Source organism: Panicum virgatum, chromosome 6N (assembly GCF_016808335.1).
Source record: "Panicum virgatum strain AP13 chromosome 6N, P.virgatum_v5, whole genome shotgun sequence".
Taxonomy (NCBI): domain Eukaryota; kingdom Viridiplantae; phylum Streptophyta; class Magnoliopsida; order Poales; family Poaceae; genus Panicum; species Panicum virgatum.
In genome coordinates this window covers 42,224,501-42,366,432 of record NC_053150.1, presented here as the reverse complement: position 1 = coordinate 42,366,432, position 141,932 = coordinate 42,224,501, and the positions used below count along the sequence as shown (strand labels likewise).

The following is a 141,932-nucleotide window of genomic DNA, read 5'->3' as shown; positions in this document are numbered from 1 at the left end:
CTCTGAGCTCAGGTGAGGATGAATCAGGTTCGGAACCAGTGGTTTCTAAACAGATTCAGAGGAAGTCAGATTCGGAACCAGTGGATGCTAAAGAGGTTCAGATCAACTCAGGATCAGTTTCTGCTTCTATGGAGCCACTTCGCAGGCAAGCAGCAAGAGAGCGAGCTATCAGGCTGGCCCCTAAGTTTGCATTCTTCAAAGCAGATAAAGATGAACCTAGTGAAGATGAAGAGGAAGAAGAGTTAGAGCCTGCTTCTGACCCTCAGGACTGGCCAGGCCCGTTTGCAACTGCTGCCAGGATATATGAGGAGAGAGAAGCTAAGTTGAGAGCTCGAGAATCGAATTCTTCGAAGGTCAACAAGGCTGCTAATAAGGCCGTCGTTTGGTCTCCTTCAAAGGAGAAGAAAAATCCAGTACGGGCCACCCCATCACTTACAAGCTTATGCATAAATACTCTTGCAGAACATTCTGAAGGCATTGAATCACTTGGAGATATCCCAGAGGAGCTAAAGCATAAGCTGTTAAAGATTCTGTGTCATTCTAGGAAGATGAATGCCCATCTTCTCAATGAACTACTGTGTGATAGTCCTGCAGAACTGCATCTCAGTGAGTGTTCATGGCTGAGTGATGATGACTTTGAGAAAACTTTTGGGAAATGCAAGACAGATAACCTGCGGGTACTTTTGTTTTTACACTTTATGCAGATTCTTTATGATATACACATTGTTTATACCTTTTGATAAAACCTTATTTCTTTTGTTTAAGTCAAGACTAACTCAGCATTTGTCTTAATGTAGGATCTACAGCTTGATATATCTGGAAGGTGCATGCCTGATTACATATTGCCAACTACCTTAGCTAAGGCTCCTAACTGCATGTCATTGTTGACAAAAATATCTCTGAAGGGAAATTATCGTCTTTCTGACAAGGGTTTAGAAACAATCATCTCTGCCGCACCTTCTCTGAGCTCACTAAATTTGTCCGAGTGTTCTCTTCTCACTTCATCTGGAATTGTTGGTCTTGCTGACAAGTTACATTCGGTACTTAGAGAACTGTATATAGATGAGTGCTTAAACGTGGATGCTATGATGATTCTTCCCGCACTACAGAAGATTAATCATCTAGAAGCTTTGTCAATGTCTGGAATACAATCTGTGTGTGACAAGTTCGTGAATGAGCTCCTTCCTGTACATGGTTCGAATTTGAAGGAGCTAGCATTTGCTGGTTGCTCGTAAGTCTTGACAGTTTCCTGTTTTAGTCATTAGTTTCCTTTTCGAAGGAGCTTACTTTTATGCAAGTGTAGGGAAACAATACGGAACTGCATTTCTGACTAGCCATTATTGTGTTATCTAAATGTAGGAAACTTACCTCATCTTCCATCAAGACTATCGGGCAGAATTGTCCACAATTAACTTCCTTAGATCTCCGCAACTTGAATAGGTTGCGTGACTCAGCAATGAGGCATCTTCGCTATGGTTGTAGGCTAATAAGGAAACTGAAGCTTCAAAGAAACACATTCAGGTATCATCCCTCCCCCCATTTCTTTGCTGTTCCAAGTTTGAAATGCCTTATTTCTAAGCAGAACAAAGTGCTGTGTAAACATTCATGTTCATTGCACTTTTTTTTTTCTCATCACTGCATCTTAAAGGTTTCCAAACTCAGATGGGCGGATGATGATTATTATGTAATTAATTAGCTTCTATCTGGCATTCTTAACTATCTTGTTCACGTGCTTAGGCACGTTCGCAAAAAAAAAACTATCTTGTTCAGTATGCTAACTCTTATTCTTCTTTCTAATACGATTTGTGCATTGTAGAAGTGCTGTATTTTTTTTTCTGCCTGATCGCGCTAAGAGTTTGATAGTAACATGACATTTGATGTCTTTTGTCACTTGTAGAACTAGTGCCATCAGTATCATTAAATTACTACTGTTTATAAAGATTCATGAAAGACTTAGACTGAGGGTACAAGGAAAAATGGAATGGAGTACACCACTGTAATTGGTAGGAACTACTGGTTTCCATTCTCCTAAGGGTTTCTCGAAGTTGAAACCAGCAAGGTTTAACACTTTGAATATTATGGAACTTATATAATCCATTTTAGTAAGATGATCACATGTTAATTCATTTAGTGGCACTCTTCTTTTGTATTGATTATAACATGCTTTGTTGTAATGAGATGGCAGCAATATCTTCCTGACATGATGCTTGACCCTTATTACAGTGATGAAGCACTTTCTCGATATTTGGAAGAATCTGGAGGATGCCTAACTGAGTTAATGCTTAACAATGTTGAGAAGGTATTTTCTCCATTGTCTTCTTGAATGTTATACTCCATGACTGGTACAGATCTTATTCTTGGGAACCACAATTCTATTTTTGCTTGAGATTCAGATCCTTTAGCCTTTTCCTTCTTTTTTTGAGCAAGAGACCATATGAAATGGTTCAATACCACATACAGTAAAAAAGCTGTTTATGGATTGATTTGGGGGGGGGGGGGGGGGGGGTACAGGGAATTGCACTATACTTTAATGGGGCGATACACTTCATTTATGCACACAGATAATCTATTTATTCAAGCTGGAACTAAAGAGTACATGTTGGAACTTGAACATTCTATTTATTTGGTGTAGTCATAACTAAACGTTATAGAGACATGATTGTTTGTGCGCAATATAAAGGGTAAACCTTCTGAATATATTGCCATATCTTTGTTGGTTGGAGTGTATAAGGGCACCACCAATGTGTGCAAAAAGCGAACCGAGAGGAAGTTAAATCAAATCGTCAACACAGTGGCAGTCGAATAGTTGCTGTCAGAGTAAAAAGCGACGCAGGCAGACGAGTCGGCTTGTGAGCTACTGCAGCTGCATTTTTTAATTCAAATGGCCGCTGGTTGCTGGCGCGAGGGGGGGGGGGGGGGGGGGGGCTTCCAGGTGATTTGAGTGATTTTTTTATACCATATGTGGGCCCTATGAAAACGATGTCGACACAGGCAGCATCGAACACTAGTATTATTCGACTTGTGTGATCAGAATAAGGAACAAGTCCGTTTTACCCCCCTAAATTTGTCAAGGAGTCTAAATTATCCCCCTAAACAACAATACCGGGAATAGAGCCCCCTCTACTCTCAAAACCAGACAAATCACCCCCTGGACTGTGTGGAGGCAGTTTCCCACCGTGGGCCCCACCTATCAGTCTCTCCTCTCTCTCTCTCCCCGCAGGGCCGGCGCCTCCCCTGCTTCCTTTGCTGGGCGCCGCCGGGAGCTCGCCCTCTCCACCGCGGAGGACACGGCGGGCGGCCGGCGCGGTGGCCACGGCGGCGAGGGCCCCTCCTGCTCCCGGCGCACGCGGCGCGAGCAGGAGGCACGGAGCTGCGGCGGCTCGCTCGTCCCTGCGCTGTCCGCCGGCCATGGTGCCGTTGCTCCCTCCGTCGGCCGTTCCTCCCCAAACCTGGCCGGCGCGCTGGATCCCGCCAGCAGGCCGCGGAGGTGTGGCGAGGCGGAGGCGCGCGCGCGGCGAGGGCGAGGCGGATCCCGGCGGCACCAGCAGCACGCGCGGCGAGGGCGAGCCTCCCCTGCTCCCTGCACGCCCCCCTCCCCTGCTCCGGCTGGCCCGGGGCGAGCGGATCCGGGCGCCGGGGGGGGGGGACCGGCGGCGAGCAGGGCCGCACGCCCCTCCTCCACCAGCTCGGCGCCGCCGACCCGCCCGCCCCTCTCCGCGCCCACGCTCCACCGGCCGCCGGTCCACGCCTTCTCGAGCTCCGCCGCCGGCCGCATCGCCCCACCGCTGGAGCCGGTACACGCCTTCTCGAGCTCTGCCGCCGGCCGCATCGCCCCGCCTCGTCCCGCATCTCGAGCTCCGCCGTCAGCAGCCTCGCCCTGCAGCTCAAGCTCCACCTGCTTGCCGCGTCGCCCCGAAGCAGACGCAGCCCAAGCTCGGGCAGCGGGGCGAGCGCGGCGAGGAGGAGAGCTCGGGCGGCGGGGAGGAACCGGCGGTGGCAGGAGAGGCAGGCGCGGAGGACTCTAGCGGCGGCGGGCGACGTGATGCCGGCGTTGACTCCGCTGGTGAGCTCGGGGGAGAGAGAAGAGAGAGATAAGAGACTGACAGGTGGGGCCCACCGTGGGAAACCTCCTCCACACAGTCAGGGGGGTTCTATTCCCGGTATTGTAGTTTAGGGGGTAATTCAGACTCCTTGACAAGTTCAGGGGGTAAAATGGACTTGTTCCTCAGAATAATCCGAACCAGCACTGGAGCTGGCCGAACGCCTTATCCTGCTATTTACTGTTTTCTGCTAGTTTTTGTCTCATCTGGGAAATTAAGGTTGTTAAGATGTGATGTTTTCTTTTGTTTTTGCCTTTCAGCTGTTTCAAGTATGAACAATTTGATCTGGTGTTTTTCATTTAGGTTGGAGACCTTACTGCTCTTGCAATTTCTCGCAAGTGCTCTGTTCGGTTGGAGGCTCTGGATCTTTCCTTCTGCCGTGAACTGACCAATGAAGCTTTGGGTTTGATTGTGGACAGCTGCCCATCGTTGAGGATTCTGAAACTATTTGGTTGTACCCAGGTATGATGACCTTCCTAGTAAACAAAGTCTCCATCATTGTACATTTTCTGTTACACGTTCTTTCCGTAAGCAATTCCAATCATGTGCCAAGGATTAAGTAACACTGTTAATTGGTTGGTAGTGGCATGAGTCATAACATGACAGCCTCAATTGTTAGGTGAAACTGTACTTACTGCTAACTTTTGCATTGCAGATCACGGATTTGTTCCTTAAGGGTCACTCAAATACATTCGTTAAAATCATCGGGATAGAAGGGAGCATACTGGAGCAAATGGATAACCATTAGTTTGTGCCGAAAATGACGCTTCATTCCCCTGACCATTCTGTTATCTAGCTTAGGAATTGAGACATCATGGGCCTGGAGGTGGCTGCAGTTTTCAGTGGGGAATATTTTGCCAACCGACCCTGCTGAAACCAGTTAGATGTCCTTAGAAAACTATCTGGAAATGCTTGGTTTTTCTTCATTTAGCTTTAAACAGTGGAAAAACTGCTGCTGCATTCTGCATACCATTGAAAGAAAATTTTCGTGTTAGATGGTTATGGATGGATATTCAGATCCTTTTCATTTTATAAGTGAATGGTTATGAACGGATCAATATAGGGCTGAGCGCCTGAGCTGCAGGAGCGCCTGCGTTTGTTGATGATGTGGCCGCGGAGCAAATGGGGTTTAGTCGGCTGGAATTCCTTCAGATTCCTCGATACCCCGGCGGCAGAACAAACAGGGCTGTTGGCATGAGACTCTGGTTTGTCGCCGCCGGATCCGTTTCCGATAGAAGAATATGGTAACAGAAATGGGAAAGAGTTTTTCCCGCCTGTTTCTGTCTGTTTATTTTCATCTCTAGACATATGGACCCTCATGTCACATCCTTCTGCAAGGCCTATGTGAAGGTCTTGTCATGAAAGAGACTGTTGCCCATGTCAAGGACCCACGAGGGCCAAGACCTACCCCCCTCCCCGCTCTATAGGGCATCTAGAGTGACCCTTGGGAAGGTTTTGGGAGACCAGGCAGAGTCACACGTGCATTAAATGCAATGGTGAGGAATTAATGCGCCTGTCATGGTGTTAATGGTATCTTTGCCATGTAGAATATTATGATGCAAAAGGACCCTTCAGCACGCCAGACCGTGTGGTACGGGCAGAAACATATCACTGTCACATCCATGGGCGGCTGCCACATCCCTTGGAATTGACACCCACCTACTCCCCGATCACTCTGACATGTGGGGACAACATGTAAGATTGGACAAAGGGTGGCACTGCACGTAGAAATATGGGTAGCAAAAACAAAAATTTTCTACCGCATAAACCAGGATTATTGCAGTTATAGATCACGGGATTACTACTAGACGCGCGGTTGCGGAACTTCTGTAGTGCGTCGGTGTAGTGCAGATGGAAGCCGGCAGTGTAGTTGCGAGAACCTCCTCTCATGCGGCTCGTCCTTGTGTAGCAGATGCGGCACCTCCAAGGTGTCCACACGTACGGGAAGAAGCGTCGCGATCCGGACCTACTAGGTCCGCGAAGGCGACCTAGGGCTTGGGTGCGAAGGAGGGGTGGCACTGTAGCGCGACGCGATAACGGTTCACGGCGGCATTACTGTTCACGTGAACAGTACCGTGGATAGTAAAAGGTCTAGGGTTTTTAGGCGTCCCCCTCCCTCTGTTTATATAGCCCCTTAGGTGGGATGCCTTGGGCGCCCCCTTTTGGTCCGAAAAGGCCCATTAGTGCACCTAAGCTCAGTCTAATTCGGATCTCATCCTTATCAGGCTTCTTTCCCTTAAGTGTGTGACCCTATGGGCTCATATGCGAATAGACATGGCCCGAGTACTTTTACTCGGCCCAATAGTAGACAGTGGCCTCTAGCAAGACATGTCAACTCCTATACGCACACAAAGATCATATCAGACGAGCCGCCACAATATCATATACATGCTGTTCCCTTTGCCTCACGATATTCGGTCTATTTTAAAGCCGACCACTCTTTCTCGATCCTGTGATTCGGAATACTTGGTTAACTCTTAACCCCAGCATGGCCATGCATTTCCTGATCCGAATCACTCGAGGGGCCCAGAGATATCTCTCTCTTGTAGAGAGGGGCAAATTCCATCTTGACCGACTATGTCTCACAGCATGCTTCTTGACAGACCCGAAAGCCACCTTTATGACTACCCTGTTACGGTGCAGCGTTTGATGGCTCCTAAATAAGTCGGTTCACATCTTGAGTACATACGACGATCTCAGGTCTTAGGACACAGCGTACATATTGTGTAATGAGAAGTCATCATCTCGTGTTGGGTCAATTCAGTCTCATGTCTCACATGAGCCCACATTATTAATTTGACATCCCCATGTCCATGACTTGTGAAACGTAGTCAATCAACTAATACATGTGCTAGTCTAATATTCATGTGTGTCCTCACATGAACTCCGACTAGGAACATCTTAGAATATTCATACAAGTATATAGTTTCACAAATACTTCACATAAACATTAATCAATACAAGTTGTCATCCATGAATATTCAAGATACACTTTATTAACCATGAATACAAGGAAACATGATTGCCTATAGGGCATATTTCCAACACTGCACACTCCCCTAACTGCTTTGGTGTATGGGACTTAGGCATATGTCATGAGCAAGGACGGAACTTTTTTTGGATGGTTGTTGATATGCCTTGACAGACGAAGGCTGGTGTGAAGGGGTACAATCCCATTGTCATTTGAGCATTGCCCACAGGAACTCCCAGCTAATTAACCACCTTAGGACTTTGTTTGGGCACTTGCCCCCCCCCCCTCTCACCTAGTAGTATAAAAGGGAGGACCAGGGCCTTGCCAAGGGTTGGAACTCAAAGAGATAGAGATATAGAGAGCACTAGGGAATGTCTTTGAGCGTCCAACATAGAATACTTCACCTCTACTCGGCCCCTCTTTAGCCATGTCTTCACCCTCTTGATTCCTTCTCCCCAGTTGAACTAAAGAAAGGGGGTTCCATGTGAGCTCTTATAACCAGGGTTCATACACCGATAATATTGTTACCTTATCTTGAGAACTTTGGTATTTTCCATTAAATGATATTTTTATTATAGTGTTCATCATTCTTATATTTTTTATTCCTTAAATTAATTAATTAATAATAATGTAGGCTTGGTAAATATAAAACTTGACTAGCATTGCTGCCGAATATGTCAATTAAGGAGCTAGCATCACACCTTTACTCATTGGTTACTACATCCTTGACATTACAATGGTCACACACGACCGGTTACAGTTTGTATGGTTGTGCTTATAACACTAAGCAAGGTTGAATGAACATTCTTATGAAACTTTTGGTCACACACTAGTTAAAACTACTATAATTGTGCTTGCAACACTATAAGCAAGGTTGAATGAACATCATGGGGCTTCCCGTGAATTGAGACTTGACAAAGTGGTAGTTGGCAGATGTTGTGATCAAACCAAAGACAAATATATTATTGGAATTCTAGTGTATACTTCCTTTTCTGATATGCAAACTTGAGTGATAACCTAGTGGATGAACTCTACACCGATGCAATATAAAAATATGTTTGAATTAGCAATAAGAGAACAAAATGTCATTGAGATACAGAGATTTATGCAATAGACATGTACTCATTCGAGACACGCAAGCGCGCGCGCGCGCGCACACACACACACGCACACACACACACACAATAGAGAGAGAGGGAGAGAGAGAGATCCACAATAGAATTAGAGTCTTAGTTGTGGATGACGATGCAAAATTTCTCAAATAATCTTCCATAATACTTTCTATCCTAAACTACAAAGTATGTTCGGACCTTCAGTTTACTTGCATATGTTCTGCATATATTAAGCTTGCCGTATTGTTTTACCTATATATCTAGTATTTCAGGTTACAGTGGTCCATTAGAACAATATTTTTAAATATTTTAGTGAACAAGTAAATCTAATATGATAAAGATATTCTTTTCTCACTTTTCACCATCTCAATTCAATTCTCAATTGCTATGTACAAGAAATGAATTAATACCTATTTTTATGGTAGTAATAAATAAGTTCAAATATGAAAAATGGGGAGTGTGAAGCTCTTTGGCCAAATCTTAGGGTGGGTTGGGATCCACCTGGCCCACCCTCTAGACCCACCCATGAGAGATGACACATATTGGTAGCCAAACCAGAGACAGATGCACTGAAATTAATTCAAGCAGACATTTGATTTTGCCACATACAAACTCATGCAGGCCAATGGATGAACATTTTACTGATAGAATATAAAATATTTTTTAAGATGAGTAATAAGGTACATATGCTTTTGGATATTTGTCTGCCATGCTTTTATGAATGAGAATTTTTCTATCTACTGCACGTAAATTATGGTTATGTTTACAACATTACTCGAGTTTCCACTTCAAGATAAAATAGCCTTCGTTAATGTATTGTTACATTGTCTTTCTGTACTTTAGAGTTTTGTGTTCTCCTAAATTATATTTTTATTATAGTTCTCATCATGCTTATATTTTAGATTCCTTAAATTAATTAATTAATGTTATCATAATAATGTAGGCTTGGTAAATATAAAACTTGACTAGCATTGCTGCCGAATATATCAAATAAGGAGCTAGCATCACACATTTAGTAATTGGTTACTACATCCTTGACATTACAATGGTCACACACGACCGGTTACAGTTTGTATGGTTGTGCTTATAACACTAAGCAAGGTTGAATGAACATTCTTATGAAACTTTTGGTCACACACTAGTTAAAACTACTATAATTGTGCTTGCAACACTATAAGCAAGGTTGAATGAACATCATGGGGCTTCCCGTGAATTGAGACTTGACAAAGTGGTAGTTGGCAGATGTTGTGATCAAACCAAAGACAAATATATTATTGGAATTCTAGTGTATACTTCCTTTTCTGATATGCAAACTTGAGTGATAACCTAGTGGATGAACTCTACACCGATGCAATATAAAAATATGTTTGAATTAGCAATAAGAGAACAAAATGTCATTGAGATACAGAGATTTATGCAATAGACATGTACTCATTCGAGACACGCAAGCGCGCGCGCGCGCGCACACACACACACGCACACACACACACACAATAGAGAGAGAGGGAGAGAGAGAGATCCACAATAGAATTAGAGTCTTAGTTGTGGATGACGATGCAAAATTTCTCAAATAATCTTCCATAATACTTTCTATCCTAAACTACAAAGTATGTTCGGACCTTCAGTTTACTTGCATATGTTCTGCATATATTAAGCTTGCCGTATTGTTTTACCTATATATCTAGTATTTCAGGTTACAGTGGTCCATTAGAACAATATTTTTAAATATTTTAGTGAACAAGTAAATCTAATATGATAAAGATATTCTTTTCTCACTTTTCACCATCTCAATTCAATTCTCAATTGCTATGTACAAGCTATTTTTATGGTAGTAATAAATAAGTTCAAGTATGAAAAATGGAGAGTGTGAAGCTCTTTGGACAAATCTTAGGGTGGGCTGGGATCCACCTGGCCCACCCTCTAGACACACCCATGAGAGATGGCACAAATTGGTAGCCAAACCAGAGACAGATGCACTGAAATTAATTCAAGTAGACACTTGATTTTGCCACATACAAACTCATGCAGGCCAATGGACGAACATTTCACTTATAGAATATAAATATATTTTTTAAGATGAGTAATAAGGTACATATGATTTTTGATATTTGTCTGCCATGATTTTATGAATGAGAATTTTTCTATCTACTGCATGTAAATTATGGTTATGTTTACAACATTACTCGAGTTTCCACCTCAAGATAAAATAGCCTTCGTTAATGTATTGTTACATTGTCTTTCTGTACTTAGTGTTTTGTGTTCTCCTAAATCATATTTTTATTATAGTGTTCATCATGCTTATATTTTAGATTCCTTAAATTAATTAATTAATGTTATCATAATAATGTAGGCTTGGTAAATATAAAACTTGACTAGCATTGCTGCCGAATATGTCAAATAAGGAGCTAGCATCACACATTTAGTCATTGGTTACTACATCCTTGACATTACAATGGTCACACACGATCGGTTACAGTTTGTATGGTTGTGCTTATAACACTAATCAAGGTTGAATGAACATTCATATGAAACTTTTGGTCACACACTAGTTAAGACTGCTATAGTTGTGCTTGCAACACTATAAGCAAGGTTGAATGAACATTGTATGGGGCTTTCCGTGAATTGAGACTTGACAAAGTGATAGTTGGCAGATGTTGTGATCAAACCAAAGACAAATATATTATTGGAATTCTAGTGGATACTTCTTTTTGTGATATGCAAACTTGAGTGATAACCTAGTGGATGAACTCTACACCGATGCAATATAAAAATATGTTCGAATTAGCAATAAGAGAACAAAATGTCATTGAGATACAGATATTTATGCAATAGACATGTACTCATTCGAGACACGCAAGCACACATGCGCGCTCGCGCACACACACACTAGAGAGAGAGAGATCCACAATAGAATTAGAGTCTTGGTTGTGGACGACGATGCAAAATTTCTCAAATCATCTTCCATAATACTTTCTGTCCTAAACTACAAAGTATGTTCGGATCTTCAGTTTACTTGCATATGTTCTGCATATATTGAGCTTGCCGTATATATTTTACCTATATATATCTAGCATTTCAGGTTAGGGTGGTCCATTAGAACAATATGTTTAAATATTTTAGTGAACAAATAAATCTAATATGATAAAGATGTTATTTTCTCACTTTTCACCTTCTCAATTCAATTCTCAATTGCTATGTACAAGAAATTAATTAATAGCTATTTTATGGTAGTAATAAATAAGTTCAAATATGAAAAATGGAGAGTGTGAAGCTCTTTGGCCAAATCTTAGGGTGGGCTGGGATCCACCTGGCCCACCCTCTAGACCCACCATGAGAGATGGCACATATTGGTAGCCAAACAAGAGACAGATGCACTAAAATTAATTCAAGCAGACACATATTTTGCCACATACAAACTCATGCAGGCCAATGGATGAACATTTCACTGATAGAATATAAAAATATCTTTAAGATGAGTAATAAGGTACATATGATTTTGGATATTTGTCTGCCGTGCTTTTATGAATGAGAATTTTTCTATCTACTACACATAAATTATGGTTATGTTTACAACATTACTCGAGTTTTCACTTCAAGATAAAATAGCCTTCGTTAATGTATTGTTACATTGTCTTTCTGTACTTTAGTGTTTCGTGTTCTCCTAAATTATATTTTTATTATAGTGTTCATCATCCTTATATGTTAGATTCCCTTGTTCATCGATCACTATAAAATTGATACTGTTACGATGTCGTTCTTTTGGTCACACACCAGTTGCACCTTCTATGGTTGTGCTTGCAATGAACAAATATTATGGAGATTTCCATGAAACTTTTGGTCATGCACCAGTTACGACTTCTATGTTTGTGCTTGCAACACTACAAACATGGTTGAATAATGAATATTGTGGGGTTAACATGAAAATTTTGGTCATACACCGGTTATGACTTCTATTGTTGTGCTTGCAACACTACAAACAAGGTTGAATGAACATAGTATGAGGCTGCCCATGAATTGAGTCTTGTGAAAGTGACAATTGTGAGATATTGACCAAAAAACAAATATATTATTGGAGTTCTAGTGGATACTTCCATTTGGGACATGCAAACTCGCTTAATAACACCTTGTGGGCAAACTCTAGCAGGATGAAATAATAAAACTTGTTAGAATTAGAATAGGACAACACAATGTCAAAATAGATATTTGATTTATACAACTAACATGTACTAATGAGAGAAATATGTTGACCTATAATAAATACATAGCCTATTTTAGTGTCATGCCTCAATGGACCGGGAAATGTTAAACATATTCCCTAACAAGGTTAGGGCCTTAGTTGTGGATGACCATGCAATATTTCTTGCATCCTCGCTCCTCCAAGATGCTATCTCTCCTAAACTTCAAGTCTACTTGAGATATAGATAGGAAGGGTAATAAGTAACTATTGGAGAGGTGCATGTGGTTTTTGGTATTTGTTTGCAAAGTTTTTTATGGCTGAGATCTTTAGAGTGCATGTTGAGGCTATCTTTTTAGGCCTACTCGAATTTCCACTTAGAGATAAACCAGCCTGCAACTAAGAACTTCAGTGTTTTGTGTTCTCCAAAATGATATTTTTAGTATTGGTGTACATGATAGTTATATGTCAAATTCGCTTGATTAATTGGTCAATCTTATACCAATAATGAAAGCTTGGTGAACACAAAACTTATCCAGCATTGTTGCCAAATATGCCAATCAAGGAGGTAGTATCGCGCCCTCAATCATTGATTACTACATCATTGACACTGTAACAGTGCCATTTCTTTGTAACAGTGTTGTTTCTTTGGTCACACAATGGTATGGTTACAACTTCATGATTGTGCTTACAACACTACAAGAAAGTTTGAATGAAAACTGTAGGGATTTCCATGAAACTTTTGGTCACACGCCAGTTATGACTTGTATGGTCTTTGTGCTTGCAACATAACAAACAATGTTGATGAAGGAATATTGTATGGTTCTTCCCATCAATCAACACTATACCAAAACCTGATGTTTTATTGGAACTCTAGTGAACACTTCCTTTCGTGGTATGTAAAATAAACTCACTTTAATAACATAGTGGAAGATCTCAATGAAATTTAAAAACATGAAGAATTAACAATAAGACATTGCAATATCACTAGAGATAGAGTGATTTTTGTGCAATAAACATATATCAGCACGACAGCACCAATGGTATGGCTCCACAAGGATCACCTTTGGCAAAGGAGACGATGAGACGGTGGGTTAGATAGGTTCGAGCATCCCTGAGGCGTAACATCATATGTCATGCGTAGAGTTGATCTACTGATGCCTTGGTACAATTAGGATTAGAAGATGTCCCTTATTCGGTTAAATCTCTGTACCGACTATCTATGGTTATCTTAGGGTCCAACCCTTGGCACGATCCTAGACCTCCCTTTATATATTCTCTAGGGTTCCCATAAATGGCCAGCCCAAAGGATAATGAGGTTAAGTATTGAGGTCATGTAGCTACAAGTTGGGGGCATGCACCTTGTTTGCTCATGATGTCCTTCTTCAACCGTTAGTGGATGTCTGCCAATGACTATCCTTATGCCCCGCGTCTCCGGTGACGAAACCATGGTGTGGTTGGCTCTCGGCGAAGCATCTTGGGCTGTCCACGATGTGTGGGGGGTCTAGTATTCTGCGCATACCACAGGCTTATACTCAGTGGCGGAGCCAGGAATCACGGCAGGAGGGGCTGCTTCCCCTTCTTCCTCCTCTAGCCCCTCCCCTCCTTCTTCTTCCTTCTCAAATTTGTAGGAGGGGCTTAGGGGGGGCTTCATGGAGATTACAACGGTAGGGGGGCTTGAGCCCCTCCCGCCCCACCGCTGCCTCCGCCGCTGCTTATACTCTCATGTGATCCCCAGCTATTAGGGACTAGGTGTAGGCGAGCGGTAGTGAATGAAGTTGGGGAAGGTAACCCTTGACTTGACTATTGCACATCCACCCATGCCACCCAGCCTGATGGCCGATGTGCTAGGTGTGCATGCCACGTCAGTTGTTGTGCAGGTTCATCCCCGTCATGACATCCTAGGCCATAGGAAAAGCATCAAAAAGTGGGCAATCTCTACATGCCGCATTTAATGCCACTGCACCATGTCGACCCCGAGACCCCGCCAGCTCGTAGTGAGCGAACTTTGCCGGCTCAAGGTGACAGGGTGTAAAGCCGTAGCTTGGGTGGTTCCTCTATACCGATCTCATGTCTGGGTGAGGTACCCTGAATAGGTTCACCCCAGACAACCTCCTAAAGTCCATCTCTGTGCACCCCGTAAAGCTAGTTGAGGTGGCATCGTGTCTCAAGGGCACACATGTTGGAAGGAAATTTTGTTCCTGTGCCGTCGATAACATGTACTCATGAAAGGGATGAAGGGAGAGAAAAATAATTACTTATTGGAGAGATATAGGGAAAGTAAGAATAAGTACTGGAGAGAGAGAGAACTGGCCAACATATGGGGCAAAATAGGTAGTTGGCAAATACTGCTAGTCAAACAGGAGATGGATGCATTGAGATAGAAATAGATACTGCTAGTCACACATATTCGCATGAGAGAGAGAGAGAGAGATGGCATATATTGGTAGCCTATATATACGGGAGTCACTAGAGATAAGGTAATTTGTGCAACATTATTAATTTGCTACACCTGATGCTCTTTTCACACTGTAAGTATACTGATTAGGGTCTTTATTGGCTTATTGCTAGTCATGAAAATTATTTGTTCTCATTCTCAGAATCAAAAGCAAGTGAAAAGGTTTCATAAAAGATGAAACTACCAAAACAGGTTGTGGACAAATATTGCTAGCTAGTCTTGATGGACCCTACGTTGTCAACCCCCCCCCCCCCCCCACCCCACCCCACCCCAACCCCCCACCCCCCCAACTCAAATCCCCCACCCCCTATCTATAAATACATACTCCAATCTCATTTTCCCCTTAGTGCAAAGCCACTGACAAACATCAATCAGTGCCACTGTGGTGCCTTGAGAGAGAGAGAGAGAGAGATGAATTCCACCTTCTTCCGCAATAGAATTAGAGTCTTGGTTGTGGACGACGATGCAAAATTTCTCAAATCGTCTTCCATAGTACTTTCTGTCCTAAACTGCAAAGGTATGTTCAGATCTGCATATACAAAACTTGCCGTATATGTTTTACCTATATATAAAACATCTTTTCTCTATCATGGGTCCAGGCAAGATTTGAATCAAATCGTGCGCGCCACCGTCTTCGCGCCAATTTTTAAATATCCCAATACTGTTTTTAAAAGAAAAATACTTTTACCCCTATTGTAATTTTATTGAATCAGTCATGAACTGTGGGGCTAGCAAGATCCCTTCTCTTGAAAAACAAAGTGTCATTATTTTCTCCAATTTTTTTGATCCAATTCAACACAACCCCCCTAACTTCACTGGTTTCTCACAACACTTACCACTCCTCTCTTTGCAGTGACCACCTGCGGAAGCCCTACTTCTGCACTTCAAGTTCTCACCAAAAGCAAGCTCGATGCCGTCCTCACCAACGTTTTCAGCGCTGTGGCCTACGGCTTCGATTTCCGCGCGATTGTGGAGTCAAATCTTGGCATACCGGTTCTCTACTGTAAGCACACTACTATCAAGTTTTGCATCACATGATCACATCAAGCATTGCAAGGGGAATCGATTAGTGATTTTGATGTGGATCCATTCATATACAGTACTGCCGCTGCCTCGCGAGGCCACCGGCGAGGAGGCGGACCAGCTGCTCCGGAAGCTACCGCCGGCGACCTACTTGATCAGGGAATCTCCCTACGAAAATGACATGCGCCTCCTGCGGGGGGTCATCGCGTGGCGCAAGTGCTGCCTGGATGAGGCCAAGCTGAAACAGGCCGCCCGTAACCGCATCCCCACCGCCATCTTTGTCGACGGTCTTACGGCCGGATCTACCATTGACGAGGAGAGGGAGGACGAAGAAGAAGAACGCGTCCAGAAGAAGGCCCGCGGCGCCGGCAGAGGCCGGAAGAGGAAGACCAGCAGCAACCCCGGCGGCTCCTCCGGCGCCAGCCTCGCAGGTTCATCTCCTGGTCGATCGTGTACCCAGAAACACCGGTTAATTTTGGTCCAAGAACATGTTCGTCGTTTTAACTGCGGGAACATATCTAGTGCAAATCAAGGACCTCGTGCAAACCCGTGCAAACCTACTAAACAAAGTTTCAAAAAATTCTGAAAAAAATCATAAATGTGCTTCTCAGATTACATCATCTATATATAAAATTTCATGGTCAAATTCGTCTTACTCTAGAAGTTACAAAAAAGAAAAATTTGAGATGCATTTGAACCATTATTGTTGTCAGAAAATTTGTTTTTTGTAACTTCTAAAGTAAGACGAATTTGACCATGAAATTTTATATATAGATGAGGTAAGCTGAGAAGCACATTCATAATTTTTTTCAGAATTTTTTGAAACTTTTTTTAGTAGGTTTGCACGGGTTTGCACGAGGTCCTTGGTTTGCACTAGATACGTTGCCTTTAACTGCACGGGGACAAATTAAAGAACTAACTGAAATGGTCTAATAATTCTTTTGTGTCGGGTATAACCATCTCTAACATCCAGGTGCAGTGTGTCGTAGCAACACAGAACAAAGTTTGTTCAATTTTTAGATTGTATTTACAGTGGTTGAACTGATCCGTAAAGGTTTTTTTTGTTTTAGATTGTTAACTTATCATGCATGCATGTATGGTTTGCTTCAACTCTCTCCATTTGTCAAGCAGGAAACCACCCAGGCCAGAGACAGAAGCAGATGAACGTGACAGAAGGGCAGGAGAGGGATAACATGGCTAGTAACCAGCAACAGGTGCCAAAGTTTCTTCCAAATTCCTTTGCCAATTTGTAATAGCGCAGTACTTCTTAATTCCTATTACACAGTACAATTCTGGAACGGGTTTGACTTGTGAAAGTTACTGCTGAAATTTGGAAATTTATTTGTATTGCTGTAGCTTCTTCATTTTGAATTGGCCTCATCCTGTATGCGTTACTCTATCTCTAGGGTAGCAAACGTACATGCCCCATTATGAAGTGATGCAAGACTATACCCCAAGGATATAGATGCGTTAGCGGTTTCAGTTGACCCCTGGGTCATCTATAGCAAACTTTCGTCAAACTACTTAAAATATATATATATATATATATATATATATATATATATATATATATATATATATATATATATAGTTTTTGGTACCTTTGCAGCCAAGTACTCAACTACTACATCTCTATTGTGTCGTTATGAAGTGATGATGCAAGACTGTCTCAAAGATATAGATACGTTAGCGTTTTCAGTTGACCCCTCGCTCTGTCATCTAGCAAACTTTTGTCAAACTACTTAAAAAATAGTTTTTATTTGCTACCCTTGCAGCCAAAGTACTATACTAATATATCTCTATTTGTTTGGGTATTTATTAATAAGTTTCTTCTCCAACGAAAGAAGTATGCATATAATTTTTTTTCAAGAAAATGCTATGCATGCCGTAACATTTTTTAACGGTTGTGAATAAGTTTCCCACACATGGATTGGTCACGGTTGTGTTTTAGATATGTTGCTTGCATAGGTCCAAAACCACATCTCGTTGGGAGTATATGAGGACACAACAAAATGGGCTTCTTCACATTTTAGAAAGAAACTATCTAATTAATTCTTGTTTGATACTTTGGTCTTAATTTTGTCCAATTAATTCATATGCATATTTGATCTTAAGCTTCATGCATAACTATGTAAGTACCATTTAGCGTCCATATATAGTTACCGGTAAAAAATTCATGCTTCATCAAGTTTCCGAAAATTTATGGATAACCTGTAACAGCCCAACCCGTGTGGCTGTTAGGCCAAAATTAGCCCAACACACGTGCTAGTGCTGGGTGCACTAGCAGCAGCCAGCAGTCAAGGGAAATAGTCTCACGTTGCTTAGGCAAGAGGAGTTGGACTAGCTTAAATAGGTGGCTTAAGTAAGCTATTAACTCCGATTGCAACCTTTTGTGTGAAGTGAGGATGAAAAATAAGAGAATTAATTAGCAGGTGTGGTCTATTATTTTCTAGACCAGATTGTTACATTGGACGTAGATAGGAAAGTCGATCTTGAACTTGTGTTCCTTAGGTTGGGTGTGTTTTAACAGCCCAATCATTGTGGTTGTTGGGCCAAAATTGACCCGACATGCATTGCAACCTTTTGCGTAACGCGAAGACGAAAACACAAAAGAGTAAATCAATAGGTGTGGTCTATTTAACGTATAGAGTGAATCTTAACTGTTTTTTCTAGATCAGATTGTTACATAACCTATCTTCAAATTACATTATCTATGCATTTCTTTTTCTTCTAGCTTGCACCACCGCCGCAGGAACGCCGAGGCACGCGAGCCAAGAAGAACAAAGGTAAAGCGTCCCAGTTCCAGGAACCCCAAGCCATGGATGGTCAGCAGCCTGGGCAGCAGCAGCAGCAGATGTCTCTGTTGTTGCAGTCCCTTCTTCATTCTCTCGACGTGCCACCGTACAACCCCAGCATGTTTGCGGATGCCGCCGGGCCCAGCAACAACGTCGCCGCCTGCCCCGGCGCCAGCAACGCCGCTGCCCCGCCACCAGCACTGCTCCCGCCGCCGGTGTACCCAGAACCAGCTCCGGCACCGCGTCCTGTGTACTCATCACCAGTGCCAGTGCCACCACGGCCTCCGGTGAACCCAAGCCCAGTCCCAGCACCAGCACCAGCACCAGCACCAGTGCCTCCGGTGTACCCAATCCCAGCTCCAGCACTGCCCTTAGCGCTCCAGTGCCTGCAGCCTCCTATGGTGCAGCAGGGCTTGTTCGAGCCGTGGAGGTATGGCAACGGAAATGGAAGCATCATGCTTTCCTTTCAGGGGTCACCGGCCGGTGATCTTTTCACAGGCATCGGTAGCGGTGGGGCGACCTTTGGAGCTTCAGCTGCAGTCACTCCGCACGCCGGAGCAAACGGCAACGCGGCCGGTGCGCTTCTTCAGTCCCTGAACCTGCTTGGTGGAGATGACCACGGCGAGCTTTCAGCCATGGCGACCATGTACGCCGGGTCCAATTCACCACTGGCTCCCCAGCATGTTGGTGCTGCTGCTGCATCTGATGAGGCTGCGATAGCAGCACTGTACAGCAACAACTACTGCGCTAGATCACTCATGGCGCCTCAGCACATTGGGCACGGTGTAGCAGCAGAAAACGAGGAGCAAGAAGACATAGAAGCACTCATCAGTGACAGCTACATCAACTACAACACTGCATCATTCGTGGCGCCCCAGCAGATCGTTGATCACGGTGTGGCACCAGGCAAGGCGGCAGGCATGGAAGAAGCCCTCAACAGCATCACCATCAGCTTCAGCTCAGGATCATCCCTGGTGGCTGATCAGATCCTTGGCATGGCTTCTAATGTGAATGAGCAAACAGTTGAAGGAGGAGCGTTCAGCGACAACGCTGCATCGTTCGTGGAACCTCAGGATGATCTCGTCGTCGCGGCGCCAAATGGTAACAATCAGCTTGCACCAGGAGCACTGGACGACGACCTCAATGGAGATGGATCGCTCATGGGGTCCCTGGGTCTGGGCCATGGCGCGGCGGCGGACGGGGACGCTGGCTTCGCGGCCATGTTTCCTGCTGATCAGTATGAGGAGAACACCATGTTCTCGCTGGAAGATCTCCTGGGCCCCAAAGACTCTCCCATGTACGAGGCCGGTCAAGAGCAAGACGGCCAGCCCGGTGGCGCAGCTGGTGACTCCTCCGCCGGCACCGGTGCTGCAGGGACCTGGATGATCGACGGGGAAGGTGGCAAGGGGACCTGGGACATCGAGGCTGCCGGCAGCAGCGATATCCTGGATGATTTCTTGCTGGATGATGATCTGTGGGATAATTACAGGACCCCTATTGACGTCAACAATGGCCGCAAGTGATTCATTCCTGGAGTGCAGGGATGCAGTGATGTTAACCTGGAATAAGTGTGGGAGAGAAGAGGGCTCATGAGCTTCCTCTTGGCATAAACCAGCTTTGAATAATGTAATATAGTTAATCCGCTAAACTAAGCCAGATGTTGTGCTGAATGAAGATGAGTCTGCTTGCTTTGTTATATTTATTATGTTTGAATCGCTCTCTGAAACTATTCCATCTGATTTTATCCCTATCTGATCGAGTTTTTTACATCAAGACTCTGCTTAAATACTTTGGTTAGCCAATAGTCCGATTCTCCATGAGGTAGTGAAATCTAGTTCACCGAAGTTCAGTATCAATACACATCAACAAAGCTTGCTCATCATTATCATGCATGATTACACTATTGAATGTTTGATTTATGCATGACGAAGAAGGACAAAACGCATAAGATCTTGTTAATTTACAGCCGAAGATGGTTACATGAGTAGAAGCCAGTTTGTGCCATCCATATTAGTACATTATATGCTAATTTACAACAGAGTAACACATATACCTCCTCGCCAAACTTGACGTGCTCGCTTATTTATCCAGAAACCTTCATGCCAACCTTATATATATTAGAGAAGATGGTACTGGTACTGGAAACCAAAAAAAAAAAAGATAACAGAAAAAGTGAAAAATCTCTAAAATTTTCATCTAATCTTCACTCAGTATCTTTGAGACGAACTGAGGAACTTGATCTATGCAGACGATGCAAATCCATCATTGACAGTGACCTCATAGGCGTAGATGATTCATTAGATGCGCGAGATTCTGATCGTGGTGTGGATATAAAATTATCAGGTGAGAGCGGAGAATGGAGCTGCTCAGGCAGCTCATTCTCTTCAATGCTGATACTGCTGCTGCTTCCCGAATTGCTACTAGCCAAGGTCGCCAAAGAGTTTCTGCTCAAACTAGCAAGCCTCTTAGGAGGCGTGGTTTCATAAGCCTGAGCAGCTGATGTTTCGTGTGAGTTTCCATACATGATGCTGAAGGCAAGGAAATTCTTCCGTTTTCTGGAGTATGCATTATCTGCCTTAGTGATGTCTTTTGCAAAACCAGAAGATGTTATAGCTTCTTTGAGGCACGCAAAGGATTTGGATTTCCCATTGTAGAACTTGGATATGCTGCGCCTGCTCAAGGAAAAGATTTTCTAAGTAAAAAATGCAATATATCGAAGCCATCATGGATGCAACGAGCATCCATACATATATGCAGCAAATGTTAACTACATGATTGAATTAAGGTAAAAAAAACTACATGATTGAATTGAGAAGGGTCAACACAATGTTCCACACAAAAGTAATAACATCACAATGCTACTTGCTTATCAGGAAACATATCCCACTACATTAAGAACAAGGGATGCTAATTCACATTTAAAATAAACTGTAGTCATATAGATAACAGGGAATCTCAGTTTTGAGGAGAGCAACGGTTGTGGTATGCCAATTCTAGACCTGGTAAGACAATGGATATTCTATGGGAGACAAACACTAAGCAGCCCATCTTTGCGTTCATGTTACTATTAAGAAGAGTTTGTACTTGTACTAAAGTGTATGGATGATACTGTGGAGTACTTCATAAGCCAATAATTGATGTTCTGTGGTTCAGAGGCACTCGAACCACTGCAGTCCTTCTCAATTGAAAGTTGTTGCTTAAGATTGGTTGGTACCATGTGAGGCAGGTCTTTTTCAGTTACTTAATAATTCAACCAAAATGTGCCACGATTACCAAACGCATTTCCCATGCTAGATATTCGAGTATATTAATTTCCACATTCTACATTTAGCTTTCAAAATGTTTGATTGTTGGTTAAACTTGTGAGATGGTAACGTGCAAATACTTCTCTTCTCGCAAATGTAAAATGTAAGTCTTCTTCCATCATCGGTCACAGAAGAGAGTGGACCATTCCTCGCCACATAAATTCGACACGCCAGAATTATCCAGAATAACAAGAACAACCTGCTACCTCGCTAGACAACAGCAAAATGTAGTCTATTATCCAAAGCACCCGAAGACAATTAGTAATTCTACCACCACACACCCAAGATCACTTTGATCTCAAATCCCCCCACGCCCACTCCGAATTAGCAATGCTAATATCTCCAAAATACTAATTGAATTCCGCAGCGCATATCATCGGCAAAAGGAAATTGCAGTCACAATCCACACAGTAATAACACCTACAAACTACAATAAGCTAATCCCCCAATCATTTTTTTATTCAATTAACCCACAGCAACAAACAGCTAATCCACCAAAGGAAACAAATTAGCATCAAGTTTTCCCCCCGCATCTCAGATCAGAAAATAAAAAACTCCCTCAGAACTCAGAAGCAATACACGGATGAAATAAACTGGCAAGAAACTCACCGAATGGGGAGCGCCTCCTCCAATGCCTCCAACCCGGCGAGGCCGCCCCCTCCTCCTGCTCCTCCCGTGAACGCGCTCTGCACCTCGCCCTCGTCCTCCCCCTCCTCCTTCCCCGGCGGCGGGCACTGGTCGCTGTCCCTCCCTATCGACGACGAGCTGCACGCTGAGGCCGGCGGGGGCGGGGCCATCGCCGCCTCGACGTCCACCGGCATCCGTCCGACCCGGGACCGATGGCCCCGATCGCGAGGCGAGGCGCGGGGCGGGCCGCCGAGTCGCCACGCGCACGCAGGCAGCGTCGGGGGCGCGAGGGGACGGGACGACCGGACGAGGCCCTCGCGTCGCGGCGAGCGGATTTGTTTCCGTGGCTTTTTCTAATTTAAGTTTTGGGAAGCAACAACTATTTCGTGATGGAGATGCCTAACTGACGAGGCTTATCGCTTCTTATCGCCTTTTCTTGCGTGCCACCCAGCAAATCTTAGGTTAGGTTTACTTCGTGCCACTCGTGTTGGAAATTCTGTAGAAATCATATGATCTTAGAGAGAGAGAAAAAAAATGCTAGAATTAAGGTGCGTTTGGCAGACTTTTCAGAGCTAATTCTCTCATCAATTCAGCAGGAGCTCTGCCAAACAGTGTTCTAGAGAAAAGTGATTCTGTGAAGGGATGCTACGAAATAAACTAAGAGGCTAGGAGCTAGGAAAAATAGCTTCTCGTGATTTAGTGAAGTGATTCTCTATTCTGATTTTAAGAGTTTATGCTAGAGAATCATAGGGAATTAATTTTAGCCACAGAATCACCTCTCGAAGACTCAGCTCTCATAGAAAATCTTAAACTACTTCAACAATTAAATTTAACATTTATCAAAAATATACAACTACCAAGAGCTATATTTTTTTGAAAAATAGCAAGAGCGCTGCTTTCGCTGTGTTCGTTTGGCTTGTTAGACAACCAACCAACACTCTCATAACAAATCAGCACCAGCCATCAGCCACAGCCAAGCGAACACAACGAAAATCATTTAAGATTAAAATGCAATCAAGCTCAGCTATACTTAACTGCACGAAATGAGCCTCCATTAACGATTATCCTCATATTCTTCTAGTACGAACTTTCCATATCCATCATGATCATCGTCCTCACAATTTGCTTGTATGAATGGCTACAAGCTCAGAAATCCTTGCTGAAAACATCCTCTATCCCTTTGCCACCGATTACCACCCTGCCCATGAACAATATAGCAACTTTTCGCTCTGTCACGAGCCTTCGAACGCCACCCACGCTAACCGCTCCAACGAGTCTCTCCCGCGATTAGTCCACCACTATCGCAAGCCAGTAACCACACCAACCTTTCCTCTAATTTCAGCAGCCACCAAATCTCCCCACTGAAACCTAATGGCACTAGAGTGCCACCACTATAGGTTTGTCATTAGGTTTGTCACATTCTTACCTTTTTCAACCTCAATTCTTATATCCTTCATCCTCTTCTTCTTTTCTTTTTACACCAACATAGTTTAACGTGCACCTAGCCTGGCTTTTCAAAACCAAGTGGGTTGCCATCTCAGGAACAAATATAATGAGAGCCCTATTGTTTTAGCATTTTTGTTTATTTAATAGAAGTCTAAAGCATTAGAATGTAGAGATAGTTCTTTATGTTCGCTTGGCTAGTGGCTGGTGCTGATTTGTTATGAGAGAACAGTACTGCTGACTGGCCGGTAGTTGGTGGCTAATGCTGATTTAGTATGAGAGAACAGTACTGCTGGCTGGTTGGCTGACAAGCCAAATGAAGCGGTAAGATCTAGGCATCCCACAAAAGTGGTGGTTAAGTTTGACACAAATAGCCTGTTTCCATATTGTTTCTCTTTTATTTTTGATGAATCCACTCTTTCTTTTAATGAAATGCTGCATGAACCTCCTCCAATTTCAGGTAAAAAATAGGTTTCTTCGTTGAAGTTCCAAAATATCGATACCACACATATTAGAAATGGAAACAATGCATAGAGGCAAGGTTTTCTTTCTTGATCCTCCACTTGCTATAAGATTGATAGATAACCTAAACTCGACTCTTTTTTATTAATGAGATGCTATGGGAATCTCCTCCAATTCCAGGTTAAAAAAAATAAGTTTGGCCATTCATGTTGCGAAATATTGAGATGGCAAATAGTAGAAGTGGGAGAATATGGAGACAATGGGTTCTTTCTTGCCTTCTTGTGATATAAGACTTATGGACAACCTACATCGCACGTTGAACATATGAGATTCTCTGCACACTCTTATCTATGTTACTCTTGGTTAAGGCTAATGATCTGTTTGACCAAAAAAACACTAGAATAGAAAGATAATATTGTGTGGGAGCACATAATTTACTGAAAAAAGTTGCTTGGATCAAGGTTTCAAGAAAACAAAAGGAGAAAACATATGAAAAGTACTAGAGTTAGTGAGAAGTTTATGACAAAGTCCACTTTTTTCAAAACAATCACTTCCTCCTTTTTTTTTACTATAAGAAGAGATCTTGACCTAGAAGCCTGCGGCGGGTGTTCACTTTCTTCTTCTTATGAGGAATTAAGCTAGGAGGTTTGGTCGAGGTTACCTCCGGCTTTCTTCTTGTATGGGCTTTCCATCTCAACCTCTCGCGCACTCGCACCAGTGGTTAGGGGTAAAGGGTCTTAATTTTTAGCTTAGATAATTTAAGAATATAGTTCTAATTTTATTCAATTGAGCTAAAAATATTAAGAATCAAGTTAGATTGTGAATAGAGCATTAGAGTCATGTTCCACTACCACCCTTACCAGTGGTGGAGGATAAAACAAAAACTTTGTGATTAAGACTGTTTTTGTAGAGACAAAATGGGAAGAGCTGAAACTTACGGAGTAGGCCTCTCACTTATGAGCCGTCCAAGATGCAAAGCCGACTTTTTTTAATTTTTATATTATTTTATTACCGATTTGTAAAAAATATATGCCGATTTTTTTTTTGTAAAAATGTCATCCTGCCGCCAGTTCAACCAGCGGAATGAAGGTACCGCCGGATGAACCGGCGGTAGGTGCACTGCAGAAAGCATACCGCCGGCTCATCCGGCGAGAAGGGTACTGTAGCGACTTACCGACAATTCAAACGGCGGTACTGTAGTGATTTACTGTAGCATATTTTCAAAAAATTATAACAAATTCATATGGATTCGGATGGTGATAAAATTTATACGAAAATTATAGACCTCGACGAGATCTACAACTTTGTAATTCAAACTTTTTTCATTTGGAATCATTCTGGTATTTAAATAATCTGGTACTGTAGAGATCTGATTTTTTAGATCTAAATCGTGGATCGCTACAGTACCCTTCTCGCCGGATGAACCGGTGGTATGCTTTCTGCAGTGCACCTACCGCCGGTTCATCCGGCGGTACCTTCACTCCGCCGGTTGAACTGGCGGCAGGATGATATTTTTTTAAAAAAAAATTCGGCATATATTTTTGACAAATCGGTAATAAAATAATATAAAAATTAAAAAAAGTCTGCAAAGCCTCATGCACGATTTCCTGATTCGGCTTCATGGGCTGAAGTCCATACACGTAGCCTAGCCCAGCCCAAATACAGATAACCAAAAGATAAGATTGGGCCATCTTCTGTTCCGTCACTGCCCCGTTTGCACGGGCCTTGATCGTTCAAAAGCGACCCACGGTCAACCCGGGCCAGAACACCTAGCCCACAATCGCATCCCCAGGCCCCGCGTTTTTTTTTTTATTTTTGTATTTTTCAAAAAAAAAATTTACAGAAATATATTTTTGGTTTCAGGTTTTACAGTTCTATACCCCTACCGCCCGGCAGGGGGGCGGCAGGGGGCCTACCGCCCGGCAGGTAGACGGTAGGGACTTATATGTAAATAAAAATAAATTTATTTTGCGCAGAGGTCATTGGAGAGAGCCTGCCGCCCCCCTGCCGGGCGGCAGGCCCCCTACCGCCCACCAGTTGGCGGTAGGGGGCCTGCCGCCCGGCAGGGGGGCGGCAGGCTCCCTCCTCAAATATAAAACCCCGTCCCTTCCCTCTGCGCCCTCATTTTCTGCCCACGAGATCCAGAGAGGGGAGAGGGAGAGAGGAGGGGTGAGGGAGGTAAAAAAACCGGCGAAGCCCTGCAGGATTTTGGATCCGAATCGCAGGTAACCAATATTTCTCAACTTTGTCATTTCAGATTTTTTTGTATGTTTAATTTTATGATTAGTATTTTTTATTATTGTAAGCACTTAGGGTTCGGATTAGTGGTTATAATTGAAGGCATAGTATATTTGTAGATATTAGATTAATTAAAATGAAGTCTTTGTATGGCCAGATATGTCGAGCAAAGTGGCATTTCAAGTTCATTACGGTGACTTCTATAGAATTACTCATGATTCCTATGGAGTAAATCTATCAGCATTGGAAAGAAGACAGTGCAGCCTAGATAAACCCCTAGAGAGGAGTTTTGAGTCAATACGGAAATGTCTTCACAAGATGTTCAATGTGAATCCAAAGACCCATTGGCTTACGGTTCATACCTTGACTTCCTGGGAAGCTAATGGGGATTTCTGGGAGTTGACGCATATAAGTAGTACGGAAGAATGGCAACATTACATGCACGCAGCTCTTGAAAGTGGGTGGCCTCTCGCAATGGTAATTCAGATTCACCAGAAGACCGCTGATTTAGGTGAAGGGTCAACACACACAACATCTGACTGCAATGAAGTGATGGAAGAGGATAAAGAAGAAGAGAACATGCAAGCTCCAGAACCAGAACCAGAACCACAAGGTTTAGCAGATGAAGGCGAGCGGATACCTGGAATTGTGGAGGACATGGAGAAAGAAGATCAGGATGCACAAATAATAGAGCAATGTGGGGACTCATCGGACGATGAGGACGATGAGCGCTTCCCAGTGTTAGGTGAATGGCGTAAAGAGGGTTTTGGTAATCCAGTGGTACAAGATATTAGATGTCTGGAGTTTGAATACAGAGTGAATGAGATCATACAAGGGGCAAAGTATCGTACCATTGAGGATGTGAAGGATGCTATGAAGCTCTGGGCTGTATCTCTGAGGAAGGAATTCAGAGTACTGAAGTCTAGCAGCAAAGAATACGAGGTGAGGTGTGCAGATAGAGACTGTACATGGCGAGTGCATGCATACAAGGGAAAGTTTAAGATACACTGGGAATGTTCAATTGTTACACCACATACTTGTAGATTGATAGGTGTTGTGGGACATCATCGTAATATCACATTAACTTTCGTGGCTAAGAAGATGTATGTGGTGATTCTTGACAAAATGGATTATGAGTCTGCATTGATAATTAGGGACATTGAACAGAATTTTCAGTATGTGATCAGCTATGCAAAGGCTTGGCGGGCTAAACAAAAAGTATTTGAGATGATGTTTGGCACTTATGAAGCATCATATGACAACCTATCTCGTATGCTTGAAGCTATTGTGCACAGAAATCCTGGAAGTGCTTTTGATACATACAGTGTACCGAGCTTGTTAGGGGGGCCAAGCATTCTGCTACGAGCTTTCTTCTGCATTGGAGCATGTGTGAGGGCATTCATTTACTGCCTTCCTGTTCTGTGTATTGACGGCACTTTCCTGACTGGGAAATATAAGGGAACAATATTGACGGTAATCGGAATTGATTGCAACAAGCAGATAGTTCCCATCGCCTTTGCCTTTGTTGAGAATGAGAACACAGAAAGCTGGTACTGGTTTCTTGAACATCTAAAGATTCACGTTGTTACTGGAAGGCCTAATGTTTGCCTTATCAGTGATAGGCATGCAGGTCTACTTGCAGCTATAAGGCAGCTCCAAGAAGGTAGTCAATCTTCACCTCCTATATGGACAGATGTTGTCAATAGGTGGTGTGTGAGGCATATGGCTGCTAACTTTTATGAGCGGTTCCAGAATAAGGATCTGATGAATTTGTTCAAGCGATTGTGCACTCAGAATCAGCAGAGGAAGTTTGATTCTTTGTGGGGTATAATTGATGACATGAGCGCTGAATTGCTTAAGAGTCAGGGCTCATCATCCAGCAGGAGACGTTCTACAGATTCATTAGTTGGACATGCTAAGCCATTTTCACAGTGGATTGATGGTGCGCCTAAAGAGAAGTGGTCACTTCTGTATGACACAGATGGGAGACATTATGGGATCGAGACGACCAACCATGCTGAATGTTACAATATGGTAATGCGTCGTGTTCGTGGATTTCCTCTTGTTGGCATTGTTGAGTTCATCATGTATGGATGTATAAGGTATTTTCGGGAGCGATACGCATCAGCCGCTCCCTTACTTAATGATCAGGAGTGCATTTTTGCAGAAGGGTCAATAAGTACATAGAGAAAAAAATTGAAAAGGCTCGATTTCACTCAGTCATATCGATGGGCACAAAGGAGCAAAGATTTGAGGTATCATGCAGGGACAGGACCGGACAGGGTGTCCGCAGACAAAGTGTAATTCAAGAAGTTTTGATAACCATTGACGGGAGGGTATTCTGCCGATGTCAGAAGCCAAAGGTGCATCACTTACCATGCTCCCATGTCATCGCGGCTTGTTCTGTATCTGGGTTAGATGCTGCGTCCTATGTTTCTCAATATTTCACAAAAGAAGCCGCAGCACAGACTTGGTGTCATGAGATATACGGCATCGGTATTCTAGGCCCATTCACTCAAAAAAAATCCCAATCCAATGCTCATCCCTGATGCAGCTACGAAGCGGGGCATAGGCCGACGGCAGACACGTCGGATCCGGAACGGAATGGACGAGTCCGAGGCTGGAAAGAAGAAAAAACGTTGCAACTTGTGTGGAGCGGACGGTCACACTTACAAGAAGTGCCCACAGCTTTCAGTACCCACTGCTGCTGCCGAGGCTGGACCTTCCGGGAATCCGATGGATGGATCGGCTCCACCTACAAGAATTTGCCGCATCTAGTTGTGCACGTAACAGCTTGCAATGTATTTGTGTGTACGAAACTAAGTATATTATGTATTTGTCTCGAATTTGGTTGTAACGAATGAAACCTTCAATGTAATATGTTATGTGGTTTAATGAAGGACAAGTTAGGTGCGGTAGGAGTTAGCGGCATGTGTGATGTGTGTTTCATTATCGTTGTATTATGATGTTTGTATCTGATGTTTGTATCTCTGATGTTTATTTGTAATGAGATAGCTGTGGACCGCTTATTTATACACTTCAACGTTCGTCTCTTATCACTCTCGTATTTTCCATTACATACAATAGATGGTATGTTTATACTTTGATGCTCCATTACGACTAAGTACGATTCAAACTCGACATTATGTACATGTCCAGTGAATGCAAAGTTAGGTACGAGACATACATACAAGCATAATACAACATTAACAATACTAAATGCGAATACATCTTAAACCGATGAACATCATATGTTATAGATCATGACATGAAATCATCTAGGCCGTCATCCCAGTTGACAGATGGTGGTGCTGCAGGTGGTGTAGTATGGCTCGACGAACCTCTTGCCTTTCCCTTTCTCTCTTTTCTGGATTTACGTTCATGTACAGGGGGAGGAACATCATGTGTTGAAGGCCATGGTTTGGGGGGCATGAAGTCATCCATGTCGTCATCCCAGTTAACACAAGTTTGTGCTGCAGGTGGTGCAACATGACTTGATGAACTCTTGTCTTTCCCTTTGTCTCTTTTCTGATTCTAGGTTCATGTAAAGGGGGAGGAACATCATGTGTTGGAGGCCATGGTTTCGGGGGCATGAAGTCATCCATGTCGTCATCGCAGTTAACACAAGTTGGTGGTTGAGGTGCTGCATCATGACTCGACGAACCTCCGGGCATCTGTTCTTGCGCAGGCCAAGTACTATCACCCGAAGATCTTATCCACCTCCTTCGTCTAGTTTGCGGCATAAGTCCACCAAAGATACATACCAATTTACGGAAATTTGGTATCGATTTATTAATCAACTCCGTGTCCTCGGGGTAATCCTAGCATATAATTACACAATAATTTTACTATTTCGTAAATATGGATTACAAATAACGGACGTGATTAGAACTAAATAAGAGTTACCTTAATGTGCATTTCATACACTTCTGGCCGCATCCATATCTTACAATTAGTTTGTAAGAATCCAATAACATAAGGATGATTCGCTAGTTCACATACCCTCATGTATATCTTCCGACGTTCTAGCAGGTGTTCATTTAAATCTTGCATTGTAATACCTCGAAACAATGCCAAATCTTTAAACTCAACTAATTTGGACAACACCATCTCTATCGTACCATCCGCTAATGGATCCAACTTCTTACTGATTACAAGATGTGTCATGATGTCAAGAAATATACTAGATTTTTCTTCGGTCCATAAAAATCCAACAGAATTGGAGGCAGTCATTGCCTTATGCTGCAATAATAATAAGGTACTGTCATTTTAAGTTTACTATTCTATATTTCACTATCCAAAAACTAAATCTATTCTAATTCATAATTATTTTAGAAACAAGTCTATAATAGTTGAGAAATATTGGTTACCTGCGGTTCGGATCCAAAATCCTGCAGGGCTTCGCCGGTTTTTTTACCTCCCTCACCCCTCCTCTCTCCCTATCCCCTCTCTGGATCTCGTGGGCAGAAAATGAGGGCGCAGAGGGAAGGAGCGGAGTTTTATATTTGAGGAGGGAGCCTGCCGCCCCCCTGCCGGGCGGCAGGCCCCCTGCCACCAACTGGTGGGGCGGTAGGGGGCCTGCCGCCCGGCAGGGGGGCGGCAGGCTCCCTCTAAGAACCTCTGCGCAAAATAAATTTATTTTTATTTACATATAGATCCCTACCACCTACCTGCCGGGCGGTAGGGGTATAGAACTGTAAAACCTGAAACTAAAAATATATTTCTGTAAAATTTTTTTTGAAAAATACAAAAATAAAAAAAACGCCCCAGGCCCCAGTTATTGGAACAGGCCCGTTGTTCGGGTTTCCTATGGGCCGCCGGCCTCGCACGCTACTGGGCAGCAGAGCAAAGCGGGCAGCCGGCCCGGAAAAGCACCACCTCGTGTCCTCGTCGCCTGCTGCTCCCATCCTTCCCCGTGCGGTGCGCGGCCGCGTTCTCTCCCTCCTCCTTGTCGAACCCTATGCCCTGAGGGCGCCTGGCCTGACACCTGAGGGTGCTGTTCCCGTGCGCCGTGCGATGCCATGCGCCTCCAGGCGCTGGCCGCTGGTTGAACCGGGCAACCGGCTGCTGCCACGGCGGAGACGATGCCCTAGCCTCCGGCGGAGCGCCCCGGCCAGCGAAGGGTTACTTGTTCTTGTTAGGCGGAGGATGCCATGGAACCTGGCACCAACCTGGAACATCTTGATTCCTCGGCAGGTAGCGCGGCTGGAATCTGGGCATCTGGCACGGCTGGGCCCTGCCAGGATGGCTCGTGCTCGTGGCTCAAAGGATCGATTCTTCAGCAGAAAAATGTTCAGAGTTGTCCTTGGCTTGTGACGTGTTGCCTCTTCGTGATCCAGGTTGGTTCCTGTGATTCTGTCCACACCATAGCCTGGAGGGCTGTCATCCCAAGAAACAACGAACAATCCTAGGTTCATCCACCTGATGCTGAGTGCGCACAAATTTGTCCAACAGAAACAGCCACACCCAGAATATCCTGCCGGAAGACGACGACTCCACAGGGAGCACGCATGGACAACATGGATGCGAACATGCCAGCCAAATCGATGCATCTGCCACCCTTTGCCGGGAAAGTTCAGAAATCAGAAACAGCACCATTCCAGCAGAAAGAAAAATGTATAGTGACATTGTGACGAACGGGCACCACAAGCTCCCGAGTATTCTCCTGATCCTGGAGGAATCTGAGGCACATTTGGATATTTCACCCATCAACCTGTAAAGAGTTACACACAGCAGCGTCCCGGACCAATACCCCGAACCATTTGCTAATTTTCAGTTGGGGGTTTTGTCCGTCTGGGCTTTCTCTGCTGCAAGAAATTAGTTTGTATTTACAGGGGTATTGTACAACATCATGTTAACATGGTGGGCATGACGGTGTCATCTTCTCGGCGTGGTGGCGAGGGCGAACCCGCCACGCTCGTACATCCGCTGGATCTCCTCCCGGTACTCGGTTAGTGACTTGTGTGGGAGTGCAGGCGTCAGCTCCACCACATCACCCATGCTGAGCTTCCTGTTCGGATCACTTATGGGCTTGTGGTTAACCCTCGGTCGCAGCTCCTCTTTTAGTGGGAAGCTGTAAGGGCTCCATCTTGGACTGTTGGCCCCGACTCGCTCCATTAGATCAACTACAGTCGAGTTTGCCGGGAGCTCTTGGACAGACATCTGAGTTGCAGATATAGTTGTCAGACATCAGAAATGAGATCACTTCTGCTGTTGCAGGAATATTCTACCATTTGTATAATTTTCAAATGAGGTAACAAGACCTACCTTATCATGTTCAAGCATGATCACAAATATGGGACCTTCATGATTACACTGCCGGCTGTAAGAATAAGGGCAATCCTCTGAATGCAGGGGGAAAGGACATGGTGGCCTAACCCCAACAGAGCTGGCTAAAGCTGAGGGCCACTCTTTGCTCATTGCCTCGCATTGCCACGTGAGCACCCACCTTGCCCATTCAACCATTTGGAGCACAAAGGAGTGCCTGCAACCACCTTCTTTGTACCTCCAGTGTGCAGCAAATCCATATTCTGCCTGCAGATGCATTTCCTTTGTTCGGATCTGGATCTCAAATGGATGGACACCCTCACACATGATGACAGTGTGCAATGATCGATACCTGCAAGCAGTAAATTAGCAAATATCCCAGTAGAGGTTTTCAAAAATTGATCAAACTTTTGTTCTGCGTACCCATTCAGCTTTGGATGTGATATATAATCTTTGAATCTTCCAGTGACTCGAGGCCACAGTTTGTGGACAATGTCAAGTGCTCTATAACAATCTTGATCTGTCTCAACCACAAGCCGCAGGCCATGGATGTCATGGACATCATCCATTGTTAAGTTCTTCCTGCAGAAATCATAAGCATGGTTAATGGTAGGTATTGTGAATGCCAGCTGTATTAACTACTGAACTGCAGATAGTGTAACAAAAAGAACAGCGACATACTTTATCATCTTGGAGTATATACTGTACAGACTCTTGTGCCTCCCAGAAAGACTGTGATATGAAATACCTTCATCTCTGAGACCTTTATCCAGTTTATCAAGAGTAGACGTAAGGAGCGCTTCATCAAAAGACATCGCAAGTTTAGAGGAAAGCTCCTTGTGCTCCTCTGGATTCAAGTGTTTGAAGCAAATATTTTCCAACTGGTCTTTCCAGCTAGCAATTCCTAATCTGTTGGCCAACGGCACAAATATTTCCATAGTCTCTTTAGCAAACCTTTGCTGTTTAACCATAGGCAAAGCTTCTATCGTCTTCATATTGTGAAGACGATCTGCTAGCTTTATCAGAACAGCTCGTGCATCAGCCATAGCAAGAAACATGGTATGCAGGCGATCTGCTTCAACAGTCCTACTTGCAGTATTGTTATCCCGAGCAAGTTTGCTCAAATGGCTTAACTTCGAGACCTGAATAAATAAATATTAATTCATGAGCAGCAATAGCAACACAGTTTTTTTATTAACTGAATGTAATCAAAATTGGAAAAAAGATGGTACAATGTATTTGTGTAAAGAAAAAGAAACAATAGATTTATGTGTAGACATTTACAAAATTGTGTGACAAGGAATATGTGATTAACATATATTAGTATATAACATAACCAAATTTCTGCCAAATAGGAATCAGCAAACAAGCAACTCCTCACTTGTGGCTTCTTGTAGATATTGGTGGTCGGAGCTTTTGATTTGTGGTTGAATGATCAACGATGCTGACGGACTTTGGGGGCCATGCCACCGAAAACATTGAATACATGAAACAGGCCAGTTTCTTGCCTCAATTCTTGATAGGGAATTGAGAAAGTATGTCTAATTTGTAATATTATCAAAATAGAGACAGAGGTTTAAGAATGGAATAGTTGGGACTATTTCACTAAGAAATTTCATCACAAGTTGATTGCTATGGCCTATAGCTTATATACAAAAGTAGCTCAGTCAGGATAGAAGCTTCCAAGGTCAAGAAATTAGACTTGGCATCATTTGAGGACATTGTTTACTTAGTAGTAAAGCTATCCATATAAGCAAAAGGAGTCCATGACTCATTGACGTCTAAAGTTAAACAGGCTAATCTAGATAACTTGAATAACTAGAAGCAGATCTAGCCAAAACGTTCAGTAAAATACACTAATACAGGGGAAGTTATCCTCCCACCTAAAATAATGATAAAGTAAACAAAAAGTCCATACCCCTTCAACAAGATCGGCTACACCAGCACCGAACATCCGGAAGATATCATCATAGTCCATGAACGAGTCATCAATTGTGTCATGGAGAAGGCCAGCAGACACTACGGTTGCGTTTGCGCCAATTTTGGCCAGATGCACTGCAGTTTCCACACAATGCTGCAAGTATGGATCACCACTAGCCCGCTTCTGATCACATAAGCAAAGCAAAAGCCACAAGGTTTAACAGCAGCACAAAAATGCCAATCCAGCTTACTGCATCTTCTTGAGGATCCAAAATTTACCTGACCACGGTGTGCCCTCTCGGCCTCGAAGAAGGCCTTGACGACAAGCTCATCGCAGAAGATGCGGTGGCGAGCTTGGGCGCCGACGAGGAGTTCATGAGCATACGGTTCGCAGGGCGGCTCCGCCTCGGGGAGGTTCTCGTCAAGCTCGAAGGCCAGCTCGGCGGCGTCGACACCAGTGGCCGCGGGGACGCCCAGCGGCAGGCTGGTGACGGGCGCGTAGTCGATGCAGGAGCCCAGCGCGTTGCGCACGAAGCTGGAGAAGAGCCGGTCGCGCTCGCGGCCTGCGAGCCACGAGACGGACGGGCTCCTGGACGCCGGCGAGGAGGCCGGGCTGTGGAACAGCGACGCCGGGCTGCGGTGGAGGTTGTCCCGCAGCTTGAACGGCGACGCCGCCGGCGACGACTGGGGGTACGAGTAGCCCCCGCCGCCGAAGCCGGCGCCCGGGGCGAGCGCCGGCTCGTCGGATCTGTCGTGCCAGAGCGCGCCGAGCTCCTCGTGCGCCGTGGCGCGCGGCGCGGCGGACGGGGAGGAGAAGAGGCAGGACAGGCCCCCCGCGTGGCGGTGCGAGCCCGCCGCCGACGGGGGCGCCGCGGCCGCGCACGGCGCGGGGCCGCGCGAGCCCGCGTCGTGCTCCGGCGGCGCGTGGACTACGGCGCCCGGCGGGCTGGCGTACGCGGCTATCGCCGGCACGGACATGGTCGCCGGAAGCCGAGCAGGCCCTCAACCACCCACAACCCAGCCCCCCCGCCTCCAACCAGCAACCCCGAGCAGGCAAGCACTCAATCCCCGGCTCCAACTCCGACCCCGGGGGCCTCGATTCAATCCCACCAGCTCGCAGCTAAGCGGGGGCACGAACCGAATCAAGCAACTCGAGCTCCGGAGCGCGGGGGGCAATCGGACCTCCGGAGCACGAATCCGGCGTCGGAGCGCGGCGCTGGCGGGATTGCCCTGGCGAAACCGCGGGATTAAGAGGACGAGGGGGACGAACGCGACGCGGACACGGGAAGCGGGGGGGGGGGGGGGGGGGGGGCGGGGCGGTGCTCCTCCTCCTCCCTCCTGCCGCGCGTGTTTTTTGTGGGTCGCCTCCGCTGCGTGGTTTGTGAGGTGTGGATTTGGGGTGCGCGAGGAGAACAAGAATATGGGGCGGGGGGCCTCCACGCCAACAATAGCCGCGCGCGGGTGGGATGGCGAAAATGCCCCCCGTGACAGGCAGGCAGCCAGCCGGAATTCAGCTTATTTTACCTCATCCGCTTAGGCTATTTCCGGATAAGATCTGCTCCCTCGTTCCGGCGCGACACGGCAATCTAATCCACAGCTTACTCGTAGTCCACGCGGGCTGACAAGACTCAACTCGCCGAGACCGAGTGACACTAGGGGGGCAATGGCACTATGTAATCGTATAAGAAATCCACTAAGATTGTGAAAAGACTACCGCTAGATTCATTGTGTTCGGCTGGTGCTCCAGCCCTACAGTATTTCTTTCTCACATCATTCCAGCTCCAGCCTCCAGCTCCAGTCAGATAACAGTGTTTTTCTCTCACACCATTCCAGCTCCAGCCTCCAGCTCCGGCCTGCCGAACGCAGTGATTATAGGTTGTTGGAGACTACCAAGTTGTAAGTATCTCGGATTTGGATAGACGGTTAGATTACAATAATAATGTGACGGAATAGTGTACAATATGTAACAATCCACGAGCGCATCAATAGAACTTATATTGTTCAATCTATGTTGCATAACATTGTTTGTTTGGACACATTAGAGCTTAAGAATGTTGCCTTTTCATAGTTTCTAGTGGATCTTAACATAACCTAATACTAGGCAATTTTTTACTAGCTTCAGCTAGGACCTCCGATCCTGCAAGAAATTAGAAGCTCCAACCTTTCCACATCTTAAAGCAAAAGTTAAAAAAAAAGCCAGTACCGTTATAACACATTATTTAGTAATAACTATGCAATAAGCTACTATTAGAGTCCACTAGTTGAGGTGGCTTCTGATGTTGAGAATAGTAATGGTGACTAGTAATGCGGTTGGATGTCGGCAAGGCTAGGAGATAGGAAAAAATTCAGATGACTAAAAAACTTCTTAAAAGGTATAGGCATGTGATTATAATCTCATCGATTACAAAATACGGACCTATCTTTGTTCTTATACATTAATCCTATAATATTGATATGATATAAAAAATAACGAATTCTCTAATAACGGATCTAGAGGGATAGCCCTCAAAGGCAACTTCCTTAGAGGCGTAGGCATTGTTACCATCGTGTGGCAGAAAACGAGTGGTGAACCATATCAATGGTGAGAAGGATTTAGTTTAATGAATGAAACAACTTCTTATTTCACGATTATATATTAGTTAAAAAGTAATAAAATTGTAGCATGACGTTGATATCAAATAAGCCATATGAATTGTGTAACCACTAACAATAATAACTAATTAATTACTAGCACAATAGTCGTGGTCATGCAGAAATGGACGTGATGATTAAATGAATGACTCACTAGGATTCATTCAAATTTTGAAGTCTCGGTAACTGTGTACATCAAATTTCATCGTAACGAAATATAATGTATCTTTCCTCATAAATGTCATGCTATATTACCGAATTTATCTATATGACATGATTTATTGAGAATGGAAACTTGCATTAAGAACTACAACCATGACAGATTGCGAGTTAAGTTATACTTTATTCAAGATCAAGGATTAATCATCCGTACGTATTCCTAGTGCACTGTTCAATAAATAAATCTACATTGACCTAAGCCCTCCTGCAAAACTGCCGCATTCTTAAACAGTAGTCATGGCGGCACACTATAGTAATTTCTTGTTTAGTAGTAGTAGTTTCTTGTTTAGTAGGAGTAAGAAGGTAAAAGCGTGCCGCCATGAAGTTTCTTTTTTTTTTGAGAACAGAGCTTTCATTAATTTCCAGCAAGAGTACAATCGAAGCTGCTAGCATGACTAGCCAGTTCGGGATACAATCAATCCAAAAGAAAGCTCGTTCGGCGGCCGAGACTAAAGACGCACAAGCGTGCGCCACCGAATTCGCATCTCTACGAATCCATCTGTTACTGAAACTAGCAAAACTCTTGCCTAGCTCTAATATGTCGAAGCACAGACCCCCAATAGAGGATGTAAACGGCTACGGCCCCTGCAGAAAATTTGACAGAGCTTGACAATCAACTTCTAGAAGGATCTTGTTCAGGCCAAGCTCTGCCACAAGCTCAAGCCCCCTCCTTCGCCGCCAAGGCTTCTGCCGCCAAGGCATCAGGCATGAAGTTTCTTCGGAAAGCAAGAGCAAGGGCAGTGCAGGAACTGCAGGCGCGAGAAGATGATGGGCCGGTGCCTGATGGAGTGTTGCCTGCCAGAACGGTCGGGTTATTACCGGCGACCACCGTTGGCCAGGAAACGTGCACGGCCAGGCCGGCCTCCACGCCACGCCGCGCTCGTCACGCGCGCCTTCCGGCGAGCCGGCGCCACGTAGCCCCCGCGGACGTGTACGCGCCGGGGCGTGCAGGCCACACGTGCGAGGACGTACGTGTAACACAGCGACGAACGTACTCTCGTATGTACACGTGTAATAAATAGTACAAAAAATGCATATACTAATATATAAACATTAAATACGAAAAATGAATATATGGTTCAATATACAAAGGGTCACCCAAAATACGGCCTGGAACAGTAGTCAAAATAAACATACTTTTTAATAAAGTTCCACGCGTTGAGATTCATTCTAGTTTCTAGAAGGAAAAATTCTTCAACCAAAGCCATGGACATAGCTAGATCCGTCCAAGCCACCGGAGCCATCTGGCGACGAAATTTAAAACCCTGTTTTGCTGGGAATGCTGAAGCACAGATATATGATCATTGACAAGGATCTAGCTGTACCCCACGGCCCCACATAGGTACCTAACATCACTCGACACGTCAGCTGCAACTCGGCAAGCTAGCTGATTTCCCGGCCCTTCTAGAAACAGCCTAGTAGAGCTCTCACAACTACTCGCAAATTGCGGCGTGTACCTGTTAAAATCGTTCCAGCCGTTGTTTAGTTGCGAAATTCAAAATTTCAAATCTATCACATCAAAAAAAAACTTACATATATAATCTATTAAATTTAGACGAAACAAAAAATAAATTGCATAGTTTGTTTGTAAATAGCAATACAAATCTAATGAGTCTAATTATATTATGATTAGACACTAAATTGCTACAGTAATTGCTATAATACACATGCTCTATTGATGAATTAATTAGGCTCATTAGATTCGTCTCGTAGTTTACATACCAGTTTTATGATTAGTCTATATTTAGTACTTTAAATGTGCAAAAATTCTATTTTTACAACTTTACACAAGCAACTAAACGAGTTGCGCCTGCCCATATGATGCGTTGGTCCTACCTATATTATTCTGGCCATGTCTGTCTCTGCAATAACCTACCAATATTTTCCTCTCACGCCAAATCAGCCAGCCAGCCAGCAGTGTTTTTCTCTCACGCCAAATCAGCCAGCCGAACAACACTGACAGCGCCCGCTCCGACCCCGGAAACCACGTGAAAATCGCTCGCCCGCCGCTCGCGCTCCGCGCATGATTGGGTCCGGCCGTCGCCGTCGTCGAGCCTTCTCGTCGCCGCGGCTTCTCAAACTCAAACCCTTTCGCTTGCGTCGTCAGGGGGCTCGCGGTCGCGGCAGAGGTTTCGGCACGCAAAGCGGCATCGTCGCCGAGCCCTGAACATGTGGACGAGCTGAATAGTTTATCCGACAATTGCCGTCGCCTGAATAATGGCGTAGCTGATAAGCCCCCTAGGGGCAACGCACATGGACGCACGCATGGTCGGTGCGTCGATTTTGGAGCACGGCACGACTGCACGAATTAGTGATCAGCAAAGCTATCTAGGTTCTTTGTTTACCGTACGTAAAGCAACCAACAAAGAGTTCACTCATTCACGTATAAAGCAACAACAAAGAGTTCCGCTCATTCACTGTACTTTGCGCGTGAAAATGTTCCCCCGGAGATGCTTCAACAAAGCTCCTGGCCAGGAGCAAGAGCAACAGATTTTGTATCGAAGCATCGAGTACAGCAACAAGCCTACAACGATATTCAGAACGTATCGGATGTCACCATTTGTACTAATAGTGACCAAAACAAGCATGAACGGCCCCATATTAAAAAAACAGAGCATGAACGACCAATTTCAACGTACAGATCAGCAACCACATGGATCGGCAGTGCATGATTATCTCTAATTTGTATTTGAGGAATGTTGAGTACTCTATCCTGCTTGTGATGAGTGAATTGTCAACCGTGCGGTGTGATCGTACGCTTGGTCTTTGGGTTGCAGGTACACGGGCGTCGAGTGTCGACGGAGAGTTGCCGTCGAGGAGCTCGTGCCGGGTGGCAGCTGTGGCGTCCACTCCTGGATCGAGGGCGCAAGCGGCGACGGAAGGCGGGTTTTTTGTTTTGCGCCACAAAACCAAGGAGGCGGACGGCGGTTGAAGACGCCAAGTCGTGGAGGCACAGGCATCCGTCTCGGGACTGACGGAGGCGACGGGCGTTGACGGCGTCTAGGGCCTCGCTGCGGGCGAGGAGGTGACGGGCGTCGGGCGGCGTCTAGGGCCATCAGAAGGCCGAGGCGGGAACGACATCTAGGGCCACGGCGTGGAGGCGGGAATCTTCCCGCGCGTGGAGTTTTGGCGGTTTTCTCAAAACCGGCCACCTACCCGGGTTTCGCGGACCCTCCAAAACCGCGAACCGGATCTTCATCCACACGGTGGTATCGCGGAGAAGACTTCGACTCGAAGAAAGAATCTCGACCGTCGGATGAGTCCTTGTATCTTTTTCCGGTTTTGCCCCTACGGGCTTTCTAGTGTCTATTTGAGTCTAGGGGTAGTTTAGTCTTTTGGGTTGAGAGTTGTTGGGGTTAAAAACCCCCTCACCCCCTCTCCCTCTCTGGCTCTCCTTTTTCCCTGGCCCCTTGCGCAAGAACAGAGCGCTCCTCTCTCTGGCGCCCTTCTCTTCCTCTCAGTTCTCTCCCTCTTCCCTCTAGGAAATAGAGGTATGGATTGTTGAGAATTTTTGTACTGAGATTTATTGGGAAAGGAGGCCCTTCCCTCCTTGTGCCCACCGGGGTTTTGACTTTGATTCAATTTCGTTCATCTTGTGTCTCTTTTGGTTGAAATTTGATTTTCCTATGTCAATTCATGAGCACGAGATGATGGGCTACTTCTTGATGACTTCGTGACTCCTTGGGAGTGATCCTAATCCTTCTAGCATAGTGCTACAAACCACGGAATCACGAGTCCTCACGAATCTAAGTTTCTGCGTTCTTGAGTAAACCCCATTTTTGCTCAGATTTCTTTCGATTCCTCTCAATCCGTGAGGACTTTCGTTGAGATCTTTTGGGATGTGTTCTTGAAGTCATCATCTTTATCACCCCAAAATTTGAGCTCCTTTGGACTTGATTTGATCATCAAATCATCAAGTTTTTCAAGGATCGCGGGCTGGAAAAACTCTGTTCTGCTCGGGCAGGATTTTTCGTTATCGCCGGTTGAACCGACGCATATATTCCCTTGCGTCGGATCAACCGGTGAGTGTAGTTTTTCACGTGTTAGGGTTTTTGGGGTTTTCTGTGGTTGCACCGGTGCATCAAACTCTACATGCATCGGATCAACCGGTACTACTACTGGATTTGCTGTTTCGCTCGTTCAACCGGCGTATAGATTTTTCTAGACGTCGGTTAAACCGGTGCTCAGAATTTTTTCGATTTGCTACTCCTCTGGACAACTACACCGGTGCTTTGGTTTTGCTAGTGTCGGTTTAACCGGTGCTCGTTAAGCACGTTTTGAGGCGTCTCTGGACAACTGCACTGACGATTAGAGTTGATTTTGTCGGATCATCCGGTGAATCACCGCCGGTTGAACCGACGCCTGGTGAATCTCTACGTCGGATCATCCGGTGATCGCTTTTCTCTGTTGCCGGCTCTGATCGTTGGTTGAACCAACGCTGTTCAAATTTGTGCGTCGGATCAACCGGTGAATTATACCGTGCTGTTTCTTGTGTTGTTTCTTCGCGTACGCTTCCGCGTTACTTCTCGCTTGTTTCTAGTGCTGTGTTGTGTTTGTGTAGCTCCTCTATAGCTATTCAACACTTCACCTAGGACTTGAGGTTTGGGTGCAAACTTGAGACCTCACGCCGAGTTTTCGTTTGCAAGAATTTTCAATAGGCTCCCATTCACCCCGCTCTGATCGCCTTTTCGGTCCCTCGGTATCAGAGTTCCCGAGAGGACTGGATGATCGTCCACCTTAAATAGTTGTACTAACTAGACTAAGTAACGACTGCCAGTCCAATTTCCGAACAACAATAGTCATACACTGACGCGAATACAACAGTTACTTACACAGTTACACTAGAAAAGGAGCCTCTATATAGTTACAACAAATCAAGCTCTTGGTAAAAGCTGATCTACTGCCGCTTGGAGTTTCCTATCAGCAGCATAAGAACTCTTCAGTAAAACCTAACAAAGTACTAGCAATTACAGTATATATTGACTTTAATCATTCGATCAGCTACTGGCTATAGCTGCGCTGCAAGGATCTCATTCCACGTATCTGGTACACCGGGAAGGCACCAGTGCAAGCAATCTTGAACGCCCGGCGTGGCCATGATACTGTAACGTGATATATGCCCCTCGTCCCTAAGACGTGACAGGGCAGTGACATCCAGCAGCCTGATCCTGGTTCCCCTCACCGCACCCTCAGCATCTGTGTCTTCAGAATGGTTCAAGCGAATGCCGCTTCCTTTGGCCAGAGGATTTGTGTTATCACATCGGCCACCAGTGTTCCAATCCCCATTAAAGAAGTGCCGAGGTGATATTGACCTGTAGAACACCTTCAGCTGGGGGTGGTGAGGGAGCTGAGCGTCCAACCACTTGATGACACTATGGATGGTGAAATTTTTGGCCTTCCAGATGACAGCAATGTTCCAGTTATTGTTTGGTGCTCCACCAAGATACATCTCCCACTTGTTCGCCCTTAGCTTCCCTCGATTCCAGTGGTGTCCAGTGTTAAGAATCAGAACATGAAACCTGTGCAGGTTGTTCTTCAGAAAAGCAGGAGGTCGGTCAAGGTGCATGGCATAACTGGTGGCATGATCTGATGGATTCAGAGGCTCCAAATCACAAAGTGTTGATGACCAATGGTATAAAATTGTTGTATTGGTGCTCGGAAACCGATAGGCCCAACCGTCTGGTCTTTTTGCACCAAGTGCTAACACAAAGCCATATTCCGCTCCAACATCTTCCACATCAGGCCTCTGCTTTCCCCCAGTAACCATACACATCATTGATTGAAACATCTGCCTCCCTAAAGAATCACCCACATAAGCAATGGTTTTATCCTGCATCCTGAAATATGTCCAAGTTAGTATTTTCCTATATTCACAGCCAAAGAGTGCAGTATATGCCATCTCCAAATTCATCTTAGACTGGCAATGATCATGTACCTCCTCAAGAACTGAGAGGCCTCAAACTCTGGCATCTCACAGGCTTCTGGCTGCCACCTAAATTTTTCATATGCAAAATCTGTGCGCTGGGTTAATCTGCAGGACCAACTCTCAGAAAGCCACTGTTTACAGCCAAACCCCGAGTATAGTGGTTTACGATTGTCAGAAACCCACTTTCCATTCCTGTAGTTACATTCTGTAGGATAGATGAAGCAAACATCAGATTCCTGTAGTTACATGCCAACTAATATACATTCCTGTAGTTACATGCCAACTAATATACATGTAGAGTGAACAGTAGATAAGATGAGGAATATCCTAGATGAAATAAATTCATTGTTTATCTAGCAGTACCACAGGTTAAGTAAATACCTTTCTTCTCAGGAGGCGGCAATTCCTTTTCATCTGCAACGTCAACAGAATAGCCTACCATAGTCAATGGTCGTGGTGCACCAGTAACTTGCTTTTCTACTTTAACTACTGATTGAGGCAATGGGTCCGCATTTGGAAAGTCTTCTTCTGAAGATGTATGCTGATCTACAAACTTTGAGTTAGCTGCAGAAATTTAAAAGAAAATGAGAATAGAAATTGATTTGATACAGAGAAATTTAAGAGAAAATGTTACTGTGTGCTTAAGATGACCTGGATTAGTCAAAACCAATGGATCTGGTTGAAGGATTCCAGAATCATAGTATGTGCCTTTCTCCCATTTCCAAAGAAGAAACAAAATAAAAAATGCAAGAATGACAAGCTTGAGCTGCTTGAACCGCAAACCATTAATACTTCCAAGCCTCATCCCTTTATTGATGTTCTGTAACATAAATAGTCTTCTCTTCAAGGTTGATGTGTGTAACCATCCATAAAAAGTAAGAAAAATGTTGGAAGTAAACCTGTTTCAGAAAAGGTAATGTTATAGGCATATTCCACAACATATTAACATGTAACATTTTGCAAAAGAAGTGTAAAGCTGCCAGTTATGCAAGAAAAAAAATCAATGACGGGAATTTCCGTTTGGCAATTTACTGAATTTTTGGCTGCCAACAATAATCAGGATAAAGCCTGCCTTGCACCTGCCAAATGACGGGTAAAAATCATGTTGCACCACAAACTTTATGGGGAAAAGGCCATTTTGTGAGACCTTTATCAATTAGTGACCCTTCCCACCATATGCTCGCTCCCAAAGCGCTTTGGAAGCCATCTAGTTCACTTTCAATTTGGGATGCAAAAGCTTTGATGCTTCTCCAATATCCTAAAAAGTTGAACCGAAAGCACTGGTACCATTCCCGAACAAAGAGATTAACAGTTTGGTCCAATGAATCAAGATAACCCACAGACTGAGGTTGCGAGTGCAGATCAAATCATGCAATTAAACACGCTACTAATGCTACAAGATCTCTAGAAGCACAAAATCTAGGCAAGTTATAACTGCAGCATCAATGCAGAAAATCATCAACTAAGTAAGCAGCCCTTTCCATCTTAACCTCGGGCAGTGCAAATCCTAATTCAGATCCCAGTAGCTGCCGTTTGAATCCTTGCATCCGGTGAAGAAACCCCGTTCGTCGAAAATCTCAAACGAGCTCATACAATCTGCCGCTGCAGGGGATCGCGCCCAAACCGAATCCAACGGGAAAGGGAAGTAACAGAGCGAGAATTTCGCTTCCATATCCGGCCGCCAGATCCCAACCTCACGGGTATTGGAACCACACGCATCCCTGGAAAACGAGGGCGAGAATAACCGCGCAGGAAACTACCTGAGCGCAAGGAGCGGGGGGCGCGGGAGAGGGGGGAACTCACCGGCCGCCGAATCGGGGCCTCTGTCGCGGCCGCTCGTCGCCAAACCGAGCCTCCACCGCCGCGGATTCGTCGCGAGGAGACGGAGCGCCCGCCGCCGCCCGCCGCCTGGCTGTTCGATGAGATCAAGAGAAATGAAAAAAAAAAAGCATCAGGCTGCCAATAAAGAAAGAGTTGAGGAGGGTCAGGGGGTAGGGGAGACGCTCCGTACTCACCGTACCTCAGACCGGGGTCTCTCGCCTCCCCACGCTGGATCGAGCGTACCTCAGGCCGGGGTCTCCCTCCTCTCCCCGCTAGACTACTCCATGGAGCGGCTCTGTTCCCGGGCCCGGCGGCCGCTCGCTCGGCTCGGGGGGAGGGAGGGCGACGGTTGTCCGACGAGGGTAACGGCGAACAATTAATTACCGGAGGTGGGGCGGGTCCGCGGGTGTGTGGCGTGCCGCTGTTCTCAGCCAGGCCAGCAGAGCGCAGCAACTGCAACGCTGTTTTACTGTGGAGGGTTAACCGAGTTCATTTATGACGGAGGAGCACGGCGGGCGTGGTGGCAAGAATCTTGCGAATGACGCTGTGGCTCAGTGGTAGCGCTCGCGGTTGCGAGGCTGCCCGCCTGCGTTCGATCTCCGTGATCCCAACGCTGGTGTCGCACCGGGTGTTTGAGATCTGTGTGTGAGTGTGCCTGTGTATGGAGGTGTACGTGTGTTAGTAAGTATGGCATGTTTCGAGACTACTCGGGCAGCATCATTTGTATTGAGTCTGGTCAGCATGGGCGTTCAAAATCTTACATGACTCCTCATTGTTTCTGGGTGTTTTCAAAAAAAAAAATCTTGCACAGGAAGCATACATTCCGCCATTCGGGTGGATGAATGATGGATCCATCCACCCATCCACGCGCCGAAGTCGTGTTGATGAGTTGTTGAGCAGCGACACGGCCCGTTACACTTCGAGGCCCTAGGAGCAGGGCCGGCCCCGTTAAATTGTTTTTGACCCAATTTTCATGGCACAATTATGATGAAATTATTATAATAGGCTAATCATTACATCCTTGATCTACAATAAAAATTTTATTCTCATTGGTTCAGGCATGGCACACCTGAGTTATAGATTTATCTAGGTTTTGTCTAGGTTGGTAAACCAAGATAAATATATTGATAAATCTAGATAAGTCTATAACTCAAGCATGCATGATCCAATGAGTATGAAATTTTTATTACAGCTCAAGAATATAATAATTAGCCCACCATAAAATTTTCACCATAATTGAACCACATAAACTTTAGCTATGAATTAATTACAAATAAGTATATATCTAAAGTTACAGAAAAAAATTTGTGCTAAAGTATACCATATTATATATTCATTGCATAGGTCTAGTCATATGGAGTCCAAGAAAAATTGATTTTCCATTTTATCAGATTTATACAATTTACTATGATTTTTCAGATTCAACCAAAATAAATATAAAAGAAAAGGAGGAAAACCACTTATGGGGATATGTCCGGTGGAGTCCAAATGGATGATTTTGTGTTCTAGGAGGAAACGCAGACTCATCTCATAATTCAGGAAGGTAAAAAAAAGACTTTTTCTTATTTTTGGGCGTGGACGTGGCCCACTAAAAACGGACCAGCCCATCCATTTTTAAGGAATACAAACTTGGGTCCGAATATGTTCATCGACTTCGCGCTGAGCCGTTATCAATAAACGGTTTGCAGTTGCACTACAATATATGAATGCGATTCACTTCAACAAAAAATGTGTCATTTCCAATGTTGGGATGAGTACTTCAACGAGTCAATTCCCTCCATATCATTGAATTGAAAAATACAGTCCATCTTCTATGTGTAATTGGAAATTACCATATTCTTTCTATACCATCATTTATAAGTTTCCACCCCCTACATGTCATTGCCGTCAAAATACACTAATAAATCTGTTAAAGGGTATGGGTGAGGGCTGTTTGGGAGGAGGGTATTATTATCTTTTCCCTATACCCTTAGTATATTTTGATGGTAATGGTATGCAGGGAATGGAAAATTACATATGATGGCATAGAAGGGACATGATAATTTCCAAAATAGCAGAGGGAATTGACGCTACTCGAACCCCGTTCTAGTAAGACGACTTATGTGAATCTGACTTTTCTTACAGTGCCGCTCAAAACTACTACCACTACTTGCAAGCCCATTATGTTCGCCTTGCGGACGGAGTTTTGAACCTGCAATGCACTCCATTTTCTTATGGGAAATGACAAATTGTTAATTGGGCGTAGACGTGGCCCACTGAGAAACGGAGCAGACCTTTGGACGGCAGGCCCACCTATCGCTCGTTTTTAAAAGTGTATGTACGTAGGCCAAACTTTGGGCCCAAATTGGCTTGGGCGCATGTGAGAAAATTGGGATTCTGCCCTTATGAGGAGTGGGCTTCGTCAAAATGCCATCTTGCAATTGAGCTTCGCTCGTTTGCCCTCCTATATTGTGCCAACACACTGAGGATGCCATTATAAATTTTTCTTCCACTGTTGCCCCTCCTTATCTCTTTTGACTGCAGAAGGATATAACGGAGTTCTTCTCCTCCGTTTTTTTCCATTCTCCCGAACGGATCGGGATCGGGAGGGAGGGACGCTGCACAGCGTCACCCCCGAGGGACGCCCCACCCAAGGGAAGGTCCACGCCGCCGGTGAGCACCCGCCCCAGCCCAGCTCGACGCCCCTGCCTGCTCGGTGCTGCGCACCGCCGGCCCAGTGCTCGGCGCTCGCCCCCCGCCCGACTCGCCCCCATTCTGCTCCCCGCCCTCAACCACGCGCTCTCGCGCTGCACTGCACTGCGCTCCCGCTCCGGCCGCCCCGACGCTACACTGCACTGCGCGCCTGCTCCGCCCATCGGCAGCGTGGAGCTGAGCTGGGGGCGGCGTTGTGCAGCGCCCCTTCCTCCTCCCGATCCGTTCGGAGTAACGGAGAAGAACGGAGAAGAAGGCCTCCGTTCAGACCTTAAGCAGTCAAAATGGATAAAAGAGGGGCAATAGTGGTAGAAAAAATTTTAATAGCATCCTCAGCGTGTTGGCACGATGTAGGAGGGCAAATGGGCGAAGCTCAATTGCGGGATGACATTCTGGCGAAGCCCACTCCTCATAAGGGCAGAATCCCAATTTTCTCTGCCCATGTATGTGCATCAACTTTGCAAGCATGGCGGCATGGCTCCATAAACAGTTGCATACTTGCATTCTAAATATGGCAATGAACAGCCGAGCTCTGTTCAAGATAGACAATTGACAAATAGAGAATGTGGCTTTTCTTTTTTTTTTTGAAAAACTGGCAGGAGCACTGCCAAATCATATAAGGAGGAGAAGCAAAGGTTCATACAAATAGAGAATGTGGCTTTTCTCAGCTGCCGCTCAAAACTAATACACCAAAAAAATGTTTCCCCCCTTCCTCTATGCAGTGAACTACTAAAAGGGTTAAGTTCTAGTTTCCAAGTGACTGTATGCTTTTTTATAATTACATAAATAAAGAATAAACAGCTTCTCCTCTTGGACTGTAACAATCCACAGGTCAGGTCATATTGTTATGTTATACTTCAATAATCAGCACCTAACCAACTCGTAGATTGTTGCAATCTGCCGGCTGCTTTTTACATGAACTGCGGCTTTCAGACAGTTTACATCCATCAACGACCCTATATACTCCCTGTTCCCCAATCTGCCAATCCTCAGATTGCATCGTTGGCATGTCTTCGTTTCCCGATACAACCATCTAAGTGAGCTCTCCAGTCTCCCCCCTGTACAACACACTGCTGTCCGGGAACATCACCCGTTGCCACTTGCCAGTTTGCCATGGATCTTCCGGCAAACTTCCATGGATCCGGCAGCGGTGCGTACGTGCAGATCGTTGCAGGCAGCTGCCATGGATCTTCCGTCCAACCGCTCGCTGCAACGATGCCGCTGCCAGGTTATGGGCACGTGCGGTAGTTGCTGCGATGCTGCTACTCGCCACCTTGTCCCCGTGCGCATGGGATCCGGGTTCAGACAGAGACAGCGGATGATCCTGTGATCCTGTCTGCCAGAGTGTGAGTGCCGATCGGATGCTGCTGCTCCGTTCTTGCTTTAACGAGTGTGCAGAATGCAGATGCGGGTCCTCTCCTACCGGGCTCTGCTGGAAAGGGGAGCAAATCTTTTGGAATTCAGGCAAATGTGAAGACATGAGGTTTGCCTGACTCTCGCATTTCCTTTTGGGTTCAGTTAACAAAACTGTGCCTTTCTGAGTTGTTATCTGAACATAACAAAATGTAGGCATGCAGTAGACGTTGTTTGCTTAGCTAGCTGACTTCTTCTGCCTCCAGCTTCACACCGGAACACAGATAAACAAGCAACACACTCTGCAGAATGCGCATGGGATTGGATCAGTGTTCAGAGTTCAGACAGTGACAGCGGATGATCCTGTCTGCCAGACTGTGAGCGCGGATGCTGCCCTGTTCATTCCCTCATAGGCATAGCAAGGCTAATGGCACACACCCATGACCGCTGCAAGGAGATATTCTAGTGGTGGACCCACACTTATTTAATGTAGAGCAGAGACCATCAGCCAATAGCATGTGCGGCACAGCTTCCCCGCCCGCTTGAGCGGGCGTTTCACTAGTCGCCTGCTCTCTTCTCTCTCATACTTTCCTTTTTTTCACATAGGATCTCGGCCAGCTCTCAATCCTTTACAATACTTGCTCTCATGAGTGCAGACTGCAGAAGATGCTCTCCTACTGCACTCTGTATGAAGAGGAGCCGATTGCAAATTGTTCGGTTAGTAGCTAGTAGCAATGTACCGAACCTTATATGCTTTCTATAAAAGGCGGGTGAAGTATGAACCCTTTATCAAAAAAAAAAAAGCTAGTAGCAACAAATCAGGCGAATATGAAGACATGAGGTTTGCCTGACGCTTACATTTTCTTGTTTTTTTTTGAAAGAGATACAATTTCTTTTGTGTTCCGTTAACAAGCAAGAGACGTTGTTTGCTTAGCTAGCTGACTTACCTCCAGCTTCAAACCGGATCACAGATAAACAAGCAACAGGTTGATTGATGTTTTCAACCTCTATCCGCATGTTTTCAACAGCGTGCGTCGTCCCTTCACTCCACACGGGAAAACCACGGCCGCGTATTCTCTAAACTCTAAAGAAACCGCGGCCGGCCTCTGCAAAAGCAAGCAGCGTAAGGGCGATTAAACTAAGAACAGAAGGATTCCCTTTGGGCGATCTGGTCTTACTGTTCTTGCAAGCTGGTAGTTTAAAACTTGTAATTTGATACGTCGACTTTTGCTTCGTGCTGCTGCTTGGTCTAGGCGCCCAATTTTTTAGGGCGTGGATATAGTTGGTGACCAAATCACTATTGAAGTGCAGTTCAGATCACAAAAACATTGGAACCCAGATAAACAAGCAACAGGTTGATGTTTTCGACCTCTCTCGGCAGGTTTTCAACAGCTCCAAGGAAACCGCGGCCGGCCCCTGCAAAAGCAAGCAGCGCAAGGGCGATTAAACTAAGAATGCAACGATTCTCTTTGGCTGATTTGGTCTTACTTTTGCTTCGTGCTGCTGCTTGGTCTAGGCGCCCGATTTATTAGGGCCTGAATGTAGTTGGTGACCAAATCACTATAATGTTCAGATCACAAAAACATAGGCTTTGTTTTTAGAACTGTTTCCCTTTCTCTTTTGGATCTGGTGGTGTTTACTTTTGTAATAAGAGCTAGATTCTCTTGCGATATAGAGGCCGGGATATGACTATTCATTCCATTATTATCTAAAAAAAATAACAAAAGCATTGGAACGGACAAAGCTTTCCTTCAGGGCTCCAAATGTCTCATTCTAGTTTTATTTACTGTTCACATGACGAAACCGATGAGATCACCCACGCCACGCATACCTGCATTTGGATGGGGAAATGTCTAGTCTCCTTTTGTGTTGGAAAAAAATGCTGATTTTTTTTTGCATTGTCACTGTGTTATATTTGTTGATTTTCAGATTTGTGTCTTGAGCAATGCAAGGACGGCGTTTGTATCTCATCCCTCGCGAAAGCATGGTGTTGGTACACATGGCAATTGCATCAGGGTCTCATAATTTTCAAAAGGAGCAGAGTTTTTGACTTTATAAGTTCACGAGCGATTATGTCACCGTATTAATCATCCGTACTCCCATGTGATTGTAACAAAATTCTAACGAAATCTTCTTCTTGTCAACTCGCGACGTCATTGACGAGTAAGTTTGCCAAGTAACCTTGCCGGAGACTTGAGAGACAAGGAAGAGTTGGCCAACATGTCAGCGATGACATAGTTAAGAAACCTAGGGAGGAAATACAGAACAATTTGGAGATTTTGGACTTTGATCGCCTCAGCTCTCGACTCTTGTTCCTTTGCTTGATAAGGCAAGACTTATGAAAGCAGTGGTGCGTATTCCTTCCAAAAGAAAAATAAAAAGCATCATGCGTGTGATTCCCTGCCTCTCAACTTCTAATTTATTTAAGCACAGTGTATAGGAGTATAATCTGGAGGCAACACGCAACATATCTCTACGTGATTATTCAAATCATCAAATATATAGAGTAAAATGCACTGTCGGTACATGAATTTGTAGTGCTGTGTCAAATAGGTCCATAAACTTAGAAACCGGACATCTAGCCCCTCGAACTTGCGAACCCGTTCACCCCAGGTCCAGTCCGGTTTTGCATGGCTTGCATGGCACTGTGCGCCCGCGATTTGCTACAGTAAACCCGGATTTGCTACAGTTACCGCGGTTTTGTTTTTTCTTTTCTAATTTATTTCGGTTGAATCTTTGAAAAATCATAACTCTTCGATACAACATCGGATGAAGATGATTTTTATATCAAAATTGTAGCCCTCGACGAGATCTACAACTTTCTAGTTTTGAGTTTTTTCATTTAATAAATTTAAGTTGCTCAAAAAAATTATACAAAAGTACAGCACCATAATAATCACGTACTTCTGCTTGTCGCACTAGAAAATTAATATATTTTTCTATTTGTTGTCAAATGAAGACACTTTGTTTACCAAAATTTTAACACTTTTAACGATCTAGATTCTTGTAGTTTTGAGTTTTTACATTTAAAGTTGTTAAGATGTTGATAAAATAGTATAAAGCCTCAACGTCTTTTGCGTACTTAATATGCTGCTTTATACTGTTTTATCGACATTTTAACAACTTCAAATATAAAAACTTAAAACTCTAAGAATCTAGATCTTTTAGAGTACTAAAATTTTAGTATACAAGTGTCTTCATTTGACAACAAACAGAAAAATATATTAATTTTCTAGTGCGACAAGCAGAAGTACGTGATTATTATGGTGCTGTACTTTTGTATAATTTTTTTGGGCAACTTAACTTCATCAAATGAAAAAACTCAAAACTAGAAAGTTGTAGATCTCGTCGAGGGCTACAATTTTCATATAAAAATCATCTTCATCCGTTGTTGTATCGAAGAGTTATGATTTTTCAAAGATTCAGCCGAAATAAATTAGAAAAGGAAAAACAAAACCTCGGTAACTGTAGCAAATCCGGGTTTACTGTAGCAACTCGCGGGTGCACAGTGACATGCAAGCCATGCAAAACCGGACTGGACCTGGGGTGAACGGGTTCGCAAGTTCGAGGGGCTAGATGTCCGGTTTCTAAGTTTATGGAGCTATTTGACACAGCACTACAAGTTCATGTAGCCACAGTGCATTTTACTCAAATATATACACTGAAAATAAATGTAGCTATCAGTATGTGTGCTATACTAACCGAGGATTTATACATCCTCTGCAAAAATGGGGAACATCTGTCGTCGTACTATACTGTTGCTGACGTATCCTGGTTTGTCTCCAGCTTCACCATCAAATGTTTTCCTAATTTCCTCTTGGAAAGTACAATTTTGTTAAATATTTGCAGGGTTTTGCCCTCTTATAAGAGCCATATGTCTCATGTCTGTGGCCTGAGCTGGCCAAGCTTGTAGACAACTCCTAGCGTATTATCTTGGGTTCTCCCAACAACCGTAGCTGTTTCAGTTTCAGTCCTTAGTCGTATTACCACTCCCTTTCAGGACGATGAATTTGCTTAGCAGCCACGGAATTTGGAACCATCTTCTAACCATTAATTTGAAGCCCTTTTATTTTCATGGACCGGTATTTTTCTTCTTAAGTAACTTTCTGACTTTCATGATCGAGATCGCAAAGTATTTTTGCAACCTGATGTGATGTGCGCCGATAATGACGCTGGCTGTCAGATAATGGAAGGAATTGTGACTAGCATCGCTTCTCGGCTTCCTGCCATAACGAAATTATTGTACTACGTACTCTCGCTCCTGTTCAGATAGCTATTGATAAGGAAATATGAGTTTCTTGTACTTCATCAGGAGAGTACTAGCAGCTAAACCATGATAAGTACTACCTACTAGCGTTTGTTATGTGGGACAAAATTGCTAGTGTTTCTGTGTATGAGTCACTTTTACCATGCATGTACCGAGAGATTGACCCCTGCTGTTACGTGTGCCTCTGGAAATGATCCAAGCATGGGTTCTGAACTTCTGATCTGCTTCTGCAGGTTGCAGTCTCAACAAACTTCAAACTCCAAAGTTCAGAAAAGCAAAGGTGTGGGAATATGACATTACGGGAAGAAGTCTAAAGCTTGCCTCAACTAACGTGTGATTTATCTAACTTTGTTTTCTGAACATCTCATGACACACATCATGGGATTAGTTAGCCCGAGGTCTCTCAATACACGGTATTACTTTAAACCTCGCGGAATTGTTCACCCAACTAACCCTACGCGGATTCAAACATGAAAGAAGCAGCGGATTTCGAACAAAAAAAGAAGCAGCGTACGTAAAAACAGCAAGAACTTTCCCAGAGCCATTTGCTTCCGTGTCGTTGCTCCCAGACGGCCCTCTTTCCATGTCAACGCACAGGTCAACCAGCAAAAAAAATCTTGACACGATAGCGTGTTTTTTGATCTGTTTTCATTACTTTCGCAGCACGAAATTTTCCACAGGACTCACCAGCCCTGCAAGCTTCTTCGATCACTCCGCTGCTGCCCGGCCGGCCTGTCTAACCGGCTCTCCACTTCGCTGGCGTTGCTTTCAGGTTTGGTGATGATCACCGCACGAATCTCCGAGCCTGTGAGCTCCAAATTTAAACCTTCCAAACCGGCGACGTCGTGCACAGTATAGCCGGGCGGAATGTCCAACAAGGAAGGCATCATCGATTTCGGCGGCGTCGCGCTCGGTGAGTAAAGTCGGTCAGCAGCGATGACAAGACGACTAGGATTTTTCTTCTGACGAAATTCGAGGAGGATAAATTCCCCCTGATGTGATTGTCAGTTTAAATTCCTATAAGGCCCCATCAGCTCTGCAGAAACGAGCTCGAACGATGCCCATGGCCGATTTGCCCAAACATCTCGGAACTCAGATCACGGGGACCGAGAGCATGCTGGTCAAGCAACGCACCTTGAAAATTTCCAAACGACGCCATCCGTAACAAGAGCAGCAGCCCACTGCGAGGGTGTACGTGTGCAGAGCTGGCGCGTGGATCTGTGCCGTTCAGAAGACCGCAAGGTTGGATTTATCGAATACTTGCAGACGACGAATGAAGCAGTGGGCCAGTGGCGAACTGGAGATGGGCCCAATCAAGTCTAGTCAATTGAGCAGAGAGTGGCGGCCCCGCCACCCAATAATATTCATATTTATCGCCATCCACTTTGTTCGTTCGGCAGCTCCAGCAGCCTCCAGCCCAACAGTATTTTTCTCTCACACTGCTCTAGCGCCAGCTTCCAACCACCAGCCAGCCAACAATATTTTTCTCTCACATTACTCCAGCCACCAGCTCCAGCTCCAGCCCAGCGAACAGAGTGATCATGGTCGTCCCATCAGCATTTTATTTTCCACGTTTTGATTTTGTTTCCGGCACTTCATATGCCTAGTCTTACTACATCGTACATATACGTACGCACGCTCACCCGTATAAAGTCACACGCGTACGATGTAGTAAGACTAGGCTGGTAGATTTTTTTTTAGATTGATGGGATCACCGTATATGCCTTGCTGTTAAGGTACATGTCGCCACAAGAGTAGCACCGGTTTTTTCTAAAATAATTTTAAAGAAATACGAGCACTCCTATAAAGTTGAGTCGATGTCTCGAACCCCGCAATTAACCCAAACAACCGAGATGCGTTGAGTTTGCGTTGCTACCACCTTCTCAATGTGCTTATACGGTACGGTGCATGGCTTACGTTTTCTCATCATCTACTTGGAGCTTTATGGAACAATTAGCTGCTTTGCATTCCCCGTGCAAAGAACAAGAGATAGCAGACTTTCGCTATATGACAAGAATTAATTAAAAAAGAAAAAAAAGAAACACACACAAAATGGTGTCCCGGTTGAGAGAGAATGTTTCTTTAAAGTCCAATCTACACTCTTCAACTATCATAAAAATCTAATTTCCAAACTTCAGCTACAAAACCGGATAATGGAGGTCATCCAATTGCCTGAAACCAGGCAAGTTTTGGCCGTTAGGGTGATTTCAAAGGTGGTTTTACATTCTGTGAAAATTAAAAATATTTAAATTTAAACTCAAAAATATAAGTAATTCATTTTAAATCAGTAAAATATGAAACTAGTAGATAATTTTTTTTTGAAAATGTAACCTATCTATTAGCACTCTACTTCTCAATTGATCCAATTATTCCATATTTCTAGTATTTATTTGCTTGTTTTTATGCTTATTATTTTTAAATAAATAAGATTCAAATACATCAATAATAAATAAAGTTACATTATAAGAAAAAATAGTACCTGTTTCATATTTTTACTAATTTAAAATGTTTTTTTACCTAATTATATTTTTTTATCTATTATCTTATTATTTGGCCAACAAACGGAGTCTCCACGTTCGCTCTGAAGGCCTAGAAATTCCCACGTTAATCGAAGAAAAATAGAAAAATAAAAGTTACCCACCACTACTAATATGATAAAAATTAGCCTAAAATACCTATGTTCCTAATTAGTTATCACCCACCAATGCCATTACGAAAAATTAAATATAAAATACCATCTAGCTATGTATCAGTTACAAACATATACTATTAATAACAACAATCAATTAAAATAAAATAAAAATAAGAATAATTATATGCATAATATTATTAAAGCTCAACAAATCAAATTGTTATTATATGTAGATCATATTTGAATTGTTTTAACCAACAATAATACATAATTTACGATAATGAACATGGTTTACGATAATAAACATGGTGATGTATGGTAAAAAATAGTATAATCTTTAAGTAAGAATACAACGATATGCAAATTTTTGAATTTTCAATACTAGCCGCACAAATGCACGGGCTATACGTCTAGTTTTTTTTCTAAAAATACAAACCCACCTTTGAAACCACCCAAAGTCTAAACTTGTCCGGTTTCGACAGTTGTATAGTCCTCATTATCTGATTTTATAGTTGAATGTTGAAAATCAGATTTTTATGATAATTTGAGGATGTAAACTAAACTATTTTTCTTTTTTCCCTAAAGGCCGAAATTAAGAGGAACGTTGCGACAGTGGCATGGAAAAACGTATAAATTGGTCTTCGTCATCGAGCCACCTGGCAAAGCAGCAAAGCACGGCATACGGCTAGGCTACTGCTGCCCGACGAGAAAACGGTGGGTGGCGGTCACCCACCCAAGCACGGCCGGCCCCGTCCCCCCATTCCGGCACGTTTTTTTCGCGGCCGGCGCGGAGCCGCGAACCCCACGCAGGAGGCGTGCTCGCTCGCTCGCCTGCTCGCGCGTCGGGGTCAGAGGCGGCGCATGACACTCATGATTGCCCGTTAGAATACGCTCAATGGGAGTTTCATGATATTAAATATCATTAATTTTATTAATATGACAAGAAGAAAGAATGATGGAGTTTCATGGGATGTGAGAAGAATTTCATCACCATAAAACTCATCTGACACAGTTACCTAGTTTCCAGTCTAGATAACTGTACCTATGAAATTCCCACTGTGACTGGTCTTACGTTGCACCGAACCAAACAATGCGTCGCGCCGCGTGCGGGCGGGCTGGCGCGCAGGCGCAGGACCCGAGAAAATGCGCGGCGTATTCCTTGGCGGGCTGGCCGGCCGGGCCGGAGGCGTCTATACATCGCAGCTGCGCTCCAACCTTTGCGCCCCCTCCTCCCCCGGCTCCGGCGCCGCTCGCGGCGCCTCCGTCGCCGCCCTCCACCGCCACCAACGCCAACCGAGCTCGTCGTCGCGCGGTCCAGCCGCCGTCGCGCCGCCTCTTCTCGCCCCGCCGCCGGCACCGCCCACCGGGGGTCCGGCCCCGGCCGGCCGGCGGCGCTCCCGCGCCGCCGCGCCCTCCACCGGCCGAACCGCTTCCGCCGCCGGGCCGCCGCCGCCGCCGAGCCCTCCTCTAGGTCCGGTGAGCCTCCCCACCCCCAGCAACCCGGATCCATAAGCTCCCCCACCTCCCGCCACCACGCCGGCGGCCGCTCCGCCCACCTACCACCCATCCCCGGCCAACCCTCTCCCTTCCCTAGCTCGCAACCCTAGCCGGCGGCCGTCCCCCCACCCCCTGCTCGAGGAAGAAGATGAACAGAGGGCGCCGCCGGCCGCTTCTGCGATGCGTCGCGGATTTATCGCGCGCGCGATAAATAGACTTTGCAGGCCGGGCCGGCCAAGGCCGGGCCGGCCATGGCCGGCTGCTGGTCGCCCCGGGCATCTTGAATTCCACTCCTTGTCGCCGATCTGTCTAGGGTTTTCGGAGCAAAAATTCTACGTGTCGAAGAACAACTCGAGCCGTTGAGAGGCTGTCAATTTCGAGACCGTGGAAACACGCTCAATTTAGCTTTGTTATTTGGGGGGGGGGGGGGGGGGGTCCGGGGCAACGAGTTGCGATTAGCTGTTCAACTAGCTAGGTCGTCGGGCAGATTTCAGAGGACACGATGAGATCGGCGAGCCACTTGCTGGCTAACTTCAGCTACTGCCACAGGAAGTAGTCTTAGCATTTTTGCAATTTGAAACGGTCAAAGGTTTTTTTTTAAAAAAAAGAACTCGAGCTACGTGCGCATTTTGTTTATCACCCACTGTTCCTCGTTCAAAACTTTCGGAAGGGCACAATGGCGTACGCGTACCACACTCCGCGAGAGAGAGGGTGATGTGTCAACTCGCCGGAGATACGTTTCTGCTTTCCTGCGTATACAAAACAGGAGCAGAGAAGTTCTTGGACAGAAAAGGAGCGAGGTCGGAAACAAACGCCGGCAACGACTCGGAGCTTCGTGGGTCGGGCATCATCGATCGATCGCTGCACGCAGAACTTTCAACGCCGGCCGATCCATCCGTCAGCAATGCGGCCTGGACAGTCGAACGGAAAGGGAATCGGGAGCTCGCGCATCATCCATCAGTCTTTCGTCACTGCTGCTTCGTTTGATTTCTAGCTTGCCCCCGAAGAAGAACGAGCTCAGTCGCCGCTTCCTTCTCAGAGACGTTATCGGACCATGCATCCTTCCGGGGCAAGAAGCCAAGAACACGAACCTGGAATAATAATCCGGGGCCGGGAACCTGGAATAATAATCGGAATGAGGTTGGTGTTGGAATAATCCGATAGATCATCCCCTGCCATCATCCCCAGAAGAACATTCTTTATCCGTTTATCGGCAACCGTGTGAGCTGTGACCCAACCCCAAAGTCTACCATGGGAAAACTAACAATTTCAGAGGCAAAAAGAAAAACTAACAATTTCGGAGGCAATCAGGAGTAGTAAACTGCGGCGACGAACACGACAGGTGGGCTGGACCCCGGCTAGCCAACAGCTAATCCAGGGGCGCCGATCGCTGCCGAGGCGCCCGGACGTGCTCCCCGGACCGCCATGATTGGGGGTGCCAGGGCAACGGAGGACAAGGTGCCGCGCCATGTCCTCATCCCCTGCAGCTACCTCTCGCCCTTATCCTGTGGAATCCCAGCCCAGATCGTGTCCGCACTGCCCCGGGCCTGTTCACCAATCATCAATCCATCATCAGGGCGGGCGTACGTGCAAGTGCCGCTGCCGCCTGCCTGGCCGCGCGGCATGTGTCGTCGTCGTTCGATCAGGGGATGGAAGGATCGCGCCGCCTGCAGGAGTCGTGGGAATCTGATGCATGCCGTTGCTGGCTGCTGGATCGGATCTGCCGGGACAAAAAAAAAAAACACGTGACGTCGCACAACCGCGGCCGCGGCCGCGGCCGCAGCGTTCACCGGTCACCGATGCGCCCTTGGACAGGGTTAAGGCAAGGCAAGGCAAGGAAAAGCCCGCTCCGTTACCACCGCGCACGGTTGGACGACCACCCCCTCCAGCTCCAGCATCCTGCGTGCCCCCTGCTGCTGCCGCTATATATACGCCCACCACCCGCGCGTGCTTCCTCAACCTCCTCAACTCTCTCTCCTCTCTCGCCGGTCGCCGCCGATCTCCTCTTCGTCGCTCCAAAGTGATCCACACCCACAGCGATCGATCTCTTGGCACGCCGCGGCAAGCGCACCCGCCTCGGATCAGTTCGCGGGATCTCGGAGCAGCTAGAGTTGGCGCACGCGAATCGCGATGGCCGCGCAGCCGTGGAGGTCGCTGCTCTGCTGCGTGGGCGGCGGCGCGGCGGCAGGCGAGGGCGACGGGCCGGCGTCCCCGCGGCGGCGGCGGCGGGGGCGGGACCAGCCGCTGCTGCTCCCGGCCTCCTCGTCGTCGGCGGCGTCGCGGGTGTCGCTGTCGAGCCTCGGCTCGTCGGGGCCGCTCACGCCGGAGGACCTCTCGCTCACGCTGTCCGGCTGCTCCGACCTGCACGCCTTCACCTACGCCGAGCTGCGCGGCGCCACCGCGGGGTTCTCCCGCGGTAACTACCTCGGCTGCGGCGGGTTCGGCCCCGTCTACCGGGGCCGCGTCGACGACGGCCTCCGCCCGGGGCTGCCCGCGCAGGAGGTGGCCGTCAAGTACCTCGACCCCGACTGCGGCACGCAGGGCCACCGGGAGTGGCTCGCCGAGGTCTTCTTCCTCGGCCAGCTCCGCCACGGGAACCTCGTCAGGCTCCTCGGCTACTGCTACGAGGACCACCACCGGATGCTCGTCTACGAGTACATGAGCAACGGCAGCCTCGAGAAGCACCTCTTCAAAAGTGAGCTCCCGATTCATTTGTTTGAACCATTTTTCACGTTTAGTTAATGAAGTTAATGAGCAGATCATCAGCCAAAATCATTGGCATTTAATAGTTGTTGAGAATACCGACTTGAACAAGAAGCTGATGTGCTGCGTGCAGGTCTTGATGGCGCCATGCAGTGGAAGAGGAGGATGGAGATCGCCTTCAGCGCCGCCAAGGGCCTCGCCTTCCTCCACCACGCCGACACACCGGTCATCTACCGCGACTTCAAGGCGTCCAACATCCTGCTCGACTCGGTGAGCGATCCACACCCAGATCGACTTAGAAATTAAATTCCACGTTACTCTCTTTTCTTCACTTTGCGCTACCTAGCTTGCACTGCTTTAGCCTAGTGGTGGTTTCGATCGACGCTAGGAAAAACACGGCCATTTCTGACGCATACGGGCTGCTTCTGACGGTAGCTGCTGAACATTCAGCTCGAACAGAATGAGAAGAAATATGTCACCAAGAAAAAACTCTGAAAGCTCAGTACAAATCCACTTTTCGAGATTTGACTCTGAATCGTCCATGGGAGATGCATGGATGTTCAAAGTCATCTGCCAGGCGTTTCACTAAAGGCCCAGCCCCGAGGACATGATTGCAACTCGGAAGGTTCTTGGATGCCCAGTTCCTATCAATGATCCACCTAAATAATGGCTGCTAGGCACCTAATACTAAAAAAACTCTGCACCTGCCTGATCCGTACCGCATTAGTATTTTCTTAGCATCAAAGCATCAGTAGCTTAACAACTTGATGCCGATCGACAGAGATAGTCTGATAGCGTCGCCTTGATAGTTCCGTGAATGTATCTCACTGTAATTGTCACGCATGATCTATGCCTAACACGGCCCGGTTTTTTTTTGGACTTTCAGGACTACAACGCCAAGTTGTCCGACTTTGGGCTCGCCAAGGATGGGCCCCAGGGCGACACGACCCACGTCACGACACGTGTCATGGGGACAAACGGGTATGCGGCGCCCGAGTACATCATGACGGGGCACTTGACCGCCAAGAGTGATGTCTACAGCTTCGGAGTGGTGCTCCTGGAGCTTTTGACAGGCCGCCGGTCCGTCGACCGGGCTCGGCGCCCTAGAGAGCAGAGCCTGGTGGACTGGGCTAGACCCTACCTCAAGAAGCCCGACAAGCTCTACCGGGTCATGGACCCAGCCATGGAAGGCCAGTACTCGTGCCAAGGGGCGGAACGGGCTGCTATGGTGGCGTACAAGTGCCTGAGCCAGAACCCGAAGTCCAGACCCACCATGCAGGAGGTGGTCCAGGCCCTCGAGCCCATACTCGGCATGGACGATTACCTCCAGATTGGCCCATTTGTTTTCACGGTTATAGTGGAGGACATCAGCGAGGGCAAAGGCAAGATGGTTGATGGTGAGAAGGTGAACATGAGGGTCAAGACGACGGTGGAGGAGAAGCACCAGAGCCACTAGGAACTGCACCGGCAAAAGTTCCCGAACTCTGCGGTCCACGCTGAGGTGCTGCACCGGGACGGCGACCTCGGGCCGCACATCAGCGCGCTGCGGCGGCACCGGAGGACGGCGAGCTACGTCGGGGAGAGAGGAGCGTAGGTTTCATGGTCGATTAGCACGGCAGGTACTAGGAAAGAAGCAGCAAAGGGAAGATTGATTGTGTACATAATTGAGCTAGATCGTAGAGGGATGTGAGTATGTGACACAAGAAGCCACACAAAAAGACCACGCCGCATTGGCTGGGTCGCCACATTTTTTTGTTCAATTTTTTCGTTCTGGATAGTGATACTTGGTGTAATTGCCCATGGTGTCATGATTATAAATGACATATTAATTGTCATATTGTTCAACGGTGCCTTCTCTAATGTTCTCACATCAAAAGATTTTTTTAATTTTCTTATAAATATTATAATTTTTTTTAGATTTTATAGTACAACTCAGATACTCACAACGCACGCACACACTCATCTATGAGCATTCTAGAAGACTGAGCGTCGGTGAATCCTCGAGATTGATGAAGTCACACTCACCTATGAGCGCCGGCAAATTTTTAAGATTGACAAAGTCACCACATACGTCATCACTGAAAGCACAACACTGTTAAATTCTAAAACCACTGAATGAGCATTTTAGAAAACTGAGCACCGGTAAATCCTCGAGATTAACAAAATTAGCACAAGCGCCACTACTGAAAGTACAACACTGTTAAATTCTAAAATATTTATTCCCACACGGAGTTGAACTCAAAACCTAGAACCTGATGCACACAAAATATTATATTAATTAATTGCATACGAAGGAGGAGGCAGACAAATCAAAGCCCAAAAGGGTCCAGTAGCAAGCAGCTTTTCGAGAAATGCTGGCTCAGCCCATGAGCAAAAAGGCCGACAAGGCCCGACCCTTCCACCCCGCCATTTCCTTTCCACCCAAAAAGTTCTCCGTCGCTGCGCCGTCTGTAATGCCCAGTTTTGACCGCCGCTTCTGGAGGATCAGGTTCATGTCAAGCTCCTCAAACCCGGCCCTTGCAGCGCTTCGACGACGTCCGGCTAGTCTCCGGGGTATCCTTTTCCGCGGGACCGCTGCTTCAGCATTCGGATGGACACGGACCGGCATCTTCCGGTCTACAGAAATTTCTACTCTCCTTTTCTGTCCACCGAAATGAAATCCATCCTGCGCGAAGAAGGATCATACAGCCTACCAGCTCCACGACGGGTGATTCCATTATGGCCATCGCGCACTACTTGGCTCCCCAGCAATCGATGTGACACGCGGGGAGAGTCTCCTTTCCTTTCCATATTTTTCTACTGCAGAGCGCTCCTCTGCTTTCTTTTTTTCTGACGAATCCATTACTGAGGTCCCGTGCTGGCGTGCTATGTGGCAGTGGTGTAGCAGCTGTTAATTGCACCACCCATGTGAGTGACGTGATGGCACAAGTGTTTTTTTTTTCATGTTTGTTTTTCCCCTAACGTTCTATAAGGGTTACATTTATTTTTTTTCCAGATTTTTCCTATTTACCTTCTACTTTATGTCTCAAGTTTTATTCACAACTTTTATATGAAAGTCATACTAAAAATTATACTGAGACTTGTACTTACAAGTTGCATAATAAATTTGTGCGTATTTGAGCATTAAAAATTTGTGAGAAATTTTTCAGATAACATCTTCATACAAGTTGTGCTAAAAAATTATCCTGTCTAAGTTATTCTAGGAAATTATGCATTAAGTCTTGTATGTTCCGTAAAAGTTGTGCTAAAAAATTATTTATTTCAAATTATTAAAAAAGAGTTATACATAAAAGTTATGCACGTCATGAAAAGTTACGATGAGAATTTATCTTTAGTGAAGATGTGTGAAAAATTATACTTAAAGATTATATTTGCAAATTATAATTTTCCAAAATTAGAAAATTATGAAAAATAAATTTTTTCACAAGCTTTTATGACGAACTTATGCATCAAAATCGTGAGAAAATTTTAGTTATGTTCAAAATTATCATTTAGTAAAGAGGCTGAAAAAAAGTTGTACATATTTTGTTAAAAAAGTATCCTATAAAAAGTTGGTTGAAAAAAAATTCATAGAAATTATAAGTATCGTAAAAGTTGTGCTGAAAAATTATTATCTAATAGTTATATTGAAAAAAGCATGTGATAGTTGTCTAAAATTTATACATATGTACTATTATTAGCAACTTTCAAAAAAGAGAAAATCGTGGAGAAAGAAACTTAGAAAGTAAAATCTGTGATCGAGCACTCGCACCCCTACGCCGTATGAAACGTCTAATGGGGGATCGAAACAGGTTGATCCTGATAGATGGAAGTAAAATGATGGGGCATTATGATGGGGTGAAAACAACATAATATATGGATGCAAAAGAATGACACAATTATTGATTGTTTTGTATGCTTATCTGTATATGGGCTTCCAACAACGTCAGGGACCCTAAGAAATTCGGCACAACGGTAGTAGAGAAGTCTCCATGCAGGTGGTGGTGGCAAAACGGTTGTATATATGCACATGTAACTTCGGAGTTGATTTGTACAAAATAGATATAATGTATATGCACGTAATTTGATAGGCAATGTGAAAATATGTATAATAAGACTTAGTGATGTATAGTGGTTGAAGAACAAACTCTAGGGGAACAAACAAAATAGCCTGCTACAACAAAGTATTTATAATAAAAAAACAAAACGTAGCAAAACTAGCCGCGCTATTAGCATCGACCAACTCACAAGTTAAAGCTATAATTAATAATACCTAGAGTGTTGCATTATATTCCGTACTCAATGGTGATATAGTTTGATTTCTCATTGTATCTCTTATCAAACTATTATTATTTAGTCCATACTATTTCATATATCAAATATTATATAGAACTTAATTTGTAGAACCATGATAAACATGTAAGTTAGAGATGATCCGATAGAGGTAAAGTGCTTAATATGTTGTCAAAAATTTAAATCAATTATTTAACCATCTTAATGACTTCAAATGAAAAAACTCAAAACTACAAAGTTGTAGATCTCGTTGAGAGCTATAATTTTTGTATAAAAATCATTTCCATCCGAGTTCGTATGAAAAAATATGATTTTTCTAAGATCAGACCTTGTCACGCCAGCGGGGGTGGCTTGACAAAGCTGTACTGTCACGCCGGTGGGAGTGGCGTGACAAGATTGACACGTGGAATATGAGCTGGCAGACCCCTTCCGAGCGCTCCGAAGCGTGCCAACCCCCTTTCGAGCGCTCCGAAGCGTGCCAACGTGGCACATCTTGTCACGCCGATGCATGGGCGCGACAGCGTGTTTTTGTCACGCCACGCAGACCGGCGCAACTAAAAAGTTAGATTTGCAAATATATGTCCGGGTGGGTTATTTTTAAAATAAAATTAAAAATTAGGTTAAAAATAAAAAAATATTCGCCTCCAGGTCGCTGCCCGAATATGGCGCCTCAAGGCAGCCGCATTAGCATTTTCTTAGCATCAAAGCATCAGTAGCTTAACAACTTGATGCCGATCGACAGCGGTAGTCTGATAGCATCGCCTTGATAGCTCGATGAATGTATCTCACTGTAATTGTCACGCATGATCTTTGCCTAACCCGACCCCATTCTTTGGGCTTTCAAGACTACAATACCAAGTTGTCCGACTTTGGGCTCGCCAAGCATGGGCCTCAGGGCGACGCGACCCATGTCATGACACTTGTCATGGGGACGAACGTGTACGCCGCACCTGAGTACATCATAACGAGGCACTTGATCTCCAAGAGAGATGTTTACAGCATTCGAGTGGTACTCCTGGAGCTTCTGACGGGTCGCCGGTCCGTCGACAGGGCCCGATGCCATAGGGAGCAGAGCCTGGTGGACTGGGCCAGGCCCTACCTCAAGAAGCCCGACAAGCTCTACCGGACCGAGCCATGGATTACCAGTACTCGTGCCAAGGGGCCGAATGGGCTGCTATGGTGGCGTACAAGTGCCTGAGCCAGAACCCGAAGTTCAGGCCCACCATGAGGGAGGTGGTCCCATAGACCCGTACTCGATATGGACAACTACCTCCAGATTGGTCGGTTTGTTTTCACGGTCATAGGGGAGGACATCAACGACGGCAAAGGCAAGATGGTTGATGGTGAGAAGGTTAACATGAGGGTCGACGACGGCGAACGAGCCGATGGTTTGGTGGTAGAACGCTCGGGTGGAGCGCTACCCACCCGCGTTCAACTCCCGTCGGGAGCGGACGCCGGTGTCGCACCGGGATTTATTTCAAAGGGGTACCGGGTGTGCGTGCGTGTGTGTGCATGTACATGTGTGTGGTGTGTGTGCTTGTGTAAGCCTCGGCAGGCGCGTCCTCGGAATTCCCAGCAGCCCATCTGCGTTGAGCGCGCCGTCAGTGCGGGTGCCCAACTGAGTTCTTACATAATTTCCCAATGCTCCGAGGTGCTTAAAAAAAAAGGGTCAAGACCACGCTGGAGGAGAGTGCCAAAGCCATCAGGAACTGCATCGGCAAAAGTTCCCAAACTCGGCGGTCCACGCCGAGGTGCTGCACCGAGACGGCGACCTCGGGTCACACATCGACGCACTGAGGGGCGGACCCAGAATTCACCAAAGACTAGAGCCATTACGTTAGACATCAGTTATTTGTCTTTGGCAATAGAAAAAAAAGTATTTTTGTCCACTGCAATTAAGGGCTAAAACTAGGACCATAGCCCTAGTGACCCTAGTGCTGGGTCCGCCACTGAATGCACTGCGGTGGACGGCAAGCTACGTCGAGGAGAGAGGAGCGTAGGTTTCATGGTCAATTAGCACGGCAGGTACTAGGAAAGAAGCACCAATGGGGACGGTTGATTGTGTACATAATTAAGCTAGATCGTAGAGGGGTGTGACACAAGAAGCCACACAAAAAGATCATGCCGCATTGGCTGGGTCGCCCAATTTTTTGGTTCAATTTTTTCGTTCTTGGTAGTGATACTTGGTGTAAATTCCCATAGTGTCATGATTATAAATGCCATATAAATTATCATATTGTTGAACGGTCCCTTGTCTAATGTTCTCACATCAAAGTTTTTTAATTTTTTTTATAAATGTCATATTAATTGATTAAGAAGGAGGCAGAGAAATCAAAGCCCGAATGCTGGCTCAGCCCATGAGCAAAGAAGGCCGAGATGCCCGACCCTTCCACCCCGCCATTTCCACCCAAAAAAGATTCTCCGTTGCTGCACCATCGGTAATGCCCGGTTGTGACCGCTGCTGCTGGAGGATCACTGGATCAGGTTCATGTCAAGCTCCTCAAACTCGGCCTTTGCAGCGCTACGATGACTTCCATGCATAGTTATTAGAACCGGACCAGCAATCCAACCACTAGTGTACTCGGTTCATTGTTCTGATCGGTTGAACCAACAGTTCAAATAGATTAGTAGTATACAACACATGGCATAAAGTGGTGCAGTGGTAACTTCTCTGGGTGGAGCCCTGCGTGCAGGATTCGAATCCCCCGGTTCAACCGGATATTCTCTGGTTCGCTTGCAGGCCGATCTTTTACATGGATCGGACCAGCAGAGCCTCCGGTTCAACCGGTCGGACCGGACGGTCCGATCCGATCCTAATAACTGTGCTTCCGTGTTGTCTCCGCGCGCCTCTCCACGATGGCCTTTTCTTTTCTTTTTTATTTTGGAAAAAATTGCGGGAGCTCCACTTTGTCATTTAAGGTAGAGAAGAGCAAGGTTCAAAGTTCATACAAGATCGATATTACATAAAAAGAGAACAACTCAAACTCTTGAAGTGCTAAGCTAAACATTAAACAAAGATAACTTGTACATGCAGTGGAAAGAAGTATTGAAATCCAATTGAGCCATCTCCTAGAAAAACCCACGTGAGCCAGTAAAGAGAAGAAACTTGCAATTACCGTGTCGAAAGCCTTTGGGATGTCAATCTTCAAGAGAGCTGAACTGCTCTGAAATTCTCATGTATGCATGAGACGACCCCGGATGAATGCGCATTGGTTCAGAGCGACTAAAGTGTCCATCAGTGACACTAGTCGCAAGGTCAAGACCTGTGTGGCCAGTTTTGCAAGACTGTGAATCAAGCTTATTGGTCTTCCAGTGCTTCTGGTTTTTTACGTAGCAGGACCATGTACGCTTGGTTGACGAGGCGGAAACTCCTGCTGTCAAGCGACCAAAGTGAGTGCAAGGCCCGCATGATGTCGTGCTCCGCCGAGCAGCAGCAGTTCCAGAATGCTGGCTCAGCCCATGAGCAAAGAAGGCCGAGAGGCCCAATCTTTCCAGCCCGCCATTTCCGCCACATAAATTCTCCGTCGCTAGTTTGGACATGTCCAACGAAGGCCTCCTGAGGCGCCGGTGCGTAATGAAGTTCTTGAGCGAGTCGACAATATAAAGAGGGGTAGAGGTAGACCTAAACTGACGTGGGATGAGTCGGTTAAGAGAGACCTTAAGGATTGGAATATTTCTAAAGACATAGCTTTGGATAGGAGCGCTTGGAGACTAGCCATCAATGTGACTGAACCTTGAACTTATATCTTTCGGGTTTCATTTTTAGTCTACCCCAACTTGTTTGGGAAAAAAAGCTATGTTATTGTTGTAAATTCTGCGCCGCCGGTAATGGCCGGATGTGACCGGCTTGACCGCTGCCGTTGGAGGATCAGGTCAAGCTCCTCCAAGGCTCAAACCCGGCCATTGCCATTGCAGCGCTATACGGCGACGTCCGGGGTGGCATTTTCCATGGGACCACTGCTTCAGCTTTCAGCCGGACCGGTCCACTGAAATCCATCCTACTTGCTCCATGGGCTGAGTGGCGAGTCAAAGTCATGTAGTGTCCAATGTCCATGAGATGAAAAAGACTCGCGCCGGCGTCACAGACCAACGGTGCTTACCAGTCTTTTATTACTTACTCCCCTCCGTGCTAAAAATTGTGAAGGAATTAGGAATTAGTGATCAATTCTGTAATTAAGTAATTAGATTAATGACATCATTATGATGTCACTAGGAAGTTATCATTCATGAAGGGATCATCACAAAAGAACATGTCTTTTGATCTTATATATAAGTAACAATCAATCATTGGAAATACACATCCATTCACTATACGACACGTTATCACGCATTTGCTCTCTACTGCGCACGCACAGAACTCGCCGAGTTCGCTTCCTGCGGTTTGCTCTCTACTGGTCACGCACAGAACTCGCGTTCGCTTCCTGCGGATCTCGACGAGACCTCTCGCAAACAAACAAGACGAGGCATGTCAGCCTCACATCCTGATGATTGTTCTTGCCTAATGAGAAAAAACAGAGAAGAACGACATCATCACAAGCAAATAGGAGGACAAGGACTCACTACCGTTTGTGGAGACGACGGCAAGATGGAGGAATTTCTGCATCACGGCAAATGACAGGTTCATCTTAATGTATTGTTCTTGTCGTTGTTCTTGCCGTTGGATAAGAAGAAAAGGAGGAGAGGAGGCCATGAGGTCTCGAGACTATGGGACGCCATGGCCACCATGGTTGGAGCAAAATCGAACATGGCTACAAGGCCTAAAACTTCGGCAAATAAGCATGAATCCAACGGACTTACATTTCTTTACACTGGAAGATGGATTTTTTCATCCTTACGCTTGGTGGTCGCCGGAAATGGATGCATCGCCATCTGCTCCTCGCCGTCGACGAGGAATCCCACCATCTTGGCTACCATCGGCGGAGGCGCCCACACCAACGGCGAATCCTCCATGGCCGCATCAGCGACGGCTTTGCCGGCGCACGCACCCTCGCCATCGGCAGCCGGCCCTTGGCCGGTGCAGGGGGCGGCCCGAGGTGGCGTTTCGCGGTGGCCGCAGGGGCTGTGCGGCGGTGGCGCACCCACAGGGCGCCGCGCGGCGGGGCACCGGAGCGTCGGCGGCGCACGCCGACCGCGGTGGCGCCTGTGGCGGCGCTCGGCGCGGCGCCCTCCGGCGCCCCACGCTGGCGACGGCGAAGGTGGCGGCGGGGCGCTAGAGAGCGGCGGCAGCACCCCCAAGGGGCAGGCAGCGGCGGCAGGCGGCAGGAAAAGCCGCGGCGGTTCCTCTGCGCCGGACGAGCCACACGGAAACCGTCCGCGCGAGCCGGACGAGCGTGGAAGCCGTCCGTGCGATGGTCCTGGGAAAGGATAAGGTTGTGCCTTTTGCACAAAGGCCCTTTACTTTTACAATAGCTTCAGTTGGAATTCTCAAACACTTCTTCAGTTGTGACACATGAAAGATGTTATGAATTGCCGAAAAATTCGCTGGAAGATCCAACCGATAAGCTACAGGGCCACATCTCTCCACAATTGGGTATGGACCAATGTACCGGGGTGCTAATTTTCCTTTTACTCCAAATCTTTGAACACCTTTCCAAGGTGATACTTTTAAGTAGACATGGTCACCGACTTTAAAGACGAGTGGATCAGTCCTTTTGTCAGCGTAGCTCTTCTGCCGAGACTGCGCGATTTTCAAATTTTCTTGAATAAGACGGACTTGTTCTTCGGCTTCTTGAACCATGTCGGGCCCAAATATAGTTCTTTCACCCGCTTCAGACCAATTCAAAGGTGTTCGACATCGACGACCGTATAATGCTTCAAATGGTGCCATTTTGATGCTCTCTTGATAGCTATTGTTATAAGAAAATTTAGCTAATGGCAGACATTGATCCCATTTCTGTGGATAGGCTAAGACACATGCACGGAGCGTATCTTCAAGAATCTGATTGATTCTCTCCGTTTGGCCATCTGTTTGAGGGTGGTAAGCAGAGCTACGAATCACACGAGTTCCTAAGCAAGTATGCAATTGTTCCCAAAAGCGAGCAGTGAATTGGCTTCCTCGATCCGAGATAATAGTCTTGGGTATACCATGCAGACATAAGATATGCTCAATGTATAACTCAGCATATCTTTTTGTGGAATAACGAGTACTGACTGGAATAAAATGTGCTCACTTGGTTAGTCTATCAACCACAACCCAAATCGAGTCATAACCTTTTTGGGTCCGAGGTAACCCAACTATAAAATCCATACTAATATCTTCCCATTTCCATTCAGGAATACTCAAAGGTTGAAGAGTTCCTGCTGGCTTGAGATGACTAGCTTTAACTCTGCGACAGATGTCACATTCGGACACATATTTAGCGACCTCTCTTTTCATCCGAGTCCACCAAAATTATTGTTTCAGGTCCTGGTACATCTTGTTGCTACCAGGATGGATAGATAGTCGGAAAGTATGAGCTTCATCAAGAATTTGCTTTCGGAGTTCAAAATCCTTAGGTACCACTATTTGTTTCTTAAACCATAACACATTCTCACTATCTTGGTGGAAACAGTTTACTTTCGGATCTCCTTCTGATAATCTTCTTTGAATTTCCTTTACCCCTTTATCTTTCTTTTGTGCTTCGACGATCAGATCACGAAGAGTAGGAGTAAGTTCTAGATGAGCCAATGTGCCATGGGGTACAATGCTCAAGTTCAGTTTTTCCATCTCAAAACAGAGAGACTCACTCAAGGGTATAGCAGAGAGGCAATGACAGTGAGCCTTGCAGCTTAACGCATCAGCAACCACATTTGCTTTTCCTGGATGGTAGTGTACTTCAAGCTCATAATCTTTAATCAACTCGATCCATCGTCTTTGACGCATGTTCAGATCAGATTGAGTGAAAAGATATTTGAGGCTCTTGTGATCTGTATAAATGTTACACTTCGTGCCCAGAAGATAATGTCGCCAGATCTTCAAAGAATGGACTACAGCTGCTAATTCCAGATCATGTGTGGGATAGTTCTCTTCGTGACGCTTGAGTGATCGAGAAGCATAAGCAATCACCCGATTCTCTTGCATCAGAACACAGCCAATTCCGGTGCCCGAAGCATCACAATAGACATCGAATGGCTTTGTAGTAACTGGTTGAGCTAAGATTGGTGCTGAAGTAAGTAGAGTTCTTAACTTCCGGAAAGGTGTCTCACATTGGTCACTCCAATAGAATTTGGTACCTTTCTTGAGAAGTTCAGTCATAGGTTTAGCAATTCTAGAAAATTCTGGTATGAACCGACGATAATAACCCGCTAACCCTAAGAAACTTCGGATTTCAGCCACTGAGGTTGGAGCCTTCCAGTTCAGTACATCCTGTACTTTACTGGGATCAACAGAAATACCCTCAGTCATGATAACATGACCTAGAAATGGGACTTCCTTTAGCCAAAATTCGTACTTGCTAAGCTTAGCATATAGCTGATGTTCCCTGAGACGCTGGAGTACTATATGAAGATGCTGAGCATGCTCTTCCTCCGTCTTGGAATAGATTAGGATGTCATCAATGAATACCACGACGAATTTATCCAACTCTGGCATGAACACCGAATTCATGAGATACATGAAGTAGGCTGGAGCATTGGTTAATCCAAGGACATGACCAAATACTCATAAAGACCATAACGAGTGGAGAATGCTATTTTTGGTATATCTGATGGCCGGATTTTGATTTGATGATAACCAGATTGAAGATCTATTTTCGAGAAGAACTTGGCACCGGCTAATTGATCAAAGAGGATATCAATGCGAGGAAGAGGATATTTATTTTTGATGGTGACTGCATTCAAAGGTCGATAGTCCACACACAATCGTAACCCATGATCTTTCTTTTTCACGAACAAGGCTAGACAACCCCATGGTGAAGTACTGGGTCGAATGAAACCCTTATCTAATAACTCTTGCAACTGAACTTTCAATTCAGCTAACTCACTTGGAGTCATTCTGTATGGTCTTCGAGATATGGGCGCTGTGCCGGGCTGTAACTCAATGACAAACTCAATATCCCGATCGGGAGGCATGCCTGGCAAGTCCTCCGGAAACACATCGGGGTATTCACAAACCACCAGAATTACTTCTAGAATCTTCCCCTCAAGATGGTATATGATAGTGGTTGGAATTTCACGCTGGGAAAGATGAATATTCAAAATGCCATGTGTGGAAGAATTGATTCGGACAATGCGAGATGAAGTATCAAGGATAACACGATGTTCCTCCATCCAATTCATTCCAAGAATGATATCTATTCCTTGGTTTGGAAGAACAATGAAATCGGTCTGGAAAACTTTCCCACCTAGGTCAAGGGATACACCCGGAACACATTGACCGGCTTTTAACGGTGCACCCGGTGCATGAATAATATATGGTCTCTTCATGTGTGTTACTTGTAAGTTGAGCCGTGCTACACATGCTTCGCTGATAAATGTATGAGATGCTCCGGAATCAAATAACACAACAACAGGGCGCTGGTTAATGGAAAACATACCCGTCATTACTTGAGTGCCCTCAATAACATTCTCCAGTGCAGTGTAGTTCACACAACCCGTTTTGATAGGTACAGTCTTCTTCTTATTATGTTGGGTACTAGAAGTTGAAATTGGGGTAGGAGGCTGGTAATTGACTTGCCTGCGTGGCATGGGACAATCACGTGCAAAATGCCCAGGAAGCCCGCAGTTATAACAAGGATAGTTGCTGGGGCGTACAAACTGCGAAGCGGGAGGTCTCTGCCCTTGCTGTGGCGCTGGGAGACGTGGTACCCATGACTGCTGCTGTGGCGGCCTAACGACCCAACGGCCTTGCTGCGGTGGACGACTTGGAGCCTGCTGACTTCCTGTCTGTACTAGCTTGTACCTCTGGGGCGCACTGCTGGAAGATCCAACAGGTGCCTTCCTCTTTTTGTCGGCCTTATGAGCTAAGGTAGCATCTTCTTGAGTAATAGCCTTATTAACTAGCTCGGTAAAGTTGGCACAGGTTGTTAGAGCTAGTTTGTCCTGCAGCTTGGTATTCAGTCCTCTCCTGAAGCAATCCTGCCTCTTTTCATCACTATCCACATGAAAACCACCATACTGAGCTAACTGGTTGAAGGTTTGAGCATAATGAAGAACAGTATTGTTTCCTTGCTTCAATTCCAGGAACTCTGCCATCTTCCTTCTCATCAGACTAGTAGGATTATGATGGGCCTTGAATGCTGCCACAAACTCATTCCAAGTGAGACGCGCACCAGCGGGGAGTAGAGACTTGTGATTAACCCACCATATCTTCGCTGGGCCTCTCAGTTGTTGCGCTGCAAAGGCGGCCTTGCCTACTTCTGTGCAATTGAGGATACTGAACTTGTCCTCAATGGTGCGAATCCATGCATCGGCTTCAAGGGGATCATCTGCTTTGTGGAACAGAGGTGGTTGGGTGGCCAGAAAACCGACATAGTCAGTTTCTACTGGTGGTGCTTGTCGACCTCTGCCGTCATTGTTTTGCACCAATTGCCTCATCAATTCGGTTTGCTCATTGCGGTCAGCGATAAGAGCTGCAATAGCCTGAGCCAAGGAGGGAGGTGGTTGTGTCTGTGCTCCTTGATTCTCATGTTCATGGTTGGCAGCGTGGTTATCACCCATCTGCAAAATAACCACCCCTTGGTTAGCCATTCCGCTATTAGGACTAATTCATGCAATAAAGACTGTGCATATCTAATATGAACACACGGCATGAATCATTTCCCTTGCGATATGGTTCACCAAGGAAAAATAAATAAATAAACCGACTTGCTTCGGTTGAAACCTCATCTATTCAACTTGAACCACAGATTGGTAACTCGGGTTGCACAACTATTATCTACGAAGCAATCAAAATAAATTTTTGAAGAGGCGCAACCGCAAACAACAAAGCGATCAACCAAAACAAATATGCCAGATGCATGCACGTTCTATCGTTTCTCACCCAAGCAAGTACCAATTATGGTATACGAATACGACTAGTGGCACAATTACGTACTCTCCCTATATATATTAGTCGTTCCTACGATCAACGATTTCATAACGCGCCTAACGAAGTTAGTGTTCCTGCAGACAAACCAAAACAACAAGAGAGAGATAATTATCCATTTCTGGACCCTTCGTGCCAGCACACACGAACGGCCCCCATGTGTCCTACGCCACACGGGTAACGCATATGCAGTTTCCCACATATTCACCCATACATTACCGTCCACTATAGAGACGGCACCCAAACGTTCGACGCTGAATGGGCAGCGATGCATACGTCATAATAACGTATTCACTTCCCGTACACTCGCCTTACGGGACATCCAAGGGTAGACGTGTCCCAAGGGTCACGGTCATGGCCAACCGCATGACAGGTTTACATATCGTAACATTGCCTTACGAGATGGCCGTGATCACAATCACACGGTAAGAAATCCGCACTCCATATCAGGTGGCAGATAGCGACAGGCTCGTTTGAATTGAGCCTTATCACCTCCTCGTATGCTCATCATACGGGACCCGCGCACGTATGAAACACGTGGGCTATTCTAAGGACTACCAGAATGCTTACCTTGCTTACCTCAGCGTAGGTGCGTCGTTATAGAATAGTAGTTGTGCACAAAAGTAAGGTTTAACGAGAAGTAAATGCTGGAAGTGCTGGAATGAATAGATACTTAGATGCCTCCTAACTTATAACACATAATTAGGGCATATGAACTATCTATCCTATTCCTTAGCGCATCTAGCGTCAACTTTTCGAAAAACCCAAAAGTTTTGTAGTTAAGCACTCAAGTAATCACCCCCTAGTGCAATTAGCTCTGATGCCAGCTGTCACCGAACAGTCCAAATAATACCGATCAAGTGCACTAATTAACCTTTTAACTTAAACCTCCGCTACTGCACTTCACCAGTACACCCGAACTGCCTGCTTTAACCAGGATCGATTGCACAGGAACTCTCGCCAAAAGACGAGCACAGGTGATTACAAGCAACAAAAGTTTTCAAATTTAACTTACAACTAGAGTTAAACAAAAGTCTTCAAAATTAAATTACAATAAAGTTTTACAAGTCAGGGTTACATTTCGAATACAGAGTTCAAACGCAGCGGAAAGCACAACTAGTTTGAAACAAGCTTCAAAATACAGTACGATAAATAACGTCGATGACAAAGACAAGCTTCACATCTTGCCCACTGATGTGAGGCTCACCTGCCTGCACTTCACGGAGAAGGCGGAACCCACTCGAACGTCCAACCTGGAGGAAGAGACTGACCAAACCAGGACGCACCGCTTTCCTCGAAGTCTTCCGAAATACAACCTGCTCAGAAGGGTTACAACCAAATCCTGAGTATTCTAATACTCAGCAAGGCTTACACGTCTATGGGTATACTTAGCCCATTATCTAGACATGCACAGCTCTTTGGCTCTGGGTTATTTTGCTGAAAAGCTACTAAAACTGGATCATTACTTTCAATATTTTAGCTCCAATTGTGTTGATAGCTAGAAACTAGGTTTGCCTAATTCTCTAGAGCACACATGGTTAATCATATTATCTTTTCCAGAACATCAACACAAATTCATCTTTTCTCTTTCTGCCTTTCAATCCTTACTACGATGCGACACATTGACCAAGGCTCTCATATCCGCGAGTCACGGCGAATCGATCCGATTTAACCTTGCAAGGTGGACCTAACTCACACGACACGTGAAAACCCCGTCGGGCCACACACGTCAACTGTTCCCATAATTACCCCGAAGTTTGAATCAAGCCCGCAAGCACCCAGATGATGAGCCCCGCACGTGCGAACACCCAGTGAACCCGTGGGCTACTTCACCATCCATCAACCCTACCCAGCACCGCAGGTCGAGACCCAGATTCCGACGCAATTAAGGTAATTAGCTTACCGGTTTCGACTACCTCCTACTTCCGGCATGTGGTTAGTACTGTTCAATCCTCAGTCAAAGGGCCAACAACGGAACGGTCCTCAATCGACGCAGGCGGAGACTCAACTTTCCTTAATCAATAATCATGTCCAACTTTACCTCCGCCCGGTCTCCAATTTCCCTTCTCATTGCATTATTTCTCATAACACTGCCTGAAGTAACAACCCTATATCTCGCGGGTGACAGGAAATCACCCGTCTTCTACCAGTTTACTTAAGCATAGCGGTGCTAACGATAACTGCACTAGTAAGGACACTGGTTATTCAAGATTATGCATCTATGGTTCCAATCAATTCCTCAAACGTAAATGCACAATACTTTAATATAACATGGAGTAATTAAAATAAGGGATATGCTCCGGGGCTTGCCTTGCAAATCAGCGGTGTTAGTGGCTTCTTCGGGAGCTTGATCAACGACTTCTCCTGGGTTCGGTTCTTCTGCGGAAGGCTTCTGGACCGTAGCGGCAATCAGCTCGTATGCGACTCCGGTTTCTGTGTCTATACGATAAAATATGCCATGCATGAGACTCATGAAAAGATACAATGCAATGCAGTACTCGCAACTAAAATTATAGACAAAACCGATAAACAGCACTCTCATAACTACGGTCCAAAGGAAAGGTGCCGTGCTGAAATGGAGTTTCGGTTGCTAATTCCTTTTAGCCTGAAGTGTTTCCTTCGAAACAACTACTATTAAACTCGCTTAGAGCAGCATGGATTAAAACAGAAGCTTGCTTTGCTGAGGTTACACATGCATGGAACAATTAACTAACAACATTTAAAGACGACCGAGAGCAGCCATTTTAACCCTAGAAAAGAAATTAAACAACAATAAATCCACAAACATGCACATAGGTTATGCACCTGAAACTTTTTCAGTGGACTACACATGCAAAGAGTAAGCTAACATAAAATTTTCAGGATTTTTAGACAAACCAAACAACCGATACAAAATAATCTAGCTTAAACGCAAACCCTAATTTTAGTAGGGGCAAAAGTGATATTTCACCTGCACCAGTATTTTTCTTCTGAAGATCTGGATTTAAGAAGACTAACAAAAATTAGTTTGCATTTTTAGGATTTTTATGCATTTTTCTACAATTTTTGGAACATTTCTGCAGAACTCAACAAAAATAAATAAAACCACCCCTAAAGCTCCGGACCCGTGGGCCCCACTCGCCATAGAAACAGAGAGAGAGGGGAGGGGAAAAGCTCCCCTGCTCTGCTTTGCCGCCTGCCCCGGCCCGCACGCCGGCGGCGCGCCTGGCGCGCACGGCGGCCGTGGACCGGCCCGGCCGGCGGGGCAGCGCGGGCGGGCCCACGCGCGGGGGCCAGCGCACCTGCGGCCCGCGCAGGAGCGGCGCAAGGCAGAGCGAGGCGGCGGCGGGGCGCAAGGCTAGGGCGGCGGCGCGGACGCGGGCAAGGGCGGCGGCGCGGCGTTCTCCGCCGGCGGCGAGGCCGGCCGGCGACGGGCAGGGCAGCCCCGCGGCCAGGGAGGCCTGCCAGCCCTGGGGCGCGTGGCGGCGGCCCGCGGGCTCGCGCAAGGCAGCCCCGCGGCGGCACAGCGGCGGCGGCATGGGCGGCCACGGCGGCGCGGCAGCGTTCCGGCGTCGGCGGCGCCTAATTCGCGCGGGGAAATGGCCGGGAAGGAAGAGGGGCCCGCAGAGAAGCTCACCGGCGACTCATTTTGCGCGGAGGGAGGCCGAAAAGTGGAACTCGACGAGAGGGGGCGGAGCTCGACGAGGCTCCAATGGCGGCCGCGGTCTGCAGCTTCGATTCCGGCCGGCGGAGGGTTCAATCGAGCACGAGATGGAGCGAAGAAGGTGTAGGGCGAGGTTGCGCGGCTTGCAACGCGAGGAATCGAGGCATGGCGGCGAGAGGTGGCCGGAATCGGCACCGGCGCGGCGAGCGGCAGCTAGGGTTACTCGGGTGCTCTGCTCGCTCGAGGAAGAAGGGGACGGAACGAAATGGATAGGGCTCAGGATAAGAACGCGTCCACGCGGAAGCCGAGGATCGCCGACGGCCGACGCGTGGCGACGCAAACGTTGATGGCCGGCGGTGCTCCGACAAGCAGGGGAGGCAAAGTGACCAATTCAAAGTTTTTGAGCCGATTTTGACCGTCCAAAACTCGAAATTTGATATAAGAACTTGAAATTTGGCCAAAATAAAAGTTGTAGAGGACGAGAAAATCTACAACTTTGTTTTTGGGCGAAAGTTGAATTGAAGCTCGGATCAGAGACAAAAACGCGATCGAACACTGCTAAATTGATGTTTACCGCGCGAACACGATTTACGCTAACGACAAGATTAACTCCTAATTAGCGAATCTAAGCTCATGATTAGCGCTCAGTAACACTGGGGTGTTACATTTTTCCCACAGGGTTTTCCAAAGATTCTCCACGCATTTTTCCTGAAAGGTTTTTGGGGGAGATATATTGTATTGCATCTCCTGATTTTTCCCATAGGATTTTCAAAGAGTTATTCGATTGATATAAGACCACAAGAAGATCAAATTGATTACAAGACTACAAGAAGAACAAATGGATCAAGAGAGATCAAGAGAGAGTGTTATGAAGGAATTAAGAATTAGTGATCAATTCTGTAATTAAGTAATTAGATTAATGACATCATTATGATGTCACTAGGAAGTTACTATTCATGAAGGGGTCATTCCAAAGAGACATGTCTCTTGGATCCTTGTCTTTTGGTCTTGTATAAAAATAACAATCAATCAATGGAAATACACATCCATTCACTCTACAACAAAAATGATGCTACTCTCCCTTTGTAAGAAATTAAACAATTTTAAAGTTAACCAAATTTATATAGAAAACTACTAATATTTATATCTCCAAATATATTTAGTATGAAAAATATATTATATAATTAATCTAATAATATTTATTTTATAGCATAAATGTTAATACTATTTTATATAAATGTGATTGAATTTAAAATTATTTAATTTCTTAGGAAGCAATTGCATTATTTTTGAGACGGAGGGAGTAAAATCATCGAGTCACCGTATAGTAAGCTTCTTATTCTACGATGACTTACCCAGCCCCGTCGACTCATCCAGGGGAAAGAGGAGGAAGTAGCGTTTGGCCGTGTTTGGTTTGTCAGGTAAAAAATTTCGCGATTTTTTTTGCATTTTTGACCAGAAATTTAGAGTAGTAAATAAAGTCTAATTATAAAACCACCTCCACAACCCCCGTGTAAATCGCAAGATGAATCTAATGAGGCCTTTGATCGCGTGATTAGAGGGTGATCACTGTAGCATCACTGTAGCAAATTATCAATTAATTACCGTCATTAGATTCATCTTGAAAAGTTACGCCCATCCCTAAAATTTTTTTACAAATAGACTTTATTTAATACTCCATACAAATATTTATTTTTTTGTGTAAAGTTGATGGGACATGTAACCAAACACGGCCATAGGAATATGACAGAATCTAGCAATATGCTGAACAAGCTGCCACTAACTGCCGGACAAATGCGTAATAGCCAGGTAAGGTCTTGTTTAGATCCCAAAACGTAAAATGCAAATTTTTTTATAAATCGCTTGCATGGTGTACTAAATATAGTTAAAAAATAAATCGCATTACACAAATGGACTGTAAATCGCGAGACGAATCTAATGAGTCTAATTATGATGTGATTAGACACTAAATTGCTACAGTAATGTTACAGTAAACATGCTCTAATGATGAATTAATTAGGCTCATTAGATTCGTCTCGTAGTTTACAGACGAGATCTGTAATTAGTTTTGTAATTAATCTATATTTAATACTTCAAATATTAAAGATTTTGTTTTAAAAATGCAAAAATACAAAATGTAAAATGATCTAAACACACCCTGAGTGTAAACAACAGTACAAGGACACACACCAACATCAGATTGTGGCCGTGACTACAGATTCCACCCCTCCATTTCCGCCACGTAAATTCTCCGTCGCTTCGCCGCCGGTAATGGCCTGGTGTGACCGGCTTGACCGCTGCTTTTGGAGGATCAAGTCAAGCTCCTCAAAGGAAATCCGGCCATTGCCATTGCAGCGCCATACAGCGACCTCCGGGTTGGCATTTTCCGCGGGATCGCTGCTTGAGCCTTCAGCCGGACCGGTCCACTGAAATCCATCCTAATTGCTCCACGGACCAAGGGCTAAGTAGCGAGTCAAGTCGTGCAGAATCTTTCTTCAAAAAAAAAATTGTGCAGAATCGTCCATGAGACGAAAAAGACTCGCATCGGCATCGTAAATCAAAACTGTTTTACTTGCCTACTCCTTTCATTCTAAAAAGAATGCAACTCTCCCTTCTTAAAAAGATAAATAATTTTAAATTTAATCAAATTTATGTAAATACTACTAATATTTATGTCTTTAAACATATTTTGTATAAAAAATATAAATTTGATTAAATTTAAATTGTTTGACTTCTCGGGAATCGAAAGTTGTATCTTTTTAAGATGAACGGAGTATAGAGTCATCAAGTCACCGCACAGTAAGAAGCCTTCTTATTCTTCTATGATTTTTCCAGCCTCGTTGACTCATCCATGGGAAGACGACGCCCAGGAGGAACTAGGGCTTTGTTTAGATGCATATAAGTGCACATGTAAAATATTGTAGCACTTTTGTTTGTATTTGATAATTATTGTCCCACCATGAGTTAATTAGGCTCAAAAGATTCGCCTCGCAAATTATAGACAAACTGTGTAATTAGTTATTTTGTTTAGCTACATTTAATACTTTATGCATGAGTTCAAAGATTCGATGTGCGGAGAATCTTGTAAAATTTTAGAATTTTGAAGGGAACTAACCAAGGGCTAGCATATGAATCTGACAGAACCTAGCAGTATGCTGAACAAGTTGCCACTAACTGCCAGGACAAACGCGTAAACGTAAATAACAAGTTGCCACCAACATCAGATTGTGATTGTCACAGATTCCACTGGAAGAGCCGTTAAAGTACAGCGGATTCAATAGCTTTGACTTCTGGTCCTTCTCAAATTGATTACGGTGCAGTACGTGACAATCGATCTAAACGACTTATGACGGTACACAACGAGATGGCCTCGAGTGTATGCTTCGCTGCTTCAGCCTTGACGGAGTGCTCTGCTCTGCTTCTGCCCTTGTTTGGTTTCGGTTTTAGGATTCCTAGAACGAGGTTTGACTGTCCATTAGAGATGCCAAATAAAGTCAGTTTACAAAACAAATTTCAGAACCTCTACGTATAACGAACATGGCTCCATTTAGGGCATTTCGAGTGATTTTGGTGATCGAGTGACAATGCAATCAACAGGACTGACTAGGACTGACGAGTTTGCAAGATCATATTTGTAGGATTCTTTAGATCCCTTGGATAGAGTCCAAACTATATCCGAGACGTCCAATTCACAGTCGAGACGTCCAATTCATCATCGAGATGTCCAATTCACCGACGAGACGTCCAAACTACCGTAGAGACACTCAAGTTGCAGTGAAAAAGCAGAAATAGAATATATTTGGAGTGTCCAAATAACTACTGCGACGAGTTAGACAAATGCAACAAGGAAACAGAAAAATACAGTGACACCAGAATATCCGACGGGCCGTTGGACTATCCGACACCTCCACCGTCGGACTATTCGACGCATCACGTCGGATTAATTCTGACAGGTTCTGGATGCAGCTCAAGAAGCCTAGTTAGACCAGATGATCCGACGCCACGTCGGACTGAAGCGTAGGAGCAATGACGTCAGCCTGACAGGCGCAGAAGTAGCAAAGTCTTTAGGATCGGATAATCCGACGCCCCGTCGGAGTATTGCGTCGAACTATCCAATGCCTACTACGTCAGCAGTCAGAAGATCAAACGGTTACCCAAGGACACAGAGTGACCGGATGATCCGACGCTACCTAGTCGGATGATCCGATGCCCTACGCAGAAAAAAGATTAATAGCTCTAAACAGCTAGTTCAACTTGGAAGGCTATATATATGGGTTCTCCCGGTCATTTGAAATTTGCTGGAGTTCAAAGAAGCCCCACACACATCCAAGAACACCTCCAAGCCAATCAAAGATCAAATTGATCATAGTCTTAGGTTTAGTACATGCTTTGTGAGTGTTAGTGTTAGATTAGCTCTTGAGTGAGTGAGTGAGGGACCAAGGTTGTGTGCCTTGTGCCTTGGTTCTAGACGAGAACCACCTCTTGTACTCGGTGTGCTGGCCCCTTGGAGTCTTGGTGGTTCGCCGGCAACATCATCGACCCTCCAGCTTGGTGTGGAGCGGCGACGACATGTTTGTGCGGGGGACATGGAGACCCCCACCCTTCTTGGTGAAGCTCCTTAATGGAATCCGGGTCCAAGGTGACCGTGATTGTGTTCATAGAAGAGGCTTGGTGGCCGAGAAGCAATACTCTTTGAGAGTGCTTCAACAACGTGGATGTAGGTGTGCCTTTGTGGCTAACCGAACCACGAGATAAATTCTCGTATCAAAGAGTTTGCTTTCTCTCGTCCCTCCTTTAAGCTTCCGTATTTCATATTGCAACTTGTGCGCCTCTACTTTTCTAGAGTAGTTTCTCGATAGAATTGGCTATATGTTGCATAACTCTTTTGAGATGAGGGTTTTCACACTAGATGAACCGTAGTTGCATATCTAGATAGCATGATCTAGTTTATGTTTTGAGCAAATTAGTTGGAGTTTGAGATTAAGATTTTTAGTTTGACTAATTCACCCCTTCCCCTCTTAGACTATGAGCACTCGATTTATTTCATTACGCTAGGAATCATGACGAATCTAATAAGATCTTTAACCGCGTGATTAAAGGATGATTACTGTAGCATCACTGTAGGCAATCGTCGATTAATTACCATCGTTAGATTTGTCGCAAAAAGTTACACCCATTCCTAAAAATATTTTACAAATAAACTTCATTTAGTACTCCATGCATGCAAGATTCTGATCTCAGGGCGTGTGTTTTAAGAACTCGAGAACAAACCAAACAAGGCCAGGTTTGAGGTTTTGTTTAGATCCAATATTTAAAATTTTAAAAATGTCACATCAAATATTGCGACATCTGCCTAAAGAATTAAATATAGACAAAATAAAAAAATTAATTGCGAGACAAATCTAATGAATTTAATTATGTTGTGATTAGACACTAAACTGCTACAGTTACAAATGCTCTAATGATGGATTAATTAGGCTAAATAAATTTATCTCATAGTTTACAGATGGATTATGTAATTTAATTTATAATTAGTCCACGTTTAATACTTCAAATGTGTGCCGAAATATTTGAGTCTTTTCAACTCAAAATTGTCTCCGGCATACTCACAGAAGAAAAAGAAATTAAAAGACAGAAAGAAAGATAACGTCTCCAGCAGCTCAAAACGTCTAGGAGTTCCGTTCTCTTGAACTTTACTTCAAGGCTAATTGGTGAGTTTTTGTTTCAAGTTTCTGAGTTGGCTACATGCAGCCATCTGGATCAACTGTCAAGAACAACAACTGGTTTCCAACAGTGACCCCTTACATCTCCAGCAGAGAAAATGGATCCACATTTATGTGACTAAGGATATAAAAAATTTGGGCAGAGGCGGTAGAAAAAACCAACTCAAAAGTAATTCCTTTAATATTACTATGCATTTCGGTATGAGACGTCATTAAGCGAAATGTCTTAGAAAACCTTCAGCAACTGCTCAGAAAAGCTTCACCCATTCAACTGAAAAGCTTAACAGAGTAGAGTAAGCACTCTGCACTTCGTGTTGATATACGCATGCTCTGACTTTCAAAAAACATACGCATGCTCTCTTATTCTTGGTAATCTCCAGCTACTCTTCCTTGCATGTTAACATACAATTTGTTGAGACTTAAAATGGGCACAGTTCAGATTTGCTGGACAATCTGGACAAACCAGTTAGACCGGTCAGGACAACAATTAAAATTATCAATTAGACTTCACTATTGTGTATCTCATCGAGACACCCAAAATGCATATACATAATGCTCAATTTGGACTCCGGATGAGAAAATTATGGCTCTATAAAAGATTTGTATCTCAGCCAAATTGGTCAGATCAGTCCAAGGGCGGTCGATCCAGTTAGAGGATCGGTCAAACCAATCCGAACAGCCGAATTCAAATTAGGAGTTGTATTTTGACACGAGATATGTAAGTATTTTGACTCCTAATGGAAATAGACATTCCCACCCTATAGATATAAAGAGCTATGCCCGATTGAAACATATCCAATCCAATCAATCTACTATACATTTGCTTTTTACCTTTCCAAATCCTATCTTTTCCAACCTCCATGATGTTTGTCTACTGATATCCACTATTATAGATGACGTTCTAAGACTTGATGGTCAACCTAGGGCATGTCCGGCGACGTTCACACGATCTCTCCCGGGCGAGAGATTCGACAGTCTTTGCTAGTTTGCTCGTAAGCTAGTCGTTCTTCATCAAGTAAGCACGTTGGTTATCCTTCGCTGGTTCATTAGTTATCCTTTGCTGGTTTGTTTGTAAACGTCATCGTCCTTCACCATGTAAGCATGATAGTTATCTCTCGAGATGACCGATTCCGGCGAAACCCTAGAAAACCAGTATGACCAGTTTGCTCAACCGGTCTGATCGGTCTGCACGGCTTCGCTACCCTTAGATCCGTTTGCGACCCGCACGCTCGAGTGCTCTTATGTGTTGATCGAAATTTGTGTCAACACAATTATTACGTCCTCTTCTTCTTCCATTTTATGTTTGTGTTACTTGATTGTTCGTGGCTTCATGCCTTCCTCTAGTACTTGTACAATGTCAATGATTGACGAGGGTTGTAGCCTTTTATTCCTTGTAGCCTAGATAATACCGTTCATTCATGGAAGTTTCTGCCAACACTTTGCTTGTACCTAAGAGCGTCCGTAATGGTAATAGCTAGTACTAGCTATGTAGTCTGCTGATGTGGAAGTGAGAGAGAAAAAAAAACTATTTTATACTATTGGACCTACACGTTCATCTCACATGTTCTTAAGTTACGTGAAATAGATAAGCTATTTGCTCATCACTCGTGACTACTCTCTCATACTTTTTGATTGTCATATCAGATCTAACTAGCTAACCATTACGGACGCCCTAAAGGGATTGAATATTTAGATCCAGTTTTGGATCCTTGACTAAGCTTTAGATCTAAAGTTTAGTTCATTAGGTGATTCAAACAGGTGAACTAGAATGTAGTTTAATGCTTCCTCAACTGAAATTTAGTTCGTTAGCCCTTAAAATTCACTTAATTTAGACTAAACCATGTGAACTACAAAAAGACTAAACTACCCCTCACTATGGGCATGGAGACACAACAACAACAAAATCCGAGAGCAAAAGAAATACTTTTTATATTTTATATATGTTCCACCCAAAATTTAGTCCATAAATCCAATAGGCATGGACTAAAATTCACTTAATATTTAGGTGCTGTTTGGATCACTGAGGTCTAGGGCTGGACGAAAAAAATCCGTAGCTTGTTAGGTCACTCGGCTAAGCTAAACAAGATGAGTTAGCATTTTAGCTCGTTAATATAACGAGCGAGCCAGCTGGCTCACGCGCTACTCAGGCCTCCTCTAGTGGTTGCAGACAGCAAGTGCGATATCGCTGGCCGGCGCAGCAGTAGCAGTGCCTTAGGTCCCGTGCGTGTGAGGAGAGGAGCGTTCTCTTTATCCAGAACTACAGTGCTAGTTAGATGCATGTTGCACTGTTCACTGATTAAAATATTATTTCAGCTGGCGACGTCGGCGGCTTTGGAGGAGGCCTCATGAGCCAAACGAGATAAGACGACTCCCAGAAGTGAGCAGATTGACTAGCCAAAGCGGTCCAACCAGCCCAGTGCATCCGGCTTAATGTAAAGGGGTTTTTGGTTGCCTGATTCCAGCTCGACCAGACTCTCAGCATGCGACTTCTGCGTATTTGGTTGCCTGGGCTGGGGCATGCTGGAAACCAAACGACCTCAAAATGACTTTGTTTGTCCTCTCTGTTCCCTCCCTTCATTGTTGGAAATAGTCCCACATTGAGAGTTGTGGATGGGCAAGTATGATTTATATGGTGAGGGTGCAACCCTTATCAGACTAGCTTTTTGGGGGGAGTGTCGGCCCAACAGATATAAGACCCGCTGCTGTGCGTTCGGGTACGTGTGTGGCGACCCAACAGCCTGGGGCATGTGCGGGCATGCGTGAGTCGCGGCCTGGTGGGCGCTTGTGTCGCTAGCTTGGATGCCCAAGATCCTGCGCTACTACCTCGAGCAAGAAGACATGGCGTTGGTTCCGCAAGGCGCCGGCCGCCGGGGGAGCTCGGTGTCGATGACTTACCCGGTGCTGTCGCCAACGAGCTACACGGCGTGGGTGATCAAGGTGGAGGCCATCCTCGACGCGCAGGGCCTCTGGGAGGCCGTGGCTCCGGCGGCATACGCCGAGGTCGACGCAAGGAAGAACAAGACGGCGCGCGCAGCTTCTTCAAGCACTGCCCAAGGATATCCTAATGCAGGTGTCCACGAAGAAGACGGCGAAGGAGGTTTGGGAGAGCCTCAAGACGCGATTCGTGGGCGCGAATCGAGTCAAGACGGCGCACCTCACCACGCTCAAGGGGGACTTCGATCGACTGTGCATGGCGGACGGAGAGTCGCTGGACGACTACGCCAGCAAGATCAGCGGCATGGCCGCGAAGTACGCCAGCCTCGGGTCCACGCTCGACGACGTCGCCATGGTGAAGAAGCTGCTCGACACAGTCCCCGATCGGCTATACCCGGCGGTGGCGGGGATCGAACAATTCTGCGACGTCGACACGATGGCGTTCGAGGAGGCGCTCGGGCGTTTGATGGCGTTCGACGAGCGCTCGCAGCGGCGCGCGTAGATCACCGGCGGTCAGGGATCGTCAGGCGGCCAGGGCGACGGCGAGCGGCTCCTACTCACGGAGGAGGAGTGGTGGGCGCGGCGCAAGGCGAAGTCCGGGATCGGGAGGTGCTTCAATTGCGGTGTCCGTGGCCATTTCGCACGAGACTGCCGCAAGCCGAAGAAGGAGGAGGTCATGGCGGCCACGGCGGTCGTCGATGACGAACCTACATTGCTGTGAAGGATCCGGCGTCGGTAACGCTGGGTTTAGGGGGAGTTTGTTGGGAATAAACCCAGTGCGACGGTGGTCGCAACTGGTGGGTAGCTCGGCCATGTGCGTGCGTGTACGGGCGGCGAGTTAGTGTGTGCGTGTGCGCCGAGCGCGTGGAATGTGCCCGCGGGCGTCGTGCTAGTTAGGCGTGCGTGCGCTGAGCGATCGTGGGGCGATCGAAGCCGTGGTCGTGCGGGCGATCATGAGGCTGGAGTCCGGGGGAGATCTGCGTTAGCTACGCGGACGTTGAAGACTGTTGGAGCGGGCGCATTGGGCGGGAGCATCTCCAGCATGCTGCAGGTCCGCGCCAGAGCGCGTCGTTCGCGCCGTGGCGAGGCTGGCAGCTTGTGCCAGCATTCTAGGCTAGTTGGTGGGTCGTGGGTGCGTCCCTTGGGCTATAAAGCCCAGTTGTACTCCAGTGATGATCCTCACGAGTTGAATTGGAGAGCGGTGTGTGGCACCATGCGTTTGCGCGCAAATTCCTCTCGTAGCTACTGTTCATCTTCTTCCTCCCGCTTGCTCAAATTTGCAGCGTGTAGTGCCGATCGGTGAAGCTACACTGGTCGGAGAGCTTGAAGGTGAGGAGGCGCGTCCGCTGAGCGCAAGAATCGGAGCCGGAGTTGCCTGGAGGAGTGACTTCACCGTCGACCCCCCGGCGGTACTCTGTTCCGCCATCGCGGCGGCGTTCGGAGCACGGCCCATTTCTAACAATTGGTATCAAAGCTCAGGTTGGGCCGGTGTCTCTCAATGTGTGAGGGGGAGATTGTTGGGAATAGTCCCACATTGAGAGTTGTGGATGGGCATGCTCGGTTTATATGGTGAGGGTGCAACCCCCTATCAGGCTAGCTTTTTTGGGGGAGTGTCGGCCCAACCGACATAAGACCCGCTGCTGTGCGTTCGGGTGCGTGTGTGGCGACCCAACAGCCTGGGGCATGTGCAGGCACGTGTGAGTCGCGGCCCGGTGGGCGCGTGTGTCGCTAGCCCGGCGCCAACATTCCTCTCGTCTCCATGGCCGGTCCTAAGATTTTGGGGTGGGGTTCGGGGGGGGGGGGGGGGGTTGGGGGGGGGGGATGTGGTGGACACTGGGTCCATGGAAGGCACGGTGCGCCCCCATCCCCCATGCCGTCCACGTGTCCATTCTCGCAATCAAATGGCGATGGCTCATGAGGAACGTGGTTCCATTTCCAGCTGGGAAAAAAGCTCGTCTCAGCTTCTTTTCCTCATTTCCGATCGGCTCTCGGCAGACATCTCCCGGCTCCGCTTCTTATCTGCATCGCCATCGCTGGATCCCCATCGTCAGAGTCCACCGCAAACCCCGCTCCCTCCCCGCCAGTGCCCCTGCCCCCACGTGCTCGAGCCCTGATGCCGGCCGCCGCGACCCCACCCTCCGCTGCCCCGAGCGCGGCCACTGCCGCCTCCTCGGCACCCGTGCGACCGATTTCGTCTGATGGCACCTTCTCCCCGCCCGACGGCTCGGCCCCGCGACTACTTCCCCTCCCGGCATCGTGCAGCCTGTGCGCCATCATGTACTTGCCCTGGCCAATCTAGTCGTTGGCCGCCATCAGAATGTGCGCGAAGTGCGGCCGCGAGAACTCCTGCCACATGCCGCCGCGCAACTACACGATGTACCACCGGCTCCACCTCCTGCCGCTCCTGAGAGCAGTTCCAGTGCTGGTTCGGATCATTCTGACATCACAAGTCGAATTGCACTAGTGTTCGATTCTCGCTGTGTCAAGGGCCCGCTTACAGGGAAAAATAATCATTCAAGCCTCCCTTCAGCTTTCTGGACAGTGGCGGAGCCAGGAGGTGCTGGGGGTGCTCCGGCCCCCGTAGTGCTCAAAATGCCTTGGAGCCCCCCCACAGCCCCAGGGGCATCTATTCGTCGCTTCTGCGACTTTATGCGATTCAATCGCAGTCACCGCCCTGCGTCTCGCTCCCTCGCCGTCCCCCGCCTCCCCAGCTCCGGCGGTTTCCCCGCCGCCTCCGCCGCCGCCCTCCACCACTGCCAACCCTAACCAAGTACGCCACCACGCCGCCCGTCTACTACCTCGCCCCCGCCGCCAGCCACCGCCCACCGGAGATCCTGCCCGGCCCGGCCGGCGGCGTTCCCGCACCCCCTTGCCCTCCGCCGGCCGAACCATCGCCGTCGCCCATCCTCCGCTGCCCCGGCCCCCTCCTCTTCTATAGCCGGAGGCCATGGAGCCGCCCCAGACCCCGGCAACCCGGAACCTAAAGCCAACCGCCGCCCGCCGCCAACCCGGCCGCCGGCGACCTCGCCGGCGGCCGCTCCCCCCACCTACCACCCTCGGACCCGGGCCACCCCCTCCCCCAACCCCGCGGCCATAACCCTCGCGCACATCCAGAGGTGGAAGAAGCACAGTGATGTGCGGGCCCACCTTCCAGGGACGGCCTCCCCGTCGTCGCGTGTTTCTGCGATATGATGCCCATTTATCGCGCGCGCGATTAATAGCTTTTGCGCACAGCCCCCCCTAAAATTTTGGAGGCCATTGATGAAGGAAAGGGGGTCAAGAAAGAAGAAGGGTCACCAGCCCCCCTGCCTTCCATTCCTGGCTTCGCCCCTATTTGGATAGGTGTCACATCAACTTTACACAAACAGACGAATGTCCGCATAAAGTACTAAATGAAGTCTATTTGCAAAACCTTTTTAGAGATGGATGTAACTTTCCACGACGAATCTAATGACGGTAATTAATTGATGATTTGCTACAGTGATGCTATAGTAATCGTTCTCTAATCACGCGGTCAAAGGTCTCATTAGATTGGTCTCGCGATTTACACATGGGGTCCTGCAGGTGGTTTTGTAATTGGACTTTATTTAATACTCTAAATTAGTGGTCAAAGATGCAAAAAGTTTTCGCGAAATTTTTTTCAGGCAAAACCAAACACGGTTGCTCCAGCGGCCAAGGGAATTAAAAAATGCAGCTGCCGAGGCACCTCGGGATGAGAGGACCCCACCGGCCAGTGTCTACGGCCCACCCCGGGCGCTCCCAGGGTGACCTCAGACGGCTTTGACACCGGTTGGACCCCAAGTGGCTGCTACAACAGGCCCGACAAGACACATGCCTACTTGACAAGGGCAGGGCAGCCTGGAAGATGGCGCCTGCCATGCAAAGGTTGTGTTCACATTAGTTAGAGGACAACAGAGAAAGCAGAGATAGTCTATAAATAGAAGGATCCCAAGACATGTAAGGGGACCTATCTTTTCGACACCTAACTGATACACTGGTTCCGGGCTTGGACTTTCCAACTTGGGATCATCAAAGAACCAATCACCACACATACAGGACGTAGGGTGTTACGCCTCCGGGCGGTCTGAACCTGTCTAAATCCACCATCTCAACCCGCTTCCTTAGAGGAGATTCTTGCGCGATTTATACTCCTGGCCAAATCTCTAAACGGGAATTCCCAGTAATCCCTACTAGCGGTAATCGCACACTGTCATAATTCATGGACTAAATTTTGGATCCAACTTTTAGTCTATTAGGTGATTCAAACAGGTGAACTAAAAAGTAGACCAAAATTTAGCTACTACTAAAGTTTAGTTCATTAGTCCTCAAAAATCATTTAATTTGGACTAAAATAACCAATGAACTGCACAAAGACTAAACTACCCCTCACAATGTGCATGTAAGGCACAATATCAACAAAATCTAAAGGCAAAAAGGATATTTCTATATTTTCTATGCGTCCAACGTAAATTTAGGCCCATTGATTCAAATAGGAATGAACCGAAATTTAGTCACCTAATGTTTGGTCACTTAAAATTAGTCCCAGATGTTTCGAACAAGATAATGTTTATATGTGAAAGTAATATCACCTATTCAGATTATCTAAAGTTTAATCAAGCCCGAAGTTTAATTCTAGATGATACCAAATATGTTTTAGGATCGGTTCGGTAATTATTTGATATAGCCGTGTAGCGTAAGAAGTCGGTTTTCAAATTGAAATCAAAATGAATTGAAAACGGATAGTCATTCTTTTCAAAACAAGAAATCCGTTCGCCATTCTAGCACCTGACTGTATAGCAAACGCGGGCGGCAAAATTTGGCAGCGCGACCGAGATGCATTTTCACATTCCCTCCATGGCTCCATCCCCTCTCGCCCTCGCCCGTGCCACGTCAGCGATCCGCGTCGAAGCCGCATCGCGGCCGTCCGTGCGAGGAAGGCCTTATTTGGTTTTGTCCCCGTGTTACTTTGACCGCTAATTATGGTGTCAACCAAACCCAGTTTACAAAACCAACTACAGAATCCCCGCGCTAGTGACCCTGAATAATCTAATGATTCCTTTGACCACACAATTAGAGGGTGGTCACTGTAGCAAATCATCGATTAATTACCGTCATTAGATTCGTCGCGAAAAGTTACACCCATCCCTAAAAAGTTTTGCAAATAGACTTCATTTAGTACACCATGCATGCGAGATTCTCTTTTCGGGAAGTGTGCGCGCTAGAATCCTTGTGGAACCAAACAAGGCCGAAGCACCAACGGCCCACTCCGCTTCAAGCCCGCGATCCACGGCACCTGCCTCTCCACCAATCAGCGCTCGCCTCTCCCCTCCTATTGCTCCCCAGCGCCAACAGCAAGCACAACCTCCCCACCAAACCCGCCGACCGCGCAAATCCCCTCCCCTCCACTGCGAATCCGAGCAGCCGCCGCCGCGACCCATGGCGCCGAAGGCGGAGAAGAAGCCCGCGGCAAAGAAGCCTGCGGAGGAGGAGCCCGCGGCGGAGAAGGCTCCCGCCGGGAAGAAGCCCAAGGCCGAGAAGCACCTCCCCGCGGGCAAGTCCAAGGAGGGCAGTGGCGAGGGGAAGAAGGGCAAGAAGAAAGCGAAGAAGAGCGTGGAGACGTACAAGATCTACATCTTCAAGGTGCTTGTCGGTGTCCTGACCCGGCGAGCCGGACCCAACTAGTGATGATGCTGTGTGTTCCTTGTCCCAGATGTTGATGCAAGAGGCAACAAAGTAACGCACGGGTTTATCCTGGTTCCGGCCGTGGGGCCGTACATCCAGCAAAGGAGTGTGCGAGAGCACTGTACTGTCTTGCACTGGGGGTGCCTGTAGTAGGGGGTACAAGCGAGGCGAGAGAGGGAGGGAAGCTCCCAAGTCTCTGCTAGAGGGGGAGTTGATTGAGGTGAGTGCCAATATCAGGGCTCAGAAGAGCATATGTGCTCTGTGAGCAGTGCTGAGCGTTGTGTTCTACCGAATGGGCCGACCCCCTTAAGGGAAAGCCCGTCTCCTCCTTTTATAGACACAAGGAGGGACGGTGTACATGCACAGGGGATCGTGGAAGTCGTCGTCTTCTCCCCAAATCGCGGGGGTGCAGTGGTCGAGCACTGTGGGAAGTACACTGTAGGGTATGGCGCCGGGCGTGGCAGTCGTCCTGGGCATCGTCCTTGGTCTTGCGGAGATCGCGCCGGCATTTTGGCGGCTCCAGCGGGCGGCGTGGTCATTGCTGTGGGGGGTACCGTCCTCCAGGCGTGGTGTGGCGGCGTTCCGAGGGTCCTATAGGCCAGGGTCTTGTCCTAGTCAAGGCCGGAGCCGCTTCCGAGGGTCGTGCCCATGCCATTCGAGGGCTCCGCGGAAGGGAAAGTACGAAGGGGGTACGGGGAGTTCGCAGTACAGTAGCTGGAGCAGTGCCGAGCACGTCTTGCACTGCGTCGCAGGTTCCCACAGTGTCGTCACAGCGTCCGAAATGGCGGAGCAGTGACCGGAGTTGGTGGACGAGACTCCAGTCACAGCCACTGTGGAGAATGGTGGCCTGACGCCGTCTGACCCGGGCGCAGTGGAGGAGTGGTTGGCATTAATGCCTCCGTACGGCGGGTGGGCGAGCGGAAGGGCCGTTTGTCCTCGAGCGAGGCAGAGGCGCGGGGCGCGGTCGAGGGCTTCGGCGGGGAGCCCTCGAGCGAGGCGGAGATCACCCCGCAGGTCTGTGGGGGGTGCGGATGGGCCGCACTGCGTACGTGGGCCTTGCATTGGGCTTCTTTGAGTCCTTTCCTTTCTTCCAGATTGGAAGGAGGCTGTAGGCCTTCGTGGGCCCGGTTGCCCAGTATGTGTTTGCGTTTTTAGGGCGATTTTGGTCCCCTGATTAGGGTGCCCCTAATCATGGTGCCCGACAGTAGCCCCCGAGCCTTTGGTCGAGTCAGGGGATTCGGCCAAAGGGTATTTTGGCGATTTTCCCCTTGATGTGACCGATCGGCTTCACGTTCCCGACGGGCGCGTCCGGGTGCTTGCCTGGTGGATGTGACAACTCGTCGGTCGGGGTAGTGCGTCTATAGAAAAAGTACTCTGAGGCGCGCGCCCCTTGTTGTTTTGTTCCGGGGACGAGACGCGTCATCGTGCTGAGCAGGTCAGGGCCATGATGGCGCTTGCTACTCTGCAGCTGGTGCTATTGCCGCGCTGTCCCGCGTTCAGGGTCTCAGCCCTGCCTTCCCTGGTTGCCTTGCGACGCATCTGTTGACGCTCCTTAGCGCCCCAATTTATATACCACAAGCGCACGGGATCGTGTAGCTTTTCCCTTATATTATTCCCCCAAGGTTTATCAATCCGTGGATCTACAAAGAATTACCCAAGGTTTTCCATCTAATCTAACGGATCTATCCTAACATGAAGCATGAATTACACATATAGAGTAACTTTTAATAGATATGAGTGTTGTGTAAAGGTTGATCTCATCCATGAACATAGGCGTAACCATAGCAAAAACAAAGACATGACTAGGCCTATTGTCATCTAGTTGTAGTTCAAGCTAACGAGCAAATAAATCATGCATCTCAATCAATGGCATCTTTAAATCAAAAATCTCCAATCCGATCCATCGATACCCCATCTACTAAAGCAACGCCCTGTCACGACGCCCCCCCTTTGGACGAAAGCACCCTGAAGCAAGTCGAACCCCCTTTGGTAGTTCCGCCATGAACCTCTAGCCACCATGACTACAAGATCATGCTAAGCGATCTATCTCGATAATAGATCTAGGATGAAACAAACCCAAAGAAAAGAACTGAAATCGAAAGAGAGAACATGGTTGCTAAAAGATTCGGAAGACATGATTATCATTACTCACATAATAGATTCGTTTGGATCGTCACCACCGAGTACATACCATTGACGACTCCAACTAGCTCATGAACTCCCCCATGACACAACCACGCAGGGAGGCCATGGTGGCTAGGGGCGGCCTAAGCCATCTCCTAGACAACTTCGAAGACTTGCGGCGGCCGTCATCTCCCTCCGGTCTTGGCCCTAGGTTTTCGTCGAGTTCTGGGTGGATGGATGCCGCGAGTTGAATAAGGTGCGAGCTATTTATGAGCCGAGGAAGCCACCGGTCGAATGGGAGGCCGAACCGCCTCGGAAACGGGCTAGACCGGCCGGCTCATGGGCCTAGGCCGGGCGACCTACCCTCTTTTGCGCCCGCCTTGGTCTCATCTTTCGCGTGTAGACTCCTCGCATCTTCTAGAGTTTATGTCCTTCATGATTGCACCCCTTTGGACGTCATTATCTTGGAGATATCTTCGAGGAAAGGATAGGATAGAGAATCCTTCCTTAAATCTTCATTTGCTTTGCTTAATCCCGATGTATCTTGATCTCATCTTCGTGGGCTTGGTCCTTTGGGCTCTCTTGGAGGATGGATGTGCATGAATGGGCTTCGAATAATCATGGGCTTTGGTCCTTCCTTTGGGCTTTGGCCTTCGTCTTTCTCCGTGTTAGCGCTCGATCACGGGTCTCGTCATTTCATGCTCCAAAATAGGCCAAAAACCTGCAAAAACGAAGTTCCTCCAAAATATATGTGCAAGTGTGAAAATGACCAATAATTAGGCCGGGGTTAGGACGGTTAGTGATTTTTATATTAAATTCATGCCATTATCAAGGATAAACAAGTGTGACAATGCTGCGCTGCTCTGCGTCCAGGGGCTCGGCTTTGCTTTGTCCGGTCACATCTCGGCATGGTAACCGAGGGCATCTTTCACTCGTGGGGTGCCGCATTGTCACGGGCGGTCCAAGCCTTCCCCCTGCGACAGGCTTAAGGCTTGGCACCCGACGCAGCTACAAATAGGGGTCGTGGGACTCCTTTTCCTCTCCAACTTCGATGCTCTTACTTCTAGCATTGCCTAAGTCTAGTAATGTTTCCCTTTGCCTTTCACGGTCGTCCCCCAGGTGGCCTGGCTTCTTTAGGCTTTGATGCTAGAAGAATGCTTGCGAGCGGTGGGAGAAAGCCGGAGAGGGCGTGCTCACCGTCCCTCGGCTTCAGTGGGATTAGCAGAAGAACATTGGGCCTATGGGACCCTACCTCTGTGATGTCCCTCAGCCTGAAGGGGCGTTGAGATGCCTGACCATGGCGTTGGCGCCAGGTTTGGTGGCCGTTCTTCGCATCGTCCCTCTTGGCGACAATGTCGCTCTCAGGGAGATGGTGCAGAGGGTGCTGTCTGCCAGCTTGACCCCCCACAGAGTCTTCGGTGGGGGAGACGCTAGAAGAAAGCTTGTGAGGAGGGAATCCCGCCGGACCCGTGCGGTCTGGGGGCTGCTCCTCGCGATCCCGAGCAGCTTGGTCGTCATGTCGGCCAAGGACTCGGTGCTCTTCATCGGCGCTCGCTCATCCCCAAGACAGGGAAAATTACCACGCAGGTGGCAATGCGTTTGTACTTTTCGACGGCTTCAAGCTGGTAACCCTTTGTAATCTTTGTTTGCAAAGAGCAATGAAGTCTCCTTCTTCCTCGCGGAGAGGATGACCAAGGGTGTAATGGTGTGCATCAGCCCCGCAGAGGCTTAACCCTTCGAGGGTGTGGCTCGAGTACTGACCACGGCGGCCTTAGTTTGCCCGGCGAGGGCACAACGGTGCTCTGGGGAGCATTGTTGGAGGAGTTTGATCCATAGTCTGGGTTTGTCGCTGGAGAAGCAGTGAGGTGGCCAATCCGAGTTGCCTATGCAGATCATAGTCGCCTCGAGTACCATGGTGCCGCCGCTGGGCATGTCGACGTCGTGCTGCTGAGGGCGTTCGAGGAAGCCTGCAGAGGATTTTGGTCCTCAAATGTGTGAACTTTCCTCCATGGGGGCGCGCCAGTGCACCCGCGGGTGTAGCCCCCGAGGCCTTGGAGGAGTGTTTGCACTTGTCCAAGGGCTATAAACGTCGCCATGCTTGGTTGCTTTACTGGGGTGGCCGTCCAGCATCTTTTTCAGCCGGCATCGGCATTCCTTTCAGCCGGCCTCACTATTTTTCATGCTGGCGCAGCGACTCGGGGTCCTGCTAAACCATCTGGCAGGCGCGCGTTAAGAGTCGGGGTTTTGGTTAAACACGTGGAACTTTATAATCGACGGTTGTGATCCATTCGAGGGTGCGGCCTGAGCTGCGGTGTGCGAGGAGCCCCCAAGCCCTGGCCCACACGAAGGCATTCAGGGGACACTCGACTTTTATTTCGACCCTCATCGCCTTCCGTAGGGAGGAGGGGTGAAGCGCACCATGCTACCCATGCCCGGGCCGCGAGCTATGGCTGCTTCAGTGAGCTGTTATCGGGTGGGTCAAGTGGACGTCCGTGCCCCGTTCGATAAGGGTCGACTCGTGGTCTGTGGACACGTCACATAAAGCACTCGGAAAGGTTCGCTAGGCGGGGCTCGGACCCGTTCGATAGGGTCCGAGGGCTCGATGCTCTCCCTCGATGGGATCCCTCTGCTAGGCACCCTCTACTGGCCTTGAACACTGCGTAGGGTGTCTCGAACTCCGCGTTCGAGGGCAGCTTGTACGGCACATCCATGCAGTCCCTGACTCTGGCGATCTGGGGTGCCTGTCGAACCCTCGATGGGCCAGGCTTCGAACCCTTGATCAGTAAGACCTTGGAATAAGGTTCCTTCGAGGGTGAAGAGCCCCTGAAAGGAATATTCCGTCATGGTTCGCAAACGGCGCGGAGTCGTAGGTCGTGCGCGTGGGTCTTCCGCTGGTCGTGGGCGACGTAGCCCGGTACATGCGGGGCAGTGCGGGCGCGCCTTTTCAAGCGGCTACCTCGGGTAGGCGAAGAGGCGTGGGCGGCGGCTTGACGGATGGAACAGTGCTACAGTTGCATCCCGCCCGTCGGTTACCGCGCCGTAATTATTGCCAAGCGCGCACGGAGACTCCGTGGTCATGGGGCCCAGCCGTCAGCGACAACAAAACCTACCGCATTCAATGCGGTGGATTCGGGCCACGGCGGGGAATCCGCCCGTCTTGATGGATAAAAGCGGGGAAGGGGGATTGTTTGGGCTTGCCTGGCCACTTTGCCTTCGTCTCCCCTGCCTTCTCCGCCTCCCTTGCATCCTGAGCCTAGAGCCGAGAGCGAGAGGAGGAAGAAGGAGAGAGTGAGAGCGCACCTTAGCCATCGTTGAGCTTGCCTTCCCGCATCCCTCAGCGGTTCGAAGCGATGTCGGATGTCCAGGAACCGTTGCCGTGGGGGAAGTCCACCGCCACCGCGGCAGTTTTGGAGCAGCTGGTCGCCGATAGGCTGCTGCCGATGAACATCAACTCGGAGAGGCCGGCGTGGATTCCCCCGCGGCCAAAGGAGACCGAACCGAATCCCCCCGAGGGCTACGTCATGAGCGTCGTGCGACTCCACGAGCGGGGATTCGGCGTCCCCGTCGGCAGATTCATGCGGGCGCTGTGCGAGTACTACGGGGTGGAGCTGCACAACTTCGGCCCCAACTCCATCTCGCAGGCGGCGGTCTTCATCGCTGTTTGCGAGGGGTATCTAGGGATCGAGGCGCACTGGGATCTATGGATCCATTTGTTCCGCGGCGAGCTCTTCATTGAGAACGTGCGGAGCCAGCCAAAGAGGTTCACCCGCGCCGACGGTCTGATGCTCCACTTGTGCCCAACCCGGAAGAATTTGTACATCCCCAACAGGATGACAACGAACAACGCCGGGTGGACCCGAGGGTGGTTTTACCTGCGCAACTTTGGCAACAGGCTCCCGGCGTTCACCAATAAGGTGCTCCGGGAGAGGCCGGAGAAGTGGAACTAGGGGGTATCGCCCCCACCGCATCAAGCCAGGATCGAGGTGCTCACCAATGCGTTGCGGCATCTGGTGAGGAGGGGGTTGACGGCGGCGGCCGTCATCGCGAACTTTCACTGGCAGAGGGTGATTCCTCTCATGGAGAGGAGCCTGCCGATTTTCGACCTCACCCCCGAGGCCTCGAGCACGGGCTCGAGGACGTCGTACGTGCTGCTCCCCCGCGACATCGCTGCCCGGAGGGCGAAGAACGCAGTGGCGGAGTTCCTTGATAGCCCGAACGATCTTTGGGAGATCTAGATGCGCCCCGAGACGGGGTACCTTTCTGTGGTAAGTTCCAGTTTCAATTCGTTGCCCATTTGTGCTTCTCCTCTCCCTTCTCCCTGATTCTGACTTGGTTGCGTTTCACAGGAGGTGAGCCATAGGGGCTACACCTCGAGGCCTCCGGTCCCGGAGGAACGCGAAGTCAACCGCCTGCACGCAGAGGTGATGAAGAAACAGAAGGACGCGGTGGAGGCGGCCGCCGCCAGGAAGAGGAAGAGGAAGGAAAAGCACGATAAGACGTGCAAAATTGCACACGCAAAGGGAAAGCCGCGGCCCGAGTCCACCGAGGAGGAGGAGGAGGGCTCCTCGGATGCTGAGATAAACTTTTGGAATGACGACGAGCCTGCGACTGGCGCGGATTCCCCGCCGGTCTATCGAGGGGCTGGCGACGAGGATGTGCCCGTGACGCTGGGTGAGGCGAGGCTCACGTCGGGGTCGTTGGTGGATCCGCCCCTCATAGGGGTGGGGCGGAGGTCGCCCACGCCGGCAGCGGGAGGGAGATTGTCTATGCCCATGACAGGACAGAGGTCGTCTCCACCGGCGACGGGTAGGAGGACACCCGCGCCCGTGGTGTCGACGGGTGACGGCGGGTCCGCGGCGAGTGCAGAGACGCCCACGCAGACAGCTCTGAGGCTCCAAGCCGATCTGAGGACGACGCCCTCGGGTCAGTCATCGAGAGGCGTCAGTGTGCCGGGGCCCGAAGGAGCGGCTCGGTCAAGCGCAGCATGAGCACCCGGTCAGGGTAAATGATTTTGATTTTATTCTTCGCGTTCGTTTAATCGACCCCCCAATCCTGCTGACTTCAGCGCTTCTTCCCCGATTACCAGCTCGGGGGCCATTGCCAGGAATGCAGCCCAGCTTGCGCCAACCAAGGCCCTCAAGACCGGGGCGCGTGCCACGCCTCACACGGCACCGCAGCCCCTGCCCGTCATGGACATTGTGGCGGAGGCCGCGAAGCTCCAGGAGGCGATGGCTCGAGGGGCCCAGAAGGCCCAACAGGTTCGAGCGACGGAGAGCAAGGGCGACGCCGGCCAGGGCGGCGCTGTAACGGCCGCTCAGGCTGACGCCGAGGGGGAGGTCGACCGGGGCAGCGCAAATGACGCCACCCGGCCGGACGTTGAAGTCGAGGCTGGTCGGGGCGACACGGATAGCGCCGCCCGGCCGGTCGCAGGAGAAGGAGCTGCTAGGGACGTCTCGGAGTGCCCCGCCAGCCAAATAGAGGTGGAGACCCTCGTCATTGAGCCCCCGAGGGCTGGGGTTGAGGGTGTCACGGAGGAGGAGTTGGCGCCAAGGGTGCCGGCAGCGGAGGAAACCTGCATCCCGGAGCCTGCGGTGGCCTGGATGGCGGTGTTGTTACAGCGGTGACGACGCAAACGGCGCCGGAGAACGTGGTGCCGGTGGTGCAGCTGCCGGAGAGCAGCGAGAAGTTCGGGGACTCGAGTTCACGTCGGCCTCTGAGGAGGTACTCAACGCGGGGACGTCCGAGGGGCCCCGTCACAGGGTGATCATCTAGTCCGGGGTCCCCTTGGAGTTTCTCCACAACGAGCATGAGGAGGAAGCCGTCTAGAAGGCGCAGTTCGAGGTCGGCTCAGAGATTCTGGGCCACCTCGACCGCGTCTTGGAGCTCCATAGAACAATGGATTTCCAGATCAGCCAGGTAGATGGCTCTCTCCCCGGAATCATTTGTATTTGGCCTTGATTTTGTGCCTTTCATTCATGCTCTTCCACTTGCAGCGGCTGAGGGACATTTCGCGCAAAAAGAGCGATGAGCTGACCCGGCTGTACTCCCAAATGCGCTGGCTTGGGCAGCACAATGCCGACTTGGTGCTCAAGAACATCGACGCCAACACCAAGATGACAGATCTGGGGGCGCGTCAGCGGGTGCTAGAGGAAGAGCTGGCGTGGACCGCCGGTGAGCGCGACGCCCGGAGGGCCGCGGCAGAGCAGAAGGCTCAGGAGGCCGAGGCGCAGACTGCTGAGCTGCACCGTGTTAGGACGGCGCTCGAGCAGAAGGAGGCCGAGCTCCAAGGCAAGGAGGTCGAGCTCTAGCGCGAGAAGGCAACCGTTGCCATGCTCTCCGGGACCCTTGAGGAAAAGGGCAAAGCCCTCGAGGAAAAGGAGGTGGCCATCCGGAACACGGAGGCTGCCCTCAAGGACAAGGAGGACTCCTTGTCCCCGCTCGAAGAGGCCGCCCGAGTCCAGCAGGAGAAAGCGCAGAAGAATATCGCGGGTGAGTGCTCGAGATTTCGCTTTTGTTGGATTCTAATTTATCGTAGCTTATCTTGGTTCCTTTTATCAGAGCTGAGGCAGAGAGTGGCGGACGAGACTGCGGCGAAGGAGGCGGTCAACACCGTGCTCATGGCGGTGCAGGCTGAATACACTGACCTGGAGCGGACCGCTGTGAGTGTGTGCCAGGAGCTCGAGGGGGAGGGCGCCGTGTCTGGTAGCTCGGTGATCAGCCGCATGTGAGCACTTGGTGGCTGGATCTCCGAGCACGCCAAGAGCACCTTCGGCCTTGGTGTCCTGCGAGCCCTCGCTGTGGCCTCGACGCACTACATCAGGGACCTCCAGAGAGTGTCGTCGGGATACGTGGTCCCCAACGATGCCAGCCCGGACACTGCGTCGGCCATCATGGATGATGCCGATGCCACTGTCGAGGGGTTCGCCACCGTCCTGGCCGCGAAGCTAGAAGCCGACATCCCGCCTATAGCCGAATTCGATGCTGTAGAAGACACGCAAGGGGGGGGGGGATGATAACCTGTAGGTAGTCTGGGCCTCAGAGCCCATGTAATAAGTTAGTACTTTATCGTAATAGTACTTGTGGATGCAAGAAATTGGTTGTTGTAAATCGACAATGTGGCCCATCGAGGCCTTGTGCATTCGAGCCCTCGTTTTCTTTACTCTATTTCCGTGTTCTCGTATGCGACTTTGGTAAACTTCTGCGAGGAATTTCGCGTTCATAAGCGACTTATGCGTGAGGTGGTGAGGGGGGTGCCATATCCCGGAGGCGTAGGCGGCCCCACGACTCGGCCGGCCCCGTACCATAGTTGCTCATGCCTCGCGTCTGTTTTTTCCAAGTATACGAGAAACTTAGATATGGAAATTTTTTGAAAAAATGTTGACGATTTTTTGGGGACGTTCGGGGGTTCCCCCCGTAGTAGCCCCCGAGGGAGGCTTGGCTTTGCCGAGGGTAAAGCCAGGCGTACCTCAGTGTTCATGCGCCTCCGAGCCCCCGAGGGTCCGGAAAGTTCCCAAAAAATAAACAAGTAAAGCATACTCCTTTATTGTTTCGGGAAATCGTAAATGCGAGTACAAACGATGTACAAATAGCTTGGAACTTTAAGGATAGAAGCGACGTAGTTGTTGTATGTTCCAAGCATTGGTAAGGACTTCACCGTTTTCGTTCGTCAGCTTGTACGTGCCGGGCTTGAGCACCTCGGCGATGATGTATGGGCCTTCCCACAGTGGTGAGAGCTTGTGGCGGCCCTTGTTGTCCTGTCGAAGCCTTAGCACCAAGTCCCCTTTGTTGAGGTATCGGCGCCGAACTCTCTGCGCCTGATATCTTCGCAGGGACTGCTGATAACGCGCAGAGTATAGGAGCACCACATCTCGAGCCTCGTCCACTTGATCCAGTGTGTCCTCGCGGGCTTGCTGGTTCTGCTGCTCTTGATAGGCCTTGAGCCTCGGTGGCCCGTACTCCAGGTCCGTGGGGAGCATGGCTTCGGCGCCATAGACGAGTTAGAACAGGGTAAAGCCCGTGGCTCTGCTTGGGTCATCCTCAGGCTCCAAATAACCGAGGGTAGCTCTATGAGCCACCTCCGGCCAAATTTATTCAGCTTGTTGAAGATCCTTGGCTTCAGTCCTTGGACGATCAAGCCATTGGCACGCTCCACTTGCCCATTCGTCTATGGGTGCGCCACAGCCGGCCAGTCCACACGTATGTGGTAGCTGTCGCAGATTGCCAAGAATTTTTTGCCTGTGAACTAGGTGCCGTTGTCGGTGATGATCGAGTTCGGGACCCCGAACCTGAAGACAATGTCAGTATAGAACAGAATAGCTTGCTCGAATCTAATCTTGCCGATAGGTCGAGCCTCGATCCACTTGGAGAATTTGTCGATTGCCACCAACAAGTGGGTATAGCCCCCGGGCGCCTTCTGCAGCGGGCCAACGAGGTCCAAACCCCACATGGCGAACGGCCACGTGATGGGGATGGTCTGCAGAGCGTGGGCCGGGAGGTGCGTCTTTCGAGAGTAGAACTGGCAACCCTCGCAGGCCCGCACGACGTCGGTGGCATCGGCGACCGCGGTGGGCCAGTAAAAGCCTTGTCGAAGCACGTTACCCATGAGGGTACGTGGCGCGGTGTGGTGACTGCAAGTGCCAGCGTGGATGTCACGGATTAGCTCCTTGCCCTAGGGGATGGGGATGCATCACTGCAAAACGCCCGAGGGACTGTGTTTGTACAGCTCGTCGTCGATTAGGACAAAGGAGTTGGCCTGCTTAATGAGGCACCGTGCCTGAGCGCGGTCCGAGGGTAGGATCCCTCGAATCATCCAGTCGAGGCACTGGGTGCGCCAGTCTCGCGAAGTTGGGGCCTCGTCGATCCCCATTGCTTCGGCCTCGTCCATGGTGGAGGTCTCGATGTCAGTGTCCACGGGCTCGGCCTCGTCCGTCGGGGGGTTCCCGCCGGGGGGCCCGGCGTTCGAGGGGCCTGGTTCTGCCGGATCCTTGAAGTCGATGGAGGGCTTGGCGATGTCGCGAGCAAAGATGTTCGGGGGGACGGTGGTCCGCCCTGATGCGATCTTGGCTAGTCCATCGGCATCCTCGTTGTACTTGCGCGGGACGTGGCTGAGTTCTATGCCGTCAAACTTGTCTTCGAGGCGGTGTACTGCATTGCAGTATGTCTCCATCTTCGGGTCGTGACATCTAGACTCCTTCATCACTTGGTCGATGACGAGCTGAGAGTCTCCGCGTATGTCGAGGCATTTGACGCCTTGCTCGATGGAGATGTAGAGGCCACTAAGGAGGGCCTCGTACTCCGCCATGTTGTTAGACGTAGGGAAATGCAGGCATATTACGTAGCGCATATACTTTCCGAGGGGTGAGATGAAGTGGAGGCCAGCGTGGCTTTCATCACCGACCCGTCGAAGTACATGGTCCAGCATTCTGCTTGGATTTATGGTGGAGGTAGCTGAGTGTCCGTCCACTCAGCGACGAAGTCAGCCAAGACTTGGGACTTGATCGCCTTGCGAGGGGCGTAGGTGAGAGTTTCTCCCATCAGCTCTACGGACCACTTGGCTATTCTACCCTCGTCTTCCCTGTTGCGGACTATCTCTCCCAGAGGGAAAGACGAGACCACGGTGACGGGATGGGCCTCGCAGTAGTGGCGCAGCTTGCGCCAAGCCAAAACCACTGCGTATAGCAGCTTCTGGATCTGCGGATAGTGTGTCTTGGTTTCGGACAACACTTCGCTGATGTAGTACACCGGCCGTTGGACAGGCAGAGCATGGCCCTCCTCTTGTCTTTCGATAACGATCACCGCGCTGTCCACTTGGGTCGTCGCAGCTATGTACAGATAGAGAGACTTGCTGTCTATGGGTGGTGTGAGAATGGGGCCGTGAGTGAGCGATGACTGTAGTATGTCGAGGGCTTCTTGAGACTCAGGGGTCCACGTGAAGCACTCAGTTTTCCTCAGGAGTCGATACAGAGGCAAGCCTTTCTCACCGAGACGCGAGACGAATCGGCTGAGGGACGCTAGGCATCCCATGACCCTCTGTACCCCCTTTTGGTCTCGGATCGGTCCCATCCGAGTGATGGCCGAGACTTTCTCAGGGTTGGGTTTGATGCCCCGCTGGGAGACAATGAAGCCCAAGAGCATGCCTCGAGGGACTCCGAACACACACTTCTCGGGTTGAATTTTACCCCTTTGGCCCTTAGGCAAACGAATGCGATCCTGAGATCGGCTACCAGGTCGTCCGCCTTCTTGGATTTTACAACGATGTCGTCGACATATGCTTCTATGTTCCGCCCGAGATGGTCCCCGAATACATGGAGCATACACCGCTGATATGTAGCTCCGGCGTTTCTGAGGCCAAAAGACATCATGACATAGCAGTACATGACGAAAGGTGTGATAAAAGAGGTCGCGAGCTGGTCGGACTCTTTCATCTTGATTTGGTGGTAACCAGAATAAGCATCAAGAAAGGATAAAAGTTCACATCCCGCTGTTGAATCTACGATTTGATCAATACGCGGCAAAGGAAAGGGAACCTTCGGACATGCTTTATTTAAACTAGTGTAGTCTACGCACATCCTCCAACTTCCATTCTTTTTCTTCACAAATACAGGATTAGCTAGCCACTCGGGATAGAATACCTCCTTGATGAATCCGGCTGCCAGAAGTTTATGCAGCTCCTCGCCGATCGCCCGGCGCTTGAGCTCGTCGAAGCGTCACAGGCGCTGCTTCACCGGCTTGCAGTTGGGTCGGATATCAAGATAGTGCTCGGCGACCTCCTCGGTATGCCAGGCATGTCTGAGAGGCTCCACACAAAGATGTCTGCGTTGGCGTGGAGAAAGTCGACGAGCACCACTTCCTATTTGTTGTCAAGGGTGGCGCTGACCTACAACGCCTTGTCGTCAGGGTGATTCGGGTCGAGGGGCACCTTCTTGATACCCTCGGCGGGTTCGAAGCTGCCCGCGTGTCGGTGCGTGGAGTCCAAGGCCTCGCTTGCCATCTTGTCGAGGGTGGCTGCGAGGGCCTCGCCCTCCGCTTGAGACTCCGCGTGCTCGACACACTCGACGTCGCACTCGTAGGCGTGCTCGAACGAGGAACCGACGGTGATGATACCCCTCAGGCCCGGCATCTTCAGCTTGAGATATGTGTAGTTGGGGATGGCCATGAATTTGGCATAGCAGGGATGACCAAGGATGGCACGGTAGGCTCCCCGAAACCCCACCACCTCGAAGGTGAGTACTTCCTTGCGGAAGTTGGCTGCCGTGCCGAAACAGACGGGTAGGTCGATTTGGCTGAGGGGTTGGACTCGCTTCCCCGGCGCAACGCCATGGAATGGCGACCTGCTAGGCCGGAGCTTGTTCAATCCGATCCCCATGAGCTCCAAGGTCTGCGGGCTAGGGTTTTACACCGGATGAACCGACGCTACGGAAGTTATATACGTCGGTGCATTGGCAGATGAAGACCAAGGAAATTACATACACCAGTTGAACCGACGATGCATCGGTCAATTGCATCGGTTCAGTTGTCCAGAGAGGTGGTTTTTGGAGGAACGCGAAGAAGTTACACTCACCGGTTAAACCGACGCTAATATTACATACACCGGTTGATTACATCGGTTAAACCGGCGTTACACCGGTTGATTGCTAACGGCTAGTTTTTCAAGTGGCAGTTTACATACACCGGTTAAACCGATGATGGCTTTTGGGGTACGTCGGATTAACCGGCGTTAAGCACATTTCGGGCAGCTTTTCTCCAACGGCTATATTTGCTTGTGCTGCCTAGATATACCCCCAAGGCCGGGTCATTTGAGTGTGCTGGAGTTCAAGGAAGTATACAAGAGCTAAAGATCATCTCCAACCACCATAGAGCTTCATTGTACATCATATATGCTTAAGCATACTTGTGAAAGTGCTTAGTGCTAGTTTAGGCTTAGTTCTTGAGAGAACTAGCTTGAGAGAAAGCCTTGCTACGGCAAGCACCTTGTGTACTCGTCATGTGACCCTCCGACTTAGTGTGGAGTGGCAACGACACTTTGTGCGGGGAAGGAGGCCCCTACTTGGTGTTAAAGGTCCAAGATAGTGAAGACGGTGCCGTGGTGACGCTTCGAGATAGACTGTGGCGGTGACCTCCTCTTTGTGACTTGGCGTCACTTAGCCTTTACTTGTCGGGAGCCTTGGAGGCGTGGCAAGACGGTGATCGAGTGAAGAGACTCGGCATCACACTTGTTCGTGTTGGACAAGTGGCCGTGGACGTAGGGAGGGACTTTGGTGTCCTAACCGAACCACGTTAAATCGTGTGTCTTGGTGTCTTCACGGGAGTTTGCATATCCTCTCCCTTACCGCTTTACTTACCGCATTACGTTTCCGCATTTACTCTTTCTTGCTACCTTTACTTTCCTAGTTAGTTTGATTAGGATTGGCAATAGGTTGCAAGTCTTTTGGGGTAAGTAGAGGGTAGCATAGATAAACATTAGTCATAACTAGCATGTGTAGGACGTATTAGGTTTATCTTATGCAATTAGATTGAGCCCTAGGTTAAAAAGCGATTAGCGACCCTATTCACCCCCTCCCCCTCTAGGGTCGGACACCCCGGTGATCCTTACACCGTCATGTCCGCGCGTGTTGTGGAGTCGCTCCCTTGCAGGAGTCTTCCCGATGTGGTCGTGCGCTGCGGCTACCTTCGCACCGTGCGCTGCGGCTGCCTTTCCCTTCCCTCATGGTGCAGTGTGCACCGAAACCTCGTGGTCCTGCCGTGCAGTCCCACCGGGCTGCTTCGGGACTATCGAGCTCATGCGAGATGCAAAGCTCTCGGCCTGCTGCACATCAGCTTGTTCGATGAGCGCCTGTGCCTCGCGGCGCAGGTTGTGACCCGAAGTCGTCGACGGCTCGGGCATTGCTTGGAGTAGGTAGGCCGCAGCGACGAGTTTTTCGCCGGCCGTTTTCAGTTCCGGAGGTTTGTCGACGTTGTTATCGGCTAGGATCTGCTCCCGGGCAATGTGTGCCGCCGCCTGGGCATGTGCGCCACGCGCGGTGCGCTGCTGCTCGAGTGCGGTGCGCAGCTCCTGTGTCTGCCGACGCTGCTCGTCGAGCTTGGCTTGAAGCTCCTTGAGCTGTGCCAACTGTGCCTGCTGTGTCGCCGAGCTTGAAGAAGACAAAGGGGTCGCGGCCGGCACCACTGGTTGGTTTGCCTGCGCGTCCGCCCCGCCGTTCCCGTCATTGCCCGGAGCGTTGTCATTTTGCCTGTTCGCGAGCTTGGCCATGAAGCACTCCCGAGTGGGATCATAATCCCCCTCGCTGGAGTCCTCGGAGTAGGTGAGGCAGTAAACCGCCGTGAGCTGGAACGAGCGGAAAGCGTCGGGGTCGCGGACCCCGGAGTAGTCCTCGGCCTCCTCGGCCGTGAAGTCGTCCCTGAAGAAGATGATGTCGTCGGCGATCGAGCTCACTGTCTCGGGGTAGGAGTCGTCAGGAGATGATGCGATGAGGTTGCGGATCGACAGGAGGTGATGACCCGGCAGATCCTCGTACTCAGCGAAGTTGGTGCTGGACGAAGAGGCATAGGTGGCAGCGTTACGCATCCTGAAGGGAAAGGGCGACGGCACAGTCGCGCCCCCCTGAGAGGTACTGGGGCTGCAGTCGATGATGGTGCCGGCGTAAAGGACGCCGAGGCACGTGATGACGAAGCGGTGGTCCTGTCGGCCGCGACGCTGAGCTGCGACATGGCAACCTCAACCCACGTGGGGGAGCTGAGGCGTGCCGCCCAGCGCCGCTCCATGTGTGCTTGTCGCGAGTGCTGGCCCGAGCGCCTATTGCGCCGGGCTGGTGAAGTCGGAGTGTCAGGGCTACGTCTGGGCGAGAGGAGCTCCATGAGGTAACCGTTGCCGGTTGCTCTGAACTCAAGACTCCCGAACCAAATCACGTATCCCGCTGGGAGCGGATCCGAGGCGCCATGGGGAATGGGTTGGATCTACTCGCCATCCCTGGAGATCAAATGGGAACAAAAGAGAAATGTCACGCAACGGCCCCTACCTGGCGCGCCAACTGTCGGTGTCCTGACCCGGCGAGCCGGACCCAACTAGTGATGATGCTGCGTGTTCCTCGTCCCAAATATTGATGCAAGAGGCAACACAGTAACGCACAGGTTTATCCTGGTTCCGGCCGTGGGGCCGTACGTCCAGCAAAGGGGTGTGCGAGAGCACTGTACTGTCTTTCACCGGGGGTGCCTATAGTAGGGGGTACAAGCGAGGCGAGAGAGGGAGGGAAGCTCCCGAGTCTCTGCTAGAGGGGGAGTTGATTGAGGTGAGTGCCAATATCAGGGCTCAGAAGAGCATATGTGCTCTGTGAGCAGTGCTGAGCATTGTGTTCTATCGAATGGGCCGACCCCTTAAGGGAAAGCCCGGCTCATCCTTTTATAGACACAAGAAGGGATGGTGCACATGCACAGGGGATCGTGAAAGTCGTCGTCTTCTCCCTAAATTGTAGGGGTGCAGTGGTCGAGCACTGTGGGAAGTACACTGTGGGGTATGGCGCCAGGCGTGGCAGTCGTCCTGGACATCGTCCTTGGTCTTGCAGAGATCGCGCCGGCGTTCTGGCGGCTCCAGCGGGCGGCGTGGTCGTTGCTGTGGGGGGGACCGTCCTCCAGGCGTGGCGTGGCGGCGTTCTGAGGGTCTTACAGGCCAGGGTCTTGTCCTGGTCAAGGCCGGAGCTGCTTCCGAGGGTCGTGCCCATGCCATTCGAAGGCTCAGCGGAAGGGAAAGTACGAAGGAGGTATGGGGAGTTGGCAGTACAGTAGCTGGAGTAGTGCCGAGCACGTCTTGCACTGCGTCGCAGGTTCCCACAGTGTTGTCACAGCGTCCGGAATGGCGGAGCAGTGACCGGAGTTGGCGGACGAGACTCCGGTCACAGCCACTGTGGAGAATGGCGGCTTGATGCCGTCTGACACGGGCGCTATGGAGGAGTGATTGGCATTAATGCCTCCGTACGGCGGGCGATAGACCGGAAGGGTCGTTTGTCCTTTCCGTCGAGGGGTGGCCTCGAGTGAGGTGGAGATGATTCGCCCCTCCGAGGGTAGGCTCGCTACCCTCGAGCGAGGCGGAGGCGCGGGGCGCGGTCGAGGGATTCGGCGGGGAGCCCTCGAGCGAGGCAGAGATCACCCCGCGGGTCCGAGGGGGGTGCGGATGGGCCGCACTGCGTACGTGGGCCGTGCGTTGGGCTTCTTTGAGTCCTTTCCTTTCTTCCAGATTGGAAGGAGGCTGTAGGCTTTCGTGGGCCCGGTTGTCCAGCATGTGTTTGTGTTTTTAGGGTGATATTGGTCCCCTGATTAGGGTACCCCTAATCATGGTACCCGACAGTGCTGAAGCAGATGCACCCGGACATCGGCATCTTCTCCAAGGCCATGTCCATCATGAACTCATTCATCAACGACATCTTTGAGAAGCTGGCGGCCGAGGCGGCCAAGCTCGCGCGGCAATAAGAAGCCCACCATCACCTACCGCGAGATCCAGACCTCCGTGCGCCTCGTTCTCCCCGGGGAGCTCGCCAAGCACGCCGTCTCCGAGGGCACAAGTCCGTCACCAAGTTCACCTCGTCCTAGGCGAGCTAGGCTAGGCCGCCTGCAGGCTCCCTTGTTCATCTGCGGCCTGCTCAGGCAATCCCGAGAGTTGGCTGCTACGGATGGTGTAGTTAGATTCTCTGAATGTCTTTCTCCTGTAGGAAGTACCTGGTGGTTTCTGAATAGAGATTTTTTTTTGACGTATTCTGAATAGAGATTGATGTTATCTGATGGAACAGCAATGCTGCTTGTTTAACCCAACTATGTTTTATTTGATGTGTAAATTATGTCCCGTGATGTTGATACGACTGTTCCAACAACCGGTGGATTTTTTTTTTTGTTGTTCACGGCGATTTTTAAGTCTCGGCAATTTTGCGACCGATGCTCCAACAACAACAAAAAAACCATGCTCACAGAATTAAAAAAAATGAGTTGGCAGCTGTTGTGCCATGAATAACCAACGTCACACTCGCGCTATCGGAAGAAAGGCTTATAAAATAAGGGTTAGGACTTAATTTATGTTTGATGCTAGTACTAAAAATTGATTAATGAGAACAAATTCTATAACACCTATGCTTTTTTTAGATGAATCTATTAAACTTAATTAGTCTGTAAAGCATATGTGATGCCATAGTAAACTATGTAATTATGAATTAATTAGATTTAATAGATTTTGTCTGGTGAATAAATCCAATGGTTGTGTAGTTAGTTTTATAATTAGTTTTTCTAATTAGCATCGAAACATTTGATTTGATGTAACGCCGTGACAGAACTTAAAATAAGCCTCAGAAAACCAAACACCCTCTTAGTTGAGTGGAGCCCACCATCAAGGTTTGCACCGAAATGAAAAATCAGGAGCCCACCAAAATATCGACTATGGTTTGATATTTGGAGCATCAACTTTTAGATACACACTGTGGATGCCGTTGGGGTCGGTCTGGCGCTGCTGATTCGGCTTTTCTTATCGCCCTGGGTGCGGCTCTATTTTAAATGGCACCGTATCTTATGGAAACTAGACCTACTGTGCAAACTTTAAAAACTCCAATCAACATCATAAGATCCTCGTCCAAGGACTATGAACATAGGTGGGAACAATTTGCAATTAGTCACCCGCATCTCCCCCCACAGTCACCCGCATCTCCCCCCACCCTGGTCTGCCGATTTGCACAGCACCCCCTCCAGTCGATTCCGTCAGCCCCCTCCGTTCCGTTCGTCACCGCTCAGGATGCATCGCCCCCGTCGATGCCGGCCCTAGGGCTCCGCCGGCCTCCAGCAGCACCGGCCTCCAACACCAGCGCCGCCAGCCTCCATCTCCATCTGCGCCGCCGCCCTTCGTGTCCGCGAACAAGGCCGCGCTGGAGGCGGCGCGCATGACAGCGTCGTTCCTAGTCAAGAAGCTCTCCAACTCATTCTCCCCTGCATCGTCATGCACGTGATCCGGCTGCTTTCCAAGTCCGTAAACGACCTGCTGTGTACAGAACCTGCTTTTGATTTTCTAAGCAAATGACAACAAGCAAACAACGAGCTACACAGCAGACATCGGGCAGCTCTGAATCGACTCGCGACAGCTCTGAATTCAGAGCGGGCAGTGCCAAATCGAGGGCGGGCACCGCCGATTCCCCATCGGGCAGCGCCCAACTCCATGGCGCGGGCGGGCCCTCCATGGCGGAAGGACGCGGGACTTGGGCGGCGGCGCTGTGGGGGCTTCGGATGGGGCCGGTGCTAAGCAGAACAGGCGGCCTCGTCGCTGCCCTAGTCCAGCGTGTTGGATTAATCTCTTTCCTAATAGACCCAACGGTCTATTAGGATCTTGATTTGCGCCCTGATCGGGGGCGCCCAACCTTAATAGTTGGTGGGCCCCCGCTGCACAGCGCTAAATAAAGAGGGGTGAAGGGGCCGGGGCACGGGGACCGAAGTTCGCCGCGCCGCCAGTACTCCCTCCCACATTCTAAACCCTAGCCGATCTAGAGGTTGCGCTGGAGCAGCGGGAAGCTACACCACCGTCTCCATCGACGTTGATCAGCGACTCCACTGCCCCGCTCGTCGCTGCCTTAGAGCAGATCGTCATCAGCGAACCGGAGATGGCCGCCGGATCGAGCTCAAACGCTGGTGGTGATGGTCTCTCTCTCTACTCTCTCACTGCGTTCCTTCATATATTGCTTATGCAATAGATATAGAGTCTTTTGCTCTTGATGTAAAGAAAAGGAAAGAAATCCTACTCGGCTTATGTACTGTGTCGATCCTAGAGGTCTATCAATGGTATCAGTCGCCTACACACGTGTAGATCGAGATTGGGAAAATTGGATTCGTCTGTGAATCGAAAGAAATCAAAGGAAAAGAAAGAATACGATGCAAATCGAAAAGAACAGAGAGAATCGATGGCAAATCGAGTTCAACAGTGAAACCCTAACCCTAACCCTAGAGGAAAGGGGACGCTGGACTTACTTGGTCTATGCGTCACCCATGGCCGCACTTGTGCGGGACGGATGAGCGCCGCCCTCGCCAAGGGGGCGCACCACAGCAAGCAGCCGCTCGCCGTTCGGGACGCCGGGGGCACGAGCGCGCGCGCGCGAGGGCTTAGGGCACCACCGCCAGGCCGCTCGACGGCGGCGTGCTCTCGCACGGGCGGAGCGCGCGCGCCGGCGAGGGGGCCGACGGCGGCGCCGGCCACGCTTTTCCCCAGCCGCCATGGACGCTCGGGTCGCCGCTGCGTCGCGTGGAGAGAGAAAGGGGAGGGGCGAATGACCTAGGGTTTGGGGACGCCGCGGAGCCGACGGGTTTTGATCCGGCGAAACGCGCGGACGACCGTCCGATCAAAATCGGCGGCCGAGATAGCGTCTCGCCTCCTGGGCTGGCAGACGGCCCATGCGGGCGGGGGAGGGGACGCCGCGGCGGGCCGATTCGGCGGCCCGGCCGTTGGCTGTCGGGCCTCGGGCCCAAGAGAAGGTGGCCGAGCAGGCCGCGGGCCGGTTTTGCTTCTGGGCTGGCTGGACAGTGTTTCGTTTTATTGTTTTTTTCTATTTTTCCAGAAGCAATTTCAATAGTTTTTTGAATGGTTTTGATTATAGTTTGATCTCTATTCAATTTTGCACCAACGTGTTTATTGTTTAGAGATAAAAGTTTATAGTTTCGCTTCTGAAAATAGAAATTTTCTACATGTTTCCGCTGCAAAAGTCATTACAGTTGTTCTTTACTTAAATTCGAACCAACGAGACAATTAAAGTTTAAGACCATGATTAAAAGGTTATTTTTGAGGATTATAGTATTGTTAATTTTCTGACCAACGTTGTTAATTACAATACTGTAATTTCATTGTTTTTGTGCATTTATTTCTATTTCTGCCCAACGGTGATATAGATTTAATTGCATAAACAGTTGTATGTTCTATTTTGACCAACGTTGAAATTTTACATGCAATTATTGTTATTATGTTCTCACTATTTTTTGAAATTTTCAGCGGGGATGAATTTGATGGGATTCATCAGTCACATCCCAACACTAAAAGGAGACAACTATGGTGAATGGATCAAGAAAGTTGATCTTGCTTTCGTCTGTGGAGAAGTGGATGAGATTATCACCACTCCAAAGCCCACTGAGCCACCGGCTCCAGTGAGAGGAGATTCTGACACTGATGCTGAGTGGCAGAAAAAGCAAAGGGACTATGCTCCCTTAAAGATGGCTTATGATCTCGAAAAGACAAAGTGGAATAACGCCAACAAGAAATGTGTGGCAGTTATAAAGAACACAATTGATCCTAATATTTTGGGTTCAATTGGAGAGTGTGATTCAGCTGCAGAATACCTTGCAAAGATAAAGAATCAGTTTACTGGTTCTTCAAAGACTTATGCCACACAGATCATAGAGCAGTTGGTCACAAAATGGTACTATGGCAATGCCGGTACGATAAGAAATCATATCATGGGGATGTGTGCTTTGAACTCCAAGCTCAAACCAATGGACTTGGATCTCAAAGAAGAGTTTATGGTGCACCTGGTGTTCGCCTCTCTGCCAAAAGAGTTTGCAACGTTCGTTGTAAACTATAACTCACAGCCAGAGAAGTGGAACATGGAAAAGGCAATTGCAATGTGTGCACAAGAGGAAGATAGACTCAAGAAACAGAATGGTGGGTCTGTCAATTTTGTGCATAATAACAAGAAAATGCCTTTCCAAGCTGCTTCTTCCTCTAAAGCTAAAGACAAAGCCCCTATGCCACAGAAGTATCAGCAACAGCGTCAGCAACAGCGCACTCCAGCACAAGATGAGTGCTTCCACTGTTTTGACAAGAGGCATCGCAAAGCAGATTGTCCCGCTTATTTAAAAATGATAATGGCAAAGAATGGTGAGAATGTAATTTCATTTGTTAATGAATCCCTGTATTTAAAGTTTTCTAAATCTACTTGGTGGATTGATTCTGGTGCAACTGTGCATGTTGCAAATTCTTTACAGGGATTCCGTTCGACAAGGACTACGCTAAGAAGCGAAAGACAAATTAAAGTCGCGAACGGAGTACAAGCAGATGTGGAAGCTGTTGGCGATGTCTCCCTCGAGCTAGTTAATGGTTTCATGCTTGTATTAAAAGATGTTTTATTTGTTCCTTCGCTTCAAAGAAACTTGATCAGTGTATCACGCTTAGACACAGATGGTTTTGGTTGTCATTTTGCGAATGGCAAATGTGAACTATGGTTTGATAATAATTGTATTGGTGATGCTGTCCTTTACAATGATCTTTATTTATTATCTATGCGTGATAAAGTGCATTCTGTATGTAATGTGAATGTGAATGAATCCTTGTCAGAGAAAGAAACAAAGAAAAGGAAGAGAACTCAAGATACTTCATCGAAATTATGGCACTGTCGTTTAGGCCATATTTCGAGGGGGAGAATTGAAAGATTAATGAAAAGTGAAATTCTTCCACAGCTAGAGTTCTCTGATTTTGAACAATGCGTTGAATGCATTAAAGGAAAATTTGTAAAGCAAATTAAAAAGGGTGCCAAACGAAGTACAGGAACGTTAGAAATAATTCACACTGATATATGTGGACCGTTTCCTGTGAAAAGTGTGGATGGCTATGATTCGTTCATAACATTCACAGACGATTACTCCCGCTATGGTTACATTTATCCAATTAAAGAAAGATCTGAAGCATTGGATAAATTTAAAATATTCAAAGCTGAGGTTGAAAATCAGCTTGACAAAAGAATTAAAATAGTAAGATTAGACCGTGGAGGGGAGTACTACGGTCGACATACCCCTTATGGACAAGTTCCTGGACCTTTTGCGAGGTTTTTACAGGAAAATGGTATAGTTGCCCAATACTCTACACCGGGGGAGCCTCAGCAAAATGGAGTAGCTGAAAGGCGCAACCGTACACTAATGGATATGGTGCGCAGTATGATGAGTTATTCCTCATTGTCATTGAGTCTGTGGATGGAGGCGTTGAAAACCGCCATCCATATTCTCAACAGAGTGCCAAGCAAATCGGTGCCCAAAACGCCGTATGAGCTATGGACAGGAAGAGAACCCTCACTGACTCACCTACGGGTCTGGGGGAGCCCAGCTGAGGCTAAAGTGTTTAATCCAAATATTGGAAAACTGGATCCTAAAATTGTAAGCTGTCATTTTATAGGCTATCCTGAAAAGTCGAAAGGTTTTCGTTTCTACTGCCCAGACAGACATACAAAGTTTGTAGAAACGAGACATACTGTCTTTCTAGAAAGTGAAATGATAAGGGGGAGCATGGTACCTAGAGAAATTGACCTTGAGGAGAAGCGGGTGTATGTGCCTACTCCTATGATTCAAGAGCCATTTTTCTCACTACCTGTTGATGCTGCACCAAAAGTTCCTGAAATAGTGACGTCAGTACCTTCTTCGGTTGTTGCTGCGCCAACTATTCCAGTTGTTACGGTGTCAACACCTGTCGCAACTTCACCCATACCAACAGTGAGCGAAGGTTTGGAACCTATCATCCAGAAACCGCCTGAACCCGCAGTTGGACATGAGGAGGAGGTGCTACAGCCCCTTATGGAAAATGTGCCAGAAGTTGAGGCACAAAATGTGCCACAAGCAGTGGCCCTTAGAAGGTCACAAAGAGAAAGAAGGTCGGCTATTTCTAGCGACTATGAAGTTTATAATACAGAAGAGGTTCATATGGAGGGTGATCCCGCTTCCTATGAAGAAGCCATGAGAAGTATTCACTCATCCAAATGGCTGGAAGCTATGAAAGATGAGATGAAATCAATGAGTTCCAATGGTGTTTGGGACTTAGAGGAAATTCTTAAAGGAGCCAAAACAGTAGGCTGTAAATGGGTTTACAAGATAAAACATGACTCCAAAGGGAATGTAGAAAGGTTCAAAGCACGACTCGTGGCAAAAGGCTTTACGCAAAGAGAAGGGATAGACTATAACGAAACTTTTTCTCCGGTTTCGTGTAAAGATTCCTTCAGAATTATAATGGCATTGGTGGCACATTATGACTTAGAGTTACATCAGATGGATGTAAAGATGGCATTCCTTAACGGGGATTTGTATGAAAACGTTTACATGGCACAACCAAAAGGTTTTGTCGTGAAAGGAAAAGAACATATGGGGTGTCGCTTAAAGAAATCCATTTATGGATTAAAGCAAGCCTCTAGGCAGTGGTATTTAAAGTTTGATGAAACCATAAGAAAATTTGGTTTTAAAGAAAATGAGGAGGACAATTGCATTTATGCAAAGTTCAGAAGTGGAAAATTTATTTTCCTGATCCTATATGTGGATGACATTCTACTTGCTAGTAGTGATGTTGGTCTGCTACTGGAGACAAAGAAATTCTTGTCCTCAAATTTTGATATGAAAGATCTCGGTGAAGCTTCATTTGTTTTGGGAATTGAAATTCACCGAGATAGAACAAAGGGGGTATTAGGACTGTCACAAAAGACATACTTAGAAAAAGTTCTAAAGAAATACAGTATGCATATGTGCAAGCCTTCACCTGCTCCAATAGTCAAGGGCGATAGATTTGGGAAATTTCAATGTCCCAGGAACCAGTATGAGATCGATCAAATGAAAGCGGTTCCATATGCTTCAGCTGTAGGAAGCATACAGTATGCTCAAGTTTGTACACGTCCTGACTTAGCTTTTGTTACCGGGATACTTGGCAGATATCAAAGTAATCCAGGACAGGCACACTGGATTATGGTAAAGAAAGCATTACGTTATGTGCAAGGCACAAAAGGCCTCATGCTAACATACAGAAAATCCGATTCCCTAGAGATAGAAGGGTACTCAGATGCGGATTTTGCGGGGGACATCGATGACCGAAAGTCCACGTCCGGCTATGTGTTCACACTCGCAGGGGGAGCTATATCGTGGAAAAGCTCCAAACAAAGCGTCACTGCATCATCGACGATGTACGCTGAATTTGTAGCATGTTATGAGGCCTCATGGCAGGTTGAATGGTTAAAGAAATTTATACCCGGTTTAAGAGTGGTAGACAGTATTCAAAGACCACTCAGAATGTACTGCGACAATGAACCAGCAGTGTTTTATGCTCACAACAATAAGTCAAGTGGTGCTGCCAAACACATTGACATAAAGTTTTATGTTGTGAAGGAGAAAATCCAGAATCACTCTATTACACTCGAGCATATAAGTACAAAGAAAATGCTTGCGGATCCGCTCACTAAAGGCTTACCACCCAATGTGTTCATGGAACACATAGCCGGCATGGGTTTAAGGGAAAGCCTGTGATTTCTGGAAAACAAAAGGGCCCAAGAGATAAAGAATTTGTTTCAAAACAGTGATGTGTATGGTAGCTGTTGAGTCCGTCGGTCTTGGACCGTGACGATAAAGCATGCTCTATTCATTAATCTGTGATGGAACAACTAAAGGAAAAAGTTTCAAGTTAAAGTATAAAGTTAAAAGAACAAAGTGAGATCAAGGGGGACAATGTTGGATTGATCTCTTTCCTAATAGACCCAACGGTCTATTAGGACCTTGATTTGCGCCCTGATCGGGGGCGCCCAACCTTAATGGTTGGTGGGCCCCCGCTGCATAGCGCTAAATAAAGAGGGGTGAAGGGGCCGGGGCACGGGGACCGAAGTTCGCCGCGCCGCCAGTACTCCCTCCCACATTCTAAACCCTAGCCGATCTAGAGGTTGCGCTGGAGCAGCGGGAAGCTACACCACCGTCTCCATCGATGTTGATCAGCGACTCCACTGCCCCGCTCGTCGCTGCCTTAGAGCAGATCGTCATCAGCGAACCGGAGATGGCCGCCGGATCGAGCTCAAACGCTGGTGGTGATGGTCTCTCTCTCTACTCTCTCACTGCGTTCCTTCATATATTGCTTATGCAATAGATCTAGAGTCTTTTGCTCTTGATGTAAAGAAAAGGAAAGAAATCCTACTCGGTTTATGTACTGTGTCGATCCTAGAGGTCTATCACAGCGGCGCTACTGGAGACGGCCACCGACGGGGCTGTTGCAGGGTGGTCGGGCATCGATGGGGGCCAACGGGGGCGACACATCCTGGGCGGTAACGAACGGAAGAGGGGGCTGACTGAACGTGACAGAATCGCCTGGAGGGGGTGCTGTGCAAATCGGCGGACCAGTGTGGGGGGAGTGGTGGGCGCCTAACTACAAAATGTTCCCACCTATGCCCATAGACCTTAGACGAGGATCATGTGATTTTGATTGGAGTTTTTAAAATTTGCATATGAGGTCTGGTTTTCATAGGATACGGTGCCATTTTAAATTGTTCTCGTCTGCTGGATGTGGCTGGGTCCATGTGGGATGAGGGAATGCCAAATTAGACGTGCTAAAACTCTCCTTGTAATTTCGTTGTTTTGAGAAATCAAAATTCGGGTTCGCCCCGTGGTGAAAAAATATTTGTTGTAATCTGTCAACAGTACTGGATTAAGAGAGAAACTACGCATCTGGCAAATTTTTTATGTGCATTTAAGTCCTTTCAATAGAATTATATGTCTTTTCTGATTGTGATAAAATTATAGACAAACCTCTTCTTCTATTTAAACTTTGTGTTGAACTCTGAATTGATTGCACCCAAACTGTTCATTTCAATCTGAACTCGAATTCAGGTGGACCGGATAGATGAGATGAGAACGGCATCTTCCAGTTTTCAGAAGCTTCTGTGCTCCCCTTATCTATCTACGCCGTAGATACCTGCTCCAACTAGCTAGTGACTTTGCAATTAAGTCCATCACAGCATCTTTGATGAAAAGATTTTCATCGCATACCAATTACCAAACCCTTAGCGCCTACTGTCAGTCCGTCTTTTCTCACTTAAGAGTTGTTGAGTCATTATCTACGGTGATTTTTCTGCAGTCCTATTGACTTGTTTGGCACAAGGGAGGAGCATATGAAGCTGACAGAACACAAAGGAGTACTGAACAAGTTGCAGTAGCTGGTTGTACAAACACAAAATGACTAGAGATAAAGATAAGGGCTTGTTTAATTAGATCATTTTGTATTTTGCATTTTTACATTTTTAGAAAAGAATCTTTAACATTTGAAGTATTAAATCTAGACTAATCACAAAACTAATTACAGATCTCATCTGTAAACTACGAGACGAATCTAATGAGCCTGATTATTTAGGCTCATTAGATTCGTCTAGCGATTTACAATCCATTTGTGTAATGCGATTTATTTTTCGACTACATTTAGTACACCATGCAAATGATTTACAAAAATTTTATATTTTGTGTTTTGGGATCTAAACATGAACTAAATATGAAATATGTAGGCATCAGAGGAACAGCTTGCCATCATCAGATTGTGACCCATGTGTAAAGATTCAATTCACATGGCTGTCCGATCTGAAAGTTGTGAATGAGTCCTTTATTATATCGACATGACATCCAAGTTTTATCCTATTCTACTTTCCATGCCATGAAAAGGGCTCGGCTGCTACATTCACTCAATGATCTCTTTTGAAATTTTGCCTTTTATAAGATATTTGTTTCGAGTAATACCCTTTTTGTAATACCCTTATTATAAGATATGACGCCTAGTAGTAGACAGATCGAGTCAAAGGAGAGCTGGTACCGCCGGCCGACATGATTGGGCACGAGACTGTAGAAAAGTGAAAGGAGTTACTGACTGTCTATATAGGCCCTGTTTTGTCCCCTAAACGCAAAAAAGCCGTAAACGCAAAATTTTGCGAAGAAATTTTACTAATTTGAAATATTAAATGAAGTCTATTTACAAAAAATTTTTATGAATGGGCTGTAAATCGCGAGACGATTCTAATGAGCATAATTAATTCATGATTTGCAACAGTGATGTTACAGTAACCATCCGCTAATTATTAATTAGTCATGGATTAATTAGTATCATTAGATTCGTCTCGCGATTTACAACCCATCTGTGCAAAAAGTTTTGCAAATAGACTTCATTTAGTACTTCAAATTATCTAAATTCCTTTGCAAATTTTTTTTACATTTACACCGCATGGGAACTAAACACGGCCATACTACAGCATGCTCCTACCCAATCGAGCTGAGCTGTTATCCCAAATAAATAGTAGCCTGAAGTATGTACTCCATTGCTTCAACCTTAAACCGAGGAGTGCTCGGAAAAGCTTGAACCATCCAACTGAAAGTCTCCGGCAGCTCAAGGCTTCCAACTTCCAAGCTCAGGGTTTCATTCCTTCTAAGATGAAATTAAAGCCTGGAAGGAGAAAGCTGTAAGAGGATTTGACGCTTGGCGCACCACATGCATGCATGATCAATTTGGTAAGTTCTGCTGTTTCTTTGGTTCTCTATTTGTTCGGCAGTTCGGCTGGGACCTCCTGTTAGAGCAGTAAGGGTATGGGTATGGCTACTCCTGGTAGGATCTACCATAACAGCTTCCTGCGAGGAGGTTGTAGTCTCTTGTTTCGCTTCAGCCCAAACAGTACCTTTAAGGCTACTCGTGGTCTCGTGGATGCCTCAATCTGCACCTGCAGAATCCAAATAGATCTGAGAGTAAGAGAGGCAGTTTGCTCCCATTTCCAACTTAGAACAGTGTAGTGATTGTTACCGGGTAACCCTTGTTACAAAAGGTGATCATTGAGAAGATCTATCTAGTTGCGAAGGAGATTATCCCTGAAAAATTGCAAAAAGGAGATGTAAGCATCTAATTTTGCGGCACGAAGAATTGCGAAATAGTTTTCGTTTCTAAAAACCACAAATTATTTGTCTGGTTAGATTAAATATTTCCTACCATTAGGACCTTGTTAGATTTCCTCTGAGTAATTTCTGTTTTCCATTCTTCCCAGTTGGTTCTCCTCTTATACATATTCTTTTATTGCTCAGTGATGCAGCTGTCTTGCACTGATCTCCCTTCGTGAGGGCTTCTGTTTTCAATCAAGCAAATAGATTCAGCGTGCACATACAGTACTTCTGTCTCTGAAAACAAAACAAACAGAGGATACTTTCAGAAAGTATGAAGCTATTAGCTTTTGGTTTAGTCTTGTTGGGGTGCTTACAAGGTTTTGTTACTTGTGATTACCAAGGTAAGGCCTTTACAGTTTGAACATGTCTTCGCCGCATCAGTTTTTTCTTATTTGGCAGGAATGATATAAAGAAGTTATTATACTTAAATTGAGAAAAGGTTCCGAACTAACAAAGCTCAGGATGTATTGTGCTATATTGACTAGACTGCCTGTACTAAACACTGAAGTCTGTTAAAGATGTGCCCACCAGTATTACATGTGACCAGTCAGGAATTTAAAACTGTAGAAAAGTTTTACATAATGCCCTGCCCATCTATCTAGTATTGATCATTTTTCACTCAAGGCTTAAATATTTGGCATGGCCTACATGGCTAACTTAACTGATCCAGAGTTCATGTGAGACAATTATCAGGTTGACATCAGAATCATTTCGCCAAGTTTTGTTTTCTTTCGTCTACCTGAATCCCACAAATAAGGCTTCGTTTTTCATCCACAGTTACAGCACTGTATGAAATCAAGATGCATCTCATTGATGAAAATGATGTCCTAAACGACTGGAAGAATAATCAAATGACCCCCTGCGGGTGGGGAAATGTTATTTGTCAAGGCAACAAAGTAATTGCCATGTAAGTATAGGGGATTCAACTCTACTGCCTGAACTGTGTATTCCATTCCTGCCCAAGGCAGCTAGGTTCCCCGTTTCTCCCAAGACATTTGTTTCTATACCTCTTGTTATCTTCTAAAGACCATAAAACACCTCTTTTAGGACAGACAAACCTCCAATTGTTCAAGTTAATGTCTAAAGGATTGATTACAACTGTTTATTACAGGAGAAGAGTATGCATTTGGGTATCGCGTAGATCATTTGCAGGCTTTCCTTTTTTTTTTGCTATTACAAGGTTGAACACTATGTATACTTTTCTTTACATTGATTTTTGCGTTGTTTTATTTTTTTTGGTTGTTTGCAGAAAATTGAGCTCAACAGGGTTACGCGGAGTCTTGTCACCCAGCATTGCAGAACTAACAACTTTACAAGAGCTGTAAGCTCGATGATAGTTTTTTCGGACTATGTAACATTCATTTCCCATAAATTCAAATATATTCGGAGAAAGTTCCTGATTGTTGCACATTATTGTTTCAGGGTATTGGATGGCAATACGATAAGTGGTGGAATTCCTGAGGCACTTGGGAACATATCAAGCTTAACAATTCTAAATCTAGGAAATAATATTTTTAATGGTTCCATACCTGATTCTCTTGGCCGTCTTCAAAAGCTCCAAATACTGTAAGCTAGCCCATGATTTCACGACAAATGTTATCATGGTTGGTCAACGACTCTTAACAATTTGATAACCTGGACAGGGATTTAAGTGAAAATCTCTTAACCGGGGAGATCCCAGTCTCTCTCTCAAATCTTTCATCACTGCATGACATGTAAGCTGGCCTTTCAATGCCAATACAACTATTAAACTTAACAAACTTCATTGTTTATACTTACTGGAGTATTTTATTTGCTCAAGATTTTCAAGAGTTGTTCAGTTGTTCCATTATCATATAACATATTTACTTTGCAGTAATCTATCAGGCAACTCCCTTAAAGGTGAAATACCAGAACAACTACTCCAGGTGGCTCAATACAAGTATGTCATATATTGCAGTACAATAGACCACATAAACAATTTAATGTTTACTACTTTGTACTTTACTCAGTAAGAACAATGTGGTGTTTCTTTTTAGCTATACAGGCAACCACTTGAACTGTAGCCGAAACTCAACTATTTCATGTGAAAAAGGCACCACTAAGGCAGGTAAGTCATTAAGCAACATCTCAGTCCATATTCAGAAATTGAAAGTTTAATGTAAAATCTGCGTTGATTGTTTGGTTGACCTTGTGGAGTGAAACACAATGGTATTTCATTTGATATGTTCACTTGTACTGATGGAACATCATAAAAATGCTATTTCATGACATCCTGGATTGTTGATGTGTCAGGGCCTAAAACTAAAAGCATTCTTTGGGGCTTGGCTGCTGTTTCTTCTCTACTAGCAGTTATTTTCTGTTTCCTCTTTTGCTTTGGACTGATCAAATTCAGAAGGCTCAAAAAAGGTCAGCACTGATTTTTTTTTTCTAGTCAGTACTTCCTACCTCCATCTATTTTTCATATTCTTGTTTGTATGTATATGACTAATGGGGGATCACATCAACTCTCATTTTAGGTAAATGGAGCGTAATGGATAGATCGGAGGTGAATATGCACCGAGGTGAAGAGATAGTATGGGACATAGAAGGGAACAATCCAGAGTTCACATTTTACGAATTTTCACAAGTTTTGGAAGCTACAAATAATTTCTCGGTAGAAAATAAACTTGGGCAAGGTGGCTTTGGTCCTGTTTACAAGGTAGGGAAAATAAGAACTGGTGCCCACAGAGAGAAACTAAGATTTTGCATTATCTGAAGATCGATCTTACATGTCATGCAAGCTAGTTTTATTGTAATAGAGCAATTTGAAAATAATAACATCACATTGATTACAATTTACAAGCTGCGTCACAACCTTTTCTGCAGGGCCAATTTCCTGATGGATTGGATATAGCAGTTAAGAGACTTGCTTCACATTCAGGGCAAGGTCTCACAGAATTCAAAAATGAAGTCCAACTCATAGCCAAACTCCAGCACAGAAATCTGGTTAGGCTGTTGGGTTGTTGCTCTCAAGGGGAGGAGAAAATGTTGATCTATGAATATTTGCTGAATAAAAGCTTGGATTTCTTCATATTTGGTATGACGGTTTTAATGATTAGGCAGTCCATATTATACACTACTTCTAAAGTCTGGTAATATTTTCTGTGCTGTTTTATGTTTAATTGATGTGCAGATGAAACAAGAAGGACTTTACTAAATTGGGACAGACGACTAGTGATAATCGAAGGAATTGCACAGGGACTTTTGTATTTGCATAAACACTCTCGGTTACGAGTTATACATAGAGATGTTAAAGCAAGCAACATTCTCTTGGACTCTGAAATGAATCCAAAGATTTCGGATTTTGGACTAGCAAAAATGTTTAGCTCAAATGATATCGAAGGAAACACACAAAGGGTGGTTGGGACTTAGTAAGCTCTTTGTTGAGGCACTGGTTCATTGTAGAACACAAATTTGGCATAAAAGTTTGTTCACTTATGTTGTGCTGTGTTACTCTTGTGCCTTTCAGTGGTTATATGGCTCCAGAGTATGCTTCTGAAGGCCTCTTCTCAACAAAATCTGACGTATTCAGCTTCGGTGTGCTAACCCTTGAGATCATCACTGGAAAAAGAAATTCAGGTTTCCATAAGCACGGAAGCTTCCTGAACCTTCTTGGATATGTACGTATGTCCTACATTCAAACATTCATGTGTGCAATTTTTTCTTTTATGCTTGTGCTGTAACTTGCAACATCTACAATAACATAATCCATGATGAATTTTTCATAGGCATGGCATTTGTGGCAAGAGCGAAGATGGTTTGCACTTGTCGATTCATCATTGGCTGCAAGCGGTTGTACATCAGAGATGATGAGGTGCATCAACATTGCGTTGCTATGTGTGCAAGAGAATGCGACCGATAGGCCCACCATGTCTGATGTGGTCGCAATGCTAAGCAGCAAAAGCGTCGCCCTGCCTGAGCCTAAACACCCAGGATATTTCCATGTAAGGGTTGCAAAGGAGGAGGAGGCCTTCACAGCTGCAGAGCCATACAGTGCTAATGATGCGACTGAGTCCATCGCATACGGTAGATAGTATTGAATGAACATATGGTAGATAGTGATACTGTAAATTATTTCAGATGTGAATGTTTGCTTTGACTATGCTTGGCAATGTTCGTGTGCCTTGAGTCACTTGCAGAACTATGCATGTCGCGTTGTCGACTTTGTGGGACCGAAGCCGGCGACCAGAAGGGGGTGAATGGGAGCCGATCAAAATTTTTTTCGAAATTCAAACCGTCGGTCTATATCCCGAAAATCACCCGAGCCCTCAAGCGTTTTGGCCAAAGTTTGGAATAGCTATGGAAAAGCTAAACCAACACAAAAGACCTCGAACGAGCGAGTGAAAACACAAAACAAATCGGAAGCGAATCGGGAAAACTGCAGAACTGATCTGCCGGGACCAGTCTGACCGGTGCGCTCGACCGGTCTGACCGGTGCGCTGGACCGGTCTCACCGGTCGTGCCTACCGGTCTGACCGGTAGCACCCAGAAAACCCCCGAGAAATTGGATTCAAACGTTGAACCTCGAGCAAACGACCACGAAATCGGTGAAACTTGGGGGATTGCTTCGCCCCTACCCCGTGAACATATCCCCAAAAGATTTCGTCCTAAAGATCAACGATTCTTGAGAATTCGAGAGGAGATCAAAAGGAATTGGGGTTTTCTCAAACACTCAAGAACTCGAATTCGAATACGCCAGTGATTCCAGAGGATTTAGGTCAGAGTTGGGAGCACGGGAATCACAGCAAAGAACTCGTAGCCTCCTCTCAATCAAGTGTGCCAAAAACAAAATCGAAAATCCATTGCACAAGGCACAAAACCAGGGGATTGAATCAAATCAAAAGCCTAGAGGGCACGAGGAGGATAGGGTCTCCTTTCCCAATCAAATCTCTTACAAGGTTTCAATAATCCATGGACAAAATCAACTCAAATGAGAGGAACAGAGGGAGGGAGACGCAGGGGCGGCGGCCTGGAGAAACAGAGAGTCCACGAACAGATTATAAAAGCCGCAATTAACCTAACACAAGTGAAGGGGTATTTATACCCACTGGACCGATCAGACCGGTACGCTGGACCGGTCAGACCGGTTGGTTAGACCGGTCAGACCGGTGCCAGGGACCGGTCAGACCGGTTGGCCTGCAGCACCCCCTGTACAACGATCTCATCCGACGCCCGAGGATCTTTCTTCGAAACGAAGTCTTCTCCGCGATGCCGCCGTCTTGATGAAGATCCAGTCCGCGGTTTTGGAGGGTCCGCGAAACCCGGGTAGATGGCCGGTTTTGAGAAAACCGCCAAAACCTCACGCGCGGGAAGATTCCCGCCTCCACGCCGTGGCCCTAGACGCCGTTCCCGCCTCGGCCTTCTGACGGCCCTAGACACCGCCCGACGCCCGTCACCTCCTCGCCCGCAGCGAGGCCCTAGACGCCGTCGACGCCCGTCGCCTCCGTCAGTTCCGAGACCGACGCCCGTGCCTCCACGACTTGGCGTCTTCAACCGCCGTCCGCCTCCTTGGTTTTGTGGCGCAAACCAAGAAACCCGCCTTCCGTCGCCGCTTGCGCCCTCGATCCAGGAGTGGACGCCACAGCTGCCGCCCGGTCCGAGCTCCGGTCCCGGCTGCCCTTCACCGCCGTCCACCGCATGGTCCATCGGCCACAGCACCTCCACGGCAGCTCCCCGTCGACACTCGACGCCCGTGTACCTGCAATCCAAAGACCAAGCGCACGATCACACCGCGCGGTTGATAATTCACTCATCACAAGCAGGATAGAGTACTCAACATTCCTCAGACTTTTTAACCCTGAGAAATTTTTTGACTTACTAATGCTACCAGGCATTATTTCCTTTCCTTTTTTACACGCATTAGTCTCGCTCAAGTTCCCTCGTCGGCTGCCTCCATTTCTGTCTAGTAACTGATGGATTCAATTGTGAAATGTTATGTGGTAATGGTTTGGGGGATGAGATATTATGACAAGCTTACCAGGATAGATATAGTCCCGATCCGGCGATCCGCCCAGCCCCTGCTGCCGCAACACACCCCGCCGCCGTGCCGTGCCGCTTGTTACCGCCTCCTCACAGCTTCTCGATGGTGCGAGACGACGAACCCACCTCACCCGGCAATGTTCCATCAATCCATCCTATAAATTGAAATGTTCCAAACAAACTGTTCCAGGCCCCCCCCCCCCCAATGTTTCCTCACCGGAATCCTCTTCACCGGCGACAGCCGCGCCACCTCTCGTCTTGCTGCTTCTCCTCGCGGCGCTCCCTCCTCGTTGTAGTGCCGCCGTGCCGATTCGCCTGATCGCCTCCCCGCCGCCGTGCGCCGGATGGCATTGTCAAAGATGGCCCAACGAATAATAGGGAGAGACAGAGAGAGGTCTCGGGCCCAAAACTGAACTCGCGCGTTTAGTCGTTGAAAAAGTTAGGGATTAGATACTGTAGCACATTTTGTTGTTATTTGATAATTAATCTTTAATTATAGATTAATTAAGTTTAAAAGACTCGTCTGGTTCTAATCAGTTAAACTGTATAATTAATTATTTTTTTCAACTATATTTAATGCTCCATTTGTCAAAAAATTTGATGTGACGGATATTGTATAAAATTTTCAAGGAACTAAACGCCGCCTAATTTTACTTTTGAGGCCCATCTAACCACAAGTGCCAAGTTTTCTCACTAGAGCAGCAGCAGCGTGGCCTCGAAACGATGCTTGCATTGAACGAAAAAACCTGGCATCGACCCAGTCAATAGAAAATGATTTTTCTACTGCTGCCACGGTTGCTGGCCACCCCTGCTAGTGCGCTGCCGATGGGAACGAAAGGCATGTTTGTGCATATTTAAAGTTGTTAGTGGGTCCTATCTCATTGATGGCCAACATTGCGGAGAAAGAATGGAACTTGGCATCGGTGATGAATGTCAATTTCTGGGCATCGAATCTAGTTGCACTGCTTCATCCGTTCAAAAGTTATCACCGTGCAGGTATGCCTTTCAGTGCACCTTCACGATATACAATCAAATTCTACTAAAAAAACAAAATAAACTTATTGCATTGAGTATAACTTGAATTTACCTCCAGCTTTTAGCTCATCCACCCTCTAATATAAGTCCTCAGCCACCATGGAGATTGGAGAGGGAGAAATGAGATACAACATACTACTATTTTGAGTCTAATGTTGTTTTGGGTAAAAAACTAAAAGGGTTATTTCAAACAACTTTAGGAATACTAGCTGACTAGGCATCTCGTGAATGCACCAACGTGACGGGGCTTTTTGGATTCTGGCCATCGTCGGAAGTGGGCTTCGGACATTTGCCATCCCTCAAAGGGGCTTCGGAGATTTGCCAATGAAACGTGTCGCACCCGCTAGAATGCCATCCTAGAGTCTTTACCCTTTTTTCTTCCTCCTCTACCCATGCCCCTTTCTTTTTCCTTCCCCTGGCACGGAACGGAGCCAGGCCGAAACGGATCGAGCGCTCGAGCGCTCGCTCCTCTTCCTGCTCACCTCAACCTCCCGGCGGCGCACACATCCCCGGCGAGCTCCCACGGCGGGTCTCCCCACGCCTCCCTGCTCCTGCTCGCCTACGCCTCCTGCTCCCTGCTCTCCATGCCTCGCCTCCCTGCTCCTCGCGCTAAGCCCTGGACCCCTACGCCGAGCGCTCCTTTTCAGGCTGCTGCAGCTGCTCCGGATGGACTGCAGATGGAGTGAATTAATTTGGTATAACGCCTCTCTCATCCTGTGTTTATATACATTCCTCTAACTCAGTTTGGGAAGCCAAACCCTAGACCATGCCCAATAGGTTTCTAAAACCATGCCCAATAGGTTTCTAACACTAGATTTTATTTTATCAATTTCTCCAGCCTTGAAGCAGAGCATGAGGTTAGTGTAGATGCAGTGGAACAAATTGGAGTTGTTGATAGCAATGATAAACCTGTAGAACCGGACTTGTTTGGAGATGTTGGTGATGCCCTTGGTAGTTTCCAGGCTGTAGAATGTCAAGGAGATATTGATTGGGATGGATTACAGATTGAGGAAACAGTTGATGAAGAGGGTGAGGGTGTGCTAGAGGTAATTGATGAGGATCGATTGTTCTGTCTTTTGGGTTTGACAGCTGATGATTATCAGCATGGTAGGCCTAGTGAGGCCGATGCTCAAGCTGCTGCTGAGGAGGACAACACAGCTAGAAATAGAACCGCTGACACTGAAATTGACACAACTGGTGCTGCAATTTTTGTTGATGATCATGTTCCGGGGGAAAGAATATATGGTTATGATCCTAACAAGCCTGGTATGGATATTGGCACCGTGTATCCAAACATGAAGTAGTTTAGACTTGCCATGAAACAATTCGCAATAAATGAGGAGTTTGAATTGCACCTAGTCAAAACAGACAAGAAGAGGTACATTGCTAATTGCAATACAGATGAAAGCCTTTGGCATATTAATGGGCGAAGACAGCCTGATGGGTGACTGTCAAGGTGTATAACTATCTGCTAACTCTATGTCACCATTTTTTTTGTTGTAAATATCTAATATTTTTGCTATTGGCTTGTTGCAGGTTACAGCTTTGATTGCTCATCATACCTGTACTTCTAGCGCAAGGAGTAGGACCACCATTCCATCAAGTGGCTGGGTGGCATCAAAGGCCATTCATCACCTCAGGAAGAATACCAACATAGGGACCAAAGCCATGCAGGAACTGCTAAAAGATGAGCACAAGTGTCAGATTCACTATGACACCATATGGAAGGGAAGAAAAATGGCTATGCAGGACACCTACCAGTACTTGCTATCTGTATTGATGCTTGCAAAGGATTAGAAAAAGTTGTCAAAGATGTGTTCCCACAAGCTGAACATAGAGAATGCTTTAGGCACCTAATGCTGAATTATATTAAAAGATTTTGGGGAGATATTTTTTCAAAGATGTATCCTGCAGCAAGAACATATAGGCCTCAAGTGTTCATATATTTCTTTGACCAAATTGTAGCAGCTAACTGTAACGCCCCAGTTCCAAATATGGCTAAGTTCTACTCTGCACGTTGAGTAAAACACGCACTCGCACCAACCCCGCTTAAGTTTTCGTCCTCGCTTCGCGTAAAAGGGTTAACCCGGGGGTTGAAATGCACTTGGCACTTGGGTTTATATGTTGGTGAGACTCACTCTCAACTAGCAAGATGGGACAACTCCCCACACACATGCCATGCCGCTCACACTTGGGCCAATAGTGGGCTCAAGTTCATCCTTGTTGGGCCGGGATGTCACATACACCCCCCCTAAAGGACCCGACGTCCTCATCGGCAAGATACCCGCACACACTGGGGCAATCGACCAAGAACTTTCCCTCTTAGCACACGTCGTCCATGCGCCTAGTATCGGCACATATGCCATGCCGTGTGACCACACACGGGTCCACACGCGCCATGCGCCATATGCCCGTGTCACTAGCACGCACACATGCCGTGTAACCGCGAGGGTCGGCTCTGCTACCAATTGTAACGCCCCAGTCCCAAATATGGCTAAGTTCTACTCTGCACGTTGAGTAAAACACGCACTCGCACCAACCCCGCTTACGCTTTCGTCCTCGCTTCGCGTAAAAGAGTTAACCCGGGGGTTGAAATGCACTTTGACACTTGGGTTTATATGTTGGTGAGACTCACTCTCAACTAGCAAGGTGGGATAACTCCCCACACACATGCCATACTACTCAACTTGGGCCACTAGTGGGCTCAAATTCATCCTTGTTAGGCCGGGATGTCACACTAACCCTAATGTACTGGATTGGCTTCAAGGCCATCACAAATTATTATGGATGAGAAGTGCCTTCAACCCAGAAATCAAGTGTGACTATTTTACCAACAACCTTGCAGAGTGTTTCAATAATTGGATCAAAGATTGGAAAGACCTACCTATAGTTGACCTTGCAAACAAGATTAGAAAGAAGATAATGACACTATGGAACAAGAGATGTGCAATTTCAGAGATGCTTCGTGGTAGAATCCTACCTGCAGTGCCACAACAATTGAAAGCAAGGACTAAGGATTTAGGAAACCTAACAATTGTGAAGGCAGGTCCATTTGCTGCAGAGGTACATGACACAACCAGCACACATAATAGGCATGTTGTGAAGTCTGAGTTGCATGAATATACATGTCTTCAGTGGCAGCACACTGGAAAACCTTGCCAGCATGCTTTGGTCCTCATAACAGCACAACAAAGTTCTAATGTTAAGATGGAAAACTTTGTTCATGATTATCACTCAGTGGAAAGGTTCAAGAATGCTTACAAGAGGCTAATAGAGCCACTTTCAGATAGGACCCATTGGCCCGAAGTTGTTCTTGACTTTACAATTAATGCACCATTAGGTAAAAGATCTGCTGGGAAGCCCAGAAAACTGCGAATCAAAGGATGTCTGGAGGGGGGAAGTGGTGGAAAGAGCAAAAAAGATGCAAGGATGCTTCCAACCAAGCTGATAAGGATGCAGAAATGGAAGTTGCAGAAGCTGCTATGGGAAAGAGGCAACTAATTAAAGGACAAAGGCAGTGCAAGCGGTGCGGTGAACTGGGTCATGGGGAAACTAGCTGCAAGTGCAACCTTAATGTAAGAAAGAAAAGGTACCAGCTTGTATGATTCAGTTTATTTATTGATTCCACAATCCTATTTTAAATATTTCTATAAATGTTTTGCACCCTGCAGGAAAAGAAAGCCAAGAAAAAATACTACCAAGTATGGGCCAAATGCTAAAGTCCAAATGCTAAAGCGCCAACAAAAAAATACTACAAAGCTAAGGAGCCCAAAAATGCAGTGCAGCCTGAAAATGCAATTGTCCAACCTGAAAATGCAATTGTGCAACCTAAAAATGCAATTGCAGTAACCAGCCCCTCCAAACCTACCAAGTGTTGACGCAAATCTAGTCAACACACGAAAGCGCTAGCACACACGGATCACAAACGATCCTCACCAGCGAGGTCCTGCACAGGCCGGTCAGACCGGTTCTTCAAACTAGTCAGACCGCTTGAGACAGAGACATCGCAAAAACCTAAAACCATGAGCTTGGGAGGGACCCCGTCGGAGCTCGCCGATCTAGAGTTGTCCTGGAGTCGGCAGGCCACCCAGAATGTCCCAGAACACTGTTGAGATGAGCGAAGAACAGCAAGGGGTTGTAAAAGCTAGGGTTTGGAGATAAAAAGTAAAAGGTAAATGTGTTGATTTGATTGGATTACCTCAATCGGCCGTGGCCCTTCATATATATAGGGTGTGGAGGTCTGTATCCATTAGGAGTCGAAACCCTAACAAATCCTGTGTCAAAATACAACTCCTAACTCAGATTGGCTGTTTTGGACCGGTCTCTGGACCGGTCTAACAGCCCTGGACTGGTCTGACCGGTCAGACCGAGGTGTAGGTCTTCCGAGAGGCATAATCCCCTCATCCGGACTCTAAATTGGACGTTCTATATATGCATTTTGATCGTCTCGATGAGATCTATGCAATGGTGCAGTCCAATTGGCATTTTGACAATATTACCCAGACAGGTATGACCGGTTTATATGACCGGTCTGACCGGTTCGCCTATATTGTCCAGTAAATTCGGTATTTGCCAATTTTGGGTGTCAACATATGCCCCTCAGTTTCTTGGTAAAGCTTGCATACCAAGAAACATCTCTCAAAGCCCAAAATTGCACTGAAACAATGAAAAGCACCTGCGCCAATCATGTCTTGCTTTCAAGGGCGATATTGTATATTGGCCATATGATTTGATTCTGTTCAATATCTTTACGTTAGTCCTGCTCCATGCCATTAATGCATCTTGTGTGAGTGAACCAGTCCTGAGTACATATTACCTCGGCTGTGAACTCTTGGAACACCAATTAAAATCTTTCTCACACTTGTAAGCTGTTGTGAACGTATAACATGACCGAATCGCTATAAAGTCAATCGGTTGCTGCAATATCTTGATTGGACGATAGCCAAATTACTCTTGAACACTTCTGATTTGTTTTCACCTTGTCTTGGATTATGCAAAAGTCCAACAACAAGCTTTTTAACTACTAACCTCGGCCTCAATAAGTTATGAAATGTCAATAGCCGAAGTAGCAGCCCAACCGGTCTGATTAGTGTCAATGGCATTTAGACCGGTTTGTTCACGATGTGCCTCCTTGCATCACTGAACATCGGTCTTTAGCATGAAATATCTTTTGAACATGATGACCTGATGCTCATTGTTTTAATGTATCTCTACCTTTTTCTTCACTGACAGTTTGCAAACTTTCTAGCTCGAATTGAAAAGTTTCTAATTCAGTTTTATTTGCTAATATTAAATTTTTTGAATCAGTTAAAGACTTCAAAACAAAACATAATCAAAGCCTTGAGAACCCTTTGCAAACTGATCTATTGAATAGAAACTTCATGACGTAAATTACCATTTTTCCCATTTTCTGCCCCCCAAGCACTAAGTCTCGTTGAGCTCCATGTTGCTGCATTCTTGGCGTATCCTCATGATCCACTAGCTCCTCATCATCTTGTACCGAAGGCGCCAGTAATGTTTCTTCATTGCAAGGAGCCAAAACAGGCATTTCTGATTCGGCTTTCTGCTCAACTACAAGCTGAACCGGTCTGACCGGTTGGTCAGAGCGGTCGTCTGTACCGGTCAGACCTGTCGGTAAAGGCGGTCAGACCTGTCGGTAAAGGCGGTCCGACCGGTCCTGCTGGTTGGTCAGCTGACTTTATCCACCATGCCTTGCTCTGAGGTATGATGGGGCATTTGTTAAATTGCCCAGCCTTCAGCTTTTCGGCCTACTGCTCCTTCTTTTCCTGACATCGTAGATGTTGCAACTTCCTCTTTTGAGTATGAGTCAACCTGACGGACACCACCTTGGTTGAAAGTACTTCGATGTTGTAGTGCTGCTGCTGCTGGCCTCAAGATCATCAGCCATGATCGGCCTCTGGACAGAAGTATCGACTGATTTACCAAGAACCATTGGTCTTGTGCCAGCCTCAGTGACAGCCACCTTGATGTTGCCGATCTGCACAACAGCATCAGCTTTAATCTTTCCTGAATCAACAGTGGACTGTACCTCCTTTTTATTCTCCTTGACACGGTACACCTATCTTGGAGAACGAAATTGACCTGATCCCTGGTGGGATCGATCTGATCGGTCGATGGTAACCGGTCTGACCTGTGCAAGCTGTTGCCTCTGATCTAATTGGTGATATCCCGATTGGTCATGCACCGGTCGTGCTAACTTGTCAAAACAGGTCTTCTAAAGTTTTCTCCCCTCTGGTGAGATGGTGGATGCGGCATCAGATAACATTGCATCCAAATCCCTTCGTGCTCCCACATTGGGCAAGAAGAACCCGATGCCAGCGGCGTCCATGGCATAGTAGAATACACCTTTTGAGGATTTTTAGCAAGGTAACCAGCAGTCTATAACCAGCATGGATAGAATTATTCGTGCAAGATCCTTTTGCATGTCAATGTAACTATGTATGTTGTACCTGCAGCTTCACTGGAAGCACTGTCTTCTTCATCTTGAGAGGGAACAATGCCTTCTTCATCTTGAGCCATAGCATCAATTTCCTTGCCACCTACAGCCTCATCTCTAGGTATGATTTCATCAACTAATTCTTGAGTAGAGTTGATGCCCAGGAAAAAACGTGTTGCTAGATGAACGCCTACCAAAACATTGAGACAAGACAATTATTAGATTCAGTCAAAGCAACAAGAACAAATATATCAACATGGTTAAAACCTTCAACTCTAAAACTTGTATACTTGGGAATCAATTCCTGAGAGAATCTTCCATTCATTAATTTAGCATGTTTCTATGTTAGCTTTAATTTTGAATATTCTAAATCTCTAATTGGATCAGTTGTCGCAGCTCTCAATGGAGTATGAAGCTAGTACCTGCAGCTCCAGTGGGAGCATTGCCTTCCTCATCTGCTGCGGGCTCACATTCACCATCCAATTGTTCTAGAGGAGTAGAGTTGAGGTCCAGAAGACTTGTTGCCATGTATGCCTATGTAATTGAATAATTTGTTGCTGCAGATACGTTGAAGAGGAGAGCAAAGTCAAGCTGGCCACGAGGACTGCTGCTGGAGATACAGAGGAACTGCTTGCTGGAGATGCAGAGGAACTGCTTGCTTGCCCAAGATGGCACGTGCTAGAGCTGCTTGCTTGCCGGAGATGCACAGGAGCTGCTTGCCGGAGAACTCACTGTGCTAGGAGAGAGTTGCTTGTTGTAGAGCGCGGCCGGCCAACGGGCAACATGTAGCAACCGTCGGGAGGGCCTACGGGTTGGCCGCAGCGATCGGTGGGAGAGGGCCCGCCGCCAGCTGCAGCGATCGGCAGGAGGGCCGCCTTCGGAGGCTATCCTTTATTCTTGTTCATCACTTAAACCGATTCAAAATAATAGACGAGAAGAAGCTCGTTTTACTTTTGATGTTTCTAAGTGTGATCGCATATTTGATGAATTTCTTAGAGATGGAAACATCAAGTTGTCTCATGTCATATTGCCGCTTGAAGAGTTAAAGCGGCGTGCATATTGCAAGTGGCATAATTCTTTTTCTCATGCGACTAATGATTGCAATGTTTTCCGTCGACAAATACAATCAATCATTAATGAAGGACGATTGGCTTTGCATGAGATGCAAGTTGACAAAGCGTCGTTCCCTCTTCACACCATTGATCTGAACAATGCTAAGGTACTCATTCGGCCGGAGCAAGCCGAAAGAGCTAAAGGAAAGAAAGTGATCATTGGTGAAGAAAGGCCGAAGAATGTCAATAACAAAATTCTGTCTGACTGGTCTCTGGACCGGTCTGACCGAAGTGCAGGTCTTCCGAGAGGCATAATTCCCTCGTCCGGACTCCAAATTAGACGTTATATACATGCATTTCGATCGTCTCGATGTGATCTATGCAATGGTGCAGTCCAATTGGCATTTCGACAATATTACCCAGACCGGTCTGACCGAATTATATGATCGGTCTGACCGGTTTGTCCAGATTGTCCAGCAAACTCGGTATTTGCCAATTTTGGGTGTTAACACCAATGAAACAATCTTGCAAGAGAGCCCAATTAGGCTAACAAGAAGGTAAAGTCATTTATGTTAGCCATCTTTCTGCAAGTTGCAATGTTTAGTTACCAATTGAGTTCGGCTACTGTAGCACTTTCGTTTTTATTTGATAATTAGTGTCCAATTATGAACTAATTATGCTCAAAAGATTTATCTCATCATTTACAGCTAAATTGTGCAATTGATTAATTTTTAAAACTAAATACTTCATGCATGTATTCAAAAATTCAATTTGACAGAAAATCTTAAAAAAATTTGGAACTAAACATGACCTTTGTAAGAATTTGCGGACGGGCCAGGCAAGCTCCCCGGAGTGGGAGGCAGCCGGCGGGGGTTGGAACCCCCACACCGCACCTGGCCGTAAATTTTCTGAATTTTTTTCGAGCCTCAAGTGTCGGTGGACTACAATAAGGTGCTCATTACTTTGCACTCAGTAAACGCATATGTGTATAAATTGTAGTTTCTAATTAAGATATAGAGTGTGTGTGATGTGTGGTTTGAGTGTAGATACTATAGCTTGTACGAGGTTTTTTTAAAAAACTTATGTAAGAATTTATTTGATTCTCTTGCTTAGGTTATTTGGGGAATTCCTATCATTTATTTTAAAAACAAAAAACCTTTTTTTTCAAAACCACATGTCCATCTCCATCTCAAGAGACTAGCGATAATGCTACCTAAATTTAGAGAGGAAGACGCTAGCTAAAAAAATAAAAGCTTTTTTGCCGTGTGCCAGAGGCACACGGAAAAGCTTCCAAAAACACGACAAAGCGTTTGGCGTGTGTTGCACATGGCAAACAGGAGTCGGCAAAGACATGGTTGTGGTGCGCCCTTTTTGGGGCACACGGCTAAGCTTTTGCCGTGTGCTGCTTTGATCTACGGCAAAAATAATACTCGGCAAAGTTTGAATTGGAAAAAAAATCTGAAACGAATGCCAAAAAAAATTTAAATAAGGGGAAGGGCCCAACCGGCCAGCGGTCGCCCATCTCCGTCGAGACGCAAGTCGCGGCATTTTTCACACAATATTCGCCCACTTTGCTGCCGGCGGAATTCGAACCTACGACCTCCCCTCGCGGGTAACCTCCTCTACCACTGCACCACACTCTCACTTGTTTCTTTCCCCACATATTATACTAAACTGAGTGTAAATTGGCCGTTTAAGGCTCTAAACAAATTAAATTTAAAAAGTTGTCAACTACATAGTTTTATAACATTTTGAGATCAACAACTTTCATTTTGGTAGTTTCTCCATCCCAGGTCGTTTATGAAATTCAAATTTGAGAAAATTGAAACTTAGTTTTTTTGACAAGATGATTTCAAATAAAAAACTTACCAACTACAAAGTTTCATAACTTTTTGAGATCTGCAACTTTTATTTTGGTAGTTTCTTCATATGAGGTTATCGAAAAATTCGAATTTCAAATTTGAGATATTCAAACGTACTTTTTGTTGGCCAAAATTTATTCAAATTAAAAAGTGTTCAACTACAAATTGTATAACTTCTGAAGATCTACAACTTTTATTTTGATCATTTGAACATCCGAAATAGTGGTAGTAATATTGTTCACAAATCTTATATACCTCTCTTCTAGTTTTAGAAAGCTATATGAGAGTTTGTCAATTTTATGAACATTACTTTCGCGTTGTCTAATGAAGAAATGACCAAAATAAAAGTTGTACATCTTGAGAAGTTATAAAACTTTGTAGTTGTACACTTTTTAATTTGAATTTATTTACTGCTTCAAAATATGCTTTGAATTTCTCTTTGGCCCGAGTATTTTTTATCTAGCGCTCGACAAAGATCTTGTTTGCCCCAAAAAAAACACTCGGCAAATAAGCAAATTTGCCGTGTGCCAACAAGAAACACATGAAAATTTTATTACTTTGTCATGTGCCAAAAAACACATGGTAAAAACGACGTTCGAACATATGCAGAAACGTCCGAACAACATATCTTTGCCGTGTGACCTGGGTCTTGCACACGGCAATTTTTTTTACTTCCATTTTTTCCCTTTCAACTTCCAGGTGACGACCGGCCTCTGGGTGGCACATTTGTCGTATCCTTGATAGGCACATGTCAAACATGTTCCATTTGTCGTGGGTCAATTCTCGTGGTCCACGAGAATACAGCCTTTGTCATGTGCCTATATTTTGCCCTGTGTTTTTTGCACACACTCGGTAAAAGGAAATTTTGCTGTGTACCCGAGAAATTGCACACCGCAAACCTTAAGGCACACAGCAAAAACTCGGTTTCCTGTAGTGCACGTGTCATATATTTTTTTCTTCCTCTCCCCACCTCCAGCGACCGAGCAGCCCTACTCCTCGACTAGAGCAGCTCCCCTCCACCTCCGCCCCGTCCCGGTGGCCCCTCACGGCCATGCGCGCTCTGCTGAGGGCTTCCGCCGCCACCTTGCACCAGCTCCGCGGCGGGCAACATGCGCCTAGGGCAGCACCGCCGTGGGCGCGAGCTCCGCCGCTGCGGCCGGAGGAGGCGAGCGCGGAGGCGACGGAGGGCCATGGCGGCGAGCGGGCGGAGGACCATGGCTGAGTGGGCGGAGGGCGGTAGTCGGAGGGCGAGCAGGAGGAGGGCGGAGGAGCTCTGGAAGCCGCACGCGGGAGGCCGCGCGGGAAACTCGGGAGGGAATGGCGAGCTGCGCTGCTCGGCAAACAAACCGAGCGAAGGGGGCGAGTTAACGAGTTGAATAGGGGATAGCGAGAAGTGAGTTTTGGAGAGTCTGTTGGATCTCATTTTTATCACAACTATGCTATCTTTAGGTAGCCAACCCATTTTAACAGGGCTCTTAAAGATGCTGTAAGAATTCTCATTCCCTCGCCCCACCGCTGCCGGGAACCAACAACCTGGAGCGTCCATACTGCCCATCGTATTCTACCCCCCATCTGGTAATCCTGCTAAACCTGTCAGTAGGAGAAGCTTCTCAAACCTGAACTCAAAATCCCGAACTCGATCTACATCATTTCTTTTGCAGTGCACCAATATGATTATATGAAAACAGATCAATTTTAAAGTTGAGACTACAAACTGATGGTTCGATGCTGCAAATACAATTGCCAACAGATCGTTCATCTTTAAACATAAATACCTTTACCGACTGACAGTACCTCTGCAAATCAAGAATTATAAACTGACTGCACGTCGAGATCATTTACCGACTAATTGTTTATCGGTAATGCTAGACTTTTACCGACTGAGGTCCGTCGCTGAATTGGTGCCTGAAGGTATTGACTGAAGGCATTGACTGCATCCCTGATAATCTTGGCAGCTGCCTCCTCATCCTTATTATCAGAAGGCATAAGATTATGCAGAATATGATCATCCTTATTATCAGCTGCCTCCTCATCCTTATAATCATACAGTATTATGCAGAATAAAAACCTCAAAGATCAGGGTAAAAATACTGCAGGCGATACATACATACTCCAGTTACCAATCTCATGAAACATCAGAAGGCACAAGACCATATCCATATGCAGAATAGGAACCTCAAACAACAGGGGTCAAAATACTGTAGGCGGTACGGTACATACATACTACTGACTACAGTTAATAAACGCAAGAAACAGGTGCTAATGCGCCATCACACTAATAAGCCAACACATTTCCTGTTAACTCCCAGTTAACAAAACCATGAAACATCTCGTGGATGAACCTTCTTCATGCCCTTGCTTCTCCTGGCCAGAGAGCATCACAGTGCGCTCAGCAAATACAGCATGAATAAGTCTTTCTATCTGCAGAGAGAAATTTTTGTTGTAATGATGATGAAAGAATGCAACAAGAATAAAGAAAATAGCACATCAAGCATTTCTGGAGGCTAGTCTACTAATAACAGCAAACATTAAAATACACGATGACATATGACTGGACAATTGGGAGATAAGTCCCGAACTCGATCTACATCATTTCTTTTTCCTTGCACCAATATGATTATATGAAAACAGATCAATTTTAAGGTTGAGACTACAAACTGATGGTTCGATGCTGCAAATACAATCACCGACAGACCATTCATCTTTAAACATAAATATCTTTACCGACTGATAGTACCTCTGCAAAATAAGAATTACAAACTGACTGCACGTCGAGATCCTTTACCGACTGATTGTTCATCGGTAATGCTAGAATTTTACCGACTAAGGTCGGTCGCTGAATTGGTGTTGTGGTGTAGTGAGCTAAAGCCATGCATAATTTGGAACAAACTAAGAGAGTCTGATATTGCTCATCTTGTCTTGGAAATCGATGTATGGTTACGTACCTGGTTGAATCATTGTTACTCATCTTTATCAATAAATTTCTAACTTTGGTTTCTTAGGATGCGCATTGACTGCATCCCTGATAATCTTGGCAGCCGCCTCCTCATTCTTATCATCCTTGAACGAATGATGTATTTTGACGTGGACTTGTGTCAGCGAGTGGAGGTGCCCGATGTAAAAAAAGAAGCCAGATGGTGGAAATTCTTCGTCGTCAGAATCTGTTTCTGGGAGATCTTCGGAGAGGTCAATTTGCAGGTGTTGAAGCCTCGGTAGAGATCCAATTGTTAGCTTTGTCCACGCAGTGTTACAGGGAATCCTCAAATATTTCAGACACTGGAATGTTGTGGTGCCCCTAAAGGTAAGCCCTTCTGCGGGATATAATTCAAAATACAGGTCGAGGTAAAGTAGCCTGCGCAGCTCTGCGAGTATATCCAGATCTTTCTGTCCCATATGTTCTACCGACAGTTCTATCTTCTCAATGTGATTGAGTGAGCCCATCCATCCTGGAACCTCAGTGAACCAGACATCTTTCATGTTGAATTTCCTGATGTTTAGTAGAGCGTCGCGCCAGGAAGGATCATTATTAGAGTCGTCCAAGCGCACATCCACGGACTCATACTCATTAACAACAGTAATAGATTCAAGGTTGTTCCTGCCATTCATTCCTAATTTATGAAGTGAACTTATCAAAACTAGCTCCTTCTCTTTGTCTCTGCTATCTGACTCCAAGCAAACGCTAACTGACCTCAGCTTGGCTAGGCAGCCTAGTTCTTGCAGGAATTCCAGAGAAGAACCATCCGCATTAATACATTTAAGCTCTTCCAACGCCTTCATTTCTCCAATGCCGCTAGGTAGTATGCCATGGTTATGAATGAATAG

The 141,932-nt window shown here is 47.0% G+C and overlaps 7 protein-coding genes, 2 long non-coding RNA genes and 2 pseudogenes across 19 annotated transcripts in view; 5 read left to right on the top strand and 6 right to left on the bottom strand.

Annotated features, from left to right (window-relative positions):
• LOC120678695 overlaps positions 1-5,132 on the top strand; it is a 7,626-nt gene extending 2,494 nt beyond the window's left edge. Inside the window, exons 2-7 of one of the 2 annotated variants that reach the window (XR_005676697.1) lie at positions 1-677; positions 798-1,231; positions 1,360-1,521; positions 2,224-2,342; positions 4,404-4,562; positions 4,756-5,132. The exon at positions 1-677 is cut by the window's left edge and continues 1,561 nt beyond it. Coding sequence is in view for 1 of the 2 variants with exons in the window: in XM_039959995.1 (XP_039815929.1) it covers positions 1-677; positions 798-1,231; positions 1,360-1,521; positions 2,224-2,299; positions 4,404-4,562; positions 4,756-4,848 (1,601 nt within the window). In the remaining variant the exon portion in view is untranslated. The remainder of the gene's footprint in view (positions 678-797; positions 1,232-1,359; positions 1,522-2,223; positions 2,343-4,403; positions 4,563-4,755) is intronic. The other variant, XM_039959995.1, reaches the window with a different exon arrangement.
• Positions 5,133-20,521: 15,389 nt separating this feature from the next.
• LOC120679384 lies at positions 20,522-22,952 on the bottom strand. Its single transcript, XM_039960969.1, has 2 exons — positions 22,548-22,952; positions 20,522-21,305 (listed from the first exon to the last, which is right to left on the bottom strand). Exons 1-2 carry the CDS (start codon positions 22,757-22,759, stop codon positions 20,837-20,839), a joined length of 681 nt encoding a protein of 226 aa, XP_039816903.1. The 5' UTR covers positions 22,760-22,952; the 3' UTR covers positions 20,522-20,836.
• A 9,428-nt stretch (positions 22,953-32,380) lies between these two features.
• Positions 32,381-36,198, bottom strand: LOC120678515 (probable GTP diphosphokinase RSH2, chloroplastic). The gene is made up of 6 exons (XM_039959747.1): positions 35,175-36,198; positions 34,894-35,079; positions 33,657-34,117; positions 33,399-33,557; positions 32,976-33,327; positions 32,381-32,870 (listed from the first exon to the last, which is right to left on the bottom strand). Exons 1-6 carry the CDS (start codon positions 35,871-35,873, stop codon positions 32,586-32,588), a joined length of 2,142 nt encoding a protein of 713 aa, XP_039815681.1. The 5' UTR covers positions 35,874-36,198; the 3' UTR covers positions 32,381-32,585.
• A 6,307-nt stretch (positions 36,199-42,505) lies between these two features.
• Positions 42,506-45,955, bottom strand: LOC120678680 (protein trichome birefringence-like 14). Of its 5 annotated transcripts, none has more exons than XM_039959966.1 (7): positions 45,687-45,931; positions 45,475-45,583; positions 45,162-45,392; positions 44,323-44,570; positions 44,053-44,235; positions 43,681-43,876; positions 42,506-43,582 (listed from the first exon to the last, which is right to left on the bottom strand). In XM_039959966.1, the coding sequence occupies exons 4-7, from the start codon at positions 44,498-44,500 to the stop codon at positions 42,754-42,756; spliced, it is 1,386 nt and encodes a 461-aa protein (XP_039815900.1). In that variant the 5' UTR covers positions 44,501-44,570; positions 45,162-45,392; positions 45,475-45,583; positions 45,687-45,931; the 3' UTR covers positions 42,506-42,753. The 5 variants fall into 5 exon arrangements, with proteins under 5 accessions (XP_039815900.1, XP_039815901.1, XP_039815898.1 ...); XM_039959967.1 differs by having other exon boundaries at positions 45,692-45,931; XM_039959964.1 differs by lacking the exon at positions 45,162-45,392 and having other exon boundaries at positions 45,687-45,955.
• Positions 45,956-59,889: 13,934 nt separating this feature from the next.
• On the top strand, positions 59,890-62,480 carry LOC120680082 (serine/threonine-protein kinase RIPK-like). Its single transcript, XM_039961723.1, has 3 exons — positions 59,890-60,627; positions 60,769-60,905; positions 61,522-62,480. Exons 1-3 carry the CDS (start codon positions 60,063-60,065, stop codon positions 62,089-62,091), a joined length of 1,272 nt encoding a protein of 423 aa, XP_039817657.1. The 5' UTR covers positions 59,890-60,062; the 3' UTR covers positions 62,092-62,480.
• A 3,205-nt stretch (positions 62,481-65,685) lies between these two features.
• LOC120678179 lies at positions 65,686-68,301 on the top strand (annotated as a pseudogene).
• Positions 68,302-69,145: 844 nt separating this feature from the next.
• Positions 69,146-70,275, bottom strand: LOC120680184. Of its 2 annotated transcripts, none has more exons than XR_005677504.1 (2): positions 69,471-70,275; positions 69,146-69,388 (listed from the first exon to the last, which is right to left on the bottom strand). It is a non-coding gene; the product is annotated as an uncharacterized LOC120680184 (long non-coding RNA). The 2 variants fall into 2 exon arrangements; XR_005677505.1 differs by having other exon boundaries at positions 69,146-69,347.
• A 22,332-nt stretch (positions 70,276-92,607) lies between these two features.
• LOC120679636 lies at positions 92,608-110,610 on the top strand (annotated as a pseudogene).
• A 10,486-nt stretch (positions 110,611-121,096) lies between these two features.
• Positions 121,097-125,891, top strand: LOC120678896 (LRR receptor kinase SERK2-like). The gene is made up of 14 exons (XM_039960338.1): positions 121,097-121,284; positions 121,846-122,045; positions 122,482-122,611; positions 122,954-123,025; positions 123,127-123,270; positions 123,348-123,419; positions 123,560-123,625; positions 123,723-123,793; positions 123,979-124,092; positions 124,203-124,384; positions 124,552-124,762; positions 124,859-125,096; positions 125,195-125,345; positions 125,454-125,891. The coding sequence occupies exons 2-14, from the start codon at positions 121,976-121,978 to the stop codon at positions 125,757-125,759; spliced, it is 1,827 nt and encodes a 608-aa protein (XP_039816272.1). The 5' UTR covers positions 121,097-121,284; positions 121,846-121,975; the 3' UTR covers positions 125,760-125,891.
• Positions 121,281-127,913, bottom strand: LOC120678898. Of its 3 annotated transcripts, XR_005676873.1 has the most exons (5): positions 127,703-127,908; positions 123,234-123,339; positions 121,754-121,938; positions 121,571-121,635; positions 121,281-121,490 (listed from the first exon to the last, which is right to left on the bottom strand). It is a non-coding gene; the product is annotated as an uncharacterized LOC120678898 (long non-coding RNA). The 3 variants fall into 3 exon arrangements; XR_005676872.1 differs by having other exon boundaries at positions 121,754-123,339; positions 127,703-127,913; XR_005676871.1 differs by lacking the exon at positions 123,234-123,339 and having other exon boundaries at positions 127,703-127,904.
• Positions 127,914-140,168: 12,255 nt separating this feature from the next.
• Positions 140,169-141,932, bottom strand: part of LOC120679290 (disease resistance protein RGA5-like) — a 17,148-nt gene continuing 15,384 nt past the window's right edge. For 2 of the 3 annotated variants that reach the window (XM_039960839.1, XM_039960840.1), the window contains exons 3-4: positions 141,056-141,932; positions 140,169-140,531 (exon numbers count right to left, since the gene is read on the bottom strand). The exon at positions 141,056-141,932 is cut by the window's right edge and continues 1,177 nt beyond it. In XM_039960839.1, coding sequence (XP_039816773.1) covers positions 141,084-141,932 — 849 coding nt within the window. In that variant the 3' untranslated portion in view covers positions 140,169-140,531; positions 141,056-141,083. The remainder of the gene's footprint in view (positions 140,532-141,055) is intronic. The other variant, XM_039960842.1, reaches the window with a different exon arrangement.

What these genes read in the sequence shown, in the direction of transcription:
- LOC120679384 (XM_039960969.1), bottom strand. Translation starts at nt 22,759, where the DNA reads ATGCCGGTGGACGTCGAGGCGGCGATGGCCCCGCCCCCGCCGGCCTCA. An exon ending in GAGGAGGCGCTCCCCATTCG is followed by an intron (nt 21,306 to 22,547) that starts GTGAGTTTCTTG and finishes TTCCTTGAGCAG; the next exon opens with GCGCAGCATATCCAAGTTCT.
- LOC120678515 (XM_039959747.1), bottom strand. Translation starts at nt 35,873, where the DNA reads ATGTCCGTGCCGGCGATAGCCGCGTACGCCAGCCCGCCGGGCGCCGTA. An exon ending in TAGCCGATCTTGTTGAAGGG is followed by an intron (nt 34,118 to 34,893) that starts GTATGGACTTTT and finishes TTATTTATTCAG; the next exon opens with GTCTCGAAGTTAAGCCATTT. An exon ending in ATATACTCCAAGATGATAAA is followed by an intron (nt 33,558 to 33,656) that starts GTATGTCGCTGT and finishes TGATTTCTGCAG; the next exon opens with GAAGAACTTAACAATGGATG.
- LOC120678680 (XM_039959964.1), bottom strand. Translation starts at nt 44,500, where the DNA reads ATGTTACAGAACATCAATAAAGGGATGAGGCTTGGAAGTATTAATGGT. An exon ending in GCCGCCTCCTGAGAAGAAAG is followed by an intron (nt 43,877 to 44,052) that starts GTATTTACTTAA and finishes TCTATCCTACAG; the next exon opens with AATGTAACTACAGGAATGGA. An exon ending in GCCTCTCAGTTCTTGAGGAG is followed by an intron (nt 43,583 to 43,680) that starts GTACATGATCAT and finishes GACATATTTCAG; the next exon opens with GATGCAGGATAAAACCATTG.
- LOC120680082 (XM_039961723.1), top strand. Translation starts at nt 60,063, where the DNA reads ATGGCCGCGCAGCCGTGGAGGTCGCTGCTCTGCTGCGTGGGCGGCGGC. An exon ending in CGAGAAGCACCTCTTCAAAA is followed by an intron (nt 60,628 to 60,768) that starts GTGAGCTCCCGA and finishes TGCTGCGTGCAG; the next exon opens with GTCTTGATGGCGCCATGCAG. An exon ending in CCAACATCCTGCTCGACTCG is followed by an intron (nt 60,906 to 61,521) that starts GTGAGCGATCCA and finishes TTGGACTTTCAG; the next exon opens with GACTACAACGCCAAGTTGTC.
- LOC120678896 (XM_039960338.1), top strand. Translation starts at nt 121,976, where the DNA reads ATGAAGCTATTAGCTTTTGGTTTAGTCTTGTTGGGGTGCTTACAAGGT. An exon ending in GGCAACAAAGTAATTGCCAT is followed by an intron (nt 122,612 to 122,953) that starts GTAAGTATAGGG and finishes GGTTGTTTGCAG; the next exon opens with AAAATTGAGCTCAACAGGGT. An exon ending in CTTCAAAAGCTCCAAATACT is followed by an intron (nt 123,271 to 123,347) that starts GTAAGCTAGCCC and finishes TAACCTGGACAG; the next exon opens with GGATTTAAGTGAAAATCTCT.